General features: G+C 45.8%; 4 protein-coding genes, 1 long non-coding RNA gene and 1 pseudogene across 8 annotated transcripts; 2 read left to right on the top strand and 4 right to left on the bottom strand.

The window, feature by feature from the left end:
* Nucleotides 1–5,209: 5,209 nt before the first annotated feature.
* On the top strand, nucleotides 5,210–27,486 carry TUBA8 (tubulin alpha 8). 3 transcript variants are annotated; one of them, XM_033232993.1, is made up of 5 exons: nucleotides 5,210–5,773; nucleotides 16,903–17,125; nucleotides 19,264–19,412; nucleotides 21,774–22,454; nucleotides 27,175–27,486. In XM_033232993.1, the coding sequence occupies exons 1-5, from the start codon at nucleotides 5,771–5,773 to the stop codon at nucleotides 27,466–27,468; spliced, it is 1,350 nt and encodes a 449-aa protein (XP_033088884.1). In that variant the 5' UTR covers nucleotides 5,210–5,770; the 3' UTR covers nucleotides 27,469–27,486. The 3 variants fall into 3 exon arrangements, with proteins under 3 accessions (XP_033088884.1, XP_033088885.1, XP_033088886.1); XM_033232994.1 differs by having other exon boundaries at nucleotides 5,361–5,481; XM_033232995.1 differs by lacking the exon at nucleotides 16,903–17,125 and having other exon boundaries at nucleotides 5,651–5,773.
* Nucleotides 5,777–6,674, bottom strand: LOC117096063. The gene is made up of 3 exons (XR_004442331.1): nucleotides 6,559–6,674; nucleotides 5,913–6,003; nucleotides 5,777–5,864 (listed from the first exon to the last, which is right to left on the bottom strand). It is a non-coding gene; the product is annotated as an uncharacterized LOC117096063 (long non-coding RNA).
* Nucleotides 27,487–42,814: 15,328 nt separating the features above from the next.
* On the top strand, nucleotides 42,815–75,608 carry USP18 (ubiquitin specific peptidase 18). Of its 2 annotated transcripts, none has more exons than XM_033232991.1 (11): nucleotides 42,815–43,080; nucleotides 53,812–54,076; nucleotides 56,904–57,000; nucleotides 58,864–59,009; nucleotides 65,143–65,222; nucleotides 65,513–65,659; nucleotides 67,394–67,483; nucleotides 68,295–68,462; nucleotides 71,354–71,485; nucleotides 71,997–72,046; nucleotides 74,972–75,608. In XM_033232991.1, the coding sequence occupies exons 2-11, from the start codon at nucleotides 53,914–53,916 to the stop codon at nucleotides 75,015–75,017; spliced, it is 1,119 nt and encodes a 372-aa protein (XP_033088882.1). In that variant the 5' UTR covers nucleotides 42,815–43,080; nucleotides 53,812–53,913; the 3' UTR covers nucleotides 75,018–75,608. The 2 variants fall into 2 exon arrangements, with proteins under 2 accessions (XP_033088882.1, XP_033088881.1); XM_033232990.1 differs by lacking the exon at nucleotides 42,815–43,080 and adding an exon at nucleotides 47,118–47,469.
* Nucleotides 75,609–83,073: 7,465 nt separating this feature from the next.
* LOC117096061 lies at nucleotides 83,074–84,623 on the bottom strand. The gene is given in 3 exon segments (XM_033232992.1): nucleotides 83,074–83,125; nucleotides 83,577–83,895; nucleotides 83,898–84,623. Coding segments are annotated over 3 exon segments (1,044 nt in total). The 5' UTR covers nucleotides 84,616–84,623; the 3' UTR covers nucleotides 83,074–83,118.
* Nucleotides 84,624–84,634: 11 nt separating this feature from the next.
* Nucleotides 84,635–85,232, bottom strand: LOC117096534. The gene has a single exon (XM_033233948.1). The coding sequence runs from the start codon at nucleotides 85,230–85,232 to the stop codon at nucleotides 84,651–84,653; it is 582 nt and encodes a 193-aa protein (XP_033089839.1). The 3' UTR covers nucleotides 84,635–84,650.
* Nucleotides 85,233–85,296: 64 nt separating this feature from the next.
* On the bottom strand, nucleotides 85,297–116,473 carry LOC117096533 (annotated as a pseudogene).
* Nucleotides 116,474–143,255: the final 26,782 nt, after the last annotated feature.

The raw sequence follows: 143,255 nt of genomic DNA, 5'->3' as shown, positions 1-143,255 counted from the left end.
AATATGTGAAGTGATTGGAAAAAATGAGACTATTCAACCAATTGTTTCAGTGTTGGATAGGAGAGAAATGCCCAGAAAGGGGAAGAGTTAACCATCTACGCAATACCAAAAGCAGGAGGTGATGACTGATGGCTTCATCTTTCCTAATCTATCCCACATAGACCCACACAGACTTTTCGGTGCTTTTTTTTTTAAGACAGAGTTTCGCTCTTGTTGTCCAGGCTGGAGTGCAATGGCATGGCATGATCTCAGCTCACCACAACCTTCACCTCCCAGGTTCAAGTGATTCTCCTGCCTCAGCCTCCCGAGTAGCTGGGATTAGAGGCATGTGCCACCACGCCTGGCTAATTTTTGTATTTTTAGTAGAGACGGGATTTCTCCATTTTGGTCAGGCTGATCTCGAACTCCCAACCTCAGGTGGTCAACCTGTCTTGGCCTTCCAAAGTGTTGGGATTACAGGTGTGAGCCATCGTACCCGGCCCTTTGGGTGCTCTTTTAGGAGCTGGTAGCGGAAGAAGGTGGTTACCCATCTGTGACAGAGCCTTGGGTGTCACAGGTTGGCCTTTCCTCCTGTTTGCAGGAGGCGAGTTTTCCTGAGTTCCTAGCCTCAGTGTTCTCTGCACGGTCTATCACTGACTCCCGCTCCCGGTGCTCACTGCCTCTTGTTCTCACTGCTGAGTTCTTTGCATCTGCCTGATGTTGGCTTAAAGGTCCACCCCTCCCAAGGGAATTTGTCCCACGATTCACCTCCACTTTGGTGATCTCTTGATTACAGCTGTAATCAAGCCATGTAAACCTTAAAGGAGAGCCACTTTGTTTGTGATCCTGTGGCCAAAATGGTTCACTCTCAACTTCCCTTAATCCCCTGCAGCATCTGAGACACACGGGTGAATGTACGGAAGGTGCTTGGGGCTAACCCAAAGTTAAATACATATGACAAGTACCTGAATCTAGATAATCTAATGGTAAGATATCGTTTGGTCTCTAGACTTCATGGGCTCACCCCAGCAATGGGGTGCCTGGAAATGAACAGATCTTTCTTGTGTCTCATCCTCTGGGCTCCCAGGCTCCCCCAACATGGTGACCTCCATCTGTAACACCCACTATCCCAGAGCAGCGTCCTGGATATTGGAACTCTCAAGTCTAACCTAAGAGAACAAGGACAAGCCTCTCTATGTAAGGTTTGCCCTTCCAGATCCAGTTGAGCTCTGCTCTGGAGCCAGACTCTCTGAAGGCATAGCCCAGTCTAGGTCTTACCAATTATGTGATCAGCAATGAGAGTTAATGTTTCTATGTCTCTGATGCTTCATTTTAAAATGGGGATAATAAAAATTTAACTTCAGAGGTTTGTTGTGAGGAGTAAAAGCCATTACAGTGTTTGGCATATAGAAAGTGCTCAGTGTTGGGGAATATTGGACAGATAATGAATATCACCAAGAGTCTTTTCCTGGGTGATTATCTTACATCCTGCTCTAATGAATGTGGCTCAACTATTTAGGCCATAACTGTAATTATTATATTTGGTTATATGGCCCCATAGCATTAAAATTCATACAAGAAGAACTTCACTCACACATAGTAACTGGAATGCAGTAGATATGGGTAATTTCTTTAAAAAGCCTAAATCATATGGGTGGTTGCTTTCTCATAAACAGCCTAGGCTTCACTTTAGTTTCTCATCTGCAAAAAGGGGACTGTACTAGGGTTCTCCAGAGAAACGGAACCAATAGGTGATATCTAGAGAGTTATAGGGAATTGGCCCATGCAATTATAGGGGCTGGGAAACCCAGGACCTGTGGTGAGCATGCTGGAGACCCAGGAGAGCTGATGGTGTGGTTCCAGTCTGTCTGAAGCCTGAGACCCACGAGAGCTGGTGGTGTGGTTCCAGTCTGTCTGAAGCCTGAGACCCAGGAGAGCTGAAGACGTGGTTCCAGACTGAGTCTGAAGCCTGAGACCCACGAGAGCTGGTGGTGTGGTTCCAGTCTGTCTGAAGCCTGAGACCCAGGAGAGCTGAAGATGCGGTTCCAGTCTGTCTGAAGCCTGAGACCCAGGAGAGCTGGTGGTGTGGTTCCAGTCTGTCTGAAGCCTGAGACCCAGGAGAGCTGGTGGTGTGGTTCCAGTCTGTCTGAAGCCTGAGACCCAGGAGAGCTGAAGATATGGTTCCAGTCTGTCTGAAGCCTGAGACCCAGGAGAGCTGATGGTGTGGTTCCAGTCTGTCTGAAGCCTGAGACCCAGGAGAGCTGGTGGTGTGGTTCCAGTCTGTCTGAAGCCTGAGACCTAGGAGAGCTGAAGACGAGGTTTCAGTCTGAGTCAAGGCCTGAGAACCAGGAGAGCTGCTGGTGAAAGTTCTAGTGCAAGGGAAGAAGACCAATGTCCTAGCTCAACAGTCAGGCAGGCAGAAGTTCCCAGTTTCTCAGCCTCTTTGTTCTATTTTGTTCTTCAGTTGGTTGGCTAAGGCCCCTCCACGTTAAGGAGGGCCATCTGCTTTTCATAGTCTGCTGATTCATATGTTTATCTCCCAGAAACACCCTCACAAACACACCCAGAATAATGTTCGACCAATGAATGTTGGGTACTTTGTGGCCGAGTCAAGTTGACGCATAAAATTAAACATCACAGGGACTTAAAAACATGTCCTTTCCCCTTTCCAAACTTCTACCCAGGGAGGAAAGCATAGAGCAGGGTGGGATGGGGGATCCAGGATGCCACAAATCAAATAATTTTAAGAAAGAGCAAAAACCAAAAAGAAGCAGATTTTTTTTGAGACAGTTTCACTCTTGTCCAGGCTGGAGTGCAATGGTGCTATCTTGGCTCACTGCAACCTCCACCTCCTGGGTTCAAGCGATTCTCCTGCCTCAGCCTCTCAGGTAGCTGGGATTACAGGTATGCACCACTATGCCAGGCTAATTTTGTATTTTTAGTCGAGATGGGGTTTCACCATGTTAGTCAGGCTGGTCTCGAACTCCCAACCTCAGGTGATCCGCCCGCCTCGGCCTCCCAAAGTGTTGGGATTATAGGTGTGAGCCACTGCGCCCAGCCAATTGTATTTTCTCTAAAGACTCCAAGACCACTGTCTTAGTCTGCTTACGGCTGTCATCACCAAATACCACAGACTGGGTGGCTTAAACAGCAGAAATTAATTTTCTCACAATTCTGGAGGCTGGAAGTCCAATGTCAAGATGTTGGCACAGTTGGTTTCTCCTGATGCCTCTCTCCTTGAGGTGCAGATGGCTGCCTTCTTGCTGTGTCCTCACGTGGCCTTTTCTCCATGTCTGCACCCTCCTCATGTCTCTTCAACACCAGTCTTTCTGGATTAGTGTCATATCCTTAGGACCCCATTTAATCATAATCACCCCCTTACAGGCCCTATCTCTGACTATAGTCACATTGGGGATTAGGCTTTAATACATTAATTTTGGGGGAACACAGTTCAGTCCGTAACAGCCAACCTTTTTTATCTCCCTGGAACCCACAGATGCTATATTTAGCATTTATGGTGTAGTCATGGCTCCCTCCAGCCCAAATTTTCATAAAGGGGAAAGATGAGGTGTTCAAGAGCCCTGTCATAATGAAAGGCAATTCAGGGCCACCGTCATTACTAGTATCATCATCGTCACCATCATCATCTTTATCCCAGCACCTTAAGAACCCATTCATGATTTATGTGGTGGTTCACAAAGAGAACTCAAAAAGTGAATTTATCCAGCTGTGTTTATAGAGCTCGCCTGACGCACTCAGCTCGCTAATTTTGGTGGGAGGGCACTAAGATGAAAACCACACCCATTCCTGTAAGGTAAAAACCACACCCCTTCCTGTAAGGTGCTGCTACTTTGTAGTGTTTAGACACACACACACACACACACACACACACACACCCCTGTAATCCAAATTAGAAAGTGATAAATACTATGGGGCCAGGCACGGTGGCTCATGCCTGTAATCCCAGCACTTTGGGAGGCCGAGACGGGGGTATCACAAGGTCAGGAGATCGACACCATCCTGGGTAACACGGTGAAACCCCATCTCTACTAAAAACACAAAAAATTAGTCGGGCTTGGTGGCCGGCGCCTATAGTCCCAGGTACTCAGGAGGCTGAGGCAGGAGAATGGCATGAACCTGGGAGGGGGAGGTTGCAGTGAGCGGAGATCGGGCCACTGCACTCCAGCCTGGGCAACAGAGTGAGACTCTGTCCATAATAATAATAATAATAAAAAAAAGAATGAAATACTATGGAAGAAGTAATAGAATATGCTATGGGAGAGTTTGGAAGATAAATACATATAGAGTTATAATAATAACCGAAATCCTTTATTGAGCATTTATCACGTGCTTGGCACAATTAGCTTAATCCTGAGTCTTAATTGTCAGGATCTCACATTATAAGATAGACAAAAATTCAATGCATGCTTTACTAAGTACCATTTGTATCAGTAGGTAAATCAATGCGTTTGGTACTCTCTCAAATGCAAAGATGATTAAGACACAGGTACTATCCTTTATGAATAGTGGCCAATAGAACAGAACAGATTGCTGCATACATAAGGAGAAATCTGCTCCCATTCTCTATTGGCCACAAACAGGCATGTCTTAGGAGTGGAAGAGCAGAAAGATCTCTAACTGTGCTTGGAAACTTGGGGAGTTACCACGTCTGGCTAAAGTGGTATTGTCTTAAGGAAAACCTATGAATTTGCCTGCGGCGCCTTGGTGCTTGGTGGTCAGTTGTCTGAGGAAAGTGGAAGAGAGAGGCTGGGGTACACCTTTCAACATGAATGGAACTGACCACTGGAGGGAAAGAACAAGGAACAAAGACCATCCCGCCCATCGCCCACCTGGGGGGAAGTGAGGGGAGATGGGCAGGGTGACAAAGTGGCCAATATCTAAAGTGTGAAGAGGGGCTCTTACCAAGTGCCCACCCCTTCCCAAGCAGAGGGCAATCAACATCAGCATCTGTGGCGGGTCTTCCTACTGGGCAGAGGCAGGGGAATCCTGGTATGAGTTCTGGAGTACATATATGTGACTTGGGCACGTTTGGGGCTTAAAGGTAGGAAGGGATTAAGGGGGGATATTTGAAAATCCCGGTGGGGGTGGGAGGTACCCCGAGAGACGGTAAAAACAGGAACAGTCTTGAGCACCTGCCTGTACCGGGAGCTCTGTGTATGCCATCTCATTTCCGTCTCCACCAGCCAGGCGGGCCTTGGCGGCAGGAGGCACAGGCTTTGGGAGCAGAGGCCCTGCAGTTTGCCAAGCACGCACGGCCCTAGGGCGCCCGGCTGAGACAGCACCTGGGCACCCGCGGCCGCTGCAGCCCGCTCCGGTCAGCTACACCCCAGTCAGGAGCCTTTCCAGCGGGTCGTAGGAGAACGGAAGTTTGGGGTGACTCGCGCGATTCGCCTGGCTGCATTTTACATTTCCTTCTCCAGCAGCTGGGGTCACGAAGGCTGCTCTCGCCGGCTGTGTTGGAACGTGGACACGTGCGCTTTGGTAATAGGGCAGCCTCCCCCGCGGGCGCAGTCCCCGCTGCGAGCGCCCCCGGCTGCGGAGGCGGGACCGAGGACCCGGAGATTTGAGCCGCGGGTGGGCGGGGAGGGGCCTTTGTGACCTGCCCGCCCCTCCCCGGCACTGTGATGCCGGGGGGCAGCTGCGGGCCCGGCGCGCCTGTCCCCGGCGTCCCCCCCTCCCAGTGTGTCACAACGGCGGAGGCGGCCGTATCTGGAGCAGTCGGGGCGGGCAGGCCCAGCTGGGAGGTGCGCGGACGAGGACAGCGGCAGCGATGGTGAGGCTTCCCGGGGCAGGGAGGGCTGCGGGCGCGCGGCAGGCGCAGGACTGAGGGCCGCGTCTGCGGGGAGGTGCACGGACCCGTCCATCTGGAGCTGCACGGACCGGTCCACCTGGAGCTGCACGGACCCGTCCACCTGGAGCTGCAGAGCTCAAGGCCTTCTGGGGGTGGGAGTTCAGGGTCGAGGAGTCCGCATCCTTGGGCGGGAACACCTGGTGCCCTTTATCCTACGGGGGAAAAAGAGACCAGGGGTCGGTTGTTCCTTGAAGGGACCTAATGCGAGCTTTGCGCGCAGACGAGGTGGAGGGAGACCCTGGGGAACCCGACGGTGAAGCAGGCGAGATTCTGGGGTCCCCGGGTGGGCAGCCTGTGGACAGAGTGCAGAGAAGGGCGAGTCCGGGGATTCTGGATGGGTGGTCTGGGCCGGGGCGGTTGTGGGACCAGATGCAGTCACGTCTCCAAAACCAGCCTAATTGACAGGGCCTGGAATGTGACAGGGGACTTAGGGCGCCGCGATCCCCCCACGCGTGGAGGTCGTTCTTGCACCCCCTCGCCAGCGGCTTGGGTTTGCTGCACGCACAGCCCCAGCGCGGCGAGGTCCTCCGGGCGCACTCAGCTCCCGGGTCTTTCCAGCGGTGAGAGTCGAAGGACTCTGGGACTCAGAAGTCTCTGCTTCCAAAGGCCAGAGGACCTTGGACCTGTTTCCTACCCTGGCTTAGGGGGCTCGCGGCTGCTGCCTTCCCTGCCCCCGCCCCTTCTCCATTTGCAGACGCGGATCTTACCGAGGGGCGGCTCCAAACACGCAGTTCCTCTCTCTAGGGTCTCCCTCGCCGCCCCCAGTGCCCCTGGTGGCTAACATTTGCCCCCAATCCACTTTCCCAAAGCCCGGAATCCCAGGAATCCCTCCTGGACCCCTGATCTTTCAGCAGTAGGGAGATGGGCTGGAAAGGTTGGGGGCAGAGGGAGGGCAGAATAAGCCTATGTCATGGCCAAGGTCAGGTTCCCTGGGCAGGCTTGCTCCAGGTGTCAGTGACCCAGAATGCAGGCGAGAACCCCCTCCGCCCCGCCCTGTTACGTTTGGACAGCGCCCAGGGCCTCCTGGCTCCCCGGAGCTCTACTCTTCCAGCTTCAGTTTCGTCAGCACCCTCCCTCCTCCTCGCCGGCTCCCCGACACTCCTGGGAGCTGAAAGAATTTGGGAATATTAGGGAGGGTGGCCACAGGAAACTACTTCTGCCTGAAGCCCCTGGTATGGGGCCACAGAAGGGGCCCAGAGCTGCGAGTTCAGAATTTTGACTCTTGGCTCTGCAGCTAACTGTGTGACTTCAAGAAAGTCACTTAACCTCTCTGGATGGCTTTGTTTTACCTGCAAAATGAAGAGGGTTATAATTCACATTTCCAAGGCTCCACATGAATTTTATTATTTTTAAACTTTTTATGGTAGGGAATTTCAAACATATGCAAACGGAAAGCAAATGGTATAATGAGCCATTATACACATCATTTAACTTCAGTAATTACCAACTTCTGACCTGTCTCACTTCATTTTTTCCCTCCCTCCGTAATTTTGAAGCAAATGCTAGGCTGCATACTTTAGAACTGATATTTAATATTTATAATATCTAGCAGGTAGCTAGTGCTTTAGGATTTTCCAAGTGCTTCCCTTGAATGCTTTAATTTGGATCTGAATGCCACTGTGGTACATAGTGGAGCCCAGAGGATGTTTACAGGAGCATGGAGGATCTTAACCCAGCCCTGTGCACAAGCTTCAATGTGTGATCCACAGACGAGTTTCTGACAATGCCTGGTAAATCAACAATTCAAACAGCAAAACCTTATTTTGAATGTGCTTAAGAATTTAGGTGTTTAGAAAACCTAAGGTTAAATATTTTGAAATGGGAATACCTTGCATTTATTTTGAAACACTCGATTTTGTATAGCAGGTTCTATCTAGAACATTTAACTTGTGTGCGTTGCAGTGTCTTGATGGCAAATATTTTTTGTTGAACATTTTATACTCACAGAAACTTTTAAATTATCATTTGGCTCATTTGTAAAAGGCTAAAATGACACATCTATAAACCCAGACCCCTAGAATCCCACCCTTACAAAAATGACTTTATTAATCCAAGGATTAAGTTTCAAGCTGCTGTCCTGTCCCCTCCACTTCCCTCCCTGGAGGCGGTTTGGGGGAGGTGACCTTGGTGTTAAGGAGAATTGGATTTGGCATTTCTGTAGGTTCTGAGTAAGAAAAGTGTAACTAATCCTTATGTATATTTTTAAATGCATTTCTCTAGCTACTAGGCAGATGAGCATTTTTCCTCTGTGAACTTCCCCCCAACCCCTTCTCACCAGCTACCCACTACATGGTACCACGAATACCCTTTAGCATTTCTGTCCTGGAGCCTAAAGTTACACAGCTGGTAAGAAGCTGAGTAGGGGCTGCAGTTTACATCCGCTGGGCACCAGAGCCTCTGTCTTGAGCCACCGGCCCATGCTAGGACCAGCAGGCTACTCCCACAGCAGACCATTCCCATCCGCTCCCAGTGTCCTTCTAGCACGCACCTCTCTGGGAACTCAGACTATGACACCTTTTTTGGGAAGCGGTAGGAGAATCCTGGCCAGGTGCCCTAAGCCAAGCGCATGCCAATGATACCAGGGCACAAAGTTTCTGTGGTTTATAGAGAGGTGGGAACATCTGCAACACGGCTTCCTTAAGTGCATTCCTTTAGAACTTGGGAGCACGAAGGAGCAGTTAGAGGGTTCTGGGGGCCAAATGGACATCCTTCTGCCCATCACCCCATGTAGGCAGGCATGGCTGAGCTCTGTGGAGTTGATAGGTGTATTCTGACCTCAGAGCACGGTGTGGGCTCCCAGGCGCTGCAGGTCATGGCTGCCTCCTCCTCCCCTCCCATCACGAAGGGCAGGTTTCCCCAGAGGCACTGGGCGCGTGCCTCCGAGTGAGGGGCCTTGGCTCACGGGGCAGCGGCTGGGGCAGAGCTGCTGGGTTGGTAAGTCCAGTGGGAGCCCCCAACCTCGGGCCAGGCCCATGCAGAGCTTGGGGTGGGGGTTAATGCTATTGTTGAGTGCTTTCTGATGAGGCTCCTGAGTGACCTTCAAAGGGAGATTAAAAGTTAAAAATAATTTTGAAGGGGGAAATAGCTGGTGGATACAGGGCCGGTGATGATGGGGGTGGGCGGGAGGATGTGGCACTCTCCGGGGGAGGAAGCAGACCAAATGCTCCTTTTCCCTTGGGCCACAAGGGACGGACAGCACTATCTGTGGCCTTTGTGGTTGGCATTTCCCCTGCAGTGTCTTCCTGTTAGGAGTTCTCTCAGATAATAAGCTGCAGAAGAGAGCAGGAGATGGAGCAGGCACTGTGTGCTTCGGATTCAAACTCCTAAGTGTCTCCTGCATCTGCCCCAGTGCCAGCCAGAGCCCAAGGGCCTTTGACATCCTCCAGCCTCTTATGCTGGGAGTCTCCTTAGCAGATGGCCTCATGGCCAGAGCTGACCTCCTATGAGCCCTGTTGCTGCCCCAACTGCAGTGTCTATCATCTGAGCCCCTCTCGCGAGCCACCTTCACTCACTAAAGTGAATTTAGGCCGACTCTGTATTTGCTGTGTCTGGCTTGCTATCTATTCTTTGATATGAGTGATTTCAATTATGCTCTATGATGGAAGAGTTCTGAGCAGAGAGAATTCAGCAGCCCTTCAGGGGCCACATCTGTCCTTACTTTAATTACCCCTCTGTGACACTGTGGGCCGGTTTTTCACTTGCCATCCCTGACCTAGGTCCTAAAATATATGTGATCTATTTTCCCAGCCTGACAAGTAGAGATAATTTGGTGTAATCACGTGCTTCCTGAGAGCAACTGGGGCATGAGAGCACAGGTGGTCAGGGAGTGGGGGCGGTCCCCGGCTTTCACAGGGCACACACTGTGGCCTAGGTCGGCCCTCTCCCAGATGATATGCCACTTTTACTGTCTTGTGATACTTGGAAATAGTATCACAAGACAGCCTTTTTAAGGCTTCAAAGTCTCCCTCTGCCAAGGATGGTGATTAGCTTATCTTAGTCCTCTGAGAACAAAGCAAAAGGAAATGACTATTATTAAAATAGAATAGAAGATTGATGTAAAAAAGGGCTTCTTGCAGCAAAATTATAAACGGGCTGCAAATTTCTAGAATTTCTTTTATTGATGCTCTGCAAAACATAGGCACTGGGCGCATGCTTCCCAGCGAGGGGCCTTGGCTTACCGGGCAGTGGTTCCCCAGGCGGAGTGGTCACAGGTGGCCCAGATGTCTCACTGGCCCTGCCCTTCCTCAGCCTGCGCTCCGGACAGACTGGGCAGTGTGCGGGAACCACCCTGCATTTTCCTGCCTCTTGCTCACACTGCTTCTGCATCCACCTGGACCGTCCCAGATCATCTTGGTTGTCTGCCTTCTTCAGGGTCCCTGTGAATATTTCTGCTTTAGGAAACCAAGCTAGAAGATGTCTCCTTCTCCTTGGAACTCCCTCCGCACTTGACCCGTATGCTTCTTAGGCACTGGCCACTGTCCTTGTTGCATGGACTGCAGCCCCTCAGGGAATGTTTTCATTCCAGTCCTCCCTGTGTTAACTGGGCACCTGCTACATTCAAGCACTGGACTCGGTACTGGGGAGTCCACGAGTGAAAGATTCCTTGCCCTCACGCAGCTTACGTTCTCTACTAGAAAGGTGGGAAAATGAACAGGCAGCTATAATACAGTGTGATGATTACAATGATAGGAATGAAGGGGATGGGGGAGCACATGACAGGGCCCTATGCTGTCTTGGGGTTTTGCAGACTTCCCTTAGGAAGTGACATTGAACTGGAGACCTGAAGGATGATTGGGAGCCCAGTACCTCACAATGCTGTCTCAAATGCAACCACACAAAAAGATTTGCTGTAGAAATGAGTAGCTGCCTTTTGTTGCTCTTCCAGCATGAGGTCTGTGTGAGAAGTGCCATGCTTTTCATGAGGAAGGGACCTCCTTAGTCTCTCCACCTCCCTGCTCTTCACCCCCTAGAAGAAGCTGGGTGGGAGAGGCTTCTGCAGCAAACAGGGGACCTCCTCCCCTCACAGGGCCCAAGGAGGACAGATCTTGTCTGAGCTCTACAAGCCCAGACTGAAAATAGAACTGAGAGAGAAGCAGTGTGAGTGACAGGCATGTGCTCTGATTGGCTAGACAGGGGAATCTGAAATATGAGTTTGGAGCGAGCGCATGACTTAAATATCCTCTGCTGGGTCAGCTTGCCCCTTGCCCCCAACCCCAGCTGCACACACGGACACCGAGAAGCAGACGCCTGGTTCTGTCAGACAAGGATGACCCATTTTCAAAGAGGCCGCCCCATGAGCCATTCTCCATTTCGCTCTGCATGAGAGACATTTCCTGTTTGGAGTTCTGCTATCCGAACTTGGTCTTGCATTGACGTAGATGTGGGCACACCTCAGGGCCCTGGGAGTTCAGAGCTGCAAGTGAGGCAGGAGGCTGTGTGATCTCAAGGAAAGAAGTCAGGCCCGGGTCAGAAACCCTGCATTCTGATCTGGGCTCTTTTGCTGCTGCAGAGCTGTGACATGTTGAATTTGTCCCCTTTCCTCTCTGAGCTCAATTGTTTCGTCTGTAAAATAATGGAGAGGGAATCATATTAGGTGGTCCATGAGGCTGGCCCAGCTCTGGTACCCTAAATGTTCAGATCCGATACAACATCCCTGGTTATGATAGATGGATGCCCTTTCTTGGATGTGAGGATGCCTCCCACGGGCATCAGCACTGGGTCCGCTCTGTGGAACTTCCAGGCCAAAGGCTGGGTAGGATGATGAGACAGCATGGCTGCAGGAGTCGAGCTCAGTGCCTGAGCTGGGAGCTCGATGCAGGAGCTGTGGGCTGCTCCTCGTCCCTGCTAGGAGCAGGTGCAAGAGGCCTGCAGAGTGCTGGGGCTGGGCATGGACCTCACGGTGCCATGAAGCCTCATGCAACTTTGAATTTCACTTGTGATTTCTTCCTGGAACTTCAAAGCCTTGACACAGTAGGCACGTAGTCAATATTATTTGAGTAAGTGACCACGTGCAATGACCCAGGGTAAGGGGGTTCTGGAGAGGGCAGTCCCTGCTCCTATTTTTTCTCTGTCTCCTTTGTTATGATGAGTTTTGCTTTTTACTATGAAAAATTTCAAACTTTGAGAAAAGTAGAGTAATGTGCCACCCATATACCTATTATCTGGATTTAAGAAGAATGATTTTTCCATCTGTTATCTGCTGTGTTTGGGAAGGATTTTAAAGTACAGACATCAGCACATTTTACCCCTAAATGCTTCGGATGCAACTCTAAACAATAAGGATGTTTTCATACTTAACCACAATTGTATGAATATGCTGAACAAAGCAAATCAATTTATTTGTCCACCAAATATTTTGATTTGTTCAAACGAGAATTCAGTCAGAGTCTCCATGACGCGTGTGGTGGTGCTTTAGTTCCTTTGATACGGAACAGCCCCTCCCCTCCCAGCTCTTCATTTCTCATGAGTTGAAAAGGCTGGGCTGGGCACGGTGGCTCACGCCTGTAATCCCAGCACTCTGGGAGGCCGAGGCGGGCAGATCACGAGGTCAGGGGATCGAGACCATCCTGGCTAACATGGTGAAACCCCGTCTCTACTAAAAATACAAAAAATTAGCTGGGCATGGTGGCAGGTGCCTGTAGTCCCAGCTACTTGGGAGGCTGAGGCAGGAGAATGCCATGAACCTGGCAGGCGGAGCTTGCAATGAGCCAAGATCATGCCACTGCACTCCAGCCTGGGCGACAGAGCAAGACTCCGACTCAAAAAAAAAAAAAAAAAAAAAGCCTGGACCAGCTGCCCTGTAGGACGTTCCACCTTCTGGATTGATTTTGTTTTCTCTGATGTCACTGAACTTAACCCTCTGATCCCTGTGTTGCCTGTGAAGTGGAAGGTGAATCTACCAGGCTCAGTGATGAAGGCTGAGTGTTTTTGAGAAGTCCTCACAGGTAGTGCGTGTCACACTGAGTCCCATCAGGAGGTCCTCAATGTCGGGGTGGCCCACGATGAGCGATGCTGAGGTTGATCGCAGTGTTAGGCTGGAGACCCTGGGACTTACTTTCCCCCTTGTGACTGTAACGGTGATTCTTTGGCTCTAGGCAAAGATTCAGTTCCTGTCAGTCTTTCACCTAATGATGTTGGCATTCTTGTCCAAATCAATCACATAATTAGAAGATGGAATAGGGCAATATTGCATAATCTATTATTCGGTCCACATTGCCTAGCAGACATTCTTCGATTAAAGGAAAAAAGCCTTCTCCGCCGGGCGCGGTGGCTCAAGCCTGTAATCCCAGCACTTTGGGAGGCCGAGACGGGAGGATCACGAGGTCAGGAGATCGAAACCATCCTGGCTAACACGGTGAAACCCCGTCTCTACTAAAAAATATGAAAAACTACCCGGGAGAAGTGGTGGGCGCCTGTAGTCCCAGCTACTCGGGAGGCTGAGACAGGAGAATGGCGTGAACCCGGGGGGCGGAGCTTGCAGTGAGCCGAGATCGCGCCACTGTACTCCAGCCTGGGCGACAGAGCCAGACTCCATCTCAAAAAAAAAAAAAAAAAAAAAAAGAAAAAGAAAAAGAGCCTTCTCTATCCTGGCTAACACAGTGAAACCTCATCTCTACTAAAAATACAAAAAATTAGCCGGGCGTGGTGGCGGGTGCCTGTAGTCCCAGCTACTCGGGAGGCTGAGGCAGGAGAATGGTATGAACCGGTAGTGGGAGCTTGCAGTGAGCCAAGATTGCATCACTGCACTCCAGCCTGGGCGACAGAGCGAGACTCCATCTCCAAAGGAAAAAAAAAGAAAAAGAAAAGAAAAAGAGCCTTCCCTAACTAATGGGGCTGTCTGGATAGGGACAAATGGGTTTTTCTCTGGGGGTTTTCTTTGAGGACTTGCAGATTTTCATCTGTGCATCCTGCTTCACTCAAATGCTGCCATCACTCCTTGTGAGGCTCAGGTTGTCTGTCTCAGGCAACAGGAGCCTCTTCAGGTGCTCTGGCAGCGCCTGGGTTAGCCTCCGTGCCTCCAGGCGCTATGCAACATTCCAGGCTCATCTAGCACACTCCCCACCCCGGACCTGGACACGTCCCCTCTCTCCAAGGAGCCTGGTTCCTGTTAGCAGGGACCTTCCTTCTCTCTTGATTGCTGTAGCTGCTTTTCGCTTTTGGCAGCACCTATGAATCTGTCAGTCATTTCTGAGTCTATTTTATGCCTCCTATTATTCTTATGAGCGAGTTCAATAGGGAAAATAGCTCTTTCTAAGGTGTGTGTGTCTACGTGTGTGTGTGCATGACGGGGGCAGGGGAGAGAGAAAGAGACAGACATTTTGTAAAGACTGGCATATGTATTAGTGTGAGATTAAAGAGGGCGTTAAAAGAGGCTAAAAATGTTGTTGTCATGCTAGTGGTTTTCAGTTCCCCAGATCCTTGACTCTTCCTCCCATGATCTTTGATTTTCCTAAAATATCCCTGCATCCTCCCTGGAAAGCCCCAGAATGTTTCAGAAGTGAGAGCAGGCTGGGGGCCGGGCAGCACCGTAGGCAGGACTAGAGGGTGGTCGGGATGTGGTGGTGGTGAGGGGGCGACAGACCTAGAATGCTGAGGGTTAGGACCACAGAGGATACTGTCACTTAGAAGGATAATATATAGGACCAGGCCCCCCTCGGGCCTCTCCAGTGTCCCCTCAGCTTCCACACCTCCCTGGGAAGCCACAGCCACGTGCTGAATGTGACGCCGTGGTCCAGGTAGATAACTCGCTGGTTGTTGGTGGCTTCTGGATGCAGACACTGCTTTCCTTAGGCCTGAATTGAACCCTCAGATGGAGGCAGAGAATAGACCCCACAATAAAGGAGAGAGGAGCAGGGACCTGAGAGCTCTTTCTATGTGTGCTGCTTCCCGGTGGAGAAAAATGCTACCAGGTAGTACCGTAATGAAAATGATAATGGCAAGACAGCATCGACAACTCTGGCTAACTTATACTTTTCAGATGAGGAGAGGTTCAGTAACTCAGCCCAGGCCATGTAGCACAGAAAGTAAACTGAGAAGGCCAGATGTGAACCTGGGGTGTGGGCAGCTCTGTGGGTAAAGCCTTTCCCTAGCCACCAGGCTTATGGAGGTCCAGCGGGTTGTGTCTACCGTCGGACTTCCCCCCGTGTCCGGCTGCCCCGTGCTCATCCCCGTGCTCATCCTCCCTCAAGGCAAGGACCAGGTGTCGCTCAGCTCCAGCGCAGAGACAGGATTAGGGTGGGGGCACCGTTGTAAAATTGAACTAGGGGGCAATGGTCCTGACACTCTGACCCCTCAAGATGCTACTCAAGGCAGCTGCCCTGCTCTCCATGCCCAGAAATTCTTCCACGTCCCCAGGAGCCCCACACTTTGACGTGGACTCTACTGGCTTCTGTGCTCAGCTGTGCCCTCTGGAGGCTCTGCCCCTGGCTTGGGTTACCTGGAGCTGGAAAATGCCAGGGCAGGTCATAGATAAAAATAGAAACCCATAGACCTGGCACATGCTTCCTGTTGGGCTCAGGCAGCTGCCCCAGGCACAGTGCCACCTTGTGTGGGCCACTGCTTCCCCAGGGCAAGGTGTGGGTGGGACGATGAGTCTGTCATCCCTATGCGTGCATGCATGCACACACACACACTCTCCCCACCCCCGTTTTTCTTTAATAATTTCCACTTTTATTTTAGATTCAGAGAGTACATGTGCAGATTTGTTACATTGGTATATATCGTGATGCCAAGGTTTGGGGTACAGTTAATCCCATCATCCAGGTAGTGAGAATAGTACCCAATAGTTAGTTTTCCAATCCTTGCTCCCTCCTTCCCTCCCCGGTCTAGTAGTCCCCAATGTCTACTGTTGCCGTTTTTCTGTCCATGAGTACCCCATGTTTAGCTCCCACTTATAAGAACATGTGGTATTTGTTTTTCTATTCCTGCATTAATTTGCATAGGATCATAACCTCCAGCTGCATCCATGTTGCTGCAAAGGAGATGATTTCATTCTTTTTTGGGGGCTGCATAGTATTCCATGGTGTATATGTACCACATTTTCTGTATCCAGCCCACCGTTGCTGGGCACCTGGTTGGTTCTGTGTCTTTGCTGTTGTGAAGAGTGCTGTGATGAACGTGTGAGTGCACGTGTCTTTTTGGTAGGACGATTTTCTTTTGGATGTATACCCAGTAACAGGATTGCTGAGTGAAATGGTAGTTCTAAGTTCCTTGAGAAATCTCCAAACTGTTTTCCACGGTGGCTGAACCAATTTACATTCCCGTCAGCGCACTCACCATCTTAAGCTGTTAGTACGAATACCAATCAGGCAATTGTGGCTTCACATCAGAGCAAGGCAGAGCTAAGGACACTCCAGGGTCAGCTTTACTTGACACTTGGCCTGGCATAGGTAAGGGGCAGGCTATGGGGCCACAAAGATTTTCCAATTGTTTGGCATGCAGGAGGGGCCTAATTTATACCCTCCCAATCCTCTCTTGGGATAACAAATAATCCTTTATGTCTACACTGGTAACCATGATACTACTGACAGCCATGGCATATACTTCCAAAGCATGTTCCTTTCATGAGTGCTCATTCGCTCTGTGATACCCTGAGACTGTGTGTGTGCGTGTGTGTGCGCATGTGTGCGCAATGCTCAGAAAGTCAGGGTCAGGAGTGCCTGTGAATGCTGCCTTGCATGGGAGTAGGTTGAAGGAGAGTTTCTGCCGTGATCGCCAGTTCTTCCTTGGGCCTTCTTCACCAGTGCAGGAGTCTTGTGGTTTGGAATTAGCCCCTTGCTTCATCTTTGCAACCACCCTCTTTTTTTCTTTCCTGGTGTAAAAGGTTAACCCTGGGAGGCAACCTTTAGAGCAAAGCACAAAACAGCTGTGTCTTCTTTGGATCTAAGTCCTGGTCCAGCTGCTATAGAGCTGGGGCACCTGCAGCCTCAACGCCAGCTGGCAATGTGGGGCTGGGGCCTGGCTGGCCTGCAAGGTGAATGTTATGGGGGTGTAGGGCAAAGGCATGCTGGGGGCCTGGACTCTCTGACCTCGATGCTTCCCTCTCCCCACAGCGGGAATGCATATCAGTCCACGTGGGCCAAGCAGGAGTTCAGATTGGCAATGCCTGCTGGGAGCTCTTCTGCCTGGAGCATGGCATCCAGGCAGATGGCACTTTTGATGCTCAAGCCAGCAAGATCAATGATGATGACTCCTTCACCACCTTTTTCAGCGAGACTGGCAATGGGAAGCACGTGCCCCGGGCCGTCATGATAGATCTGGAGCCTACCGTAGTAGGTGAGTGGGGGCGGAGATCCTCTCCACAGAGAACATCGTGAAACCACAGAGGCATTGGCCCACAGTAGCTAAGGAAGGAGCATCTCTAGCTGGAAGGTGGGGATGGTGCAACCGGAGCCTCCCACCCCACGTGACATCTGTCAGTTCCTTGGGGTCCCCACAGTCTCGGAGAATCTCATAACAGTGATCAAGACTCTATGCCGAACAAAATGCCTCCCACTCAAACCCCTGAGACCTGCGGCACCATGCCAAAACGGTCACATCGCTACTAAATACTAAGGATAAGAAAACCCAAATAATTGTAGGAATTATAAGACACCCCCAAGTGACCAGTTTCCCTAAGTATAGGTTTCTGAGTCTGCCCTCAGGGGTGGGTACAACTTCAGAGCATCTTACACACAAAGGGGCCTATCACGGCAAGCACATTCCTTCACAGCCAGGGGCTGCTAGAGTTCTGGAATGAGGTTCCTTCAGGTTTAGGAAACATAGAGGAATTCTGCCTCGTGTCTGGGCAGATCTCCCCCTCCCACACTATCCCCCAGTAGTGCCACTTCCCCCGTTTCTGACCCCTGGGTCAACTCTCAGTTGAACATCAGGATTTCCCCAGCTTCAAGCCTCGCTCATCAAGCAAGACATGGACAGTTTCCCAAAGAGGACTGGGCGTGAACTATAGTGCCTGAACACCAATGTCTAGGGGCAACAGAGGGCAGATGCTCCACCCCCTGGATGGTCTGCACCAATGCACAAAGTGCAGGTTACCTCCCAGGCCACTGCACAGATGACTTTTCTGCACGCAGTAGAGGAACCCCAAAGAGAAGAGGCAACATAGTTGGGGCCTGATGTGTCTTGATCTGCTTGTGTGGACACTTGGAAATGAGCAGAGACCCCTTAAAGACCTCTCTAGGGCTCTTGCTCCTCTAGGACCTGGAACATAGCTTTGCTTCACATTATTCTAAAATATGTGTAATGCCTGGCATGTATTATTGCCACCACGAGGTGGAGTTGAGGGGTGGGACAACTCTTGGGAGGGTCTAGGTTCTGGGCAGATCATCCTGAATCTTTCTCCATGTCCCTAGAACATGTTAATGCAAATGGACTTAAGTTAAACTGTTGGTACACCTTGCAGCATGAAAGGAAAAACGAAAGGGAAACCTTGAGGGTCAAGGTGGAAGGGAGGAGAGGCAGCTGGCATTGGGGTTTGATGCGCTTTGGTTTTTGTTTTTTGGTATTTTGGTTTGTTTGTTTTTTTTTTTTTTGAGATGGAGTCTTGCTCTATCGCCCAGGCTGGAGTGCAGTGGCATGATCTCGGATCACTGCAAGCTCCGCCTCCCAGGTTCACGCCATTCTCCTGCCTCAGCCTCCCGAGTAGCTGGGACTACAGGTGCCCGCCACCACGCCCGGCTAATTTTTTGTATTTTTAGTAGAGATGGGGTTTCACCATGTTAGCCAAGATGTTCTTGATCTCCTGACCTTGTGATCTGCCCCCTTTGGCCTCTCAAAATGCTGGGATTACAGGCGAGAGCCATGGCGCCCGGCCGGCCCAAGTTTTGTCGTTGTGGGTTTTTTTTTTTGGAGATGGAGTCTTGCTCTGTCTTGTTGCCCAGGCTGGAGTGCAGTGCAAGATCTCGGATCACCTCAGCCTCTGCCTCCCAGGTTCAAGCGATTCTCCTGCCTCAGCCTCCCGAGTAGCTGGAACTACAGGCACACGCCGCAATAGCCGGTTAATTTTTTGTATTTTAGTAGAGATGGGGTTTCACCATCTTGCCCAGCTGGCCTTGAACTCCTAAGCTCAGGCAATCCACCCGCCTTGGCCTCCCAAAGTGTTAGGATTGCAGGCGTGAGCCACTGCGCCGGTGGTGTTGGATGAGCTTTGTAAAGCTCAGGCTTTTTAGGGTTCCAGCCAGCAGGGCAGCCTGCTTCTCACCACCCACATGAGCCACAGGCCTTGGCTCTGTTAGTCCCTGAGCTCCCCGGGAATTCTCTTAGCCTTTTGTGGATTCATTATGAGGTGGTCTGGCTTAAAACCTCCGTGGAGTTGTATAGGTAGGGGAGACTGGAAGGGGGTCCTGTGGTAGTGTGATAGGGAGGGAGGCTTCTCCCCTGGGCAGTAGGACCTAACGGTCTTCCTCTCTTGGAAGATGAGGTTCGGGCAGGAACCTACCGCCAGCTCTTCCATCCAGAGCAGCTCATCACAGGAAAGGAGGATGCAGCCAACAATTATGCCCGGGGCCACTACACGGTGGGCAAAGAGAGCATTGACCTGGTGCTGGACCGCATACGGAAGCTGGTAAGAGTTAGGAGGGCAGGGGATGGGTGGGCCAGGCTGGAGTGGACACGATTGGCCCCATGCCTCTTTGATCAGGCTGGGGAGAGGCATGTGACCCCCGGCTATACGATGGAGCTCCTAAGGTTTGGGAATTTCTGCTTAAATTCTGTAAGAAGCACGCAAAGGGATGATGCCCCTTCCTCTGTGTTGGCATCATAGACTGTGTTCCAGGCTGAGGCCCTACTCATTGATACTCTCTGGTAGTATCTGGGGAAGGTTCCGGGTGTAAGGCAGGATGAGGTCTCTGCTGGTTGGAAACACAGGTTAACAAAGCATTTAACTTGGAAGAGGAGAGGAAGAGATTGCTGATCCATTTGGGCACTTACAAATGCCATTACAAATGTCAAGTACATTCCTTCATTTAATCCTTAATAATTATACTTAGGGCCGGGCGCGGTGGCTCAAGCCTGTAATCCCAGCACTTTGGGAGGCCGAGACGGGCAGATCACGAGGTCAGGAGATCGAGACCATCCTGGCTAACACGGTGAAACCCCGTCTCTACTTAAAAAATACAAAAAACTAGCCGGGCGAGGTGGCGGGCGCCTGTAGTCCCAGCTACTCCGGAGGCTGAGGGAGGAGAATGGCGTAAACCCAGGAGGCGGAGCTTGCAGTGAGCTGAGATCCGGCCACTGCACTCCAGCCTGGGCGACAGAGCGAGACTCCGTCTCAAAAAAAAAAAAAAAAAAAAATTATACTTAGGAGGTCTCCTTCCTGTACTTTACAGATGAAGAAAGTGAGGGCCGGGGTGGTTCAATATCTTAGCCTGGGTCACACAGCTAGAAAGTGGCAGAGTTGGGGTTTGAACTCAGTTGGTTGGACTGTAAAGCTCTGAGTTGTAGGTTGTGTCACTTTCTTTCTTTAAGCTTCCATTGGCTAATCTGTAAGTGGAAAAGCTTGGACCTGATCACATGTTCTTTACCTGGGAGCTAAGGGTGCCAAATTTTTGCATATGTTCACTTTTTCTGTTGAGAGGAGGGCTTGTCAGGGTCATTGGTCTCAAAGCTGTCTGTGGTTCAAATCACACCCAGTGGGAAAATCCTGTGATTCTGTGAATTCTCTGATAAGAGGTGACATCCGTGCCTACAACGCATCAGGTCCTTGCTCAGCATGTTATGCTGTTTCATTTAATTGTCACTATAACCTTATGAGGATTTTCTATTGTCTCCATTTTCACTAAGAAGGAAGAGAAGTGGCCGGGCACAGTGGCACATGCCTGTAATCCCAGCACTTTGGAAGAGTGAAGGGGGCGGATCACGAGGTCAAGAAATGGAGACCATTCTGGCCAACATGGTGAAACCCCATCTCTACTAAAAATACAAAAAATTAGCTGGGCATGGTGGCAGGCGCCTGTAGTCCCAGCTGCTCAGGAGGCTGAGGCAGGAGAATTGCTTGAACCCAGAAGGCGGAGGTTGCAGTGAACCAAGATTGCACCACTGCACTCCAGCCTGACGACAGAGCGAGACACTGTCTCAAAAAAAAAAAAAAAAAAGAAGGAACAGAAGTTTGGAGAGGTTCAGTAACTTGCTCAAGTTCTTACAACCAAGAAATGGCAGATATTAGAACTCAGGCTTTCCAGCTCCATGTACCTTTCTGAAATTGGTGCCCTGAGTCACCTTCCAAGGTTGGGTTGAAGTGTGTAGGTAGCAGTTCCCACAAAATCAAATGACAAGAGCAGGGAAAGTGGGCAAGGAGTTGGGGCCCCCAAAGGGCAAAGTCACCATCCACTGTGGTTCTGAAACTCTCATTCCCTGTTCAACCAAGCTAGTGGGCTGAAACCTTCATGTACCTAGAGGCATGTGCCCCTGCAGCTTGCCATCCTATTAAAACAAAAATAGAGACAGAGTCTTGCTCTGTCATCCAGGCCAGAGTGCAGTGGTGTGATCATAGATTTCTGCAGCCGTGAGCTCCTGGGCTCAAGTGATCCCCCTACCTCAGCATCCCAAGTAACTGGGACTACAGGTGTGCGCCACCACACCCAGTTCATTTTTACAATTTTTTGTAGATGTGAGAACTTACTATGTTGCCCGGGCTAGTTGGGAACTCCTGGCCTCAATGGATCCTCCTGCCTCAGCTTTCCAAATTGCTGGGATGATAGGCATTGAGTCACTGTGCCTGGCCCCATCCCATACTTTAGCCACTCCTCCAAAGATCAATACAACTCCTTTTGTTTCCTTACTTCTTCATAGCTGTTTTGATTTCATCCACAAAACAATGTAGAGAAGTGCGGTGGGGCAGACAGAGTGGGTGGTCTGGCTTTTTTCACTGTGGGGTGTTCTCGGAAACTTGTCTTCATGATTTCTTCTCATGTCCTGCTCTCCCCAGACAGATGCTTGCTCTGGCCTGCAGGGCTTCCTGATTTTCCACAGTTTTGGTGGAGGCACTGGCTCTGGCTTCACTTCTCTGCTGATGGAACGCCTGTCCCTGGATTATGGCAAGAAATCCAAGCTGGAGTTTGCCATCTACCCAGCCCCCCAGGTCTCTACTGCAGTGGTGGAGCCCTACAACTCCATCCTGACCACCCACACCACTCTGGAACATTCGGACTGTGCTTTCATGGTGGACAACGAAGCCATCTATGACATCTGCCGCAGGAACCTTGACATTGAGCGCCCTACCTATACCAACCTCAACCGCCTCATCAGTCAGATTGTGTCCTCAATCACTGCTTCTCTCCGCTTTGACGGGGCCCTCAATGTGGACCTCACTGAGTTCCAGACCAACCTGGTACCCTATCCCCGCATCCACTTCCCGCTGGTCACCTACGCGCCCATCATCTCCGCCGAGAAAGCCTATCACGAACAGCTCTCTGTGGCAGAGATCACCAGCTCCTGCTTTGAGCCCAACAGCCAGATGGTGAAGTGCGACCCGAGACATGGCAAGTACATGGCCTGCTGCATGCTCTACCGGGGCGATGTGGTGCCCAAGGATGTGAATGTCGCTATTGCTGCCATCAAGACCAAGAGGACCATCCAGTTTGTAGACTGGTGTCCCACAGGCTTCAAGGTGAGAGCTGATGACTTAGGAAGAGGGGAGAGGACCAGAGAAGCAGAGGGAGATTACCAAAGATACGCAATTCCATGGGTGCTTCAGGCTTTATGTGATGATAAGGGGAGGGGGACTTCAACCAAATGTAACATGAATGGAATTCAGCTTTGGTTGAGACACAAATGCTGTTAAAGTTTTGTCTGTTTCGGCCATTTTAGAAAAGTTTGGTGCTATTTTAAATTGGTTAATTGGTTAATCACCTTTGGTTTTGTTTACTGAGCAACAAGTAATGATTTGGTATTGGCCAGAATCTACTGACCTGAAGTGCCATGCTTTTGGTGTTCATGATTTAGTTCAATTTGCCTAACGTTAGTTTTTTGTTTTTTTTTTTTTTTTTGAGACAGAGTCTCACTCTGTCGCCCAGGCTGGAGTGCAGTGGCACAGTCTCGGCTCATTGCAAGCTCCGCCTCCCAGGTTCACGCCATTCTCCTGCCTCAGCCTCCCAAGTAGCTGGGACTACGGGCGCCCACCACCATGCCCGGCTAATTTTTTGTATTTTTAGTAGAGACAGGGTTTCACCGTGTTAGCCAGAATGGTCTCGATCTCCTGACCTCATGATCCACCTGCCTCGGCCTCCCAAAGTGCTGGGATTACAGGCGTGAGCCACTGCTCCTGGCCTTTATTTATTTTTTATTTTTTATTTTTATTTTTGTGAGTTTTGCTCTGTCACCCGGGCTGGAGTGCAGTGGCGGGATCTCGGCTCACTGCAAGCTCTGCCTCCTGGGTTCCGTCATTCTCCTGCCTCAGCCTCCTGAGTAGCTGGGACTACAGGCGCCAGCCACCACGCCTGGCTAATTTTTTGTATTTTTAGTAGAGATGGGGTTTCACCGTATTAGCCAGGATGGTCTCCACCTCCTGACCTCGTGATCTGCCTGCCTTGGCCTCCCAAAGTGCTGGGATTACAGGCATAAGCCTCCGCTCCTGGCCTTTTTTTTTTTTTTTTTTTTTTTTTGTGAGACGGAGTTTCTCTCTGTCACCCAGGCTGGAGTGCAGTGGCACTATCTCGGCTCATTGCAAGCTTTGCCTCCCAGGTTCACGTCATTCTCCTGCCTCAGCCTCCCAAGTAGCTGGGACCACAGGCGCCTGCCACCGCGCCCGGCTAATTTTTGTATTTTTAGTAGAGACGAGGTTTCACCGTGTTAGCCAGGATGGTCTTGATCTCCTGACCCTGTGATCCACCCATCTCAGCCTCCCACAGTGCTGGGATTACAGGCGTGAGCCAACGCGCCCGGCCTCCAACCTAAAGTTAGTTTTCATGGGTATTTTACGCTTCCTTGTACAGCATGATTTTGTGGCCATTTTAATTTTAGAGTTAACCAAATTATTCCAGTTGCCAGAGGAGTATTGATGCCTCCCTCTCACAAAAAGATGTGTTCTCCCAATTTATTTTGAAAACTTAAATATCTATCCTGCACATCTTAATCAATTTGGAGTAAAAAGATGCTTTTATAGTTATTCTATGATTGCTATTTTCCATTGCCATTAACCAGGAATCAGCAAAAACCAGCAAGCCGCGTGACTGGTGGTTGACCAAGTGCCCGCAGTCTGGAAAATGCCAGGCTCAGAGAGTCAGTGGGGAGATACGAAATAGCGAGGGTAGGCCCTGGGGCCCCGGGACTAGGAATGCCGGATGGTAGGAGTCAACCCTCTGGGCTGGACCGGCAGGCATGCAGCCTGGCTCTGCATGTGAGCGGCTCAGCCACTCCACCCATGGTCTTTTGTCAGATTCTGCCATCATAACAGCTACCACATTACCTTTAACTAGTGTCCTCTAGTCGTGCTTTCTCTCTTTTTTTTTTTTTTTTGAGACGGAGTCTCACGCTGTCACCCAGGCTGGAGTGCTGGAGTGCAGTGGCGCGATATCCACTCACTGCAAGCTCCGCCTCCCGGGATTCACGCCATTCTCCTGCCTCAGCCTCCTGAGTAGCTGGGACTACAGGCGCCCGCCACCTCGCCCGGCTAGTTTTTTGTATTTTTTTAGTAGAGACGGGGTTTCACCGTGTTAGCCAGGATGGTCTCGATCTCCTGTCCTCGTGATCCACCCGTCTCGGCCTCCCAAAGTGCTGGGATTACAGGCTTGAGCCACCACGCCCGGCCGCTTTCTCTTTTTATTTTATTTTTTTTTAAATTTTTTTCCCCTGAGATGGAGTCTTGCTCTGTTGCCTGGGCTGGAGTGCAGTGGTGCGATCTCGGTTCACTACAACCTTCGCCTCCTGGGTTCAAGTGATTCTCCTGCCTTTGCCTCCCAAGTAGCTGGGATTACTGGTGTGTACCACCACGCCTGGCTAATTTTTGTATTTTTAGTAGAGATGAGGTTTCACCATGTTGGCCAGGCTGGTCTCAAACTCCTGACCTCAGGTGATCCACCCACCTCGGCCTCCCAAAGCACTGGGATTACAGGCATGAGCCACCAAGCCCGGCCCCTAGTCATGCTTTCAATCATTCAGAGGTTTTACGGGTACCTATTATGTGTCGGGATTTGTTTCTGTTGCTGGAGGTGAAGAGATGAGCATGCCTCAGTTCTTTCTGGCAGGAGTTACAAGTGTGAGGCACCAGCTGCATGCTGGCCTCATGGCTGCCCTGTGTGAGTCTGAGGCTTTGACCTGGCTGTTCTGCTGAGTGAAGAGTGTGGCATTCCTTTTCACTGCTCTCCTCCTAGCTACATATATAATTTTGCTTCAACACTATGCTTATGTTTTTTGTGGCAGTTCTAATCATCCTGGCAAACCTAGTCTTCCAAAACATGAAGTTCTTTTTTCTTTTTCAAATGGAAACAAACAACAAGCTAGTAGGAGAATGAATGGGAAAAAAAGAGAATGAATGAGAGAGACATGGCGGGTGATGGGGAAATTAACAAAAAGGAAATGCCCCCTCATTCTCTCCTTCAAGCAGAAGCTCTGGGGTTATGTCCTGAAGGATCATTATGGTAGCATTAGCATAAGCTAAGAAAAGTACGTTCCCTGGAGTGAATGCTGCTAAACTGCATCTTGCATTCTCTCCAACAGTGCTTGTCCCCACTTGACTCAGGTCAAGAGATGTTAGCACTTAGAGGAGGGCAAGCTGGCCCAGGCTCAAGGTTTATGGCAGTCAGTTCAGATCTAGCAACATATGTGATGTGGCCAAGTTCATATTCATTGCCTTTCCCTTCCCCACGTTGCCCCTCTCCAAGATGCCACCTGTGCCTGAGAGGAATGACGGCTGCTGTGGGCGCAGTGGCTGGCTGGCTACCCATGTTGCTGCACCCCAGCCCCTCAGGAGGATGTGCATTTAAAGCTATGGATTTAAGAGACTAACAATTAAAATGTGGTGGTCCCAGTGGGAGAGGTGGCCAAGGACATCACTGTGGTTCTCAGTCCCCATAAGTAATGTCATGGTTTGCCACGTTAGACTTGTCCCAGTTTCCCATGGTTCCTGGGGTTGGCTTTGGTTTGGGACATGTGTTGGGAAGAAGAGAGATTTCCAGGATAGCTGCACCACCATAAGACGGGCCTGGGCTGAGCCTGGGAGACCTGCTATGCTGCCAGAACTTGGCAAGACCTTCAACAACCTTCTTGGAGTCCCTGCTTTTCTTCTAGTAGGTCCCAATTTCCAAAAACATAGAGCCTGGTTAACACCAACACCAGTCCAGGGCCTTTTGGCTCTCTTTATTTACTGCTCTGGAATATCCCTGTGACCTCTTCCAACAGTTTTCACTCTTGGCAGGGAAACTTCCTTAAATTTACTTGCAACACAACTAAGAGGAACTTCAGATGACCACTTGGGAGAGAGTACACTTTTGAATAGCTTCGAATCTAGAATGCATTTCCCTCTTACACATACATATGTACCAGACACCTCCCCACCTGCTCCTAATGTCGTTCGTGACTCTCATTGGCTACTTGCTGAGCCCCCTATACCAGCCCTGTCCTCCTTCTCTAGCCTTTGATTGCCCAGCCCTTCCCCGCCTACTTTTTGTTTGTTTGTTTGTTTTTTAAGAGACAGGGTTGGCCAGGCCCAGTGGCTCATGCCTGTAATCCCAGCACTTTGGGAGGCCGAGACGGGTGGATCACAAGGTCAGGAGATCGAGACCATCCTGGATAACATGGTGAAACTCCATCTGTACTAAAAATACAAAAAATTAGCCGGGCGAAGTGGCGGGCGCCTGTAGTCCCAGCTACTCAGGAGGCTGAGGCAGGAGAATGGAGTGAACCTGGGAGGTGGAGCTTGCAGTGAGCTGAGATCCGGCTACTGCACTCCAGCCTGGCCAACAGGGCGAGACTCTGTCTCAAAAAAAAAAAAAAAAAGAGAGACAGGGTCTTGCTCTGTCCCTGCTACTGGAGTGCAGTGGTACCACTGTAACCCACTGCAGCCTTGACCTCATGGGCTCAAGTGTTCCTCCCACCTCAGCCTCCCTGAGTAGCTAGGACTAGTAGGCGTGGCCACCGTGCCTGGCTAATTTTTTCTTTTTTGGTAGAGATGGGTTTGTGCTCTGTTGCCCTGCCTGCTTTCACTTTCTCTTCAGCTCCTCCCTCGCCACCTGCTGGCTTCCCCAGTCCCATCCCGCCTGTTGCATCCCACAGACCCACTCCCACGCCCATGACTTGTGGCCATGCCAGGTGACCAAGATGCCCCATCCTGAGTTATCCTCTGGCTGACTTGGATCTTCTTCTGTGGCTCCTCCTCTTTCTCTGTCCCTCAGGTGGGCATCAACTACCAGCCCCCGACCGTGGTGCCCGGGGGAGACCTGGCCAAGGTGCAGCGGGCTGTCTGCATGCTCAGCAACACCACGGCCATTGCGGAGGCCTGGGCCCGCCTCGACCACAAGTTTGACCTCATGTACGCCAAGCGGGCCTTTGTGCATTGGTATGTCGGAGAGGGAATGGAAGAAGGAGAATTTTCTGAGGCCAGGGAAGACTTAGCTGCCCTGGAGAAGGATTATGAAGAAGTGGGGACTGATACGTTTGAAGAAGAAAATGAAGGGGAGGAATTTTAAATATACACCTTTCCCTTGGCTGTGTCTCTTTATTTATGCTGCTCCACTCAAAGCACATGTTCAAGAGTAACAGAACACTCTCCCCACCGCAGCCTGATTCCTGCTTACCCAGGAGGAGAGTGCCTGGCCCCAGTACCCAGGGTGGCACGACTGGACCATAAGTGGACACTGAACTCCATCAGGCTCTCCCTGGGTAGGAGCAGCTTTGTATCACCAAAGAAAGTGAGGGCCCCTCTCTCCGGGAGTGAGGCTGCAGCCCAGTTTCACATGCGAGGAGGCCTAATCAGGAGTTTCAATTCCAGATGGTGCTGGGTCCAGCCCTAAAACATGGCCTGCTGGCTGGGGAGTGGGAACACTCAGGGAAAGGGGAGATCTGGGCCTGGGAAGATTCCGGGGCGGGGGTGAGCAGAAGTTCACATGAGTGGGTCTATAGCCCGCTCCGGGCATCATCTAGACTTAGCATGCATTCACTCCCCCATCACATATTCCAGTACACACCCTGTCCTAGGCAGTAAGAGCTGGAGAGTTGGTGATAAGCGAGACAGACACATTTCCTGCCCTCACACATCAGTAAGTGAATGAGATCATGTCAGCTGGTGTCAAGTGACAGAAAGTAAAAAGCAGTGGTGAGAGAGTGTCTGGGCGTGCTCCTGTGGACTGCGTGGTCAGAGACAGCCTCATGGAGGCCTGGGCCATGTGAGAGGATGCTGGGTGCAGGGAGAAGCAAGTGCAAAAACAGACTGGGAACAAGCTTGGAGCGTCTGCAGAGCTGAAGGAGATTGTTCCCTGGAGGATGGTGAGAGGGGAAGAGTCAGGGAGACAAGACTCAGGAGCCAGGCAGGGCCAGAGTGCATCCAGCATTATAGGCCGTGGACAGAAGGTTAGAATTTTTTCTAAGTGAAACAGAGGCATTTGGAAGGTTTCAAGCAGGATATCTATACCTTATTTCTATATTCATACTGACCTTATCTCCACTCTTCCTAACAGTCTCAAAATGGATATTCTGCTCATTGTGTAGATGAACAGACTGGGATGTTTTAGGTGTTGGAGACAGGAGGAGGTACAGCTCAGATGCAGGGCCTGCCTTTCCTCCTGTCCACCCTACACTACGCCATTACCTTTTTTTTTTTTTTCTTTGAGATGGAGTCTCGCTCTGTCACCCAGGCTAGAACGCAGTGGCGCAATCTCGGCTGTCTGCAAGCTCTGCCTCCTGGGTTCACGCCACTCTCCTGCCTCGGCCTCCTGAGTAGCTGGGGCTACAGGCGCCTGCCACCACACCCGGCTAATTTTTATATTTTTAGTAGAGGCGGGGTTTCAGCATGTTAGCCACGATGGTCTGGATCTCCTGACCTCGTGATCGGCCTGCCTCAGCCTCCCAAAGTGCTGGGATTACAGGTGTGAGCCACCACGCCCGGCCTACCCTACACCATTTCTAACCCTGTGTGTTCGTGACAGGTTCCAGCTGCTGCCTGATGAAATGCTGGATGGAGAGAGGCACAGTCTGTATCATTTGCATAGGAGGGGATGGCTACCTGCTCCTCTTCCCTCAAGTGGGCAGCTCTGGCGGAATTTAAGAAGTAACCAAAAGGCTATGAACCAACTAGGAAGATAACCAGGGCTGGGCCCATGGTAGGTCCCTGGGCATTAAATGCACACGTCTTTATGTGTGGACGTTTCTGTCCTGTATTCCTTGGAAGCTCTAAGAGAAACAGAGTAAAATGTCCCAAGGAAAGGAAGATTAGACATGAGGTGATGCCAGTCACTCTAGAGGCCCAGATCTGTCGTCCACTGTGACCGCTCTTGCCAGAGGTCGTGCCTGCACCAGGTTCCATGGGAATTGGCCTGGACACACTTAGTTGTGGTAGAGAATCAGGGTCAGGAGCTGTCAGTCCCCCTTCGGGAGGATGCATCCTTCTCTCTTGATAAAGATGAGACCGACTCAGATAAACTTGAAAGGACTTCCTGCGTATGTGAGTATGCCCTGTTAGGGGGAGTATAACACACCTGCTAGGCAGGGCTTAGGGCAGGGACAAAGCGTGTGTGATACGTTCCTCTCCTGTAGATTAATGCAAATTAGGTTAAAATAAACATGAATGGCAAAGTCACAAAAGTGCTAAGAGGCATGAATACAGGGAGATGGGTCAGCAGGGAAGTTTGGGATGATACACAAGGGCCTTGGATGTATCCCTGCTCCTCCCGGCTGCTTCTCCTCTCCCACTTCTCCTCCTTTGCTTGAGTCCTTGTCTAACCACGGGGACTGCCAGAACCGTCAGCTTCAATGGTCCTGCTCATGAAGCAGGAGACTGAGTTTTAGAACTGGGGACAAGGGATCCTAGAAAGAGGGTGAGAAGGAAAGCGGGTGGCTCTCTACGATTCCCCAAGATAGGTGGCTTTGTAAGTCTTTCCCCAGCGTGGGATTGCCTAGAGACTTAAAACTGTAAAGCAAATTTGGTGAACACTAGGGAAAGGATGGGCATCAGAAAAAGAGAACTGCACAATGGCCTTTGACAGGGAGCTTGGTTCGTCCACTGGGCTGAACAACTAGATAACCCGGTCCTGGAATCCCAATGCAGCTCTCTTGGGAAGCCCTAAGTCATATTTACTTACCATGAAAAATTAATTTCATTGTTAAATATTTTACCCCAGGCACAGAAGAATCCATAGTTAGCATAATGTCTAGTGAGTCCTCTTTCACCCCCCACCCTGATTTCTCAAATGCATTTCTTGGCTCTCTCTCATTTGAGAGTGGGTATCCACATGCACCCCCTGCTCTAGTCCCAAATTCTCAGCAAGAGCACCACACCTCTAGTCTTCTGACAGAAATCAGCTTGGGTTCCAGAAATGAACCTACTGAGGAAGAAGACAGTATGTTTATTTTCTGTAAACTTGCAGACTCTATCAGCAATTTGATCTGGCTCCATTACTCTGAGTTTTTAAGGATCACTGGGCCGGGGCTGGGCGCGGTGGCTCACGCCTGTAATCCCAGCACTTTGGGAGGCCAAGGCCAATGGATCCCTTTAGCTCAGGAGTTTGAGATCAGCCTGGGCAGCAAGGTGAAACCTTGTCTCTATTTAAAGAAAAATAAAATAAAATAAAAAAGCAGACCCCAGTGGCATTGCCTTTTCTATTAAATGCAAATATGCTAAAGGGATTGAAAACTTCCCTTTTTGTGAGTCCAAACTACCCACAATGTTTTTTATTTTTTATTTTATTTTTTGAGATGGAGTCTTGCTCTGTCACCCAGGCTGGAGTGCGGTGGCGTGATCTCAGCTCACTGCAACCTCTGCCTCCCAGGTTCAAGTGAGTCTCCTGCCTCAGCCTCCCAAGTAGCTGGGATTACAGGCACGCACCACCACAACTGGCTAATTTTTGTATTTTTCATAGAGACGGGGTTTCACCATGTTGGCCAGGCTGGTCTCAAACCTGGCCAGACTTCAGGTGATCTGCCCACCTTGGCCTCTCAAAGAGCTGGGATTACAGGCGTGAGCCACTGTGCCCGGCCCACAATTTTTTTAAAGTACTATAATTAACTTTTTAAAAGGTTTTGTGACAAATTTATGTTGGCCACTTTAGGGATGAGTGAGAGGGTGAGTGGGGCAAAAGGAGAGGATACTGAGACTGAGAGAAATTACATTTCGTAGTGTGTAGGGCAGCCTTCTTCCCTCATGCATTGGAATCCTCAAGAGTAAAAGTGAGTCCTCACATAGCCATTCTTTTTTCATGAATATGCAGTATGGAACCCCTCATGGGAACTTCTATACACTGCATTTGGACCTTAGAAACTAAAGCCTCCAGTGTGAGACTGCTTGTTAAGCTCATGGTCAGTGAGACAGAACACGGTGTTACCAAGCATGCTCCATGGTCTTGCAGTGGGGGGAAATAAAAACACAGAAAATAATTTTCCTTATAAATTGCAACACAAAAATCACTGGTAAAATGTTAATATACAGAATCCATACCCTACTGAACAGATATAGCACAAGCCTGGGTGACATAATGAGATCCTGTCTCTAAAAACACCGAAACCAAACAACTTAGCTGGGCGTGGTGGCACACACCTGTGGTCCCAGCTACTTGGGAAGCTGAGGTGGGTGGATTGCTTGAGCCCAGGAGTTTGAGGCCAGCCAGGGCAACATAGTGAGACCACAACTCTGAAAGAAAAAATCTACGGCACAACTAAGAAGGATTTATTCTAGGAATTCAACCATGGTTCAATATTAGAAACTTCATCTGTTTCTCCAGATATCTTGGCAGCTTGGAGAAACACTAGAGACACTGACTAAGGTCAAGAATAAAGCGAGGATTAAGGATGCATAGTATTGCCACTACTGTTTCAATTGCACTGGAAATATGAGCTAATGCAATTAGGGAAGGAAAAATAACTAAAAGAATAATTAGAAATGAAGATGAAAAACTATCTCTATATGTAGATGATATGATGAAACATGGAAAATCCTGCAGAATTAATGGTAAGGCTAATTTAAACAAAATGTAGCCTTCAGGCTGGGCTCAGGTGGTAGTTCATGCTTGTAATCCCAGCACTTTCAGAGGCTGAGGCAGGCAGATCACTTGAGGTCAGCAGTTTGACACCAGTCTGGCCAACATGGTGAAACCCCATCTCTATCAAAAAGATAAAAAATTAGCCGGGTGTGGTGGCACGCACCTGTAACCCCAGGTACACGGGAGGCTGAGGCAGGAGAATCATTTGAACCCCAGAGGCAGAGGTTGCAGTGAGCTGAGATCACACCACTGCACTCCAGCCTGGGCGACAGAGCAAGACTCCGTTAAAAAAAAAAAAGTAGCCTTCATCTTATAAACACACAAGCAGTCAGGATAGGATATAGTGGAAGAGAAAAAGAAAAAACCTCTATTAACAATAGCAATGAAGTAGTTAGGTACTTAGCAATAACAATCTAGGAAATGTTAGAAGCCTTTATGAGAAAAATTTTAAACTCAAAGACACAAAAGTAGATGAGCAAATTTAATGACATTTCTTATATCTCTCAACAAAATAAACGTTATTTTCCCTCAATTTATAAATGTAATGCAAACTAATACAAATGCCCACAACCTTTTCTTAAAACCCTTCATTGCAAAATAATGATAGATCCACAGGAAGTTGCAAAAATAGTAGAGAGAGGTTGAGAGTACCCTTAACCCAGTTTTCTCTAATGACTACATTTTTACAGAATATCAAAACCAGGAAAGTAACACTGACACAAAGTGTGTGTGTACCTCTATGAAGTTTTATGAAGTACAGAGAGGTTGACAGTACCCTTAACCCAGTTTTAATGTTTGTATGGAATATCTTTTTTCAGTTTTATTATCAACCTTTTTATATCAATATATTCAAAATTTCTTAGGAAATACTTTTTTTTTTTTTTTTTTGTCAAGGCCTCACTCTCTTGCCCAGCCAGGAGTGCAGCGGCACAATCAGATCCCTGAAGCCTTGAACTCCTGGCCTCAAGCAATACTCCTGCCTCAAGCAATCCTCCTGCCCCATTCTCCTAAGTAGCTGGGGCTACAGGTGTGTGCCACCACACCAGGCTAAATTTGAAAAAAAAATTGGCCAGGCGCGGTGGCTCACCCCGTAATCCCAGCACTTTGGGAGGCCAAGGCCGGCGCATCACGAGGTCAGGAGACCATCCTGGCTAATACGGTGAAACTCGGTCTCTACTAAAAAATACAAAAATTGGCTGGGGGTGGTGGCAGGCGCCTGTAGTCCCAGCTACTTGGGAGGCTGAAGCAGGAGAATGGAGTGAGCCCGGGAGGCGGAGCTTGCAGTGAGCCGAGATGGCGCCACTGCACTCCAGCCTGGGCGACAGAGCGAGACTCCGAGTCAAAACATAAAAAAAAAGAGTCAGATGAACACATGTTCTGATCCACCCGAGGCAAAAGGAGCCCCTGCGGAGCGCAGCACGTCTGTGTGGCAGGAGCCACCTGGAGGAGCAGAGAGCAAAGCAAAGGGGCTTGGGACGGAACACGATGGGAGTGGCAGGAGCAGCCAGCGGGAAGCCAGGGAGACGGTTTGGAGATCAGCGCGTCGGGGGCAAGGGCAGGCAAAACCTGTAGATTCCTATGGACGCCCTAGAATTGTGCAGTTACTTCTGAGTGAGGCATGAAACCAGTGAGTGCTGAGGCTACAACTAATGTTGCAATTTAATTTCCAGCTAGGCTGCGGAGCGTCAGAAGCTCTAGCTCACAACCGGGATATTAACAAGGTCGGCCATCCAGCGGGAAATCCCTCAGCACAGAGAACATGAAGTGTGCACCCCACGTGCTGCAAGTCCACTCTCGACCAGAGATGGAGGGAAATACGTAGGAGGAAGTCCTCACTGGTAACATTGTATGGGCAGCAACCTGGCTGCTCAAACAAGGGTTTATAACTAAAGTGTAGTTACACAATGCTGACCTGTTGGAAGTAATGGAAGAGGTTCATATGCACACATGGATAAAATTAAAATGTTTAAGTCTGAGTTTAAATCTTAGAAAAAATAAATAACAAACCAGATGAGGTCTAGAGAGGAAAAATTATTTACCTAAAAAATGCAGGCCGAGCACGGTGGCTCAAGCCTGTAATCCCAGCACTTTGGGAGGCCAAGGCAGGCAGATCACGAGGTCAGGAGATCGACACCATCTTGGCTAACATGGTGAAACCCTGTGTCTACTAAAAATACAAAAAATAATTACCCGGGCGTGGTGGCGGGCTCCTGTAGTCCCACCTACTCGGTACTCGAGAGACTGAGGCAGGAGAATGGCGTGAACCCGGGAGGCGGAGCTTGCAGTGAGCCGAGATCGGGCCACTGCACTCCAGCCTGGGCTACAGAGTGAGACTCCAACTCAAAAAAAAATTTTTTTTGTAGGGAGGAAGTCTTCCTGGGCTCAAGCGATCCTCCTACCTCAGTGTCCAGTTGTGCAGTGTGAGCAACTATGCTTGGCGGTTGGTTCTTTTTTTAAAAAAAAAAGAAAAAAGAAAAAAGAAAAAACACCTACTCTGCTAATCTGTCTTATTATTATTTTATCTCTATTTGGTTGTTTTCAAAATTTTTATGGATGTGGCAAATTTGTTTGCCTCCGTATCATTTAATTGTAAAAACTAGATTTACAAAAAGATATATATATTAAAAACAACCAGTGTGGTGGTTATTTTAGACTATGGAATTATAAGTAATTTCCCCCTTTACATGTTTTATATTTTTCATTTTTTCTACAGTGAATATGTATTGCTTTATATTAAGGAAATGTTTATGTTAAGAATACTCAGTAGGCTACAGTTTCAAGATGAATTTTGTGACCTGAAAGCTGGGTTGTTAACAATATTGTAAGGCCTTTGGCTTCCATTTGCTGTGAGATGTGGTACCAGTGGAAGGTTGTGCACAGAGAAGTGACATTATCTGGCCTATGTTTATAAAAACCTGCTTATTTATTTATTTAGAGATGGAGTCTCATTCTGTCACCAAGGCTGGAGTGCAGTGGAGCAATCTCAGCTCACTGCAACCTTCACCTCCTGGGTTCAAATGTTTCTCCTGCCTCAGCCTCCCGAGTAGCTGGGATTACAGCCACCTGCCACCATGCCCCGCTAATTTTTGTATTTTTAGTAGAGATGGGGTTTCACCATGTTGGCCAACCTGGTCTCGAACTCCGGACCTCAAGTGATCTACACACCTCAGCCTCCCAAAGTGCTGGGATTACAGGCGTGAGCCACTGAGCCCGGCCCTATGCAGTTTTGTTATATGCATAGATTGCATAGTGGTCAAGTCAGGGCTTTTAGGGTATCCATTACCCAAATAATGTGCATTGTACTCAATTAGTAATTACCTATCATGTGACTCCCTCATGCTCCTTCACCCTTCCAAGTCTTCATTGTCTGTCACCCCACTCTGTCTTCATGTGCACACATTTTTTAGCACCCACTTATGAGTGAGAGCAGGTGATATTTGACTTTGTGTGCCTGGCTTGTTTCAGTCACCAATCTATCTTTTTATTAGTGTATTTGGACTGTAATTTAATGTAATTACCTGTATGTTAAGGCTTAGGTCTTCCATAGAATTTTTTTGCTATCTTTGTTTCCTCTGTTCTTTGTTTCTGTTTTCTATTTCCTACTTTCCTTTGGGTTACTAGCACCTTCCTAGAATTCCATTTTCATATGTCTATAGTGATTTAGTGTGTATCTCTTTGTGTAAATTCTTTTTTTTTTTTTTTTTTTTGAGACGGAGTCTCGCTCTGTCGCCCGGGCTGGAGTGCAGTGACCGGATCTCAGCTCACTGCAAGCTCTGCCTCCCGGGTTCACGCCATTCTCCTGCCTCAGCCTCCCGAGTAGCTGGGACTACAGGCGCCCGCCACCTCGCCCGGCTAGTTTTTTGTATTTTTAGTAGAGACGGGGTTTCACCGTATTAGCCAGGATGGTCTCGATCTCCTGACCTCGTGATCCGCCCGTCTCGGCCTCCCAAAGTGCTGGGATTACAGGCTTGAGCCACCGCGCCCGGCCTATCCCTTCCATTTTTGAAGGCTGTTTTCACTGGATAATAGAATTCTCGATTGACAGTGCTTCTCTTTCAGCACTTGGAAAGTACTGTGTCACTTCCTTCTGGTCTCTGTGATTTCGGAGGAGAAATATGCTGTCACTTAAAAATTGCTTTTCTCAGCCCGGCACAGTGGCTCATGCCTTAATCCCAGCACTTTGGGAGGCCAAGGTGGGCAGATCATGAGGTCAAGAGATTGAGACCATCCTCGCCAACATGGTGAAACCCCGTCTCTACTAAAAATACAAAAATTAGCTGGGCATGGTGGCGCGTGCCTGTAGTCCCAGCTACTCGGGAGGCTGAGTGAGGAGAATCGCTTGAACCCAGGAGGCAGAGGTGGCAGTGAGCCGAGATTGCACCACTGCACTCTATCCTGACAACAGAGCGAGATACCATCTTAAAAAAAAAAAAAGAAAAATGCTTTTCCCTTATAAATATGGTATAATTTCTGTCTTGCTGTTTTTAATACTTTTTTCTTTGCCTTCAGTTTTCAGATGTTTGATTATGATATATATTAATATAGATTTCCTCAGACTTATATTGTTAGGAGTTTATTCGGTTTTGGCTATGCCTTTTGCAATTTTTGGAAAATCTTGAGCCATCATATCTTTGAATATTTTTCAGCTTCATGCTTTTTTCTCTTTTTTGGGGGGACTTTGAAGACATGATGTTAAATCTTACATCACAGTCCCAAGGGTTACCGAGGCTCTGCTAATTTTTTCCAGTCTATTTTACCTCTGCAGTTAATATTCAGTAATTTGTATTATTTAATTTCCAGTTTCCTCTTTTCTCTGTTATCTCCAATCTTTGACCCTACCCTGTGATTTTTTTCCTCTTTAACCTTTAGCCTGACCTGACATTTTTTTGTTTTTTAATAAGCTTTTTTTTGTTTTTTTTTTTTTTTTTTTGAGACGGAGTCTCACTCTGTCACCCAGGCTGGAGTGCAGTGGTACAATCTCAGCTTACTGCAACCTCTGCCTCCTGGGTTCAAGCGATTCTCTTGCCTCAGCTTCCCGCGTAGCTGGGATTACAGGCATGCACCACTATGCCCAGCTAATTTTTTTTTTTTTTTTGTATTTTTAGTAGAGACGGGATTTCACGATGTTGGCCAGGTTGGTCTTGAATTCCTGACCTCAAGTGATCCAACTGCCTTGGCCTCCCAAAGTGCTGGGATTACAAGCATGAGCCACTGTGCCCGCCCTGGAATCTGATTCTTAGCAGTTGTTGATTTCACTACACTTGTCAGAAATCTTCTAAGCTGGGAAGGGGGAGGGAAAAAGAATCGTCTAAGCTTCTTCACAGCAAAGGAAATAACAGGGAAGGGACAACCTACAGAATGGGAAAATATTTGCAAACTATGCATCTGACAAAGGATTAATTACCTATATATAAACTATGTAAGTGTGTCCAGAATTGGCGGGTTCTTGGTCTCACTGACTTCAAGAATGAAGCTGTGCACGCTTGCGGTGAGTGTTACAGTTCTTAAAAATGGTGTGTCCGGCGCTTGTTCCTTCAGATGTTCAGATGTGTCTGGAGCTTCTTCCTTCTGGGGTGTTCATGGTCTCACTGTCAGTAGTGAAACTGCAGAACTTTGTGGTGAGTGTTACAGCTCATAAAGGCAGCGTGGACCCAAAGAGTGAGCAGCAGCAAGATGTATTGCAAAGAGCCAAAGAACAAACCTCCCACAGTCGGGCCGCGAAAGCCACCTAGTTGCTGCTGCTAGCTTCTGCAGCCTGCTTTTATTCCCTTATCTGGCCCCACCCACATTCTGCTGATTGGTCCACTTTACAGAGAGCTGATTGGTGCGTTTACAATCCTTGAGCTAGACACAGAGTCACAGAGTGCTAGCTAGCTAGATACAGAGTTAGCTAGATACAGAGTACCAATTGGTGTATTTACAAACCCTGAGCTAGACACAGAGTGCTGATTGGTGTATTTACAAACCCGGAGCTAGACACAGAGTGCTGATTGGTGCATTTACAATCCTTGAGCTAGACACAGAGTCACAGAGTGCTAGTCCTCCAAGTCCCCAGTAGGTTAGCCAGATACAGGGTGCTGATTGGTGCACATATACCTCTGGCTAGATGCAAAAGTTCTCCAAGTTCCCATCCAGTTCAGGAGCCCAGCTGGCTTCACCCAGTGGATCCTGCACCAGGGTTGCAGGCGGACCTGCCTGCCAGTTGCCAGCGGAGCTGCGCCTGCACTCCTCAGCCCTGGGGGCTGTGGATGGGACCCAGCGCCACGGAGCAGGGGGCGGCGCCCTTCGGGGAGGCTCAGGCCTTGGGGGAGCCCACCGCAGGGGGAGGAGCTCAGACATAGCGTGCTGCAGGTCCCCAGCCCTGACCCGTGGGGAGGCAGCTAAGGCCTGGCGAGAATTTGAGTGCGGCGCCAGCGGGCTGGCACTGCTGGCTGACCCTGCGCAACCTCCGCAGCTGCTGGCCCGGGTGCTAAGCCCCTCACTGCCCTGGGCCGGTGGTGCCCACCAGCCTCTCAGCCTCACACGCTGGAGCTCACACCGGCCCGCCAGCACAGCCCCGGTTCCGCGGGCGCCTCTCCCTCCACACCTCCCCGCAAGCAGAGGGAGGAGGTTCCGGCCTCAGTCAGCCCAGAGAGGGGCTCCCACGGTGCCGTGCTGGCTGAAGGACTCCTCAAGCACCGCCGGAGTGGGCGCAGAGGCCGAGGAGGCCCTGAGAGTGAGGGCTGTTAGCACATTGTCACCTCTCATAAGGATCTCAAATAACTCAATAGCAAGGAAACAATCTGATTAAAAATGGGCAAATGGGCCGGGTGCAGTGGCTCGCTCCTGTAATCCCAGCACTTTGGGAGGCCGAGACGGGCGGATCACGAGGTCAGGAGTTTGAGACCATCCTGGCTAACATGGTGAAACTCCGTCTCTACTAAAAATACAAAAAATTAGTCAGGTGTGGCTAATGGCAGGCGCCTGTGGTCCCCGCTACAGGCTGCAGTAAGCTGCAGTAAACTGAGGTTGCAGGTGGCTGAGGCAGGAGAATGGCGTTAACCCAGGAGGCGGAGCTTGCAGTGAGCCGAGATGGCGGCACTGCACTCCAGCCTGGGTGACAGAGTGAGACTCTGTCTCAAAAAAAAAAAAAAAAAAGGGCAAATGATCTAAAGAAGATTTTCATTTTCTCAAAAGACATACTAGTGGCCATCAGGTATATAAGTAAATGCTCAACATCACAAAGCATCAGAAAAATGCAATTGAAACCACAATAGGTATCATCTCACCTCAGTTAAAATGGCTATTATCAAAAAGACAGAAAATAAATTCTGGGGAGGATGTAGAGAAAAGGGAACCCTCATACACTGTTGGTGGAAATGTAAATTCGTATAGCCGTTGTGGAAAACAGTATGGAGGTTCCTCAAAAAACTGAAACTAGAACTACCATATAATCTAGCAATCCCACTGCTGGGTATGCACCCAAAAGAAAGCAAATCAGTATAATGAAGAGATATCTGCACTCCCATGTTTCCTGTAGGACTAGTCACAATAGCCAAGATATGGAATCAATCCAAGTGTCCATCAACAGATGAATGGATAAAAAATGTGCTAGATAAGGCCGGGCGCGGTGGCTCATGCCTGTAATCCCAGCACTTTGGGAGGCTGAGGCGTGTGGATCATGAGGTCAGGAGATTGAGACCATCCTGATTAACAAGGTGAAACCCCATCTCTACTAAAAATAAAAAAATTAGCCAGTGGTGGTGGCGGGCACCTGTAGTCCCAGCTACTTGGGAGGCTGAAGAAGGAGAATGGCGTGAACCTGGGAGATGGAGCTTGCAGTGAAGCAAGATCCTGCCACTGCACTCCAGCCTGAGTGACAGCAAGACTCCGTCTCAAAAAAAAAAAAAAAGTGTTAGATATACACAGTGGAATAGTTCAGTCATAAAAAGAATGAAATCCTGTCAGTTGTAGCAACATGGATGAAACCAGAGGACATTATGTTAAGTGAAATAAGCTAGGCACCTAAAGATGCATATCCTACCTTCTCACTCCTATGTGGGAGCTGAGAGGTAGAGAGTAGAATGATGACTGCCAGAGGCTGGCAAGCAGTAGGAGGGAGGGAAGAATGAAAAGAGGTTGGTTATGGGTACAAAGATAGTTAGATAGAGGAAATGATAGCACTGTACATTGATAATAGTTAATAATTTATTGTATATTTCAAAATAGCTAGAAGAGAAGATTTGGAATGTTCCCAGTGCAAAGAAATAATAAACATTTGAGGTGATGAATACCTTCATCATGCTGATTTGATCATTGCACATTGTATGCATGTATCAAAGTATCACATGTACCACATAAATATGTATAATTACTATGTATCTATAAAAATAAGAAACAAAGGAAAAAGTTGCTGTAAAAATATTAGGATAATTGTTAAAATTTAAATACTGAATATATATATATGGGAAAATTGTATGAATATGAAATTATCTGAATTTGGTAATAATTACACTGGGGTTGTGTGAACGGGCGCGGTGGCTCCCGCCTGTAATCCCGGCACTTTGGGAGGCCGAGGCAGGTAGATCATGAGGTTAGGGGTTCGAGACCAGCCCAGACAAAATGGTGAAACCCTGTCTCTACTAAAAATACAAAAATTAGCCGGGTGTAGTGGTGCATGCCTGTAGTCCCAGCTACTTGGGAGACTGAGGCAGGAGAATCGTTTGAACCTGGGAGGCGGAGGTTTCAGTGAGCCGAGACCGTGCCATTGCACTCCAGCCTGGGCGAAAGAGCAAAACTCCATCTAAAAAGTAAATAAATAAATAAATAAATAAATAAGTAAAAATAATAATTGCACTGGGGTTATGTATGAAAACATCTTTGGTTCTATGAGGTTCATATTGAATTATTTAGAGCTGAATTTTGATCTCTTCAATTTACTCTCAAGTAGTCCAGCAAAAGAAAAAAAGTGATTGTGTAAATATATACACATATATACTGTGTACACACGCATACACATAGATGTGTGTGTATGAGAGAGAAGATTAGTAAAGGAAGGGTACATTGGGTTGTTATAATATTTGTAATAACTTTTCTTTATGTTTAACATTTCTAATATAAAATATTTAATTTTGAAAAGTTCTCCATTAAGGCAACAAATTGCCAGAGGATAGGGCGTGCCTGGGAAAGGTGACAGACGCCAAGTCAGACTCTGTTTGAGTTGCACCCTGAAACCCATGCCAGGAAAAGGAAATGCGGAGTTGTGTTGGACTGCTTCCACTCAACAGCTCCTCTCCTCAGGAGAATGCGTATTCCCAAAACAATACCGACAGGGAGGTTCAATGTTTAATTCATCTTAAAAATTATTGTTTATCTTTGGAAGCATGCAAAATACAGTAAAATTTAAAATAAAAAACATCTTGACAAAATGCAGAGAAAAAAATAGGCAGGAGAAAGTTGTGGAGAGGGACTGAGCAGAGGTCACATGAAACCACACGTTTGTAGAGAATGTGCTTTGTAAAGGAGTACTACTTTCTCAGACATCGGTTCTGTTTTCTTTTTTAAATAAATCACTTTTTTTTTTGTATTTTTGAGATGGACTCTGGCTCTGTCGCCAGGCTGGAGAGCAGTGGCACGATCTTGGCTCACTGCAACCTCCACCTCTGGGATCAAGCAATTTTCCTGCCTCAGCCTCCCGAGTAACTGGGACTACAGGTACACACACCACCACATCCAGCTAATTTTTGTATTTTTAGTAGAGACAAGGTTTCACCATGTTGGCCAGGATGGTCTCGATCTCCTGACCTTACGATCCGCCTGCCTCAGCCTCCCAAAGTGCTGGGATTACAGGCGTGAGCCATCATGCCCGGCCACATCACTTGCCCTTACCCCATGCAGCAAACCCTGTCCTTTCCCCAGGACAAAAATTCTTGTCAGTTTCCATAAATTGTTCCTCACATTGGGCAAATAGCTTTTTTCTAAACAGCTTTCCACTGTGAAGGGAAGTAGATTATCCCATTAAAGTTAGCCAACACCTTCCTCTGTGACCAGGTTTTTAGACAGAATTTTAAAGTGAGGTAGGTAGGTGCGGCCTTTTGCCTCATACTTCTTTATTTTATTTTAGTTTTTAAAGGGAAAAAGAGTAAGAAATTCAGATGATGAGAATTCCAGAGACACTGAAAGTATCCCAAATTGGCAGAAATACTGGGTAAACTACAGAAAATGCTTCTCAGGGCCCACACCTTCTTTTGAAACAAATATTATACAGTTTCATTATAAACTCTTTCCTGCATGATTCTGAGACATCTTTCCACCAGTGCTTTCAAAAAGCACAATCTGTCTTAATAAAAAACTGCTACCCGGTGGCGGGTACGGTGGCTCACGCCTGTAATCCCAGCACTTTGGGAGGCCGAAGCTGGCGGATCACGAGGTCAGCAGATCGAGACCATCCTGGCTAACATGGTGAAAGCCCGTCTCTACTAAAAATACAAAAAATTAGCTGGGCGCGGTGGCGGGCGCCTGTAGTCCCAGCTACTCGGGAGGCTGAGGCAGGAGAATGGCGTGAATCCGGGAGGCGGAGCTTGCAGTGAGCTGAGATCGCGCCACTGCACTCCAGCCTGGGCGACAGAGCGAGACTCCGTCCGCCCACTACGCCCCCAAAAAAACAAAAAACAAACAAAAAAACTATTACCCGGTAATATTATTTTACATTTTAAAATTGTGAAACAGTATTAAGCCTACAGAAAAGTTGCAAGTATAGTCCAAAGAACTTCCTTCTTGAACTATTTGAGAGTCAGTTTTCCATGTGACCTTGCATTTCTCCAACATCCCCTCCTACTACCACCTAATCCTCAGACCCCATTCAAGTTTCACCAGTTGTGCCAATATTGTCCTTTACAGCCAAAGGATCCAGTTTGGGATCTTCTGTTCATCTATGACCACTTTGGTCTCTGCCAGTCTGGGACCGTTCCTCAAAGCTGTCTTTGATTTTCATGAATCATTTGAAGATGACAGGCCAGCTGATCTGCAGAACGCCTCGCAATTTGGGTTGGCCGGGACCCGCCTCCACTCTGTCCTCTGGTGGCACACAATTCCAGTGTTCCCGGCACTGATGACTGCATGGCTACTGTGAAGGTACTCCTTTCTCTTTTTCTACGGAATATTTACATGAATTATATTCTTTATAGTTATGATGTAATATTACATATGAGACCGCGGGGTCCATCTGATGAGGCCCCGCCCAATGTAGCCTGGCCTGCTTGCTTTTGGTCACTTGCTTTTGTCATTTTTTTTCCGTGAAGTTGAAGGCCGCGCCACTGAGCTCTGTAACTTAACCTTGCCGGCTTTCTTACAGATAACATGTATGTCACTACTGTCATGATCGCTCAAATTGTTTTTCAGGAACTTGGGGCAGCTCCTGCCTAGTTCAAACCAGTTGAGACCAGTGAGCTTTCAAGTAGGTTTGTGCAAAAAAAAGAGGTGGCCTTTTGAACCCAAACGACCCAAGGGGCCCCAAATGACACCCTCAGATCATGCTAAGGCTATCATTTTTTGAACATGTGTCCTGTGAAGTGCCATGAACCCTCACTGTGCTTGCACAGGTCACCGACTGCCTCATTTTCCCCCACTGCCTATCACCTTTGCCCATAGCTTACACCACCCTGCTTCTCTCACCGGTAAATATCCCTGAGCCTTATCTTTGGGGAGGCAGATTTGAGAGCTGTTCTCCTGCCTCCTCACTGGACTGCCTTGCGAATAAATCTTTTCTGTTTTGCAAAACCTGTCGCAATGGTTGATTTATTGCATGCCAGCAGAATGAACCTGGCGGTACCACATGTATGTAATAATATTAGTAATTAATAGTATGTATTTTGTGGGAAAGTACTTTGAAACTGTGTAAATATCCTATTCCTCTTCAAACTTTTTTTCTTTTTCTGAGATGGAGTCTCGCTCTGTCGCCCAGGTTGGAGTGCAGTGGCACGATCTCTGCTCACTGCAAGCTCTGCCACCTCCTGGGTTCACGCCATTCTCCTGCCTCAGCCTCCCTAGAAGCTGGGACTACAGGTGTCCGCCACCACGCCCGGCTAATTTTTTTGTATTTTTAGTAGAGACGGGGTTTCATCGTGTTTGCCAGGATGGTCTCGATCTCCTGACCTTGTGATTCGCCCGCCTCAGCCTCCCAAAGTGCTGGGATTACAGGTGTGAGCCACCGTGCCCGGCCCCTCTTCAAACTTTTAATTTATTCAATATCTACTTTTATTGGTATGAAGTGTGGCTTCCCATTTTATTTAATGGGTCGAAATGTTACTATCATCATTTCTTTTAATGCTCAAGTTTTTCCAAATTTGGCCAGTGGGAGCATGGTTTTGGAGCTGGCTTCTGTATGGTTTTGAGACATCCTCATCATTCTTGAAGCATTTCCTTACTTGCTGGCAGAACAAGATGTCCTGGGCTCATCTTGTACTTTCTCTGCCTTAACCCCAGAAACAGCCATTTCTCCAAGCAACATTGGTTCCTTTTACTAGAGAATGGGAATTAGAAACCAAGATCTGGGTGCAAGATGTGCTATTGGGGTGTCACTGTTCCCAGGCCCCCTCCAGACCAAGTCAGGGGATGTATGCATGTATACACACATTTACCATTTACCTCCACATGTACTTCTTTTTTTTTTTTTTTTTTTGAGATGGAGTCTCACTCTGTTGCCAGGCTGGAGTGCAATGATGTGATCTTGGCTCACTGCAACCTCCGCCTCGTGAGTTCAAGTGATTCTCCTGCCTCAGCCTCCCCAGTAGCTGGGAATACAGGCAACTGCCAGAACACCCGGCTAATTTTTTTGTATTTTTAGTAAAGGCGGGGTTTCACCATGTTAGCCAGGATGGTCTCGATCTCCTGACCTTGTGACCCACCTGCCTCATACTTCTTTATCTATCTATGTATACATGCTGAAAATCATGGATTCACACTGCTAAGTCCAGTTCCAGTTCAACACTAGTGGGCTCATTCTCTCCTTCCTTATTTGTAACTCCTATCTCTGACAGTTTCAACTCTGGCTCCAATTATCCTTAATACATTCAGTTACCTGGTCATCCCCCTGTATGTAACTAATCTGTCATCTCCACCAGCACCCTGCCCTCCCTGGACACCACACACTGGGCCACTGCAATACAGGGATGTGCCACATCCTCAAATTGCTTGGACTCTGACACCTGGGCCAGGCTGCATCAGCACCCATTTGTGTCTAAGGCTGTACCGGGCAGCCCCACTGTGCTGCCACCCTCCTCAACCTGCTCTGGTCCAGCACCCTGCTTGGGCCACTGTGGAACATACTACACAGACACCCACTTTGCTTGACATACCTGACGGGCTTAGCACGGACTTGTTCAGGAAACGAGCGCAGGATGTCTGGAGCAGGTGCGCAGACTTGTTCCATGAAAGATGGAAGGAAGAGCCCCATAGAAGTGTAATGGATCCTTACATTATATAGTCCAGCCTCCACCCCAAGGTTCACCCTTGTCCATTCTGCACTGGGGCAGCAATACCGGTTACTTTGCTCGACTGACCTACCAAGATTCAGATAGAATCATTGGATTGACTATTAATATTTTTCTGCTGATAGTTGCTGCAAGCAGCTACAGCTTGCTCCTTAGCCTTCTACCGACTTGCTATATTTAGCATATTTTATCAAATTTTACAACATCCTCTCCTCATTGCCCTCACTTGAGTTTTTGAGGTTCCTGTTTGTGGACAAGACTTACCAGATGTATGAAGCTGGTTATATAACCGATTGGTCAACAAATGTAATGAGGATGGACCCTGCGCAGCACCCTGTACCTGTGTAAATACCATATTGCGCACAGTCCACCAGTGTTCCAGGGAGAACATGCCGCAATGTGCCTCCACTGCCTTCATTCCAGCAGCAATCTAAGGGCAGTCTGGGCTGATGATGGACATGTGGATAGCCTGTATGTATATGTCTGTGCTCATGCTTCTAACACACATCCACCCTGTTATGGACATGTTTATACATCTTCATGCCATGGTATTTTGTACCTTTCCGCAGACCCTACCAGTGCTTCAGTGAGGTCCTGGCAGCTTTGGGTTTTTGGAGCCTCTCTATTTGTCCATTGCTGTGGGGACAGCTTTCAGAAAGAATGATCTCTTTGGGGGCAATTGTACCCTGCTTTCCTGTGCAAATTCCAGTGGCTGCAGTTTGAGTCCCCTAGCAGATAACCCTTCTGCCCCTACCCCCATGAGTCTACATACAAGAAATACATCTCTAAAGAGGTAATAAGCCTTTCCCGTGTGCATGTTATAGATCTTTTAACCTTATATATACACAGATGGTCCATCACTTACCGTCGTTTCACTTACGATGTTTTGACTTCATGATGGGTTCACTGGGGCCCAACCCCGTCTTTTTTTTTTTTCTTTCTTTCTTTTTTTTTTTTGAGACAGAGTCTTGCTCTTGTCGATTTCTGCTCACTGCAACCTCCGCCTCCTAGGTTTCAGTTATTCTTCTGCCTCAGCCTCCTGAGTAGCTGGGATTACAGGCACATGCCACCACGCCCAGCTAATTTTTGTACTTTGAGTAGAGAGGGTGTTTCGCCATGTTGGTCAGGCTGGTCTCAGGACCTCTGGTGATCCGCCTGCCTTCAGCCTCCCAAAGTGCTGAGATTACAGCTGTGAGCCACCGTGCCTGGCCTGACCCCTTCTTAAGTAGAGAAATATCTGTATCTGCATGCCCACAGGGAAGCTCCTAATTACACCACGTGCCACATCCAAGCCACAGACTGGTGATATGAGGACACTGGATCCAAGAAATACAATAGCGTTAAGAAAGAAAAAATGCTGCCAGGGATATTACCAAACGCCAAATGACTCTAAAATGTATGTTAATTGCAGGGACCTTAAAATCGCAAATAAAAAGGCACCTGTAGGTCGGGCGTGGTGGCTCACACCTGTAATCCCAGAACTTTAGGAGGCCGAGGCAGGTGGATCACCAGAGATCAGGAGTTCGAGACCAGACAGGCCAACATGGCGGAACCCCATCGCTACTAAAATATAAAAATTAGCCAGGCGTGATGGCAGGCGCCTGTATTCCCAGCTACTCCGGAGGCTGAGGCTGGAGAATCGCTTGAACCCAGGAGGCGGAGCTTGCAGTGAACCGAGATAGCGCCAGGGCACTCCAGCCTGGACCACAGAATGAGACTCCGTCTCAAAAAAAAAAAAAAAAAAAAAAAAAAAAAAAAAAGCGAGCGCGTGATGTCTGGAGCAGGTGCGCGGTTGCGACGGCCGCCGCGGGAGGCTTGGGCCGGCCGGGTTTCCCCGCACGCTGGCGCCGGGTTCCTGGCGCGGAGGCTGCTCTAAGTTTCGCTTTCCATTCAATGGGAAACGAAAGCTGGGCGGGGCGCAGCCGAGCACGGGGCCAGACCAAGGCGCGGAACTTCGGCTGCAGCTGGGTCCCCGGCTCAGTCACGGCGTGGAACTCAGCAGCGAAGGCTGGACGCTTGCGTGGCGCTTGAGGCAAGTTTGGGGCTCATTTTGGAAGTTTTCTTTCTAGCGCAGACATCCAACTCTGCTCTTATGCCAGTCAGATAATTAAAGAAATAAGTAATAATTGTGCTCTGCAAATTATGATAGCGATCTGTATTTGCTATGTGCATATATTGGGCCAATGGATTTTTTTTCTAAGCTAATATAGTTATTTGGACTTTTGGCATGACTTTGTATTTAATTTAAAAAAAAAAAAGAAATTACAGAAGTGTTGTAAGCTTGTAAAAAAAATTCAAACAATGCAGACAAATGTGTCTCTCAATCTTCCACTCAGTATCATTTTTGTTTGTACCTTATCAGAAATGTTCCTATGTACAAGTCTTTAAAATCGTTTCGAACTTGCTTTGTCCACTGAGTATATTATGGACATCTTTTCATGGCAGGACATATAGATGTGTTAATGGCATTAAAAATAAAACAAAAAACTGACGTGACCTGGCACGGTGGCTCACGCCTGTAATCCCAGCACTTTGGGAGATCGAGGCGGGCAGATCAACTGAGGTCAGGAGTTCCAGACCGACGTGGAGAAACCCCGTCTCTACTAAAAATACAAAATTAGTCGGGAGTGGTGGCGCGTGTCTATAATCCCAGCTACTCGGGAGGCTGAGGCAGGAGAATCGCTTGAACCCGGGAAGAGGAGGTTGTGGTGAGCCGAGATCGCACCATTGCACTCCAGCCTGGGCGACAGAGCGAAACTCTGTCTCAAACAAACAAAAAAACCTGATACATAATATGGGAAGTACATTGTTTAAACAATGCATGGAGATTTAGGTTGTTTCCAGTTTTTACTGGCATAGATACAGCAATGAATATCATTTTATGTATACATTCATACAAATATATTGGTGGAAAATTCCTAGAAGTGGAATGGCTGGGTCAGTGGGCATTCATATTGAGAAATTGGAAGGATGTTGTCAGACTCTGCAAATCAGAATACTTTAGTCTTAATCTCTCTTCTTTCCCCTTTTCCTTGGAAGAAAGCTAAATTTAGACTTTTTTTTTTTTTTTTTTTTTTTTTTACGAGGCAGAGTCTCACTCAGTTGCCCAGGCTGGAGTGCAGTGGCGCGATCTAGGCTCACTGCAAGCTCCGCTTTCCGGGTTCCCGCCATTCTCCTGCCTCAGCCTCCCAAGTAGCTGGGACTACAGGCGCCCGCCACCACGCCCAGTTAATTTTTTTTTTGTATTTTTAGTAGAGGTGGGGTTTCACCATGTTAGCCAGGGTGGTCTGGATTTCCTGACCTCGTGATCCGCCCGCCTCGGCCTCTCAGAGTGCTGGGATTACAGGCTTGAGCCACTGCGCCTGGCCAAATTTAGACTTTAAACACAAAACTCCATTCTGAGACCCCTGAAAATCTGGGTTCAAAGTGTTTGAAAATTAAAGCAGAGGCTTTAATTTGTACTTATTTATGTATAATTTGTGTAAGTTATATTTGTATAAGTTGTTCCAGAAAAAAGGCAAATATTGAAAAGCATTTCATCTGAAGTTTCTTTCTGGTATTGTACAGAGTTGGAGAGTGAATGCAGGTTATCTGATGTGTTCACAGGAACAAAACGGGAGGGAGAGTAACACAGGTGCACGGCTGCATCTTGATTTATCAAATAACTTGGTTTTGGACTGTTAAAAAATGTGTTGCACAGTTTTGACACTCTTACACAGTGATGGGCTTACAAAGGGGAAAATGCTTAACATAAACATAGTTTCAAAGAAGGTAAGTCCTGGTTCTTCCACATGAGCTGTTTTTTATTTTTATTTTTTTGAGAGACAGTAGTCCCAAAATTTCCCTATTATGTGGCTTTTCATCCAAAGTGTTGTAATCCGTGTGTTCTAACCCGCATATTACGATTACTCAAGAAATGCAAAATAGGCCGGGCGCGGTGGCTCACGCCTGTAATCCCAGCACTTTGGGAGGCCGAGGCGGGCAGAACACGAGGTCAGGAGATCAAGACCGCCCTGGCTAACACAGTGCAGACCCTGTCTACTAAAAATAAAAAATATTAGCCGAGCATGGGGCTGGCGCCTGTAGTCCCAGCTACTCAGGAGGCTGAGTCAGGAGAATGACGTGAACCGGGGAGGCGAAGCTTTACAGTGATGCGAGATCGCACCACTGCACTCCAGCCTGGGCGACAGAGCGAGACTCTGTCTCAAAAAAAAAAAAAAAAAATACAAAATCATGTGAACACGTCATTGAGACTGTGGTCCACAGTTGTGGTTGCCATGATGGGTTGGGTCGGAAGACACCGAGGCTGCTTGAATCATGTTCGTGGAAGGTTAATTTTGTTCCTTTTAGGGCATCTAAATGTTGGAGCTGGCTTTCGTGGCAGAGTCCAGTTGTGAGTGGAGTGTTGGGTGGAGGCCCCGCCCTCCCCAGGTTTTCTGCAGCGCGTTCCTGGCTCTTCTGGGGCTTCTCTGAGGACCCCAGTTGGTCCTGGGGCTACTTTAGTGGTGGGCCTGGGCCAGTTCCTTCCGTTGCTCTCCTCTCCCCGAAGCAGAAGGATAACATTTGGGGAAGATCATGAGAGAACCTGAACCAGAAAAAAAAAATTCAGGTAGGGCAGGAGCTAAGTTAGTTTAGTATTTGGGTGTTTTGTTTTGTTTTGTTTTGAGACGGAGTCTTGCTCTTGTTGCCCAGGCTGGAGTGCAATGGCACTATCTCGGCTCACTTCAACCTCTGCCTCCCGGGTTCAAGCGATTCTCCTGCCTCAGCCTCCCAAGTAGTTGGGATTACAGGCGCCCTCCACCATGCCCAGCTAATTTTTTGTATTTTTAGTAGAGATGAGTTTTCACCATGTTAGCCAGGCTGGTCTCGAACTCCTGACCTTGTGATCCGCCCATCTTGGCCTCCCAAGGTGCTGGGATTACAGGAGTGAGCCACCTCGCCCAGACTGGGGGTCTTTTTTTGAGTCAGGGGTTCAGTTTGGAAATTCCCTTCCTTGGAATCCACCCACGCTGTTTTCTCTGGTGGATGCTTATCAGGCCTGCTAACTTCAGCTGCAGTCTCTCTGCTCGAGTTGCCCTCCCCATCCTCCTTAGACCTTTAAGCTTCACTTTCTTTTCCTTGCTGCCCCACCTCCCTGTCTCCCCAGTGTGATCTGCCCTGAAAGGCTGCTGTATTTTCTGTTTCCCTTTGGTACCCAGCCTGCCCAAATGATCTGCTCCATGAGGTTTTACTGCTATATCCTACTGAAGTATCCAGGAGGTCTTGGTGGAGTAGAGGACAACATCTTGGAAAATGCAGCCTGGAACCTCTCTGCTGTCTTTCATCAGCTTTCCCTCAATGATGAGCTCAAAATCCTCTTTCTGGTTGATGGAATTGTCTGCTGTCATCATTTCAGTCGAGTCCTCCTAGACTGGGCCTCGTAAGAGGAACAACTGTAACTATTGAAAGTCAATATTTACTAAGAAAAAGAGGTTTTTGTTATCTGAGCCATTCAAAATGAATTTAAGAATATATTCCAGGCCAGGCGTGGTGGCTCACGCCTGTAATCCCAGCGCTTTGGGAGACCGAGATGGGCAGATCACCTGAGGTCAGGAGTTCGAGACCAGCCTGGCCAACATGGCGAAACCCCGTCTCTACTAAAAATACAAAAATTAGTCGGGCGTGGTGGCACAGGCCTGTAGTCCCAGCTACTTGGGACACTTAAGGCAGGGGAATTGCTTGAACCCAGGAGGCAGACGTTGCAGTAAGCTGAGACTGTACCACTGCACTCCAGCCTGGGCAAAAAGAGTGAAATTCTGTCTCAAAAAAAAAAAAAGAGAGAGAGAGAGACAGGGTCTTTCTCTGTTGCCCAGGCTGGAGTGCCGTGGCACGATCATAACTCACTGTGGCCTCAAACTCCTGGGCTCAACTGATTCTCCTGCCTCAGTCTCCCAAGTAGCTGGGACTACAGGTACATGCCACCATGCCAGGCTAATTTCATTTTTATTTTTAGAAACAGGGTCTTGCTATGTTGCCTAGACTGGTCTTGAACTCCTGGCTTCAAGCTGCCTCAGCCAACCAAAGTGCTTGGATTATAGGTGTGAGCCACCATGCCTGCCTTTCTGTTCTCTATTTCTAGCAATAAGCTTTTTGAGTTTTCACATGTGAGTGTGAACATGTGGTATTTATCTTTCTGCGCCTACGTTATTTCACTTAAGTAATGTACTCCAGGCTCTTCCATGTTGACGTGAATGACAGGATTTCATTGTCTTTTAATGGCTGAATAACATCCCATTGTGTGTATATAGTCCACATATTCTTTAGCCATTCCTCTTTTGATAGACACAGGTTGATTCTATCTCGAGTATTATGAATAGTGCTGCAGTAAACATGAGAGTGCAGATATCTCTTCAACGTACTGATTCCCTTTCCTTTGGATATATATTCAGCAGTGAGATTGCTGGATCATATGATATATCTATTTTTAGGTTTTTAAGGAATCTCCGTACTGTTTGCCATAATGGCTTTACTAATTTACATTCCCACCAATTATTGGTTCTGAGTTTATTCCTCACTCTGAGCAGCATGTTAGCTGGACTTAAACCCTGTCCAGCTTGTCCACATCTGGCCCATCACTTGCCAGTGGGAAAGGCACTTACTTCTCTGTATCTCAGTTTTCTCATCTGTCAAATGGAAATATAACAGTAATTAATTCACACGGCTGTGTAAAGATAAATAAGACAGTACATATAAAAGGCTTTCACCTTTTATAAGAAGTAGCGCTTAGATGTTACCCATTAGTATTATTTTATTTATTTCATCTTATTTATTTAGCTACAAGGTCTCATTTGTTGCCCAGGCTGGAGTGAGTGGCACAATCATAGTTTACTGCAGCCTCAAACTCCTGACCTCAAGTGATCCTCCTGCTTCAGCCTCCTCAGTATTTGGGACCACAGGCGTGCACCACTATGCCCTTTTAAATTTTGCTGGTATTTTTTTGTAGATGGGGTTTTATATGTTGCCTGTGCTGGTCTTGAACTCCTGGGCTGAAGTGATCCTCCCACCTCAGTCCCCCAAAGTGCTGGGATTACAGGCGTGAGCCACCAACACCAGGCCTCATCTCTATATCTTTAGGGTTAGTCACTGACACCTTAATTTGTTCATTTGGTGCTGTCGCTTTTCTCTGATTGATCTTGATCCTTGTGGCTGTGTGCCAGTGTCTGCATCGACACAGGTATCTAAGCCAGTCTTCATTGCCTGGCTTTGTTTGGGCTCTTCTTTCATCAGGAAACCCATATGAGATTAAGGAGAGGCTGATTGGTCGAGACCCTAAGCCCATGACTGCTTCAGCTGTTGCAGTTGTGCTGGGGGTGCCCTAAGCTCAGGATCACTGTGGCTGGAATTCTTTGGCCACTGAGGCTGACACAGCCCTGGGTCACGCCTGAAGTCCAGGCTGCCGAGACTGGCACAGCACTGGGGCATGCCCAAGACCCACGATGGCTTGCCTGCTGCTGCTGAGGTTCATTCAGGGCCCAAGGCCACTGTAGTTGGCATGTTGGTGATGTAGCCCAGATCCCAAGTCCCTGTCACTGGGGCTATGGGTTCTCATCTGGCACTAGGGTGGGGTGAGATCTGCCTGTGGGTACTGGTCTAGCATCAGAGTGATGAGGCTCTGCCCAGTACTGGGTTTTACTGTAGAGAGCCTAGTTCTGGGTTCCAAGGCAAACTCCTCCACTTACCTCTTCTTCCTCCAAGCAAACAGTGTCTCTCTTCGTGCTGCTGTGCTGGGGTTGGGGGAGGGTACAGGGGTAACCCTATGGCCACTAAGGCCAACACAATATTGGGTCACACCCACAGTCCACTGCATGAGACCAGCCCAGCACCGGGATGTGCCTAAGGCCTGCGGGTGCTACAGCCTGCGTGCAGCTGAAGTTTATCTGACTGCTGCAGCCGGCTGGCTGTGATGCGGGCCAGAACACGAGGCTATCCTGCCAGGACCGGAGGTCCCCTTGCGTGTTGGACGGGTTGCGAGGCTTTGTCTGTGTGCCAGCCTGGCATCAGGGACTGAGGGTTCCTGCTTCGTGCTGGCTTTTACTGAAGTGGGTCTGGTCCTGGGTTGCAAAGCAAAGTTCTATGCACGCTTCCCTGTCCTTCCCCAAGAGGGCGTTCCCGGTTAGGATTTGGCAGCGTGATCTGAGGAAGAATGAATGGAAACGCCTAAGACCTAGGGTAGGGGATGTGTAGCCTAGCTGTCATTTCCAGCCTAGAGCTTTATGAGTCAGTCTCCCCAAACATTTATCTCCCTCTAAGACCTGCTCTTTGGCATCAGAACGGATTACATGAATACACGTTCCTCTTTCTCTAATCCTTACCTACCCGCGTTGTATTTTCACAGAGATCCCATCGTGCCTGGCTCACATAAGCTCTTCCTGGAAGTGAAGTGCTGTCCTGAACGCGGCCCAGGCAGCCGCGGCCTGGGGGTTTTGAGTGATCATGAATGGGCAAGGTGTTTGGGCTCAAGAGACAAACCTGTAAGTCCATCCTGGCTGAGTCTCCGCAGTCCCCGGCAGATCTTGTTGAAAAGAAGGAAGAAGACAGCAACATGAAGAGGAAGACAGAGCAGCCCAGAGAGCATCCCAGGGCCTGGGACTACCCTCATGGTCATTAGACCCCTCCCGCTTTCCTTTTCTTGACTGCATGTAAATGCTCAGCTCACCTGCTGTGCTCTGAAGCAGGAGAGCTTTGTGTTTGATGGCTCCTGGTTTCCTGTGCCTGAGTTTCTGCATCTTTTAGATGGAGATACAGCCTGGGTCATAGTGAAACCCTATCTCTGAAAAAACAAAAACAAGATCGGGCGTGGTGGCTCACAGCCGTAATCCCAACAGTTTGGGAGGCCGAGGCAAGTGGATCACGAGGTCAGGAGTTTAAGACCAGCCTGGCCAAGATGGTGAAACCCCATCTCTACTAAAAATACAAAAATTAACCGGGCGCAGTGGCAGGTGCCTGTAATCCCAGCTACTTAGGAGGATGAGGCAGGATAATTGCTTGAACCCAGGTGGCAGAGGTTGCAGTAAGGTGAGATCACGCCACTGCATTCCAGCCTGGGCGACAGAGTGAGCCTCCGTCTCAAAAAAACAAAAACAGCAACAACAGAAAATGGGGGTAATAATAGTAGCAAGCACATAGGGTTGTTGGGAGGATTAAATGGGGTCATCTGTGGAAACTGCTTTAAGCCAGTGCTGGGCATCTAGTGGCCCTTAGCATTAGTTCCCGTCTTTACTGCTGCCTTTGGACAGGTCTGTCTGGAAGCAATGTACTCCTGATAGTCTGGGAGTAGAAATCTGTGCTCACCTGCAACCCCAGATTTTTACGTTCTTATTGTCCTATCTCATAAGCCAAAGCCCTTTCCCCAGGAATCCTGAGATTAGTGGTACTTCCTCCCCCTTAAATTGCTTACCTTGTGGGGTTTGCCGAGCCTAAGGTTGGGTTGGAAAAGAGGAGGTTGGTTGCTAGGGGTCAAATGTTATCTTTTGTTTTTCTTGTATTCTTGTAAGTTCTTCTGCCTTTCAGCCTCTCAGGGTGAGACTGGATTAGGCGAATCTTCCCCAAAGCAGCCTTCTGATTTCCTGCCTCCCTGTGGTGGGGACTGGGCAGAGACCTCTCCACTGGAGTCCCACATAGACAAACTGTGGACTCCCTCTCATTTCTGAGCCACACAGATGCACATTTGAACTTAGCTCCGTGGAGAACGATTTGAATCAGAGGAGGCCATATTCTCAGTTATGCTTTCTCTAATGTTTCTTTTTCTCTCCCAACAATTGCTCATACTACTCATTTGGCAGTGAGTAAATATATACTTTTGGTGACATCTCACTTTTCCTAATGGACTATTAAAACTTTTCTTTTTTTTTTTTTTTTTTTTTTTGAGGCGGAGTCTAGCTCTGTCCCCCGGACTGGAGTGCAGTGGCCGATCTCAGCTCACTGCAAGCTCGCCTCCCGGGTTCACGCCATTCTCCTGCCTCAGCCTCCCGAGTAGCTGGGACTACAGGCGCCCGCCACCTCGCCCGGCTAGTTTTTGTATTTTTAGTAGAGACGGGGTTTCACTGTGTTAGCCAGGATGGTCTCGATCTCCTGACCTCGTGATCCGCCCGTCTCGGCCTCCCAAAGTGCTGGGATTACAGGCTTGAGCCACCGCGCCCGGCCAAAACTTTTCTTGTTATTGAACTTTTTTTTTTTTCTTGTGAGATGGAGTTTTGCTGTGTCGCCTAGGCTGGAGTGCAGTGGTGCGATTTTGGCTCACTGCAACCTCTGCCTGCCAGGTTCAAGCAATTCTCCTCCCTCAGCCTCCTGAGTAGCTGGGATTACAGGCATGCACCACCACACCTGGCTAATTTTTGTATTTTTAGTAAAGATGAGGTTTCACCATGTAGGCCAGGCTGGTATCGAACTTCTGACCTCAGGTGATCTTCCCGCCTTGGCCTCCTAAAGTGCTGGGATTACAGGTGTGAGCCACTGTGCTTGGCCCTTGTTATCGAACTTTTTTTTTTTTTTTTTTTTTGAGACGGAGTCTTGCTCTGTCGCCCGGGCTGGAGTGCAGTGGTATGATCTCGGCTCACTGCAAGTTCCGCCTTCCGGGTTCACACCATTCTCCTGCCTCAGCCTCCCGAGTAGCTGGGACTACAGGTGCCCGCCACCTCACCTGGCTAGGTTTTTTTTTTTTTGTATTTTTAGTGGAGACAGGGTTTCACCATGTTAGCCAGGAAGGTCTCGATCTCCTGACCTCGTGATCCACCTGCCTCGGCCACCCACAGTGCTGGGATTACAGGCATGAACCTCCACGCCCGGCTAATTTTTTTTGTATTTTTAGTAGAGACGAGGTTTCACCGTGTTAGCCAGGATGGTCTCGATCTCCTGACCTCGTGATCCGCCCGTCTCAGCCTCCCGAAGTGCTGGGATTGCAGGCGTGAGCCACTGTGCCCGGCCTGTTATCGAACTTTTTAAAGGTTCATGTTTGATATTTTCTCTCCAATTCATTTGCAAGCTGAGTGAATGCCTTGTACCTAAGAGAACTTTATAGGACTTCATGTGCTTAGTAACTTTAAGAAAAACATTTAATTTTTGTCAACTCTTTTTTTTTTTTTTCGTTTTTGAGACAGAATTCCACTCTTGTTGCCCAGGCTGGAGTGCAGTGGCACGATCTCAGCTCACTGCAACCTCCACCTCCCAGGTTCAAGCGATTCTCCTGCCTCAGCCTCCCAAGTAGCTGGGATTACAGGCACCTGCCATGACGCCCAGCTGATTTTTGTATTTTTTGTAGAGACAGGGTTTCACCACGTTGGCCAGGCTGGTCTCGAATTCCGACCTCAGGTGATCCGCCCACTTCGGCCTCCCGAAGTGCTGGGATTACAGGTGTGAGCCATGGTGCCCAGCCTTGTCAACTTCTTTACCTAGGCCTTGCCTCAGCATCTTTTTCTCTTCGTCTTATAGGCCTGGTTGGTTTACACAACATTGGACAGACCTGCTGCTTTAACTCCTTGATTCAGGTGTTTGTAATGAACAGGGACTTCACCAGGATATTGAAGAGGTAAGACTGTTCTTCAGGCTGATAAGCGTTTGTACTATTTCTTTTTCTTTTCTTTCTTTTTTTTTTTTTTTTTTTTTTTTTTTGAGATGGAGTCTCACTCTGTTGCTCAGGCTGGAGTGCAGTGGCGCGATCTTGGCTCACTGCAAGTTCCGCCTCACAGGTTCAAGCGATTCTCCTGCCTCAGCCTCCCAAGTAGCTGGGATTACAGGCGCCCGCCACCACGCCTGGCTAATTTTTTCTATTTTTTTAGTAGAGATGGGGTTTCACCGTGTTAGCCAGGATGGTCTCGATCTCCTGACCTCGTGATCCGCCTGCCTCAGTCTCCCAAAGTGCTGGGATTACAGGCGTGAGCCACCGCGCCCGGCCTGTATTATTTCATATTTAATATATTCTATTATTCAGAGTGACTTGAACTTTTTGAGATCTGCTTTAAAAAGTTGGCAGAGGGAAGATCGGCTTCTGCATATTCTGGCCTACACTTTATTTCTAAAACTTCTTAGGTTGGTCTGGGATGGGGCCCAGATATTGGTACTTTTTTTTTTTTTTTTTTTGAGACAAAGCCTCACTCTTGTCCCCAAACTAGAGTGCAATGGCACGATCTCGGCTCACTGGAACCTCCGCCTCCTGGGTTCAAGGGATTCTCCTGTCTCAGCCTCTCGAGTAGCTGGGATTACAGGTGCCCACCAGCACGCCTGGCTAATTTTTTTAGTTTTAGTAGAGACGGGGTTTCACCATGTTGGCCAGGCTGGTCTCAATCTCCTGACCTCAGGTGATCTGCCCGCCTCAGCTTCCCAAAGTGCTGGGATTACAGGCGTGAGCCACCGCGCCCAGCCAGGTATTGGTACTTTTTAAAAGCCCTCTTTGGGTGATTTTTAATGCAGCCAGGGTTGACAGCCACAAACTTGGTTAAAAGAGAGAGTTGCGACTAGACCAAAGTAAGAGAAGCAGTAAGTCAGTGGGCAGTACACATGCGTACACACCCCTCCTTCCACCAACACTCACACAATGCACTCTCTCTCTCTGTCTCTTTCCATAATTCTTTTCCTGCCCTGTGCTCTCTCCTTTTTCCCATCCAAGAAATGCCTGTAATTGAATGAATCATTGCGAAACCACACAGACAGCCCTTCGTGTTGCCTTTCTTCCCAGGACCTGTCTGTAGTTTGGAGAGCTTTAGGCTGGACATTTTGCTGCTTGCCCGAGATGTGGAGCCAGGACCTCGTCCATCTGCCCTCTGCTCTAGCATGATTGCTGCGCAGGGTGCAGAGGGGCTGAGGCAGCGGTCGCGCTGATCCCCCTCTCTGGAGGGTCCCCTGTAGAGCAGATTCACTCACATCGTGCTTCTCAACCTTGGCCATACATTGAAATAATCTGAGGTGGCCGGGCGCGTTGGCTGAAGCCTGTAATCCCAGCACTTTGGGAGGCCGAGACGGGTGGATCACGAGGTCAGGAGATCGAGACCATCCTGGCTAACCCGGTGAAACCTCATCTCTACTAAAAAATACAAAAAACTAGCTGGGTGAGGTGGCGGGTACCTGTAGTCCCAGCCACTCGGGAGGCTGAGGCAGGAGGATGGTGTAAACCCGGGAGGCGGAGCTTGCAGTGAGCTGAGATCCGGCCACTGCGCTCCAGCCTGGGCAACAGAGCGAGACTCCGTCTCAAAAAAAAAAAAAAAAAGAAATAATCTGAGGAACTGAAAAATTCTGATAACTGACCGCCCCCCCCCCCCCCCCGCCAGAATTCTGGTTTAATTTGTATGGGAGTGGCCTGGATATGGAGATTTAAAATTTCTCCCAACTGATTCCAGTGTGCATCTAGCTTTGAGAACTACACATAAGAAGGTTTCTGGCTCTTCTTGTGTGACAGGATCACGGTGCCCAGGGGAGCTGATGAGCAGAGGAGAAGCGTGCCTTTCCAGATGCTTCTGCTGTTGGAGAAGATGCAGGACAGCCGGCAGAAAGCAGTGCGGCCCCTGGAGCTTGCCTACTGCCTGCAGAAGTACAACGTGCCCAGTAAGACGTCCTCCCACTGGGCTCCTGGCTGCTGATCCAAAGGGGGTGGGAAGCTTAGAGAGAGAGTGAAGAGAGGAACTAACAGGCAGTGAAGCAACCAGAAGCAAGTTAGGTAGCCTGGACCCCTCGGATTATAGAAACATTTGTGTAAGAGGCACACATCTTTGAAGGTGCAGAATTGATATTATTTATGGACATTTTACTTCCATACCTACCCTTTTTCTGCCTCTCAGTAGGGTAAACAAAGGCATCTCCTCCAAGCTTACTCTGCCACAGTTAGGGAACTGCAGGAAAACAAAATGAAGGAATAAAAAAGAGAAAACATATTCTACAAAATAATTCATGAATAGGTTAGGGTTTTTTTTTTTTTTTTAGATAGCTATATTGAGATGTGCATCACATACTGTAAAATTCATCCATTTAAAACCATGCAATTCAAAGGTTTGTAGTGTATTCACAGAGTTGTGCCTCCATCATCACAATCTAATTTCGTAACATTTTCATCACCCCCAAAAGAAATCCCATACTTGTGGGTTTTCCCTTGTGTATAACACATTGCTTTTCTCTTGCTGCTTTCAGAATTCTTTGCCTTTAACTTTTGAAATTGATTACGATGTGTCTTGGCGTGGGTTGCTTTAGATCAGTCTTATAATGGTGTCCTTTGGGCTTCCTGGATGTGGATTTCTATTTCCTTCCCTGGGTTGGGAAGTTTTCAGTCATTATAGCTATGTGTTGCTTAACAACAGAGAGATGTTCTGAAAATGCATCAGACGGTGAATTTGTCATTGTGTGGACATCATGGAGTGGACTTACACAAACCTAGATGGGACAGCCTACTACACACCTAGGCTGCTTGTCATGGCCACTGTGCTTATGTGGTCTGCCATTGACCAAAATGTCAATCTGCCGCTTGTGACTGTCATTTCTTTGGATAAGCTTTCTGTCTCCTCTCACTCTCCTCCTTCTGGGACTCTGATAATGCCTATTTTGGTCTGCTTGATGTCCCGTAATTCTCTTAAGAGATCTTCACTTTTTTGGGCCAGGCACGGTGACTCACGCCTGTAATCCCAGCACTTTGGGAGGCCAAGGCGGGCGGATCACGAGGTCAGGAGATCGAGACCATCCTGGCTAACACGGTGAAACCCCGTCTCTACTAAAAATATAAAACATTAGCTGGGCGAGGTGGCAGGCGTCTGTAGTCCCAGCTACTCGGGAGGCTGAGGCAGGAGAATGGCGTGAACTCGGGAGGCGGAGCTTGCAGTGAGCTGAGATCGTGCCACTGCACTCCAGCCTGGGCGACAGAGTAAGACTCCTACTCAAAAAAAAGATATCTTCACCCTTTTTCATTCTTTTTCATTTTTGCTCCTGTGAATGATTTCCAGTGACCTACCTTCTAGTTTGCTAATCCTTTCTTCTGCTTGATTTCATCTGTTGAGCTTCTCTATTGAACTCTTATTTGAGTTATTGTATTCTTCAGCTATATTCTTTCTTTTGAACCTTTTTCTGTCTCTTTGTGGAAATTCTTCGTTCATGCATTACTGTCCTAGATGTGGTAAGCATCTTCGTGATGATTATTTTGAATTGTCTGTAAAGTAAGTCACTTATCTTCATTTCACTGAGGGCATTTTCTGGAGATTTATCTTGTTCTTTTGCTTGGAGCATATTTCTCTGTTTCTTCATTGTTCCTGACTCTGTTATTTTCTTTACTTTAGATAAGAAAAATGCCTCTCCCAGTCTTGTCTCACTGGCCTTGTAGAAGAGACGAACTTACCAAATAACCCTGCCAGACACTCGGAGCGCCTCTTGACCCTTTGTGCTTGTCCAAACTGTCATCTATGTTCTTAGCTGCCCTCAGGAGATTAGAATGTGTCAAGTCCTGTCAGTGCCCCAGACAGGGGAGATAGAAGCCAGTCCCTTGAGTTGCAGCTGGAGACGTTGGGGCGTTCAATGTGTGTTCCAGTTTATTCTATCCTTAAGGAAAAGCTGGGAGCATGTGTTTGTCCCCCACTTGCTCTTCAAAAAGCTGGACAGAGGATCTGTGGCAAGTGCCTGCACTCGTGTTTAAACTGCACACTCCTGCATGCATTGTTTTGCTCTTGTCACCCCCAGAGGCCTAGCGAATGCTGGCTCCTCTCTGCTTAGAGATGGACAGGTTGGAAGCTTGGCGCTATCTGTCGAGCAAACGAGTGGGAGCCGCTGTGGAAGTGCTCACCTGCCTGTTCAGGGTCTCAGAGGAGCACTGGTTTCCTGCTCTGTCAGCTCCCAGATGCATGGAAACCCCAGGGCAGCAGCTGCACATGTGCAGACAGACTCCTTCTAGGGAGAAAGTGGGAGCCGGGCCTTTTTGCCTGTTCATGCTGCACTGGGCCTGGGGGGGATGTTTTTTGGTCTCTGTGCCCCTGTGGGACTCACAAATACAGAGCCTTGTCAACTCCCAAAGCTCGGGGATTGAGGAGCTAGTCCTTCATTTGAGAGGGGTAAATGTTGTGTACTCAGTGTGTGAGGTTAGAGACCTGATTTTATCATGGAGCAGGGGGTGGGAGAAGGCATGGGACTTGCCCACACACCTGTCCAGACTCCTGGAAATCTATTGTTTACCTGCCCATTGGCTCCAGGTGCAGGCTAGTTATTACTAGAAGCCCATCCCTTGGGCAACAGCTCGGAGAGCCCGCAGACATACCCTTCCAGGGAGAAACTGGGAGCCTGGCATTTCTGCCTGTTTGTCTGTGCTGAGCGCAGGAGCACAGCTGCTGGAAGTGCTCACGTGCCCATTTAAAACTGCCTCTTTGCCCTCTGTGGTCGCAGGGGATTCATAGCTGCTGACCCATGTCTGCTGCCAGAGCTAGGTGAGCTAACAGCCAAGCCCTTGAGTGGGAACTGCAAAAGCTGGGGCTGCCTATGTGTGATCCAAACCCTCACCTCTCCGGGAGAAAGCTCAGAGCAGGGATTCCTTCCCCACAGTAAGGTACTGTGTCTAGAGTAGGGCTTGTGGTGCGAGTGTGTCTCAGCTTTTCCAACCCATTGTGATGTGTGGATGTTTTCCCCATTGCCCCCTGTGCAGGGCTCTCTCAGCTGGTATCTCGATTTCTTTCTGAGGGAGTTGATCTGTGTGTAGATGAGAGTTTTTCCATGTGTCCACGGGAGAAGGGAGCACCAGGAGCCTCCTTCTCTACCATCTCGCTTGTGTCACCCTCTGTGATTCTTTTTATACATAGTTGATTTTGATTCACTACTATGCTGTTGAGGAATTTTGCATTTATGTTCACGAGAGATACTGGTTTCTAGGTTTTTTCTTGTAACGTCTGTCTGGTTTTGGTATTAGGATAATGCTGGCCTCAGAGAATGAGTTAGGAAGTGTTCTCTCTGTTTTTGTCTTCTGGAAGAGGTTCTAGGGAACTGGTATAATTTTTCCCATAAATGTTTGGAAGAGCCCATCGTTCACTAGTGAACCCATCTGGGTGTAACTGAGTACTCCCATTCTCTAAGAGATAGTTCCATTAGTTTTCTTACCGTTATTTTCTTTTCACTTCCCCTCTACCCTCCTCTGCTTTTGGCCCTTTAGAAAAAAGCAAATACCACCTCTCACCTCCCCCTCACCAGACATTCCCTGCAGGGGTAAAGAAAGAATCTGTAAACTTGGAGATAGGTTGTTGAAGGAGGTTTGACTGAGAACAGGGCAAGTTCTTCCAGCTGATCTTTTCTGAGACTTAGCAGTAGATTTGTAGCCCAAAGTGTACCCACCAGGGAACCCTCCCTGCCAGGGGTGGCCTCGAAACTTCCACCTTCTGGGGGTTTGTCTTTCACCCACTAGGAAGGCATGGAGAAAGCGTGCCCACTCGGCCACTTTTACAATTTACTTCTGCGCAGGAAGGCGCCAACTCAGCTGGGTACATCATAACTGCCCGGTAGAAAACCGCCATTGCTCACGCCCCCCACCCCCACAACACACCTCATGAAAATGCCCCTTTTTCCTCCAAAGGAGAAATGGCACATTAAAAGGCAGGCTGTGTCGTGCTGCTTCCTCCAAGCTGGCTTCAGAATAAATTCACATTTGTGTATAAAGCCTTCTTTTGTATCACATTTTTTTTGTATCAGAGTTAGTTGAACTGCACATGCGGTGAGCAGCTGACCAGCTTTTCGGCTGCAGAAGCACTATGTTCAACTTTCCTTCCGTTCTCAGTCTGGAGAAGCTCAATCAACCTATCTCCAGGTGTATGGATTCTTTCTTTTGCCAGCTCTAATCTGCTATTGACCTCCTCTAGTACATTTTTCATTTCAGGCTAGGCGCGGTGGCTTACGCCTGTAATCTCAGCACTCTGGGAGGTCAAGGTGGGTAGAGCATGAGGTCAGGAAGTCAAGACCAGCCTGGCCAACATGATAAAACCCCATGTCTACTAAAAATACAAAAAATTAGCTGGACCTGGTGGCAGGTGCCGGTAATCCCAGCTACTCGGGAGGCTGAGGCAGAGAAATGCTTGAACCTGGGAGGTGGAGATTGCAGTGAGCCAAGATTGTGCCACTGCAGTGCACTCCAGCCTGGGCGACAGAGCAGACTCCATCAGATAAATAAATAAATAAATAAATTCGTTTCAGTTACTGTACTCCTCAACTCAAGAATTTCTGCTTGGTTCTTTTTTTATAGTTTCTGCTTTATTGGTACTCTTTCTTTAGTGAGACAGCATTTTCATACTTCCTTTTACTTCTTTTGACATGGATGGTTTTCTTAGTTCTTTGAACATATTATAACAGTTAAAGTCTTTGTTTAGTAAGGCCAACATCTAGGGCTTCTCAGTGAAAAGTTCTTCTGATTGCTGTTTTCCTGTGTGTGGCCATACTTTTCTATTTCATTATGTCTTGTACTTTTTGTTGGAGAGAGAACATTTTAGATAATGTAATGTGGAAACGACATCAGAGACCCCCATATCAGCGTTTGTTGTTGTTGCTGTTTTATTATTGTCCTTGTTGTTGATCATTGTTCAGTGACAACTTTCCTGAACTAAGGCCGGATGCAGTGGCTCACACCTATAGCGTGGGAGGCCACTTTAGGAGGCCGAGGCGGGCGGATCACGAGGTCAGGAGATCGAGACCACCCTGGCTAACACGGTGAAACCCCGTCTTTACTAAAAATACAAAAAATTAGCCGGGCGTGGTGGTGGGCACCTGTAGTCCCAGCTACTCAGGAGGCTGAGGCAGGAGAATGGCGTGAACCCAGGAGGCGGAGCTTGCAGTGAGCCAAGATCACGCCACTGCACTCCAGCCTGGGCGACAGAGCAAGACTCCGTCCCCCTACACCTCCCCCCCAAAAAAAAACTTTCCTGAACTAATTCTGTGACATCTATCTTCCCTGTAGTGTGTGGCCACTGACCACTGACCTCTCCATTTGGTTACTTTAGTGGTCAGATAGTAAGTGGTCAGAGATTTCCTTAAATGCCCGAGCCAGTGAGTCTTCCAGTATTTGCTGCGGGGCTGTGTGTGTCTGTTAGGGCACACCTGCAAAGCGCAGGCAGTTTGTGATTCTGTATTTGCCTTCATTGCTTTCTTGCATATGGCCTTGTGGTCAGTCAGAGGGGAGAGATTGGAGCCCTCTCAGGTCTTACATGGGCATGCGCATGGCCTTCTAGATCCTCAGGAATGTATCAGTGCTTTTCAAAGTCCCTGTGGACATCTCATGAGTGCAGTGGTAACATCACAGCTCACTGTAGCCTCAACATCCTGGGCTCAAGTGATCCTCCTGCCTCAGCTTCCCAAGTAGCTTTGACTACAGGTGTGTGCCACCACACTCAACTGAGTTTTAAATGTTTTATAGAGACAGAGACTTGCTGTGTTGCCTAGGCTGGTCTCAAACTCCTGAGTTCAAGCGATCCCCCTGCCTTGGCCTCTTGAAGCTTTGGGATTATAGGCATGAACCACTGCAGCTGGCACTGGAGCTTCAGTTTTAAGAGGCGTTCTCAAAAATCAATACCAAACTTACTGTTCATTGATCACTTCATATGTAGTGTCAGCTTAGCTTTGCGGTAGGCTGGGGAGCTAGGAAGAGACAAAGTGATGAGTGCTCATGTGTGTCTAGGTAGCAGGACATGAGAAGTGACTCTGAAGACCTCACTAATTGGCTGTTCCTTTTCTCTGTGGCCAGTGTTTGTCCAGCATGATGCTGCCCAACTCTACCTCAAACTCCAGAACCTGATTAAGGACCAGGTCACTGATGTACACTTGGTAAGAACCTAGAACCAGAGCACTCAGAAGCTTAAGATGCTGCTCATTTGACTCATTCAGCTGTTGTTCCTGTAGTGTGTAGAGGAATAAGAGAGTTAATCCACATAAAACACTTATCACAGTTTCATAATATTGTTACTGGTATTATTTTGCACCTTTGTGAGTAGGACAAAGAGCATTAGCGGCTACCATTTCTAGAGCTTCTGTCTCTTGGCTCCACCTTCTGGCAATTGACCTGACCTGGCTTATGGTGGTGTTCCCATCTCACCTCTCTGCTGTCCCTCTTGCAGGTGGAGAGGCTGCAGGCCCTGTATATGATCCGGGTGAAGGACTCCTTGATTTGCCTCGACTGTGCCGTGGAGAGTAGCAGAAACAGCAGCATGCTTACCCTTCCACTGTCGCTTTTTGATGTGGACTCAAAGCCCCTGAAGACACTGGTAAGAGGATTCTCTTGGTATTTGCTGCCCCCGTACGTGTTAGCCCATTTCTGTTGTTATAACTCAACATCTGAGACTAGGTAATTTATTCCTTACAGTTCTGGAGGCTGGGAAGTCCTGGTTGAGGGGCTGCACCGAGTAAGGGCCTGCCTGCTGGTAGGGACTCTCAGAGTCCTGAGGCGAGGCAGTGCAGGGCATCACATGGCGAGGGGGCTGAGCGTGCTAATGTGCCAGGTCGAGTCTCTTTTCCTATTCATATGAAGCCACCAGTCCCAATCCCAGGATAACCCATTAATCCATGAGTGGATTAATTCATTCATGAGGTCTGTGCCCTCATGACCCAGTGACCCCCTCTTTTTTTTTTGGAGACTTCCTGTCACTCAGGCTGGAGTGCAGTGGTATAATCTCAGCTCACTGCAATCTCTGCCTCCCATGTTCAAGCGAGTCTCCTGCCTCAGCCTCCCGAGTAGCTGCCTACCACCACGCCCAGATAATTTTTGTATTTTAGGTAGAGTCGGGGTTCACCACATTGGCCAGGCTGGTCTCGAACTCCTGGCCTCAGATGATCCACCCGCCTCAGTCGCCCAAAGTGCTGGGATTACAGGCGTGAGCAACCTCGTCCTCCCTAAATATTTCTCAAAGGCTTCACCTTTCCATCTAGCTACATTGGGGATTCAGTTTCGACCTGGGTTTTGGGGAGGACAAAACTTCAAACCATCGCACCACACAATACAGTGTGGCCAGTTCCCCCTTGCCTCTTTGATCTATCTCTGGCTTCGAAAAAGTCGCTTATTTCATTTTCATGGCTCTGGACAATTTCTCCTTTGTTTTGGCAAAAATGTTTTTCCTTTCTGCCTCCACCTCCTTCATACTGCTCCCTTAACAGGAGCCCCCTCCTGTTTTCTTCCTCCAGTCAGTAGGTGCCCTTTGAGATCCTGCCAAGGGGACCACACCAGGCCAGGCATTAAGGGAGATATGAACAAAACCAGAAGAAAAGCTGAAATCCTCAGCTGTAGAGTGTGGGGATGCTGTACCTGCTACAGGTTGGGGCTGTGTCGCCACCCAAAAATTCATGTTCAATTATAATCCCCCGTGTTGGAGGTAGGACCAGGGGGAAGGAGATTGGATCCTGGGGGAGGGTTTCCCATGAATGGTTTGGCACCGTCCCCCATGGTACTGTCTTTGTGACAGTGAGTTCTCATGAGATCTGGTTGTTTAAAAGTATGCAGCCAGGCTGGGTGTGGTGGCTCATGCCTGTAATCCCAGCACTTTGGGAGACCGAGGCGGGTGAATCACCTGAGGTCAGGAATTCAAGACCAGCCTATTCAACATGGTAAAACCCTGTCTCTACTAAAAATACAAAAAATTAGCCAGGTGTGGTGGCAAGGCCTGTAGTCCCAGCTACTCAGGAGGCTAAGGCAGGAGAATCACTTGAACCTGGGAGGCGTGCCCCTGCACTCCAGCTCATTTGCTTTTGTGCACCTGCTCCTCCCATGTAAGATGCCTGGTCCTGCTTGGCCTTCTGCCATGATTGGGAGTTTCCTGCAGCCTCCCCAGAAGCAGATGCTGCTGTGCTTCCTATCAGCCTACAGAACCATGAGCCAATCAAACTTCTTTTCTTATAAATTACCCAGTCTCAGCTATTATCTCACAGCAGTGTGAGAATAGATGAATACAGTACTCTAGGTGGGAAATACCGACACTTCCTTTTCCCTGTTCTCTTGGGTGGGACAGGAGGATGCCCTGCACTGCTTCTTCCAGCCCAGGGAGTTATCAAGTAAGTGCTTCTGTGAGAACTGTGGGAAGAAGACCCGTGGGAAACAGGTACGCCTTCCCTAGATCAGACTCAGCTGTCCCTCGGTGCACATGGGGGATTGGTTCCAGAACCCCTGTGTGTACCAAAATCCACACACCCTCAAGTCACACCCAGTTGGCCCTGTGGAACCCACGCATGGGAAAAGTCAGTCCCTCATCTATGCGGTTGTGCATCTGGGATACTGTATTTTTGATGAGCGTTTGGTTGCAGATGTGGAACTCGTGCCTATGGGGGAGGGCAGACTGTATTTATTTACAACAATTTGTGTATAAGTGGACCCACACAGTTGAAACCCGTGCTGTTCAGGGGTCATCTGTCCTTCACTAGTCTGGGGTTGCCCCCCGTGGATTTCCTGATTTCATCAGAGGCCCCCAGGACACCCCATGGTGGGTGAGAAAGGGAATCTGGGTCTGGCTAGTATCTGAGACGCTGGGGTTCTGATATCTAGAGCCGTGGATGTGGCTTCTCATGGCTGCATCAGTGAGAGGGACCAGAGGAGGGGTCCTGAGAGCAGCCGTAAGGGCATTTCCCTGGGGACGAAACCAGCTCCCTGGAGCAGGTGCCGTGGCTCCCCTGGTCCTGGCACCTGTGCAGAGCCCTGTGCCCTTGTGCCTCTTGTGGGGGGCCACATGGTGGTAGAATAGCCAGGTTTTGCATTATTCTCAGAGGAGCTCAGCAGATTCAGTGAACAGGAGCCTTAAACTCCGTGATGTCACCCTGCTTCCCTCTTTTTGGGAAGAACGCATCACTAGCCCGGACATTTCTCTGACTCTCCCATTCCAAGTGGACTTTATCTCCAGAGTGATTTTGCTTTTTCAGGTCTTGAAGCTGACTCATTTGCCCCAGACCCTGACAATCCACCTCATGCGATTCTCCATCAGGAATTCACAGACAAGAAAGATCTGCCATGCCCTGCACTTCCCCGAGAGCTTGGATTTCAGTCAGGTCCTTCCGATGGAGCGAGAGCCCTGTGATGCTGAGGAGCAGGTGGGATCCTCCCGACCTCCTTGCCATCCTGACTCTCCCCAGACGCCTCATCCTTTCCGATTTCCCTTCCTTCACCCCCAGTCTGCTGGGAGCCACCTGTTCCTTAGAGACTGTCCCCAACCTCTAAAGACTTTTTTTTTTTCTAAATATTGGATTTGTGGGCATGTGCCTCACAGCACTGAGGGACGGAATCCAGAATTCAGTAGGCTCCTTTGGAAATAATGTGGAAGGCCAGGCGCGGTGGTTCAAGCCTGTAATCCCAGCACTTTGGGAGGCCGAGACAGGTGGATCACGAGGTCAGGAGATCGAGACCATCCTGGCTAACACGGTGAAACCCCGTCTCTACTAAAAATACAAAAAACTAGCCGGGCAAGGTGGCAGGCGCCTGTAGTCCCAGCTACTCCGGAGGCTGAGGCAGGAGAATGGCGTAAACCCGGGAGGCGGAGCTTGCAGTGAGCTGAGATCCGGCCACTGCACTCCAGCCCGGGCGACAGAGCAAGACTCCGTCTCAAAAAAAAAAAAAAAAAAAAAAAAAAGGAAATAATGTGGAATGTGGAATACATAGAAATGCATAGGCAAACAAACATGTCATTATGGGTTCTTAGTACCAACCAAACTTTCTTTCTCAAATGGCCTGTGCCCACTTTGAGGATAATCATAAAGTAGCCAGTTGACTGGACCACATTTAATCAGAGTAAAGTTTAATTCACTTGTCCTGAGATAATAACTTACTGAGAGATTCTGAGAAAAAAAGAGACACAAGGCCAGGCAATGTGGCTCATGCCTGTGATCCCACACCTCAAAAGGCTGAGGCAGGAGGATTGCTTGAGCCCAGGAGTTCGAGACTAGCCTGGGCAACATAATGAGACCCCATCTCTCAAAAAAATAAATAAATAAATAAGCTGGGTGTGGTAGCACAAACCTTTAGTTCCAGCTACTTGGGAGGCTGATGCAGGAGGATCACTTGAGCCCAGGAGTTTGAGGCTGCAGTGAACTGTGATCTATCACTGTACTCCAACCTGGGTGACAGCACGAGACCCTGTCTCTAAAAACAAAACAAAACAAGAAAAACTTAAAAAAAAAAAAAAAAGAGACACAAATATCTTTTTTCCATAGATTTGAAACGCTACATAGCAAATTTTGTATTCCCACATGTACGGGTCTATTTTTGGAGTGTCTTTTCTGTTTTATTGGTCTGTTTGGCTATTTATGCTGTAGAACCATGGCATTTAGAAAATTAAGGCCTGATAATATGTTAAAATAGCTCCTATTATAACATGATTTCTTTACCTACTTAGGCCGTGTACGTTTCATGGGATTCTCTTTTTCTTTCCTTCTAGTTCTTTTTATTTCTACCTGCAGATTCTGCCCAATGCAGTATATTTAAAATTGTTTTTCACTTCAAAAAGACTTTTTTGGCTGGGTGCAGTGGGTCATGCCTGTAATCCCAGCTCTTTGGGAGGCCAAGAGGATTGCTGGAGTCCAGAAGTCAAGCCCAGCTGGACCACAAAGCAAGACTCCATCTTCTTGCAACAACCACAAAAAAGACTTTGTTATGGAACATTACAAATAGATACCAGGGTGTGTAGTGAAGGAAGAATCAGACAGTGAATCCTCGTTGTAACAGTTACCAAACTCATGGCAGGTCTTGCTTGTCCTGTAACCCACCCTCTTGTTTCACCCAACCCTGTACTGGATTTTTCTGAAGCAAACCCCAGACTTCATACTGTTTCATTTGTAAACACTTTGTTCTGTGTCCCTAAACAATAAGCACTCAAGTCCGGGCGCGGTGGCTCAAGCCTGTCATCCCAGCACTTTGGGAGGCCGAGACGGGCGGATCACGAGGTCAGGAGATTGAGACCATCCTGGCTAACACGGTGAAACCCCGTCTCTACTAAAAAATACAAAAAACTAGCCGGGCGAGGTGGCGGGCGCCTGTAGTCCCAGCTACTCGGGAGGCTGAGGCAGGAGAATGGCGTGAACCCGGGAGGCGGAGCTTGCAGTGAGCTGAGATCCGGCCACTGCACTCCAGCCTGGGCGGCAGAGCGAGACTCCGTCTCAAAAAAAAAAAAAAAAAAGAATAAGCTCTCAAAAGAGAACCATCTTCATCTCGTAATTCCTTAACAGCATCAAATATCTGGTCAACGTTCAGACTTCCTGACTGTTGTATAATCTATGTGGTTTGTTGGAATCTAGATGCAAACAATGCCTACACTTACATTTGATTAAGTTTCTTTCTTTTCTTAAGTTCCTTTTAGATTTCTGGTCCTTTTCTTTTCTTTGCAGTTGATTTGGTTGAAGATTTTTTTCATATGCCAGCACTGGCTGGTTGGTATCATTTAACATGTTCCTCTGACCCTTTTATTACTTGTAAACTAATATTTAGATACATATATTCCCTGCATTTTGTAAAGTCCTGCACAAAGTCTGCAGATGAAAATAGGGATAATTCCAGCCTCCACTGAGTGTGACCCAGCTTTGTGTGTGCCACCCTTGCCGTCCGTCTCCCCTCCGCCTACAAAAGACTTTTGTCTGGGTGTGGTGGCTTAGGTTAGGGCCATTCCTGGGCTTGTGGAGAAACAGAACTGTGTTCTGATGACCCCACCCCTCCCAGGGGAAAGTTCTAATCTTGCGTTGGCTTTGGGGGCCTCTCTCGTGACCTCCTGCCTTCCATCTCCTGTGTGCTGTGCTCTGCCAAGCTGCTGAGCCTTCAAAGTTCAGGATCCACACTCAGGAAAGCCCCTCCTGGAGGGTGCCCACCAGCCCTGGGTCAGGGCTGTTTTCTAATATTCTGAAGTCCCAGAGTCAGGCCTAGGGTGGGCAGCTATCAGTGTGTGACGCAGTCATGTTTGTGGTGGTGGGAGAACTGTCTCGTGCCTGTCTCTTTCCAGCCTGGAGGGCAGTATGAGCTTTTTGCTGTAATTGCACACGTGGGAGTGGCAGACTCCGGTCATTACTGTGTCTACATCCGGAATGCTGTGGATGGAAAATGGTTCTGCTTCAATGACTCCAATATTTGCTTGGTGAGAAACACCATCCATAATTGCCTCCTGCCCTGGATTGGCCACCTCTAGCAAATGCTGGGCCCGGGACTACGTGGGTCTCTGAGATCAAGACACACTGTGGTCCCGCTGTCTCGGTGTGGGGCCTTTGATGAGGGTTCAAGCCTTTTTCGGCCTGAAGTCCCCATGTGGTTTGCACCTCTGTAAGGGTTCACTTCCCTCCATTTCTAAGTGTTTGGTGCTCTTGGCTCATGCCCTGCGGCTTCCTGCTTCGTGGGAAATGTCTAGAGAGCAAGGAGAGTTAGAAATATGTAAGTTAGGCCTCTGGGATACGCATGACCAAGTTTAAACACAGGGACGAGGGCGCTAAAAAGACTTCATTGCACATGACGTCCTGCTGCTGATGCTCCAGGCTCTTGGGAGTTGCTAGAGGTGGGCTTGTCTGGAGGATGAGGGGCACGTTATAGCGCCCTGTCCTCTGTGGGTGCTTGTGTCAGCTGGCTGCTTGACCCCGTTTGTTTCTGGCTTCCAGGTGTCCTGGGAAGACATCCAGTGTACCTACGGAAATCCTAACTACCTCTGGTAAGAAACGGATTTGGGTAATGGGAGCCTGATGAGCTCACATAGGGTCCTTGGAGCTGTGTGAAACGCCTGTGGATTCCCCTGTTACTAACATGCTGATGGCTCACTGTCCGCCTCATCTCCAACACTCACCCCACCACCCCATGCTTGCCTCACACGTCACACTCCAGGAATATCGAAGTACAGGTAGCTCAAACAGCCGTGCCCTCCCTCTCCCCTCTGCTGTGCGCGCGCACTTCCTGGCCGTATTGTCCTCTCCTCGTTTACCATCTAGGCCAACTCCCCTCTCATGTTTCATACTCATGGTCTTTTCCTACCCTGAAAAGCCTTTACCGATTCACCCAGATTCGTGGAGGCTTCTTGTATGTTTTTTGTTGTTGTTGTTGTTTTTTGTTTTTTGACGGAGTCTCGGTTTGTTGCCAGGCTGGAGTGCAGTGGTGCAATCTTGGCTCACGGCAACCTCCACCTCCCAGGTTCAAGCGATTCTCCTTCCTCAGCCTCCTGAGTAGCTGGGACTACAGGTGCGTGGCAACAGGCCCAGCTAATTTTTTTTGTATTTTCAGTAGAGATGATGTTTCACCATGTTGGCCAGGATGGTCTCAATCTCTTGACCTCATGATCCGCCCGCCTCAGCCTCCCAAAGTGCTGGGATTACAGGCATGAGCCCCCACACCTGGCCTTCTTATATGCTTTTATTGCATTTAAGCATACCTCTTTTACAGCAAAGATCTTTTTTTTTTTTAAATTTTATTTTCAGAGATGGAGTCTTGCTTTGTTGCCCAGGCTGGAGCACTGTGGTGTGATCACAGCTCACTGCAGCCTTAAACTCCTGGGCACAGGCAATCCTCCCACCTCAGCCTCCTGAATAGCTGGAACTACAGGCATGCACCACCTGGCCTGGCACATTTTAAAAAAATGTTTGTAGAGGTGAGGTCTCACTCTGTTGCCAGGCTTATCTCAAACTACTGGGCTCAAGCCATCCGTCCATTTCAGCCTCCCAAAGTGCTTGGATTACAAGCATGAGCGCCATGCCTGGCCATCACACCGTTGTTTCTTTTTTTGTTGTTTTTTTGAGACAGAGTCTCGCTCTATTGCCCATGCTGGAGTGTAGTAGCGGGATCTCGGCTCACTGCAAGCTCCGTCTCATGGGTTCACACCATTTTCCTGCCTCAAACTCCTAAGTAGCTGGGACTACAGGCACCCGCCACCACGCCTGGCTAATTTTTTGTATTTTTAGTGGAGATGGAGTTTCACCAGGTTAGCCAGGATGGTCTCGATCTCCTGACCTCATGATCCACCCGCCTTGGCTTCCCAAAGTGCTGGAATTACATGCGTGAGCCACCGCACCTGGCCAATAAATATTTTTATAATCGTTAACTACTGAGGAGAAGCTGGAGAGAAAAAAGGTGGATGAAGTTAAAGCAGAGAGACTTTGTAAGTTTCCTGGCTGAGCTTTGAGATTGTGTATCAGAGATGCTATTGGAGGTGAGTTTCAGCTGCAGAGATAGGCCTGGTCATTTGAAAAATAACGGATTAGGTGAAGCTCGCGTTTGAAATCCTCCTTCTACTTTTCATCTTTCTCTCTTGTTTATTCTGAGCATCCGTCTTAGACATCCAATCTTTGTCACTTTGTGGTTGTCATTGATTTCCCTATTATTGAGATCAGAGGCTGGCCGACTTTCTCTGTAAAGGGTTGGAGAGAAAGTATTTCAGACTTTGTGGTCTGTACAGTGTCTGTTGCAACCACTTAACTCTGCCCTGTAGAGCAAAAGCAGCCATACACAGTATGTGGGGAGATGAGCATGGCTGGGGTCTAGTTAAATTTATTTGCAAAAAGAGGCTTGGAGACTGGGTGTGAGCTCACACCTTTAATCCCAGCACTTTGGGAGGCCAAGGCAGGAGGATCACTTTAAGCCAGGAGTTCAAGACTAGCCTGGGCAATAAAGCAAGACTCCATCTCTACAAAAATTAAAAGTTATTATAGCTAGGCATGGTGGTACACACCCCTAGTCCTAGCTACTCAGGGAGCTAAAACAGACAGAAGGATCAGTTGAGCCCAGGAACACGAGGCTGCAGTGAGCTACTATTGTGCCACTGCACTCCAGCCTGGTGACAGAGCAAGAACCGGTCTTGTCAAAAAGTAAACAAAAGGCTGGGCAGGGTGGCTCACACCTGTAATCCCAGCACTTTGGGAGACTGAGGTGGGCAGATCATGAGGTCAGGAGATTGAGACCATCCTGGCTAACATGGTGAAACCCTGTCTCTACTAAAAATACAAAAAGTTAGCCGGCCATGGTAGCAGGCTCCTGTAGTCCCAGCTACTCGGGAGGCTGAGGAGGAAGAATCGTTTGAACCTGGGAGGCGGAGGTTGCAGTGAGCCAAGATTGCGCCACTGCACTCCAGCCTGGGCGACAGGGCAAGACTCCATTTCAAAAAGAAAAAAAAAAAAAACACAAAAGAAAACAAACAAAACGTAATGCGTATTCTCTCTTATAAATGGGAGCTAAACATTGGGTATTCATTGACTTAAAGATGGCAACAACTGGGAACTGCTGGATGGGGAAGGAGGGAGGGGAGGGGTCAGGTCAAAAACTAACTGTTGGGAGCATGCTTGTATTCACGTGACAAACCTGCACATGTGCCCGCTGAATCTAAAATAAAAGTTGAAAGTAGATTTTAAAAACCCCGAGGGGTTGGGTTTGGCCTGTAGCTTGTTAACCTCCTCTTTAGATATTAACTAATAGAAACATAGTGCATATCTTCCCAGGTCGCCTATTTTGTTCCTCTCCGAGGTGATGGATAGACGAAGGCTTGATCCAGCTGCCTGGAAGTTTGCTGACGCTTGTTCTGTCATAGATTAACGAAGCGTTGTTTTCTGACGAAGATTTCATGCCACTGTGCTGATGTGTCTTCTCTTCTCTCTAGGCAGGAAACTGCGTATCTTCTAGTTTACATGAAGATGGAATGCTAACGGATATGCCCAAACCCTTCAGAGACTGACATGCTATCATTTTCCATTCCATTCCTGGATCGATGGAGTCTTCTGAGTCCTCTAAGAGATTTTGTAATGAGGAGAAGCATCGTTTTCAGACTATGTAACTTGAACCTTATTTATAATCAGGGATATTACCAAAATATTTAACAGTGAGTGTCCTCAGGTCCTGATCAGTCAGAATGGACGCTTTCACCAGTGGACTCGGCCATGTGGCTGCTCAGTCCTGGGTGCTCGCTGCTGTGCAAGACGTTAGCCCTTTAGTTAGCAGGCTGTGGGGAGTCCAGGTGCTCCCAGTGGGGAGAGCAGTGGCAGTGGGAGGCATCTGGGGGCCAAAGGTCAGTGGCAGGGGGTATTTCAGTGTTTTATAACTGCTATGACCAGACTCGTGTGTACTGGCTGAATATCAGTGCTGTTTGTAGTTTTTCACTTTGAGAATTGACATTAATTCTATATAAATCAAGTGTTTAGTAACTGTTATTCATTTATTCAGCAAATATTTATTGATCACCTATTCTCCATAAGATAGTGTGATAAACACAATCATGAATAAAGTTATTTTCCACAAAAGGACTTTGCAGTGTTAATAGGGGGCAGTAGGGCTTGTGCTATAGGAATTCAAAGGCAAGGGAAGTCAATTCTGTCGTGGGGCCCTGGGAGAAGGCTCCAGGCTGAAAGGGTTAGGGTGGAGGTCCCCCATAGGGACAGCGTACACAGTGGACTGGCTGCAAAAGGCCGTGCTCAGCATTCAGACAGCATCCCACACTCAGCTTTTCTCTGCCAGGGAGGCGGGTGGGGAAGGATAGGGATGGGAAGGCAGGTGGAGCTCAGAGTATGGAGGGGATCCAGCGAGGCTCGGAAGTTTGCACCTGATCCGGTGGGTGGTGAGGAACCCCTGAAGGGGCGAGGAGGAGAGGAGCAGTCAGCTGTGTTCTGCTTACACTGATCTGCTGCTGGAGTTAGAGACAAACGTGGTGGGAATGGAAAGCCACACACAGTCACTAGTGCCATTCTGGAGGGAGAATGGATGTGGCTGGTGAGAGAACAGGGACCCAAGGAGAGTCCGGCACCAACCTGGGAGGGGAGCCCGGTGGGTGTGGGCACCCCTTCTTTACAGATCAAGTGATAGAGACACTCAGATGTTTAACCCCTTGTTCAAGATTCCATACTTGATAAATGGCAGATCAAACTCCTAACATAAAATGTGGGTCATTTCTTTATTATTTTATCTGTATTGGTTAACGATGATTAGCCATGCAAGAATAAATGATTATTGTAAAATCTTCAAACAATGTAGATATGTAGAGAATCCCTTCCTTGGAGTTTGCCCTTGTCAGACAGGTGTGGATGAGTATCCTGGGGTGGCTATAAAAACTGCCAGAGTCTGGGTTGCTTACAGCAGAAACACATGGTCTCCCAGAAGCCCACATTCAAGGTGACCAAAGGCCTGGCTCCTGGAGGCTCTGGAGGAGAGCCTGTTCCCTGTTTCTCAGCTTCTGCCAGTTGCCAGCAATTGTTGCTCTTCATTCACTCCAGCCACTGCCTCCATCTGCACACAGCCAAAACAGCATATCCTGATGCGCTCAACCTTACAGCCAATATTTAAAAATATCTGGAACACACAGGGCCATGGGAGTGGCTATTGGAGAAATTTTCATGAAGGGAGAAAGATTATAAGTTTAAAAATGCTAGTTGTGTTTGTTTTGTCTTGGAGAGGAGGTAAAAGTGGAGGTAAAAATAGAGAGTTTGGTGTAAGGTGGGAAAAACAAAGGAACCCCGCATGGATGGACTGAAGGGTGTGATGGGAGAACAGTGGGAAGTACATTTGGGGAAGCAATTGGAACTAGCAGCTAAGCTTAATCACAATCTATCAAAAGGGATTTGTTGGAGAATTAATGTGTGACTAGGAACAGGGAGGTGTGGGCTTGTCAGCTCCACAGTGGGCACTCAGCTCCATTAACAAATGAGGCCCATATGGACAGACAGAATGATGGGCAGGCAGATGAATGCGTGGGTTTTTTTGTTTGTTTGTTTTTTGAGATGGAGTCTCGCTCTGTCACCCAGGCTGGAGTGCAGTGGCACCATCTCGGTTCACTGCAAGCTCCGCCTCCTGGCTTCACGCCAGTCTCCTGCCTCAGCCTCCTGAGTAACTGGGACCACAGGCACGTGCCACCTCGCCCAGCTAATTTTTGTTGTATTTTTTAGTAGAGACAGGGTTTCACCGTGTTAGCCAGGATGGTCTGAATCGCCTGACCTCGTGATCCACCCGCCTCAGCCTCCCAAAGTGCTGGGATGACAGGCGTGAGCCACCGTGCCGGGCCAAATGTTTGGGTTTTATGTGAAACAGGTCCACTTAGTTGTTGAGAAGACAGTGTTTTAAAGTTCCGTTTTGCAATACTTCAAATAGCTTTTCATTAGCTAAATTGAGCCACATGTAAAATCACTAAGGCAGACACCCAGAGTTCCCACATGAAAATCAAATGTAAACCAGCTGTGACCTACTTCAACGTGATCATCAGAAGCCAGAAGTTGAGCTCCTTTTTGATGTTTAAAGCCTGCATGATATTCACTGTATTATTATTCAGTGTATTACTATTTCCTTCGTGATAGAAATTTGGTGTGTCCCAACTTTCTATTCTGTCAGAACACTGCTACATTGAAAATCCCCATGCACATATTTCTCCTAATTGTGGAAATATTTTACGTAAAAGACTCTAGACATGGGATGAAATTCCCAGGTTACTGGAATTTTAAAACAGATGGGTGCTCCCAGATTGCCCTCTTTCAAATTCTATGAACTCGTAAGCTTCCAAGTGTTATGGAGTTGCCCATTTTGAGGAATCTGTGCTAAAAGGACCCAACAATGCTGACGACAATGACGAAGATGGTCAGGAGGCCGGGAAGACAGCAGAGAGATTTAGATCTTAGACAGATCACTGTCGGTGTCCCCACTGGTCCAGCTCTCTCATTCATTCTTGTGCTATCTTTTCCCTTTCACCAAATAAAATCGCTCCTTGACATCACATGAATCCATGCTATGCTTAATGAGTGTTGGTTAGTAAAATGCCTATGACTAGTAATCTTCATGTTCATTAAATATTAATTCATAAAACACTTCAAATGTAAGCAATTAATAATTAGCAAATGAAAAGTACATCATACCTCAATCAGAAAAAAATCATTCTATGAAAAAGACATTATTTGTGTGATAAAAGAGATTGCCATTTTTGTATTTTTCTACAAGGCTAAAGAAAACCAAGTCAGCTTATACAAGTGAATTTTAAAAGACTTGTATAAGTCTTTTATATTTTAGGGTGGATATGGTGGCTCACGCCTATAATCCCAGCACTTTGGGAGGCCGAGGTGGGCGGATCACCTGAGGTCAGGAGTTCGAGATCAGCCTGACCAACATGGTGAAACCTCGTTTCTACTAAAAACACAAAAAATTAGCCAGGCATGGTGGCATGCGCCTATAATCTCAGCTACTTGGGACGCTGAGACAGGAGAATCCTTTGAACCTGGGAGGTGGAGGTTGCAGTGAGCCAAGATCACACCATTGCACTCCAGCTTGGGCAACAAAAGCAAAACTCCATCTCAAAAATAAACAAATAAATAAACAAGCCTGGGCACGGTGGCTCACGCCTGTAATCCCAGCACTTTGGGAGGCTGAGGCAGGTGGATCACCTGAGGTTGGGAGTTTGAGACCAGCCTGACCAACATGAAGAAACCCCATCTCTACTAAAAACAGAAAATATTAGCTGGGCATGGTGGCACACGCCTGTAATCCCAGCTACTTGGGAGGCTGAGGCAGGAGAATTGTTTGAACCCGGGAGGCAGAGGTTGCAGTGAGCCGAGATCGTGCCATTGCACTCCAGCCTGGGTGACAAGAGCGAATCTCCATCTCAAAATAAATAAATAAATAAATAAATAAATAAATAAATAAATAAATAAAAGCCTTTAACCCAGAATGCTGAGTAAATTGGCGGAAAATGCTAACCTATGCATTTCAATACTATAGGATTCACAAAGGTAGAAATAACCAGATTACATACTTCTGGTATTTCACCTTCCCAACCATATGAGCCAGTGTTTTTTTTCTGTGAATAACAACAGCAGAATTTACTTGCCTGTCCATAAGAGGTTACCACTTCTGTGTGTTCCCCTGAAACAGGTGGTGGCTGGGTGAGAAGGGGCAGGAGGTGGGGACTCTAGTATCGTGGGTGAGCTTCCTAAACCTCTGCAACTTTCAGTCCTTAAATGGGATGAGCCGTGGGAAGTTTTAGCACAATGCCCAGAACAAAGTAAGGATTTGACACATGGCGCCTCTCTCTGCATTGTTCTGTCATCAGTCACTGCGTCCTGCACCTCCCAGGCCACTGGGGTCTGGCTGTTTCCATTACATGGAGAATGACCCAGAGACTGGCCTTCAGCCACCCTCCAGGACTTATTGCTTCTCACTCTGCCACTGGCCCCTCACAGACCAGCCTGGGTGTCCTCAGAAATACCACACACTTCACTGTGGGAGTCATGCAGCCCTCACTGCTCCTTCCCCAGGCAGCCATGGGGCTTTCCTCCTCAGGAGGGCTCTGCGAGCACCTGGATGAAGGGCCTTTCATCCTTCATCCTCCCTTAATTTTTGTCACAGCTCTCCTTCCTTCCACTCAGTGCAGCACCCACTGATTGATCCTCCATCTTCCCCAAAAGACAAGAACAGCACGAGCAGTAGAGAGTAGATATCCAATGACAGAAAAAATGGTCAACGATTTATCATTTCCATTTATCATCAATTAAGAAAATGTATCCTGAAGGTCATGTACCTCCTATTGGACTGCTGCATCCTCAGCCTCCTGAATTTCAGCCCAGCACCTTCCTCCCCAGTACAGCAACAGGACGTCCTCAGCCTCCTGAATTTCAGCCCAGCACCTTCCTCCCCAGCACAGCAACAGGTCATCCTCAGTCTCCTGGATTACAGACCAGCACCTTCCTCCCCAGCACAGAAACAGGTCAGTCCTTACCAGCATCCCTCTCTTATTGCCTTTGTGCAGAGCCAGAACAAGGGCCAGGCAAGGACTTGGGATTTTCCCTCCCCAACAATCTGTGAAACAATCCTTTACATCATTAACAAAGCACAGCCTTATAAATTGGTGGCCAGTCCCTCCCAACACCTCCATCACTGTAAAGATGGCAGTGCCCCTTCAAGGTTGGCCTTCCCAGGCACTGCACCTCTAGGAGCGTGTCCTTACTTTGAGGCCCGGTGCTCAGTCTATTCTGTCCAATGAGCAAGCTGTGGAGAAGGGGGGATTCCAGATTAAGGGGAGACTAGCGGGGCCCCTGCTTTTATGCTGCCCTGTTGGGAAGGCTATTAAAGAAACAGAAAGTGTGAAACAGTGAAGATAGAACATGCTTTCATTACTTAAACCAATACACTCCACAGACTGGAATAACAAGAAATGCTACATGCAAGCTAACTGGATCCAACAGCATATCAAAAAGACAGTCCGCCATGATCAAGTGGGCTTCATACCAGGGATACAAGGATGGTTTAACATGTGCAAGTCAATAAATGTGATATCTCACATAAATAAAATTATAAACAAAAATTACATGATACTCTGAATAGATGCAGAAAAGGTATTTGACAAAATCCAGCATTCCTTTATGATTAAAACCCTCAGCAAAATCAGCATAGAAGGGACATACCTTAAGGTAATAAAAGCCATCTATGACAAACCCACAGCCAACATTATCCTGAATGGGGCAAGTTGAAAGCATTCTCCGAGGACTGGAACAAGACAAAGATGCCCACGTTCACCACTTCTACTCAACATAGTGCTGTTCACTACAGCATTGATTATAAGAGCAAGACTGGAAAGGGAACAAATGGATACCCAGAGGGGGGTGCTTAAGTAATTTTGGGCATAGTCATAGGGTGCAGTACTTTATAGCTCTGAAACAATACAGTGGATTTACATTTGAAATGTGGAATAATAACTAAGGTGCATTGCCCAGTGATATATGCAGAGGTGCAGAGGACCTTGTATAAACACGATCACGCATCAGCATGCATGCCAGGTGCATGTTTCTATTTGCACATAGATTGTAGGGATGATATGTGAACAAAAATGTTGACTCGGTGTTTGGAAGTTCAGAGTGGAAGGGAAACTTCCTTGCTAACCTTTTATGATATTTAGAGTTATTTCTAACTGTGAATATGTAATACATTTAGAAATCTTAGCTAACAAGGAAAATCTCTGTTCCTGGCCTCCTGCTGGCACATGTCAGGTGGACATGGGTGGTCATGCTAATGTGTGCAAACTCAGAAAACTCCAAGAATGGGAGTCTGCGTTTTTCATCATACAAATAATTATTAATAGAAAGAGTATGAGGGTTATTTCTCATTGATATACCATGCATATTCTATTAGATAATAATAAATTCTGACATTTGAACTATATTTACACATGGACATTGAAATATATGGATGAAATATCGTGGCTTATACAGGCAATGGTTTTATTGGCATTTTACAAACTGATCATCATTCCTCATGGCATGGGTCCGTGTGATATTAAGTAGCTTGTTGTGCTTGGGAAAGGCAGTGATGACCACCAGAATGACTTCAACTACTAAAGTACAGTGGAGATTTCAATAATGTTTTGTTTGATATTCAAATATTTCATTGTGCTCCCAGGTTTTTTCTCACCCTAACAGCTCTTACCCATATCATGTGGGTCCCATTAATACAGACACCTCCAAATGCACCACTTTTCCATTATATGCAGTCAATTGCTGGTTACCTTGGGCCTACAACTAGGGGAGGGCAGGGGCTGCTTGCCATCTCCTGATCTACAATAAGAGTCAATCAGCAGTTAAGTGGATACTGAAAACCATTTATCCTGCTGGAGTGAGAAATAAATGGTTTCTTTCAATAGGGTAGTAAAATGCATCTTTTCCAACCTATTTATATGACTCAAGGCCCATCTCAATTCCAGATGTGGTTAGCCTCAATTCCTGATTCTCACCAAGGTGTGTAATGTCATCCATGGCCCAGCGCAGAGGAACACAGGTGTTGCCATCAGACTGCCAGGGTCCGATCCCGCCTCCTCACTCACCCTAGGAGCTCCCTTTAAGCCAGGAGTCAACAGTGAGGATGGAAACATGACTGCTTTTTAAAGTCCTAAAAGTTCAGAGGACGACCATCAATTTCTCCTGCACCCCTGGGCACACACCAGGAGAACTTTGTCTCCAGGTTCAAGTAAGTGCCTGTGAGGGAGCTGTGTCCTCAGATTCTGTTCGCCACAGGTGACACTTGATGCAACCCCAAACCTCTTCTGCACAATCCCAAGGGATGCTGACTAGTCCAACCTCTAAATATCGTAAAAGATTAGAAAGGAAGTTTCCCTTTGGGTTGATGTTTGGCAGGGTCAGAAGAGAAAAGGCCAGGTGTCTGGGGAAAGATCACCTTTCAATCACACAGCACCCTCACAGCCCAGACAGTTCTTACATTATGGCAAGAAACTTGGAAAAGACCAAATCCAATTTGACACATATTTCCTTTTTCTTTTTGATTTCATGCCCCCTCCCTCAGCCTCCCAAACAGCATGGATACCCTGAAGGCCCCTGGGAACTCTCTCCCATTGAATCTTACATGGAAAGTAGTTACCTACCTGCAAAATCCTCATCATCAGATATGCTCTCCATAATCGAATCTTTAGAAACACAAACATCAGGATAAGTCATTAGAGAGGGGCCCACCCACTCCTCCTACCCCAGCTGAAGCCCCAGTGCTTCGCACAGGATCCCCTGGTGTTTCCTCTGGGCTCACAGGTATCCCTACAGCCTCTCTGAACATTGTTTTATACTTGCAAAATCATTTGCTCTCACCAGACCCCAAATCCTCCTTCCCAAAAGGAGCCCAGAATCAGGTTTCTGTACCCTAGAAACAGCCTTTTTCCCTCAGGAAGTGAGTTATTTCAGGGTACGTACCATTCTTCAATGTCAATGGCTCCTGCAGTTATAGAAAAGGAAACATTAGGAGGGTGAAATGACGCCATACACGTCACACAGATCTGATATTCTCTCAACAACTGGAGAAAATAAGAAGGGGGCTAGTGACTGAGTCAAAGGTCGAAGTCCCCCAAAACTAGTACTGAGGACACCTATGAAAAAGACAAGACCTTTTCCCACAGAATTTATCTTTAAAGTGTATCTAGATTGGCAGTTTCACAACTCTTAATCCACGAAGGAAAACTGCTGTGGAGGGAAACTCCTCTGCATTGCAGTGGATCGTGGATGCTGCCATCTACCACGCCCCAGTGTGCCCGGCATAGGTTGATGAGAGGCTGCCAATCAATAGCATCACACCAAGGGAATTGCGGATGTCATAAATAATCCACTGTTGGCAGATGTTCATGTCTACATTTGATTAAATTGCAGATGACATCGATAATGCACATTGGCAGATGTTCGTGTCTACATCTGATTGGAAAGAAGCCAGGAAAGTAACATTTCAGTTCAAGACGAAGAAAAGTGTCTTACCTTGGCAGCATCTTCTTTTTTACAGATGTCTTGTACAGTGTCCTCATTAGCAATGTCGTATACAGCGTTCTCATTAGCGATGTCACATACAGCATCCTCATTAGCGATGTCTTGTACAGCATCCTCATTAGCGATGTCGTATGCAGCGTCCTCATTAGCGATGTCATATACAGCGTCCTCATTAGCGATGTCGTATACAGTCTCCTCATTAGTGATGTGGTATACAGCATCCTCATTAGCGATGTTGTATACAACGTCCTCATTAGCGACATCGTATACAGCGTCCTCATTAGCGATGTCTTGTACAGAGTCCTCATTAGCAATGTTGTATAGTGTCATTAGTGATGTCGTATATGGCGTCTTCATTAACAATGTCATATACAGCGTCCTCATTAGCGACGTCGTATACAGTGTCCTCATTAGTGATGTCTTGTACAGTGTCCTCGTTAGCAATGTCATATACAGTGTCCTCATTAGCAACGTCGTATACAGTGTCCTCATTAGCGATGTCTTGTACAGTGTCCTCATTAGCGACGTCGTATACAGCATCTTCATTAGCGATGTCTTGTACAGCGTCCTCATTAGCGATGTCGCATACAGTGTCCTCATTAGCGATGTCATATACAGTGTCCTTATTAGCGATGTTGTATACAGTGTCCTCATTAGCAACGTCGTATACAGCATCCTCATTAGCGATGTCATATACAGCGTCCTCATTAGCGACCTCGTATACAGTGTCCTCATTAGTGATGTCGTATACAGTGTCCTCATTAGTGATGTCTTGTACAGCGTCCTCATTAGCGATGTCATATACAGCGTCCATATTAGCGATGTCATATAGTGTCCTCATTAACGATGTCATATACAGCGTTCTCATTAGCGATGTCATATACAGTGTCCTCATTAGCGATGTCTTGTACAGCGTCCTCATTAGCAATGTCGTATACAGTGTCCTCATTAATGATGTCATATACAGCGTCCTCATTAGCAACGTCATATACAGCGTCCTCATTAGCGACCTCGTATACAACATCCTCATTAGCGATGTTGCACAGTGTTCTCATTAGTGATGCCTTATACAGTGTCCTCATTAGCGATGTCATATACAACGTCTTCATTAGCGATGTCATATGCAGTGTCCCCATTAGCGATGTCTTGTACAGTGTCCTCATTAGTGATATCATATGCAGCATCTTCATTAGCGATGTCACATACAGCGTCCTCATTAGCGATGTCTTGTACAGAGTCCTCATTAGCAATGTTGTATACAGTGTCCTCATTAGTGATGTCGTATACAGCGTCCTCATTAACAATGTCATACACAGCATCCTCATTAGCGACGTTGTATACAGCGTCCTCATTAGTGATGACTTGTACAGCATCCTCATTAGCAATGTCGTATACAGTGTCCTCATTAGCGATGTCATATACAGTGTCCTCATTAATGTTGTAATACAGCGTCCTCATTAGCAATGTCATATACAGTGTCCTCATTAGCGACCTCGTATACAGCATCCTCATTAGCAATGTCGTATACAGTGTCCTCATTAGTGATGTCTTGTACAGTGTCCTCATTAGCGATGTCATATACAGTGTCCACATTAGCGATGTTGTATACGGTGTCCTCATTAGTGATGTCTTGTTTAGCGTCCTCATTATCGATGTCATACACAGCGTCCATATTAGCAATGTCATATACAGCGTTCTCATTAGTGATGTCTTATACAGTGTCCTCATTAGCAATGTCATATATAGTGTCCTCATTAGCGATGTGTTGTACAGCATCCTCATTAGCGATGTCTTGCACATTGTCCTCATTAGTGATGTCGTATTCAGTGTCCTCATTAGCAATGTCATATACAGTGTCCTCATTAGAGATGTTGTATACAGTGTCCTCATTAGCGATGTCTTGTACAGTGTCCTCATTAGCAGTGTCGTATTCAGCGTCCTCATTAGCGATGTCACATACAGCGTCATTAGTGATGTCTTGTACAGTGTCCTCATTAGCAATGTTGTATACAGTGTCCTCATTAGCAATGTCATTTACAGTGTCCTCATTAGTGATGTCTTGTGCAGTGTCCTCATTAGCAATGTCATATACAGCATCCTCATTAGCGACCTCGTATACAGCATCCTCATTAGCAATGTCATATACAGTGTCCTCATTAGTGATGTCTTGGACAGTGTCCTCATTAGCGATGTCATATACAGCGTCCACATTAGCAATGTCGTATACAGCATCCTCATTAGCAATGTCATATACGGTGTCCTCATTAGTGATGTCTTGTACAGCGTCCTCATTATCGATGTCATATACAGTGTCCATATTAGCGATGTCATATACAGTGTCCTCATTAGCGATGTTGCATACAGCGTCCTCATTATCGATGTCATATACAGTGTCCATATTAGCGATGTCATATACAGTGTCCTCATTAGCGATGCTGCATACAGCGTTCTCATTAGTGATGTCTTATACAGTGTCCTCATTAGCGATGTCATATACAATGTCCTCATTAGCTATGTCTTGTACAGTGTCCTCATTAGCGATGTTGTATTCAGTGTCCTCATTAGCGATGTCATATATAGTGTCCTCATTAGTGATGTCTTGTACAGCATCCTCATTAGCGATGTCTTGCACATTGTTCTTATTAGCGACGTCGTATTCAGTGTCCTCATTAGTAATGTCATATACAGCATCCTCATTAGCGATGTCTTGTACATTGTCCTCATTAGCGATGTCGTATTCAGTGTCCTTATTAGCAATGTCATATACAGAATCCTCATTAGTGATGTCTTGTACAGCGTCCTCATTAGCGATGTCATATACAGTGTCCTCATTAGCGATGTCATATACAGTGTCCTCATTAGCGATGTCTTGTACAGCATCCTCATTAGCAATGTCGTATTCAGCGTCCTCATTAGCGATGTCATATACAGTGTCATTAGTGATGTCTTGTACAGTGTCCTCATTAGCGATGTCATATACGGTGTCCTCATTAGCGATGTCATATACATTGTTCTCATTAGTGATGTCTTGTACAGCGTCCTCATTAGCAATGTCATATCCAGCGTCCTCATTAGCAATGTCGTATACAGAGTCATTAGTGATGTCTTGTACAGCGTCCTCATTAGCAATGTCATATACAGTGTCCTCATTAGCGATGTTGTGTACAGCGTCCTCATGAGGAGCTAGGAGAACACAGAATAAAGGTCAGTGCCCTAGTGGTGGAGACTGAATCACCCAGGGAGCTTGCTTGGTGTGGTGCATGGAGGTGGCTGATCACAGCATGGGCCAAGCTGACGCTGGGCCATCCTCCCGGGTGGACCTGCACCAGTGAAGCTAAGGGACATGGCTCAGAACACTTTTCTGCAGTGGGAATCAGTTTCCAGGTTCAGATATGCATTATCCAGAGAAGTGGGGAAATATTGAAAAAAAGAAATTGACAAATTCATGAAAAGCCTTCCATGAGTGCAAGTGTGATTTTTTGTTAACCACTTTATATTCAGTATGCATTCACACATACAAAATATTTTTACAAGAAATCAGAAATTTTAATTTTTGTCAGTTATGTTAAATCCAACTTAGCTATCAACATAAAGATTCTATCTCATTTATTTTGTGGTCTCCAGAAAATCTAGCACATAGTAAGTAGAACAAAATATTGATTAAATGAAAACACAGAGCAGGGATACGGGGGCTGTTAGGCAGACCGGGTTGCACCTGATTACCTGGATGATAATAAACTGCACAAAACTTCAGTCAGATTAATATTGAAACTGCCTTTTGCTCGGGGTCTTTTCTCTTGTGGAAGAAGGATGACCAAGAAGATGAACAGGAAAGAAATGAGAAACAGAGGCCTTTGCTTAGTAGCTAAGGGCCACCTTCTGTAACACGAAATAGTCTACAAGTGGCCTTGAACTCTGCTGTGATTCAGTGACAGAGTTCCCTCATGTCTTCTACCCAGGTTGAAGTCTAGCGACATTGCGACTGTCTTCTTTGCAACTTGCAAGACATGCTGCTTCTGCATTTGCCTGTTGTGTGAGATTTACACTTGTTTTAAAGCAATATTTTGTTTCAGTTGGGCTGGCGGCCATACACTGCACTAGCCAGTCAACAGTGAGATGGCTCCTCATGGAGGAGGCTTGGTTTGAGGCTGAGGGTCTTTAACCCACATGCACAAGAGAGTTGCCACGAGGGGACAGAAGCCAGGCTAATAACCAAGTGCTGCACAGAGTTCCTATCTGTCCCTCCTCACCATTTTCAGCTGGCAGGATTTGAGCATTTTAGGGCCTGGGAAGATAGTATCACTAAATCTACTAAAATACATCACCCATCCTTATAGGCTTTGTTAAGTTGCTGAGCAAATTAACTTCACAACTGAAGTGGGCCGCACTGGCCTGTGTGGTCCCCCACTCCTCTCAGAATTTGTGAGTGTGGGGCCTACTGGAGAGTGGTAGGTGGGAGGAGGGGGAGGATCAGGAAAAATAACTGATATTAGGCTTAATATATGGGTGATGTAATAATCTGTACAATAAACTCTCACGACACACATTTACATATGTAGCAAACCTGCACATCCTGCACATGTACCCCTGAACTTAAAAGTTAAAAACAACAACAGCAACAACAACAACAACAACAACAACAAAAACAGGATCTATGAGCTGAGCCAAACCCCAGGGATCTTTGTGCTTTTGACACACTGATGACTATGCCGGCCCGTGGGGAGCTGTGCCTAGAACCGTCCTGGGTTGTGTGACCACGGAGGCCACTTTATGATGATGGGCAGTATCTGGGGCCTTTTGGGCTCAGTGCCTTAGGGCTTATACATGAATGCTGGACTCCCTGAGTGGTGGCGAACACCCCATGACTAAGTGCATGTCAGCGTCAGCACAGGCCCACACTCCTGGGTTCGTGTTTTCACTTTTTCATTCAGGAACTCGGGAGCTGGGGCCACCCCCTTGGCCCTTCAGGTTCTCCACCTGAGCAGTGGGGATAATAAGCCAGACCCGGGGATGGCTCTGGTGAGGGTGGAGGAGCCACGGTACAGAGAGAGTGGGCGGGGGGTGGATTTTATTTTTAGAAGTGGACACCTGCAATTGGGTTGTATAAATGGGAAATCTCTCCTGAGAAAACACACAGCCTCATCTGTACAGAAACACACACACTCACACCACATGATGCAGCCTCACACGAGACACCACGAATCCTCAAGCACCCAAGTCAGCACCACCCAAAAGGGAGCACAGCTGCTTCCTCAAAAATTGGCCATAATATTTCCCTGGGGAATTCAGGTTTTTAAAAACACTTCCACTATGCTTATTCCTATCCCAATCCCAGGATCAGGGTGGCTCTTCACATTGAAACCTGCAAGGATGCCACACCTTTCTTGCCATCCAGATTGTTTGCTCAGTAAATAATTCCAGAATACTTACTAGAGTCACACCCCAGAGGGGCCGCCTGCACCACCTGCAATACAGAAACAAAGCTTTATGAGGGGTACGTCGTGTTGTGGATTGTTTTGCACAAGGCTGTTTCTCTCAATGAATATTGAAAACTTGATCAGAAAGTGTGGTCAACTTCAAGTCCCCCCAAACAAGGGTAGGATACACACTGGAAAAGACATCAGCTTCTGGATGGTGGATCTCTCAGATCCACGTAGGTTGGCAAGTGCAAAATACTGAATCCAAGGAGAAGACTTTTCTTCCAAAGACAAGAACCCCAAGGATACAGTCTACAACCTGCAGCCGTCATAGGTAAATGACATTTTGGATTATGTATCAGTTGCTAAGAGTCACTTCTTCCACCCTCTCAGAAAACTGCATTTAATACCTGTAATGTACATTGTCATTTTTTCACATGTAAAGTCAGTTGAAAAAGAAAGATGCCAAGAAAGGAACATTTCTATTTCAGGGAATGCAAAACAACCTTACCCTCATGTCGACCGGCCTCTCTCCATCTCCTCCCTCCTTGTGAGCTGGGGACTCCTCAGAGGCTAGGAGGACACAGAGCAATGGTTAGTCATAGATGCTTTTGTTCATGAGTTATTCAGGGAGCTCTGCTTAATGTGGACAACAGGACAGTGTGTGTGGATGTGTTTCATTAAAAGCACAGCTTGAGCTCCTGCTACAAATCTTCCCTTGTGGAAAGACAGGCAAGAACGAGGAGCCGAGGAGCAAGAAATGGAGTCCCTGGCATTTTGCTGATGGCAAGTTAAGGCAACAGAAATGAGTCAGTCTACAAATGGTACTGAAGTACACGCTATAGTTTGATGAGAGTCCCACTGCTTACACTGTGAATTTGAAACCCAGTTAAATGGTTTCCTAAACCCCGTAAAACAATATTAGCTTGTAGGATTTATGTCCCAAGACCATTTTTACCTCTGTGGATCCACAGTGGCTGTCACTGCAGTTATGATGTGTTTTAGCATTTTGCATTTGAATAAAAGCAAAGTTTAATAGACAGATTGGATTCAATGCTAGGCAAAACAGTCTATTGTATTTATTCACTAATCCTTTGTTATAACTGCTGATAGGAGAATTAGAAACACTGAAATTATATCCTTGAAAATTAATTAAAGCATGATTATTAATCACACAGTAATTTTTCATCCAAGCCTCCTTTTCTTTGTCATGCATGCATATTAATTGAGTATGGAGACTATCTATGCTTGTTCAGGCCAGCCAACATAGGACAGTTTACTTCAAGAGAGGAGACATGGGTTGAATGCTGGTATGTTTTAACTGCAGCACAAACAGTTGCAACAAGTGTGGTGAACGAATCACCAGATGGCCCTTTGCTGCCTTATTTGTCATTGTGCCTTACGTGTAGCTTGCAGGATTTGATTATGACTATGTTTTGGGGTGATAATACTTTCAACTATTCCTAAAATAGTGCTTCAGTCTTATCTGTTTGGGGTCAATTGGTGAGGATTTTATAAAAATTAATGAAGTTTGTGAATCTAAAGTTCTATACAAAGGGTGAAATATTTGTAAATCATTTACCTTGTAAGAGACTAAAATTTAGAATATATTTTAAATATGTATAAAATATATTCAAAAATGTACAACAACAAACTAAATAAAAATCAGACAACTTTTTAAAAATGGGCAAAAGACTTGAACACATATTTCCCTAAAGAAGATACACCCACTGATAGTAGCACAGGAAAAGCTGCTCAGCATCATTAGTCATTAGGGAAATGCAAATGAAAAACACAAGTAGACACCAATATACACCTACTAGGATGATTTAAAGGAAAATAAGTGTGGACAAGGATGTAAATAAATTGTAACCCTGATACATTAGTGATAGAAATGGATAAAGTTGCAGCCACTGTGAAAAACAGTCTGCAGTGGCTCAGAAAGTTAAATATAGAACTCCTGTTGGGCCCAGGAACTCTACTCTTAGGTATATACCCCAAAGAATAGAAAACAGAAATCAAAGAGATATTTGTATACCAATGTTTATAGCATCACTTTTCACAGGAGCCAAAAGGTGAAAATAATCCAACCATCAATGAACAAATGAATGTAATAAAATCAAGGTTGTCTACATGCAATGGTACATCATCCATCTGTAAAAAAGGAACACAATTTTGATAGATGATACAACATCGGTGGACATTGAAAACATTATGCTTAGGGAAATAAGCTACACACAAAAGGAATATAGTGTATACTTGTACTTATATGTAGTGCCTAGAATAATCAAATTCATACAAGAGAAAGTGGGATAGGAATCACCATGGCCTGGATATAGGGGGAAGGTGCTGTATTGCTTACTGTGGACACGGTTTTGTAAGAAATCATCAAAATTTTGGGTGTAGATAGTGGTATTAGTTATGCAACACTGTGAATATTTTGAATGTCACTATGTGCACACTTTGGTTAAAAGGTTCAAATTATAAGTATTCTGTTATATATATTTCCCCACAATAGAAAACATGCACAGCCAAGCCCAGATGCCAGTCTTGCTAGCTGCCTTCCTTTACTTTCAAGACTGGGCCAAAGCTCATCCAATCTTTCAAGGTTGCTGAAGACTGTATGATGGAAGTCGTCTGCATTGGGAGAGAAATCAATGGAGAGAGGAGAAAATTTGAGAATCCACACTACTCACGCTGCAGGGCCAAGAACTCTGTCTCCTGTGCATTACTGATCCATCTCAGTATTTTCTGGGGCCACCTCCTTTTTCAACTGAAGACTTTGCACCTGGAGGGGTTCCCAGGTTTTTCACCTTGGCTTTGTCAGGACTGATCCTCTCAGCTGCTGCTGCTGTCCATTTCACCTCCATTCATGTGCATGCCACATCAGGCTGTGTTGTCCAGATGGAATGAATCCACCCCAAATGCCCCTTTCTGGAGGAAGCCACCATTATGCTGTACCTCCAACACGTCCACACACACTGAGGCACCTCGCTCACACAAGGTGTGTGTCCTCCAACAAAATTTCATGCCGTAAAGCCAGGTAACTTTTTTTTTTTTTTTTTGAGACGGAGTCTCGCTCTGTCGCCCAGGCTGGAGTGCAGTGGCCGGATCTCAGCTCACTGCAAGCTCCGCCTCCCGAGTTCACGCCATTCTCCTGCCTCAGCCTCCGGAGTAGCTGGGACTACAGGCGCCCGCCACCTCGCCCGGCTAGTTTTTTGTATTTTTTTGGTAGAGACAGGGTTTCGCCGTGTTCGCCAGGATGGTCTCGATCTCCTGACCTCGTGATCCGCCCGTCTCGGCCTCCCAAAGTGCTGGGATTACCAGGTAACGTTTAAAACCCAAGTTTTGTTGATTCCCCCTACCTCGGGTGCTCCATAGAGCATTTGTCTACAAAACACTTCTTCAGGCAATGAAATATTCCAAAGTGACCAGCAGAATTTGTATGTTAATTCTGACCTTGTGTTGTTAGTACAAGTGTTTTTCGCCTTCAAATGTATGTCTTTGTTACTGATAAATGTAACTGATAATGCTTTTTTCAGCTATGTTGCCAAGCATATTTAGATTGCTTGGAGAATTTGACAAAGATGATAGCGACAATGATAATCTTATTTGTTCTATACTAATCTTTGTATGTTACTTTCACCATTTCTTACATATTGGGGCCTACCATACATTGTGCAGTGAAATTAGTGCTATGCATCATTGTAGGAATATAAATTGGCAAAGCTAATTTAGAATATAGTTCTCTTGTTTCTTAAAAAATTTAGACTGGGTGCGGCGGCTCATGCCTATAATCCCAGCACTTTGGGAGGCAGAGGTGGGTGGATCAACTGAGGCTAGGAGTTTGAGACGAGCCTGACCAACACAGCAAAACCCTGTCTCTACTGAAAATACAAAAATTATCCTAGTGTGGTGGCATAGGTTGGGTGTCCCAGCTACTTGGGAGGTTGGGGCATGAGAAGTGCTTAACCCTGGGAGGCGGAGGTTCCAGTGAGCCGAGACTGTGCCTCTGCACTCCAGCCTGGATCTCAAAAAAATATATCTATTTTGACCAAAATGTCATTATGCATTACATGACTGTATATGAATGCTCAAAGCTACATTACTCATCATAGCAAAAAACAAAAACAATTAAATGTCCATTAACTGATAAATGAATAAACACTATCTGTATGAATAAACACAGCAGACTCTGAAGGAAAACACACTACCAGCACATGCTAAAGCATCAATTGACTTCAAACATAGTGTGCTAAAGGAAGTCAGGTTCCAAATATATATAAATATATATATATATATGTCCATTTCTATTAAATAAGCGGGAAATTTATGGAGCTGGAATATCACAGCAGTATTGCTTAGGGCTGGAGATGGGAGTGGGGATTAACTGCCAGTGGGCAAGAGAGAAAGTGGGTGTGGGTGAGGGAAACTTTTTTTTTTTTTTGTGACAGAGTCTCTCTCTGTATCCCAGGCTGGAGTTCAGTGGTGCAATCTCAGGTCACTGCAAGCTCTGCCTCCCGGGTTCATGCCATTCTCCTGCTTCAGCTTCCCGAGTAGCTGGGACTACAGGCACCCGCCACCACACCCGGCTAATTTTTTGTATTTTTTAGTAGAGACGGGGTTTCACCATGTTAGCCAGGATGGTCTCGATCTCCTGACCTTGTGATCCGCCCACCTTGTTCTCCCAAAGTGCTGGGATACAGGCGTGAGCCACTGTGCCTGGCTGGGTATTCTAATTTATGGAAAAGTATTACATCTGCCTTGATTTTTTTTTTAGAAATTACTTTTAGGGATTTATATGGAAGAGTCCATGGATAATTGTTTTAATTCTTCATTTATGTCTTCAGTGGGTATAGGACTGGTCATATTGGTCATATTTTTCTGCTTGGATTTCAATAAGAAACTTGTGGAAGAACCTGAAGGGTGGGATCTTTAGAGGGAGCCTGAAACAGAGCAAGACAAGCTAAGAAAGAGGGCAGTGCCACAGCAGAACTGCTATTGATGTCCCCTCGCCTAGATTCCAGAAGAGACATCCAATTGTAGTCACTGAGGTGTAGGAAAACAGTGGAGTACCCATTAGAGAAAGCAGTGCCCAGGAACAAGGAGGCACTGATGTTGGCAAGGGTAAAAGACAGCTGCCACGAGGCTGTTCACCTGAGGGTCTCAGGCTGCACAGACACCCACACCAGCTGAGGGGTCCTGGTTTTCATACATGGTGTGGCCCAGCCAGGCCACCAACAAGCAGTTAATAAACAGTAGTAATACAACACTTTCCAAAGACCTTACTTGAGTAACATGGTGATCCTCACAAATTTCCAATCAGGATGGTCGCACAGTTCCTCCTGCTTTAGGACACAGAGCCTGCCTGAGGTCACAGGGGGTAGGTGCAGACTCTGAAGATGCACTTTTGTCAGAGACCCCACTGAACTCTGTCTACTGAGGGCCTCTGTCCTGTCTGCTGACCACAGGTCAGAGGTGCAGGCTGCACTGGGGAGTAAGAATGTCACCTTCTCAGTTTTGGGAAAACTCTCTGCCAGAACTGAGAATGGCCCTTTCTAAGCAGAAGGCAAGCTCAGACTAAAGAAGGAGGCCAACCACATCAGGCTGGCAGATTGCCAAAGATACACTCAGGGAGAGCCCACATCCTGGGCCATCTTGGGTGGTGGCAAGATGAGATAGATAACCGCTTTTGCAACACATACCTGACAACAAAAACTCAACAACTGTAAAAGAACCAGAAAATCCCCAAATATTTACAAATTAGCAATTCACCTTTAAATAACTCATGGGTTAAAGAAGAAGTCTCAATAGAGAATTAAAAATACCATTAACTAAATTGCTCACCATCATTGGCCATCAGAGAAATACAAATCAAAACCACAATGAGATACATCTCACACCAGTTAGAATGGCAATCATTAAAAAATCAGGAAACAACAGGTGCTGGAGAGGATGTGGAGAAATAGGAACACTTTTACACTGTTGGTGGGACTGTAAACTAGTTCAACCATTGTGGAAGACAGTGTGGCGATTCCTCAAGGATCTAGAACTAGAAATACCATTTGACCCAGCCATCCCATTACTGGGTATATACCCAAAGGATTATAAGTCATGGTAGTATAAAGACACATGCACACGTATGTTTATTGCGGCACTATTCACAATAGCAAAGACTTGGAATAACCCAAATGTCCATCAGTGACAGACTGGATTAAGAAAATATGGCACATATACACCATGGAATACTATGCAGCCATAAAAAAGGATGAGTTCATGTCCTTTGTAGGGACATGGATGCAGCTGGAAACCATCATTCTCAGCAAACTACTGCGAGAACAGAAAACTAAATACTGCATGTTCTCACTCATAGGTGGGAATTGAATAATGAGATCACTTGGACACAGGAAGGGGAACATCATATACTGGGTCCTATTGTGGGGAGGGGGTAGGGGGGAGGGATAGCATTAGGAGATATACCTAATGTAAATGACGAGTTAATGGGTGCAGCACACCAACATGGCACATGCATACATATGTAACAAACCTGCATGTTGTGCACATGTACCCTAGAATTTAAAGTATAATTAAAAAAAAAAAGAAAAAAAAACCTTTAACTACATTAAATGAAAATGTGACTTGACAAGATTTCTGGATGTAGCAAAAGCAGTCCTTAGAGGAAAATTATAGCATTGGATGCAATACATTAAAAATCACAAGATCTAAAATCAGTAATATCATGTTTCAATTAGGAAACTGTAGAAAATAAAGGAAAGCAATGTTAAGCAAGTAGAAGAAGTAAGAGACAACATCACAGAAGTCAATAAAATTAAAACACTGAAATCATCAGAAAATCAATAAAAACAAAAGCTGGTTCTTTGAGATGCTCATTACAATGAATGAACTTCTATGCAGGCTAACCAAGAAAAAGAAGACAACACAAATGACCAACTTCAGAAATAAAAGAGGAGCCATCTCCACTGAACTGTTGGGCATTCAAAGGATAATCAAGGAATATTATAAACAATTCTATAACCGCAGTTTGGTAAGTTTGGTAACCTCAGTGCAACGTATCAAGTCCTTGAAAGACAATCTTTCCAAGGTCACACTAGAATCTTAGATAATTTGAATAAACTTATGTCTATTAAATAGGTTGAATTCATATTAAGAGCATTCTGAAAAAGAAAGCACCAGACCCAGATGGTTTCTCATGAAATCTACCAAATTCTTCAACAGGTGAATACAAAGACAAAAATCCATTTAATGCAATATTATTTGGTGATTTATTGTGCCATTTTTTGCTATTAAGGCATAAAAAAGACAGGAAGGAAGCTTAAGTATACATCAATTTAGTGAACTAAATTCATATGAAAAAACTACATAATATATGATTCCAACTATATGACATTCTGGAAAAGGCAAAACTGAAGTGACAGTAAAAATATTAATAGTTGCCAAGGTGTAGGCAGAGAAAGGACAGAGATTAATGAGAAGAGGGGATTTTTAAGAGGTGAAGATATTCTTTATGAGACCGTAAGGATGAACATAATGTTATAAATATTTCAAACTTCATATATATGTATAACAGAAAGAAAGAATATTATGCAAATGATAGACTTCAGATAATAATGTGTCAATATTTTCTCATTATTAGCAAATGTATTACAGTAATGTAAGATGTTAATAACAGGTGAAATTAGGAAGTGAGGGTGAGGAGACAGAATAATATGGGAACTTCATGTATTATATGCTCAATTTTTTTTTTTTTTGAGATGGAGTTTCACTCTTGTTGCCCAGTCTGGAGTGTAATGGCGTGATCTTAGCTGGTTGCAACCTCCACCTCCCAGGTTCAAGCTATTCTCCTGCCTCAGCCTCCTGAGTAGCTGGGATTACAGGCACCCGCCACCACACCCAGCTAAATTTTTTTGTATTTTTAGTAGAGACAGGGTTTCACCATGTCAGCCAGGCTGGTCTCCTACTCCCAGCCTCAGATGATCTGCCAGCCTTGGCCTCCTAAAGTGCTGGGATTATAAGTGTGAACCACCATGCCCGGCCATATGCTCAGTTTTTATGCCAATTTAAAACTCTCTAAAGAAATATATCAATTGAAAAATAATAATATAGCACCACTCTTTCAGGGAGACCTATGCTAATGTTTAACAACCAGGTAAGTTCTAGACATTAGCTTGAAACATTGTCTGTCATGAAACATGAACCAAATTTGACTTTTAAGTGGATATTTACTTTTGTGGTTGCAGTAATACTTACTGACTAGGCAAATTAGAATTCTGACACATTAAAAAATATGGCTTAATCTCTTCATAGTTTCCTTTTACATATGGGACACTGAATACTCCCCACAATTGCGATTCTTGAATCAACTTAATGAACTTCCACAGTACCTTCTTGTGGCTACGTCTTCTTCTTTACCCAGAAGCCATGATGCCTCCGACGCTGGATGGTGTACATGGCGTATCTTCTTAAAACCTCTGTGAGAGAAGATGCTGGTTAATGCATTTACAATAGAGAGGGCTGTTGACATCTTGCTGACAGAAGACCAGAGGGAAAATAGTGATAATCAGTTTTAAGTTTAAACTTATGATCCTGTTCTTTACAGGATTCCAAGCAGAGCCTGCTGAATCAAAGTGATTCAGTGAGCACTCAACAGCTCTATCAGACAGTCCGTGGGCAGTGCCTTCATGGAGAGGAGAACACAGCAGGATGACTGCAAGTGCGGGGCTGGTGCAGTGGGGGCCCGGATTCAAATTCCACTAAGCCATGTGGACCTGGCAAGCTCATGTCGTCCCTCTGCCCTCAGTCCTCTGCACTGTCATAATGAAATTTTAGCAATAGTTTTTAGGCCCTACTTCTTAGTATCACAGTATAGGGCTAAAAAATCACTAAATACAGGAAAACCTTAAGAGAGGACTAGTACTTCAGTAGTGTTCTCTAAGTGTTTACTACACGCCAGGAGGAATAAGCTGGATACTTAGTAGTGGCTGAATATGGAGAGGGTGCTTGGATGGCTCTGGGGCAGTGGCACATGGTTTCCTGTTCGGCTTTTCCGTGGGCATGATGCCTTATGGCTTGTGGAGAACATCAGCCCTGCAGGGAGGGCAGAGGAGGGGCTGTGGCTGAGATGTTACACTTGAGGATGCTGACATTCAGAGATGATAAGTGACGAGCAGAATCCCAACCCCAATGAGTGAAGGATCTGAGATGGGAAATGTATTTGGTTCCCTAGAGATGGAGATTCCTGAACAACTGACACCTCTACATCACGCCCTGTGCCAGAGACCCAAGAGACCCCTCACTGTCTTTCTCCAGTCCTCCTAGCCCGAGGTGTGTGGGTGGACAAAGGTGATGCTCTGGAGGAGATGCCTGAGATAAGGACAGGTCCTTAATGATAAAGATTCTCCTTCCTCTTTCAGATCCTTGACCTCCCCAATATGACAGTTTATTTTAAAGGCTGTCATCTTTGTGGCCTTCCTCCCCTCTCCCTTCACCCTGTCAGCTGCCTCTCAGTGACTGTCTCCTCCAGTGACTACACTGAGGGACCAGGGTCTGCTTGCCTCCTAAGGCTGCTCAGACCTTCTGACATTGCAAAATGATTGTCAGAAGATGGGTCTGCAAAGAGTAACTTCCCTTCCACGGATCAAACCTGAATATGCAAGCTACTGTGAATTAACTGGAAAAGTGGCCATGTGGGCTGGTGCTTTCGTGGTTTAATGAATTAAGTCTGCAACCCCCACTGCCTCCTTGACTATTGATCAGAGCCACCTGCAATAAGGTCTGGCTAAGAATGCGCACTGGCTGCGCCAGCTCTAGGTGTGCCTTCTCTGCTCATTCTTTCCACATCCAAATTCAGTTTCTAATCTACACATTCCACATCCATCCCTAGACCTTGCTGTGGCAGGCGACAGAGTCCTGTCTCTTCTTAGGGAGACCTCTCCATAGCCACAGGACCCTCTCTGATGTTAACTCCAAGTTCTGTTTTCCTCTGTCACCAAATGTCCCTTGCATTAACCCAATGGCCCTCTCTTCTCCCAACCCTTTAACAACGATCTCAGAAAGCCACTGATTCTCTCCCCTTGAACCCCAGTGAAATCCCCCCATAAAATCCTGTTTTTCTTCCTTTCTGAGAAAAAGTCTGATGCTAGATTGCTAATGTTTGTTTTCAGAGTTTGACTTCTACCTTCAGAAAAATGTTTCTGTCCTTCCCCTTTTCTGTAATGTCTGTTATTGCAGGAGTGCAATCAAGATTCTCTGGAAATAATCAAGCAGCAAGGCTGCATTTACTCTGTGTATTCTCTGGAAGTGTGTTCGCAAGATTGGTGCTATGTTTATTTTACTGTTTGGTAGAAATAAAAGGAAGCCACGTGGTCCTGATTTGCATTGTGAGTTTTAAAGATTCTTATATTTTAGTTGTCTTTGTCAAAACTCTAGGTATTTTTTAATGTCCAGCTTGATGTTTTCTTCTAGATACTATAAACATATGTATTACCCACATTATTTATTTCTCTGTGTTCTTCTGTGACCCCCTGCTTGCTCTCAGAGACTACCATGTCCCTGGCTTTAAGACTAACTCCATATCACAGAGAGATAACTTAGATCTTTCTTTCCAGAAGTCCAGTAGTCTTCACAGGAACCTCCTATTCTTACACAACTAGGTCACCCAGGTCTCAGGCAAAAGCCTCCAATATTTTGTAAAATTTGAGCTATCACAACTTTATAAGCTTTTATGTTATTACAAAGCTTTGTCCTCTTTTAATAAGGATTTTAGCAACAGTGACCGAGTTAATAAAAAAGAGAAGGAACTACTGGAAGACAGCATGGAAAGAACGCATGAGGTAAAATTTGACCTAGAATGACCAGTCTCATTCACTAACCTCACCATTGTCTTATGGGTTCAATGGACCTGTGCAATCCTTTGCTCTGTTCCCTCCATCACATTCCTGTGTAACTGTCCTCCACCATGCATGTAATAGGAACATGGCACAGGGGAGCTAATCACCTCTTTTATCCCCTACTTCAGGCTCAGATGTAAGTTTATAGTAAAAGCCTTTTCAAATGACTGCTTTAACTGCTGCTATGGCCTGTCCCATGTATCATCAGTTGAATGGAATCTCTCATGTGACTTTAAGCAACCCTTTATTGAGAGACAAGATTCAATACTAGGGACAGTATTCTAATGTAGTACATCATTGATTTTATGTTATGAAGATCATCAGTTTTTAAAATGTGTAAATAATGAAGCCCAGCCTTATTCTTCAATGCTGTGTGTGTAAATCCACTGAGCGTGCTGACCCCATGCCTGCACCCACCTGCTAACACAGGGAGGGTCCATCCAGAAGGGAGGCTCAACTCCAGCACTGAGGCTCTCCCCGCCAGCTTCACAAGAGAGTTGCCACAAGGATGACGGATACCCGGATAACAACCAAGTGGTAATTTGAGTACTTAATAGTCATGATCCCTAAATTATGTAGCTCAGAGGGCTTGTGGTGATAACTCTGTCCAAAACTCTAAAGCATTTCCCCAATTCTTATTGGACTTGAGCCATGTCTTGAGGAGAGACCCAGCTGTGACACACAGGTACCATATTGTCCTACTTAGTGCCTCCCTTAGTGTTTCAGAACCTGTGACTTGATCAGAAACATGGGCTTTCTATGTCGTTTCCCACTAAGGACCATGTGAAACTTGCAGGGAGATGCCTACATAGCTACCTGGATTCTGAGATCACTGAGGCTCTCTTATGTGAGGGATGGCGTTTGGAATCTCTGCAGGCTTCGGTAATTCCAGGCATAGAGGGTGCTGGAACTCCCTTGCATGGTGAATGGTGATCCCTTCACTGGCTGATAAATAGAGGTTGTAGTTCAGGCCTTCAACGTTAGCACCGTATGAGTAAACATCTTGGCTCCTCACTTCGTAGCAAGTGAGCCAGGGCACATTTATTTATGTGGCTTAGTTTCTCCATCTGGTATGTGGATTCAATAAACAAGCTCACAGCATATGGGCATGATGAGGTTTGAACTAATGTAAGTAAGGTGTACGGTCTGATTTGTTAACTTAAGAAAAATGGCACTGAGAGTTGTGCTGGGTAAGCACATTTTTTTCCTAGGGAAACACACATAGACACACATTCACAAGCAAATCATGCAGACTTGCACATAGATCACCCCACCCCACACTAATACACACACTCCCACACAACCTAATGTGAACGCCACCTAATGTGAACACGTTCCCAGGAACTATACATAGATAAAAAGAGTTCATCACCTGGAAAACCAGTTTCTTTTACTATACCCCACATCCTCATTCCCACCAAGTGTCTTGGATCATGGAGGCTCTCCAGACAAAAGCCAGCAGTTAGGCTCCACATTTCCTATAGAATCTTTTTCTCACAGCCAGTGAGTGATTCCAGAATATGTACCATTGAATGTGCTCCCTGAAGTCACCTGTAATTAGAGAAAGAAAACACTCTGAGAATCAGGCCATGCTATGGACGGCTCACACAGGTCTTTTGTTCACTTGGAAACTCTGGGTAACCAAGATGAGAAAGAATGTTCAAGTCAAAAGCCCCAACTCTAGAGTAGAGTTCCCTTAGGAAAGCACAGGAGTTTTCTTGAAGAATGTCTCTGTCTAGATAATTTCGGGGTAGCAATTGCAGAATTCTTATCTAAAGTGGAAAGCTTGGTCCTGAAGAAAACATCCCTTAACATGCAGTGTACTATCTGCCACTGCCAATGTTGTACATCCTCTGGAATCAGGTGTCAGTTGGTAAGATACACCTCCTCCATTCCCAAGGAAACATTAGCTAACATCTCTAATGTACTGGATAATTTTCCCATAGCTGATATCAACTGAAAAATAAGGGAACCAAGAAAATAACATTTACATCTTAGGCAAAAACAGGCTACTTTACTGTGATAGTAGAGTAGGGCTCCCTTTTCGCACACTTTTTGGAAGGCTTCTTCGAATCACCTAGGGGATGTGGAAGGACACAGCATGGCTGTCAGTTTATGGTGGTGCTACTCATGAATGACTCAGGGACTAGAACTTAGGGATGTGCCTGGTTAACAAGCATGGAATGAGCTTCTTCTGGACCATCCTCTTTATGGACCAAGGAAGGCAAAGAAAGAGCAGAAATGAAATGAGAGTAGAGCCCTTGGCTTTCCAGGTAGTGGCAAATGAAAACAACAAGAAATAATCAAACTCCAAATGAACAAATACTAAAATACATGCTCGGATTCAACCACAGCATCCTGTCACTTCTTCAGACCCTTTAAAAGCCCAGCAGGATAGCCACTACCTTCCTGACTTCTACCAAGTCCCTTTCAACCTCCACAGACCCACATACACTGCTACTGCATTTATCATGGAGGGTACAGGGTTCTGCCCTTGTTTATGCGTGATTTTTTTTTTTTTTTTTTTTTTGAGATGGAGTCTCGCTCTGTCACCCAGGCTGGAGTGCAGTGGCCGGATCTCAGCTCACTACAAGCTCCGCCTCCCGGGTTTATGCCATTCTCCTGCCTCAGCCTCCCGAGTAGTTGGGACTACAGGTGCCTGCCACCTTGCCTGGCTAGTTTTTTGTATTTTTTAGTAGAGATGGGGTTTCACCGTGTTAGTCAGGATGGTCTCGATCTCCTGACCTTGTGATCCGCCTGTCTCGGCCTCCCAAGGTGCTGGGATTACATATGCGTGAATTTTTTTTTTTTTTTCTTTTTTTGAGACGGAGTCTCGCTCTGCTGCCCAGGCTGGAGTGCAGTGGCCGGATCTCAGCTCACTGCAAGCTCCGCCTCCCGGGTTGACGCCATTCTCCTGCCTCAGCCTCCCGAGTAGCTGGGACTACAGGCGCCCGCCACGTCGCCCGGCTAGTTTTTTTTTTGTATTTTTTTTAGTAGAGACGGGGTTTCACCATGTTAGCCAGGATGGTCTCGATCTCCTGACCTCGTGATCCACCCGTCTCGGCCTCCCAAAGTGCTGGGATGACAGGCTTGAGCCACCGCGCCGGCCTACGTGAATTTTTTAAAGACTAAATTTAACACCATGCACCAGCATTAATTATATTTATTTCTTGTCTTGGTTATGAAAATAATCAGCCAGGCATAGTGGCTCACACCTGTAATCCCAGCAGTTTGGGAGGTCGAGGAGGGTGGGTCATTTGAGGTCAGGAATGCGAGATCAGCCTGACCAACATGGTGAAACCCCATGTCTACTAAAAAAAAAAAAGAGAAAACACAAAAAATTAGCCAGGCAAGGTGGCATGTGCTTATAGTCCCAGTTACTCGGGAGGCTGAGGCAGAAGAATCCCTTGAACCTGGAGGCAGAGGTTGCAGTGAGCTGAGATCGCACCACTGCACTCCAGCCTGGATGACAGAGACTTCATCTCAAAAAACAAAACAAAACAAAACAAAAAACAAAAAACGGGTTGGGCCGGGCCAGGCGCGGTGGCTCATGCCTGTAATCCCAGCTCTTTGGGAGGCCAAGGTGGACGAATCATGAGGTCAGAAGATTGAGACCATCCTGGCTAACAGAGTGAAACCCCATCTCTACTAAAAACACAAAAACTTAGCTGGGCGTGGTAGCACATGCATGTAATCCCAGCCACTCTGGAGGCTGAAGCAGGAGAATTGCTCGAACATAGGAGGCGGAGGTTGCAGTGAGTTGAGATCATGCCACTGCACTCCAGCCTGGGCAACAGCGCAAGACTCTGTCTCAAAAAAAAAAAAACCTCCCCTAAAAAAATCGATTATTAAAGATTAGAAAATACTGAAATACTTATATTTTAAAATAATCACTATAACCTTGCATTTTCCATTTAGTCTTCCTTTGCCTTGTGTTAGCAGTCATCATGTGAGGGGCTGCCTATGTTCAGCCCAGGCAACCCACAGCGAGAGAGGGCATTAGTGGGCAGATGGCCCTGGTGAGCGCTGAGGCTCTTCAAACCAGCTGCCAAGGGAGTTGCAACCAGGGTGATACAGGAGGCTAATTATTTAGCGGTATTTTGTGTTCTTACTTGTCCCCAGGTTGTGTAGTTCACAGACTTTTTTTTCTTTTTTCTTTTTTTTTTAACATTTCTGTAGGGGTCATTTGAAGTTCATAATGCCATCAAATATCAATCAAGGGTCTTCCCATTATTTACCGGCTTTGGGATATGTGCTGAGGAGTGGCCGAGCACTGAAAGAATGTGACCGGTTGTCCCAAGTGTTGTCCTCCAACTCAAAATCCGCAACCAGTTCAAAAGCATTTGGGCTTTTATGTGCCTTTCACATAAAGACTGTGACACAGCTAAACTATTCGTGTATTAATACCTGCCCTGAGCTATGTGACCACGGACACCACCCTATAATGTGGCTAGCGTGTAGGAACTCTGCAGGCTCAGATCATTCCACACATACATGCAGATGTCGGAACTCCCTTGCACAGTGACTCACGATCCCATGGCTGAGTGCTGAGGGCAGGTCGGTAGTTCAGAGCCTCAGCATTGGGGCCGTATGCTTGGGTTCCCATCTTGGCTCTTTTGCTGAGGGGCTCATAAGCTTGGGCACATTCATCTCTGTCTTTTTCTGCCCAGCGAAAGGTGATAGTAAATCAACCATGCCTTATGTCTGTGGTGATGGCCGAATGATTCGATGTAGGTAAAGTGTACAGTATAAGTGCTTATGAGGCTTAATTATCAGTGAAAGGACCTGCTTTAGATTTCACAGCTTAATAAGGCTCAGAGGCTTACATACCTGCTTGGCCTAAAACCAACCACTTTATCAAAATTCAGACCCAGTTTTGAAAGAAGCAGATAAAGTTGTCAAAAGTGCTGTGTCTGCCTCAGCGCACACTCAGTGCCCTCCACACAAAGGGCACCACTGTCTGCCACAATGTCCTAGTGGCCTGGCTGGCAGAGACAGTGGCAGAGCAAAGGGCAAGAGATCCCTAATCCCATCACCATGGTGATAGATCATCATAGACATTTCAGGGTGAAGGCAGAATCCACATTATGGGGTCCAACTGCTGCCATGCAGACAACTGTGCTTTTTTTTGTTGTTTGTTTGTTTTTGTTTTTTTTTTTTTTTTTTGAGACGGAGTCTCGCTCTGTCTCCCGGGCTGGAGTGCAGTGGCCGGATCTCAGCTCACTGCAAGCTCTGCCTCCCGGGTTTACACCATTCTCCTGCCTCAGCCTCCTGAGTAGCTGGGACTACAGGCGCCCGCCACCTCGCCTCGCTAGGTTTTTTTTTTTGTATTTTTTAGTAGAGACGGGGTTTCACCGTGTTAGCCAGGATGGTCTCGATCTCCTGACCTCGTGATCCGCCCGTCTCGGCCTCCCAAGACAACTGTGCTTTTACATGTACAGGAAGGTCATTGAAGATAAGTGCTTTATATCCACGGTCAGCAGATGAGATGACCATGAAATGAACACCAGTGAGCTGGGTGGAGCAGCTTATCTATCCAGTCTTCTGCACTAAAACCCGTGAAACAATAGCATCTTGCCTTATTTACTAACAAATACAATTGCATCTAAACTTAGACAGTTTCCAAGTCACAGAACTGATGAGCACTGAACTCCTTTACAGAGCTCTGGATAATGGCTTGGGAGAACTAAGTCACACATTACATCAAAACAGCATTAACAAGTAAACAGGTTTTCAAAGCTCTCTACATGCAAATTATACAATTATCCTTTTAATTTTTATCTTCATATATATGTACATGATCTACTTGTTTCTGAGTATAAATAAAACTGTATGTTCTTAGTTAACAGTCTCTACCAATTCATTCTATTTATCTTTCTGAGTTGAAATACTGCATTTCATTGGGTAACAAAAAAAAATATTTGACTAAGAATACTCTGGAAAGGTGAGGAGGTTGGGTGATTGACTGTAATTGACAATTCAATGATTTTGGGTAACTCCCAAAGCATAAAAATAAATGTGTGTTTTATTTCACACATAGACAACACACACTCTTATTACTTTAAAAAATTAATATGTGAATGGAAATGACTTACTGCAAATTTATCAAAGTAAATACACATTTCACAAAAAAAGAAGAGAGGAAGGAAAATCATGTTAAAAACAAAGATAGGTACATTTTATTGTGTGAAAAGCCTCCAACCCATCCACACTACTGTGGCTTTGTTCCAAACTTTTGGAAAGTAATGATTTCATAGGTTCTTAATTAGGTTAAAAACTGCATTAAAATAGGCTTTGCCACATTCTCTCCTACGGAATAACTTAATTTGTGGGGTGGGGGATGGAACATTGAAGGATGCAGGATGTAAAAGGAAATTGTGTATATATATGTGTGTGTGTATATATGTGTGTGTATATATGTGTGTATATATGTGTATATATGTATGTATATATGTGTGTATATATATGTGTGTGTGTATATATATAGATTTTTTTTAGATGGAGTCTTGCTCTGTCGCACAGGCTGGAGTGCAATGGTGCCATCCCGGCTCACTGCAACCCCCGCCTCCCAGGTTCAAGCGATTCTCCTGCCTCAGCCTCCCGGGTACCTGGGACTACACCATACTGGGACTTCACCAGCTGCCACCACACCTGGCTAATTTTTTGTATTTTTAGTAGACAGGGTTTCACCGTATTGGCCAGGATGGTCTTGATCTCACTTCGTGATCCTCCCGCCTTGGCCTCCCAAAGTGCTGGGATTACAGGCCTGAGCCAAGATACATACTTTTTAAATGAAGAAAAGTTTCAAAGGTACCCTGCTTGACACAAGAATCAAATATATAAATTGAGAAATAAAACATAAACATGAAACATATTTGTAACTGCCTATGGAAAATACAGAGGATAATTTTTTAAATAACATGTTTTGAGAGTATTAACTAGTAATTTGAAAAGACCGCATTTGACAGGCCAGGATGAACATACTTCGAATGCAGGAACACAGGATCCCCATAAGACAAATCAAAATCAGGAAAAACGAAACCACGAAGGTTCAATCTGCTCTGACCTTTGAAAAACTCAGCACAGACAGTGGCACTTAGGACCGAGGGCAAGAGATCCCTAATCCCATCACCATGGTGATAGGGCATCACAGAGATTCCAGGGTGAAGGCACAATCCACACTGTGGGGTCCAGCTGCTGCCATGCAGACAGCTGTGCTTTTACATGTACAGGAAGGTCATTGAAGGCTCAGTGTTTTATTTCAAAACCTGAATCCCAAGCCCACACATTATTATTCTGTGCTTCTTAAAATAAGTTATGAGATGGGAAATAGGGTACCCCCAAATATAGCCAATAGTGAGAGTTTCAAATTGAAGAGGGGCACGACTGATAGGTTGAGAACAGAGACTCCATTCTGTTTTTCTCTTTTTCAACTTTTATGTTAGATTCGGGGTGTGCATGTGCAGGTTTTTTCCCTGGGTATATTGTGTGCTGCTGAGGATTGGGGCATGAATGATTCCAACACCCAGGTACTGAACCCAGTACTCAGCGGTTTTTCAGCCTTTTCCTCCCTCCCACTCCTAGCAGTCCCTAGTGTCTATTGTTACCACCTTCATGTCCATGGGTACTCAGAGTTTAGCTCCTACTTATAAGAATATGAGGCATTTGGTTTCCGTTACTACGTTAGCTCACTTAGTGGTTTCCAGCTCTAGCCATTTTCCCTCAAAGAACATAATTTCATTCTATTGTGGCTGCATAGTACTCCATGGTATGTACCACATTTTTATCCAGTCCACTGTTGAGGGGCACCTAGGTTGATCCCATGCCATGTCTTTGCTATTGTGAATAGTGTTGCAATAAACATACGAGTGCACGTGTCTTTATGGTGGAACGATTTGTTTTCTTTTGGATACAGATTCAGTAATGAGATTGCTGGGCTGAATGTTAGTTCTGTTTTATGTTCTTTGAGAAATCTCCAAGCTGCTTTCCACAGTGGCTGAACTAACTTACATTCCCACCAATGGTGTATAAGCATTCCCTTTTCTCCTTATCCTTGCCAGTATCTGCTATTTTTTTGACTTCTTAAAAATAGCCATTCTGACCGGCGTGAGATAATATCTCACTGTGGTTTTGATTTGCATTTCTCTCATGATTAGTGATGATGAGCATTTTATTCATGTTTGTTGGCTGCATGTGTGTCTTCTTTTGAGAAGTGTCTATGACTATGGCCCCTTTTCAAAGGGGGTTATTCATTTTTTGCTTGTGGAATTAAGTTCCTTATAGATTCTGGATATTAGCCCTTTGTTGTATGATGCTTTGTGAGTAAGTCCCCCCATTCTGTAGGTTGTCTGTTTACTCTGTTGGTTTCTTTTGCTGTGTGACAGCTCTTTAGTTTAATTAGGTCCCGCTTGTCAACTTTTGCTTTTGTTGCAATTTCTTTTGAAGACTTTGTCATGAATTATTTCCCATAGCCCATATCCAGAATGGTACTTTTGAAATTTTTCTTCTAGGATTATTGTAGTTTGAGGTCTTAAATTTGAATCTTTAATCCAACCTGAGTTAATTTTTGTATATGGTGAAAACGTGACCAGTTTTTTTTCTTTCTTTTTTTGAGAGGGGGTCTTCCTCTGTTGCCAGGCTAGAGCGCAGTGGTGCCATCTCAGCTCACGGCAACCTCCACCTCCCGGGTTCAAGCGATTCTCCTGCTTCAGCCTCCCAAGTCACTGGAATTTCAGGCACATGCCACCACGCCCAGCTAATTATTGTATTTTTAGAAGAGACAGGGTTTCACCATGTTGACCAGGCTGGTCTCGATCTCCTGACTTTGTGATCCTCCCACCTTGGCCACCCAAAGTGCTGGGATTACAGTCGTGAGCCACTGTGCCTGGCCAATAAGGTGCATTATTAACATCAATAAAGCTCAGGAAACAGATTTCACCATATTCTTGTTTAATTTACAGTTTTTCCCAGAGTCTTTGGAATAGATTCCTCCCTCCATGAGCCAGAGAATTTGCAATGTTCACTGCAGTGTCATTAAATGTAGCAGTAGCAGCTGTGGGTTGAGAACACAAGTTTTCCACTCTTCCTTTTAGAGCCAGAAATTCTTATTCGGCATTGGGTAGGGGCATCTGGGTGCTGGGCATGGCACCAGTGCCCCATGGAGGAGGGAACCAGGAAGTCCCTTTCTTCCTTCTCCAAAACCTTTTTTTCTTTATCTAGATCCAAGTTTGTAGCCTATATCATTTTCTTCTCTCTGGATAACTTCTTTTAACATTTTGACAGATCTACTGATAGCAAATTTATGTTTGTCTGAGAAAGTATTTTTCTTCACTTTGGAAAGATAATTTTGCTGGATACAGAATTTTAGGTTGGTGGAGTTTTCTTGCTTGCTTGCATGGGTTCTGAAGAAAAGTTTGATATGATTTTTATTTTTATGCTAACATGTGTTAGGCCCTGCTAAAGCCCAGGGTGGTTAGACTCTGGTGAAATGGTTTCCCTGGGGCAGGCTTTTGCTAAGGAGAACGGAACGCCCTGGGCATATTTCAATGTAGTTACTTTTCCCCTTCCCTGTGGGAAGCGGGAGGGAATTTTCCCTAATGTTCACAAGAGCGTCTGGCAGAGCTCCTGGAGATTCATGAAAGTGTAGGGCCCCCTAAGACTGGGCTCCTTTAATTCTTAATTCTCAAGTTTCTGTACACAGAGCCTCCAGGGATTTGTCATTTACATTTCAGTCTTCCCACTGTGGTTCTGGCCCGGCGGCCAGCCTCCGATCTTGTTAGGCTGGGACTCACTGCCTCTCCAATGGGCGGATAATGGTTTGCCCTGTTAGCCTCAAGTCTCTGGTGGATCTAAGACAAGTTGTTAATGTTCAGCTTGTTCAAGGTGTTTTTTGTTGTTGTGAGGACAGGAATGACAGCTTCTAAGCTGGAAAACAGCAGTCACATTTGGGGTTTGTGTCAAGATATTTTTCCAATTAGAAAGAATGATGCCACACACATTTCCATACATGTCTTTCCATGCAGCTGTGCATGTTTTTCTGTTATCCTAAGAGTGAAATACTTGAGTCCTAAATGTGCTACTTTCTAGAACTAGTATTCAATGCCAAACACAGTATCCCCTCCAGCAGATGAGAGTTCTTGTTGCTCTAGATTCTCTCCAACACTTGGTGTTCTGTCTTTTAAATTTCAGCCATTTTGGAGGATGTGTTATCTTGTTGTGATGTTAATTTGCATTTACACGAATATTAAGAAAGTTGAACACATTCAAGTATTTGCTTTTATAAATTACATGTTTATGTCTTTTACCCATTTTTCTCTTAGTGATTTTTAAGAGCTCTTTACATATTGTTGATGTGAGCCCTCTGTCAGTTCTGTATGTTCATAGATCTGTTCCCATTCTGCAACTTGCTTTGTCATTTTCTTAGTGATGTCTCTTAATAAACAGAAATTCTTAATTTGAATATAGTCTAATTTATCAATTTCTTCCCTGAAAACTATGGCTCTTTGTGATCTGTTTAATAAATCTGTCCCCACTCATGGTCATAAAAATTCGCTGGGCACCGTGGCTCACGCCTGTAATCCCAGCACTTTGGGAGGCCGACACAGGCAGATCACCTGAGGTCAGGAGTTCGAGACCAGTCTGGTCAACATGGTGGAACCCTGTCTCTACTAAAAATACAAGTACTAGCCCAGTGTGGTGGCGGGTGCCTGTAATCCCAGCTACTCGGGAGGCTGAGGCAGGAAAATCACTTGAACCCAGGAGGTCGAGGCTGCAGTGAGCTGTGATCGTACTACTGCACTCCAGCAACAGAGTGAGATACTGTCTCAAAAAAAATTAAATTAAAAAATGTTTAAGATAAATAAATAAAAGACAAGTCCCCCGATCTCCTCCTCCTGTTTAATTATCACAACAGAAAAGACTGAAGATTCACCCAGGAGATCGAGACCATTCTGGCTAACATGGTGAAACCCCGTCTATACTAAAAATAAAAAAAAAAAACTAGCCAGGCATGGTGGCGGGCGCCTGTAGTCCCAGGTACTCGGGAGGCTGAGGCTGGAGAATGGCGTGAATCCAGGAGGCGAAGCTTGCAGTGAGCCGAGATCATGCCACTGCAGTCCAGCCTGGGTGACAGAGTGAGACTCTGTCTCAAAAACAAACAAACAAACAAACAAAAAACACCACATAGGCAGTTTCACTGAACAACATAAAATTTGCTGACTACCCACTCTGCCCCAGAGCACACACTAAGCTGGTGGTATCTGTACACAATCTTTTATCAAAACCTTTGGGGACAGATGTGCTTCTGAATGCAATTTTTTTTTCAAATTTTAGGAAAGTAAAACAGTGCATGCATCTTCTATTACAAAATACCTCCCAGGGAGACCCTGAGTGTCCTATAATCCTATATCTTGAGTATCTTATAATCAAACACATTAATGTGTCATGGTGAAAATCATGACTATTCACTTAGGAATAATAAAGTTTATAAATGGTCTCAAGTCAAAATAAACCAGTTTTTGCAGACAGAGAAGTTATAGAGACAATTTTTGTTTTCTTCAAGTTTTTAGATTTCAGAATTGCACATAAAGGCTTGTGGAACTGTGATGTTTAATGAAAACTAAAACTATCTGCTCTTAAGGAACTCACAAAGTCTTAATACTTAACTGATTCATACTGGTAGAACCATACTCGTGTTAAAATATTAAAATATTGTTTTCCAGCGAGAAAGCAGTCATTACTCCAAGCTGCCCGAGAACTCCCTCTCCACTCTTCTCTTCCCCCAGCCTATTTATTCTCTGGAGCCCTGGCACCTTCCCTGTGCCCTCCCCATGATCCAACAACGGAAAGACACTTGGCTCCACAGCCAGCCTCTGTGGTGACTGGTGGGTGCTTGTGCGTGTTCAAAATTTAAATGTCCCTTCTGAAAGCACAGGATAGTGAATTTCCAACAAAAGTCAGAGGATTCCCAGCACTTTGGGAGGCCGAGGTGGGCGGATCACGAGGTCAGGAGATCGAGACCATCCTGGCTAACACAGTGAAACCCCATCTCTACTAAAAATACAAAAAATTAGCCGGGCGTGGTGGCGGGCGCCTGTGGTCCCAGCTACTCAGGAGGCTGAGGCAGGAGAATGGCGCGAACCCGGGAGGCGGAGCTTGCAGTGAGCCGAGATCGCGCCAGTGCACTCCAGCGACAGAGCGAGACTCCGTTTCAAAACAAAAAAGCCAGAGGATTGTGACAGGTTGAGGGGAGGTTGGGGGAACTAAGGAGTCTCACTTATTTTTAAATTCCGAGTTAAAATCAGATCAGAGGTTTCAGTAAGCAGAAACCCAATGAAATTATCTGTCACCCATAAATAACCCTAAGTCTCTACTGCTGGTAGAGGAACAATCAATCCCCGGGAGCGCCAGCAGGGCAGAGCGGACCTGGGGAGGGGCCTCTGTTGTCATTTCTCATTAATGGTTTTTATGATTGTATTCACTATGTTTACCCCGGATGGAAACAAATTCCTCATGTCTTCGTTGATACATTTTTTCCAATAGATGCTATTTTTCTCTTTCTTTCTTTTCTTTCTTTTTTTTTTTTTTTGACTCGGAGTCTCGCGCTGTCGCCCAGGCTGGAGTGCAGTGGTATGATCCCAGCTCACTGCAAGCTCTGTCTCCCGGGTTCACGCCATTCTCCTGCCTCAGCCTCCCGAGTAGCTGGGACTACAGGCGCCTGCCTCCACTCATTTTTTTGTATTTTTAGTAGAGACGGGGTTTCACCATATTAGCCAGGATGGTCTCGATCTTCCAACCCCGTGGTCCGCCCGCCTCGGCCTCCCAAAGTGCTAGGATTACAAGCGTGAGCCACCGCGCCCGGCATAGATGTTGTTTTTCGACATGTCATTATGAAGAGAGCCCATGACTTCAGAAAACATCTATTGTGGAGAACTTCTCTACATTTTGAAACAATCGCGCTGAACGAATTCCAACCTCACTGAAACTTAGATTTTATTTTTCAACTGAAAAATGAGCACAGTCGTTCCTGTTTGGGCGCCGCAGCCGGCCGGAGGTGGGCGCGGGCGAGGCCGTGCTGCTGCCTGTGCATGCTCAGGGTCGGCGTTCAGGCGAGGCTGGGCCCTCGCAGCAAGTTAGGTCAGATGAGGGAATCCTAGGGGTAGCCACTAGGAATGGTGGCGTCCTGCCTGCGGGTCCTCTTTACGGAAGCTATGGCCTCTTTACAATCTTCCGGTACCAATAGAAGATGGAGACCAGGCCAGAAAACCTGGGAGATTTCATTATTCAGAGACAACTTTTGGAGCCCTTCTGAGACCATAGGAACAATTCCAGTCTAGCCCGGGGATGTTGAGAGACCCATGGAGCCTGGAGCAGCCACCCCAGGTAAGGCCCCCTGGAGCAACCAACCCTGAGCTGCTCTGGAAGCCGACTAGTTAGAGGCACATGAACGAGCATATCCGAGGCCACCCAAAGAACCACCCAGCGGAGTTACAGAATTGTGAGCTATTAATACGTCAATTTTAGGTGTTTTAAAACACTAAGTTTTGAGGTGAGTTATTAGGAAGGAAAAGCTGATACACAGGCAAAAGGCGAAAAGGTTGTTATGTTATGAAAGCCCTCAAAGGAGAGCAGCCTATCACCTGGTGGTTCTTTTAATGCATAAGGAAAACCTACGGGCTGTGATACTGAAATACTGCCTAAGCTTAAAACAAACACACTTTGGTACCATCAATACTTAATCAAGAAGCCTGGCACACTTAACTGAATTCTGAGCACAGCCACCCTGGCAGGGACCCCACTGAGGAATCCACACCTGATACCGCCACTGCACAGTCGTACTGGGCGCCTCTCACTGCGGGTATCATGGCCAGCACAAATTTTTGTCTCCAGGATTAGGGGATCAGGTACATGTCCGACAGTGCAGAATTCTTACTCCTGTCCCACAGCCATGACAATAAGAATAAAAATGCAGTAGCTTATCTCACACCTACTATATTCATAATGTTCATGGCAACTGTGTTTTTATTCTATAAGCCTGAGAAGGTACAATTTTATTCTCTTTTATCAGTGGTGGTTTTCTAGATGTAATTTACTATTTTCTCCTTGTGTGAGATTGCTCATATCAGATATTAAAGGTACTGCTACTAAAAAAAATTATATTTCATGATTTAAAAAACGAAAACTTTAAATACCTGGTTCAAAAGGACTCAAGATTCCTGATTTGTTTTCTTTTTTCACTGAATTTGATCAGGTCTGATGACTGTATCTATAAATGGGATACCAACAGTATACAAAGTTGCCTTTTCTCCACATCCTCTCTAATGCTTGATATCTTTCGTCTTTTTGGAAATAGTCATCCTAACATGTGTGAGGTGCTGTCTCAATTTTTGTTTTGTTTGCATTTCCCTGATGACTAGAGATTTTGAGTACCTTTTCATGTGCTTTTTGATCATCTGAATATATTCTTTTGAGAAGTGTTTATTTTAGTCTTTTTGACTATTTTTAATTGAGTTTTTTGATACTGAATTGCATAAGTCCTTTATATATTTTGGATATTAACTCCTTATCAGATATATGGTTTGGAAATATTTTTCCCATTCTTAATATTGCCTTGTGGTTTTCTTGATTGTTCCCTTTGCTATGCAGAAGATTTGTAGTTTGACATAATCTCGTTTGCCTATTTTTGCTTTTGTTGTCTGTGCATTTCATGTAATATCCAGAAAAGTACTGCCAAGACCAATGCCAAGATGGTTTTTCTTCATGTTTTCTTCTAGAAGTTTTACAGTTTCAAGTATAAGACATAAGTATTTTAAGCATTTTGAGTTGATTTTTGTGAAATATAAGGTGAAATAAGGGTCTAATTTCATTCTTCTGCATGTGTATATCCAGTCGTCCCAACACGATTTGTTAAAGAGGTTGTCCTCTCCCCATTGTGTGTTCTTGACACCTGTGTCAAAGATCAGTTCACTGTAAAGGTGTCGTTTTATTTCTTGGTCCTCTATTCTGTCCATTAGTCTATATGTCTTTATTGTGCCGGTAACGTGCCACTTGATTACTATAGCTATGTGGTACATTTTGAGAACAGATAGTGCAATAGCTCCAGATTTGTTCAGGGATATGGTTGGTAGTTTTCTTTTCTTGCATTTCCTTTTCCTGGCTTTGGAATCAAGCTACCCAAAACGAATTTGACAGTGTTTGTTCCTCTATCTTTTGAAGGTTATAGAAGGGGTTGATATTCGTTCTTTGGGTGTTTTGTAGACTTTCCCCGTGAAGCCACCTGGTACTGTGCTATTCTTGGTTGAAGAGTTTTTGAGAACAGATTTCATCTTTTTCTTAATGGTTTGTGCAGGCTTTCTATTTCTTCTTGAATTAGTCTTGGCAAATTGTATGTTTCTAGGAATTTATCCGTGTCTTCCAGGTTATCCAAGTTGTTGGCATTTAATTGTTCAAAAGATCCCCTGTGATCTTTTTTATTTCTGTGTTATGCATTGCAACATTTACTCTTTAATTGCTGATTTTGTCTATTTGAGTATTCTGACGTTTTATCTTAGATAAGAGTTGGTCAATGTCATTTATCTTTTAAAAACCAATTTTTGTTTCTTTTTTTTTTATTTGTTTTTCTACTCCCTACCTTGTTTACTTTTGCTGTAGTCAGTATTATTTTCTTTTCTTTTCTTTTTTTTTTTTTTTGGCTGACTTTGTGTTTATTTTAGTTCCTTGAGTTGTAAAATTGCATTGATTTATACAGATCTTTCTTTTTAAAAAATGTTGGTGTTCAGTGCTATAAACTCTTAATAATGTTTACGCAGCATTCCATAAATTCTGCTGATTTTATTTTGCATTTTTGTATGTATCAAGCTGTTTTTAAAATATCCTGTTGATGTTCTCTTTTACTCCATGATTGTTCAAGAGTGTCATTTGGTTTCCATATATTTGCGAATTTTCCTGTTTGCTATTTTTGATTTATTGTTTTATAACATTGTGCTCTCAGAAGACACTTGGTATTATTTTAATATTCTCATATTTGTTAAGACTTGTTTTGTCACCTGACATGAGACCGAATATCCAACTGAGGCGTGAGTGTTTCCTGGTGCCTGAGGACTCTCTGGGACCCGGATTTCCACATGAGGCCTGATGTCTGGACTTCTGAGGCCTAGGTGCTCCTGGTGAGCATTAGGCCCCAAGTGGACACCCTGGCTCCAGGTGGATATATGGCCTCAGGTGGCCATCAGGTCCCAGCTGGGTGTACACTGGACTTGAGGTTTACATCAGGCACCGGGTTTACACCCAGGCCCCAGTGGGACAGAATGTCACAGATGGACTTCAGGCCCAAGGAGGATACCAAGGCTTCAGGCAGATACCTAGGCCTCAGGTGAACATCAGGCCCTAGCTGGATACTTAGTCTTCAAGGGACGTAATAATGCCCCAGGCAGACCACAGGCTTTAGATGGATACCAGGCTCCAGGTGGACATTAGGCCCCAGGGTGTCAACTTGGGACCGGATATCTAACTGAGGCCTGAGTGTTTCCTGGTGCCTAAGGACTTCCTGGGACCCAGATTTCCACATGGGGCCTGATATCTGGACTTCTGAGGCCTAGGTGTTTACTTGGGACCTAGAGATGCACCTGGGGCTTGATGTTCACCAGGGGTTTAGGTATCCATATGGGGCCGGGTGTCCATCCAGGGCCTGATGTCCAGTTAGAGTCATTGTCCACCTGAAGCTTCATGTTTACCTAGGGTCAGGGTGTTCAACAGCAGCCTGGTTTTGACCTGGGACCTGGGCATTTGCTGACGTCCACCTAGAGTTTAGTATCTACCTGGGGCCTGATGAAAACCTGGAGCCTGATGGAATCCTGGGGCCTGGTAGTTAGCTAGGGCCTGGGTATCCAACTGGGGCATTGATCTTCAGCTGGGGCCTGGAGTTCTCCTAGGGCCTGGTGTGCCCCTGAGGCCTGTGTGTCAACCTGGGGCCTCATGTTCACCTGAGGCCTGATATTCACCAGGGGCCTGATGTTCACTGGGGGCCTGGAGTTCATCTGGGGCCCAGTGTCCACCTGGAGCCTGGATATTCACCTGGGGTCTCAGTGTCCACCAGGGCCTGATGACTTCCTGCGGCCTAGTTGTTTACATGGGACCTAATGACCTGACATATGGGGCCTGGGTATTTACCTGGGGCCTGGGTATCCAGCCTGAGGCTTGAGGTTCACCAGCAGCCTAGGTATCTACCTGGGTGCCTGGGGTGCACTGACTTCCTACTGTCTACCTAGGGCCTGGGTGTTCCCCTGGGAACCTGGTACCACCTGCAGCCTGGTGTCCACCTGGAGTCTTATCAGGCTGTCTGGTCTCTGGTGTCCACCTGGGGACTGGGTGTCTACTTGAGACCTGGTGTCTGCCTGGGGCACAGTGTTCACCCAGTGCCTGCTGTCTACCTAGGACCTGATGTCTACGTTGAGACTGGGTGTTCACCTGGGGCCTGATACTCACCTAGGGGCTGATGTCCACCTGGAGCCTGGTGTCCACCTGACGTCTGATGTCCACTTGTATCTTGGTGTCCTCCTGGGGCCTGGTGTCTGCCTGGGGCTATGCCTTCCTGGAGACTGGATTTTCACCTCGGGCCTGTTGTTCACCTGGGTCATAGATATCTGTGTGGGATCTGGTGTGCACCTGGGGCCTATGTCTACCTTGTGCCTGTTGTTCTTCTGGGGCCTGGTGTTTACCTGGGCCCTGGATGTCAATCTGGTACCTGCTATCCAGCTGGGGCCCACATAGCACCCTGGGGCCTGGTTGTCACTTGAGGTCTGGTGTCCTCCTTGGACCTGATTTCAGCCTGGGGCCTAGTGTTTATTTGAATTTTCATATCCTCATGGGGCCTGGTGTCCTTCTAGGGCCTGGGTGTCCATATGGGGCCTGGTGTTCACCAAGGTCTTATGTATCCACCTAGGTGCCTTGTGTCCATCTAGGGCCTGCTATTCACCTGGGGCCTGGAATTCTTGGCCTGCTGTTCGCCTGAGGCCTGGGTATCAACCTGGGACTGAATGTCCACCTGGGGCCTGACGACTTCCTGGGGCCTGGATGTCCACATGGGGTCTAATGCCTGGACGTCTGGAGTTTTGGTTTCCATTTGGGGACTGGGTGTTCACCTGGGGCCTCATGTTCACCTGAGGCCTGATATTCACCGGGGGCCTGATGTTCACTGGGGGCCTGGAGTTCATCTGGGGCCCAGTGTCCACCTGGAGCCTGGGTGTCAACCTGGGGCCTGGTGTCTACCTGGAGCCTGGTGAACATTGAACGTCAAACACCAGCTCGACACTATGTCTTAGGCAATGCTGGTTCCCAGGTGGACTCCAGTTTCCAAATGGACATCAGGCACCAGGTGGACATCAGGTTTCCAGTTGAAAAATTGGTTCCAGGTGGCTGTCTGCTTTGGTTTTACCAGACTCTAAGCTTCATCACTGTAGCCAAGAGAGTCTGGTAGACCCCACCTCAATTTTTTCTTCCTGTGTCATGTCTTGGAATCTCTGTCAAGGTAGGAAGCTGAAACATTCAAAAGATTTGCTTTCCATTTTTGTGTGTGTTTTTCAAAGATCATTATCTTCTTTGCCTAATGTCCATTGTCTGTAACATCGTTTAATGTATTTTGCGTGTTTTGTTTTTAGTTATTTTAACTAACAAGAAAAATCAGTGTCTGTTGTACTCTCTTGGCTAGGGGCAGACTACACTAGCATTTCAGCACGTGCCACAGACTGGCTAAAATGCTTTCCTTCCCCCTTTGCTCAACTGCTTCCTTTTCAATCTTCATTCCTCAGTGTAGCCATACATTCCTCAGGAGAATTTTCCGTGGGCCTAGTATAGATCTAATTCTTAGCAGTCTGTTTTCTTATAGTATCTATCTGAATTTATAATTGTCACTTGTCCGGGGCTTTGTTTTTCAGTATATTTTAAGCTAAACAAGAGCAGAGGTTTTTTTCTGTTTAATCTGCAGAGCTTAGTATAATGCCTTCCACATGGTAGGCAATCAATATATATTCAGTGTATGAATTAGTGATTGTTAAAATATGCAGTCCTTTATATACCAAAGTACTAATATACTTTATTTCTATCTCCTCCTTGAGACGGATTCAATTTGCCTATCCAAATTCTTGGACGCAGTTCATTCTTGTGAAACAGCAAGGGAACTGAAAAAATATTACTGTGAACAACATACAGCAAAAATAAAACAAATGAAAAATAAGTTTTGTGTACTACGAAAAGGAACTATCAGAAGCCAAAGAAATAAAATAGCAGTTAGAGAACCAAAAAGTTAAATGGGAACAAGAGCTCTGCAGTGTGAGGTATGATATGCTAGTTTTAAATAAATCTTTCAACTATTTATACTAAAAGTATGTAGGATACGTTATGTAATAGCTGACTTACCTTCTGAGGTTTAGCTGGAGAAAAAATATCTCTGTTTTGCAGAGCGTCAAATTCTTTTAAATAATACAAGTTCTTAACTGTGAATACTTCTACTGATAAGTAAATGCGTATTTAAATCACAATTTTTATGTCTAATTTTTTAAAAATTATACATTTTTTAATCTTTTTTTCCTTTTTTTTTTTTTGAGAGGGGAAAAAAAAAAAGCTCTGTTGCCCAGGCTGGAGTGTAGTGGCACCATCTCAGCTCGCTGCAAGCTCTGCCTCCTGGGTTCACGCCATTCTCCTGCCTCAGCCTCCCAAGTAGCTGGGACTACAGGCACCCACCACCACGCCTGGCTATTTTGTATTTTTAGTAGAGACAGGGTTTCACCATGTTAGCCAGGACTGTCTTGATCTCCTGACCTCATGATCCACCCACTTCGGCCTCCCAAAGTGCTGGGATTACAGGCGTGAGTCACCACACCCAGCCTGCACTTTTAATCTTAATATGCATGGAATATAAAGAAAACATAGAGTAATGTATGATTAGTTTATTCAACATATCTTGCTCTTCTATGTAAATAAAATTAATTCAGAGTTCTATATTAAAAATACATATTATTTTTATTGTTTAATTATTATATTCTGTCTTGTTCTAAAAGATATTTAAGATTTGTTGATAAAATAGATAATAAACAACATAGCATTTAAAGTATTAATGGAAAAAGAAACAAAAGGTATATGGGATAACAGATATTAGACTCTTTATCCTAGTCTCAGATTTTAATATTAAAATTATTTTTAGGGTTACTTGCCACATTTATGTCTAATGAATCTGTAAACTTGTTTATAGAAAGTAATGTCATTTTAATCAGTTAACTCTAAATGATCTGTCCTCATTAAGGAGTAATTTTGACTGTGTGTGTGTGTGTTTTTTTTTTCTTTTCTTTTTTTTTTTGAGGCGAAGTTTTGCTCTTGTTGCCTAGTCTGGAGTGCAAAGGCATGATCTCAGCTCACTGCAACCTCTGCCCCATGGATTCAAGCAATTCTCCTGCCTCAGCCTCCCAAGTAGCTGAGATTGCAGGTATGTACCACTATGCCTGACTATTTTTTGTATTTTTAGTAGAGATGGGGTTTTTCCATGTTGGCCAGGTTGGTTTCTAACTCCTGACCTCAGGTGATCAGCTTTCCTTGGCCTCCCAACATGCTGGGAATACAGGCATGAGCCACTGCGCCTGGCTGATTGTGTGATATTTAAAGAAAATAATTTTCAACTTATAAATTTACTAAATAGCTTCCAATATTCTTTTCCATAACTGTTGTTGAAGTTACTAGTCACAGAACCTTTCTAAGTAGAAGATGTTCTTTTCTTGGTATTTTTCAAGTATGTATGTCACTTGGAAGAGATTGGAGTAATAAATACCTGAGAACTAGAAAGGAAAAAAATGTAAAGAATATAGGAATTTTATTGGAATAATAAGCCAATATAGGAAGAAGTAGATCTCAAAGTGAATCCTATTTTCCAGCAAAATGAATTTTAAGATAGGTATATTTAATAGCAGATTGACTTTAAACCAAGAAGAAAAGAGAAAAAATGCTGATATATTAAATGAAGAAATTAGGGAAGAATTAGAAAGAATCGAAGAGCAACATAGGAAAGTTAGAAGTGAAACAACTTGAATGGACTCTCAGAATACAAGATATGGAACTGAAGACTGTAAGAAGCAATTCAAATCAGGTAAATTGATCTCTTGTAAAAATTTTACATTTCTAACTTTATTTCATCAAGATTACTTTTTTTTCACCTCTTTTTAAAATTACACTTTAAGTTCTGGGGTAGCTGTGCAGAATGTACAGGTTTGTTACATAGGTATACATGTGCCATGGTGATTTGCTGCACCCATCAACCAGTCATCTACATTAGGTATTACTCCTAATGCTATCCCTCCCCTAGCCCCCTCAACCCCCCAACAGGCCCCCGTGTGTGATGTTCCCCGCCCTGTGTCCATGTGTTCTCACTGTCAACTCCCACTTATGAGTGAAAACATGTGATGTTTGGTTTTCTGTTCCTGTGTCAGTTTACTGAGAATGGTGGTTTCCAGCTTCATCCATGTCCCTGCAAAGGACATGAACTCATCCTTTTTTTATGACTGCATAGTATTCCATGGTATATATGTGCCACATTTTCTTTATCCAGTGTATCATTGATGAGCATTTGGGTTCCAAGTCTTTGCTACTATGAATAGTGCCACAATAAACATATGTGTGCATGTGTCTTTGTTTTATTTATTTATTTTTGAGATGGAGCCTCACTGTGTCACCCAGGCTGGAGTGCAATGGCATGATCTCGGCTCACTGCAAGCTCTGCCTCCTGGGTTCACACCATTCTCCTGCCTCAGCCTCCCGAGTAGCTGGGATTACAGGTGCCCGCCACCACACCCAGCTAATTTTTTTGTATTTTTAGTAGAGACAGGGTTTCACCGTGTTAGCCAGGATGGTCTCGATTTCCCAACCTTGTGGTTCACCCACCTTGACCGTCCAAAGTGCTGGGATTACAGGTGTGAGCCACTGCACCCGGCCGTGCATGTGTCTTTATAGTAGCATTATTTATAATCCTCTGGGTATATACCCAGTAATGGGATTGCTGGGTCAAATGGTATTTCTGGTTCTAGATCCTTGAAGAACCACCTCACTGTCTTCCACAATGGTTGAACTAATTTACACTCCCACCAACAGTATAAAAGCGTTCCTATTTCTCCAGCTTAAGGAGATTTTGGGCTGAGATGATGGGGTTTTCTAAATATACAATCATGTCATCTGCAAACAGGGACAATTTGACTTCTTTTCCCAACTGAATACCCTTTATTTCTTTCTCTTGCCTGATTGCCCTGGCCAGAACTTCCAACACTATGTTGAATACGAGTGGTGAGAGAGGACATCCCTGTCTTGTGCCAGTTTTCAAAGGGAATGCTTCCAGTTTTTGCCCATTCAGTATGATATTGGCTGTGGGTTTGTCATAAATAGCTCTTATTATTTTGAGATACGTTCCATCAATACCTAGTTTATTGAGAGTTTTTAGCATGAAGGGCTGTTGAATTTTGTCAAAGGCCTTTTCTGCATCAATTGAGATAATCATGTGGTTTTTGTCTTTGGTTCTGTTTATATGCTGGATTACATTTATTGATTTACGTATGTTGAACCAGCCTTGCATCCCAGGGATGAAGCCCACTTGATTGTGGTGGATAAGCTTTTTGATGTGCTGCTGGATTCGGTTTGCCAGTATTTTATTGAGGTTTTTTGCATTGATGTTCATCAGGGATATTGGTCTAAAATTCTCATGAATGAACTTCCATTCACAATTGCTTCAAAGAGGAATAAAATACCTAGGAATCCAACTTACAAGGGATGTAAAGGACCTCTTCAAGGAGAACTACAAACCACTGCTCAGTGAAATAAAAGAGGACACAAACAAATGGAAGAACATACCATGCTCATGGATAGGAAGAATCAATATCGTGAAAATGGCCATACCGCCCAAGATAATTTATAGATTCAATGCCATCCCCATCAAGCTACCAATGAGTTTCTTCACAGAATTGGAAAAAACTGCTTTAAAGTTCACATGGAACCAAAAAAGAGCCCTCATTGCCAAGACAATCCTAAGTCAAAAGACCAAAGCTGGAGGCATCACGCTACCTGACTTCAAACTATATTACAAGGCTACAGTAACCAAACAGTGTGGTACTGGTACCAAAACAGAGATATAGACCAATGGAACAGAACAGAGTCCTCAGAAATAATACCACACATCTACAGCCATCTGATCTTTGACAAACCTGACAAAAACAAGAAATAAGGAAAGGATTCCCTATTTAATAAATGGTGCTGGGAAAATTGGCTAGCCATAAGTAGAAAGTTGAAACTGGAACCTTTCCTTACTCCTTATATGAAAATTAATTCAAGATGGATTAGAGACTTAAATGTTAGACCTAATACCATAAAATCCCTAGAAGAAAACCTAGGTAATACCATTCAGGACATAGGCATGGGCAAGGACTTCATGTCTAAAACACCAAAAGCAATGGCAACAAAAGTCAAAATTGACAAATGGGATCTAATTAAACTAAAGAGCTTCTGCACAGCAAAAGAAGCTACCATCAGAGTGAACAGGCAACCTACAGAATGGGAGAAAATTTTTGCAATCTACTCATCTGACAAAGGGCTAATATCCAGAACCTACAAAGAACTCAAACAAATTTACAAGAAAAAAACAACCCCATCAAAAAGTGGGCAAAGGATATGAACAGACATTTCTCAAAAGAAGACATTCACACAGCCAACAGACACATGAAAAAATGCTCATCATCACTGGCCATCAGAGAAATGCAAATCAAAACCACAATGAGATACATCTCACACCAGTTAGAATGGCAATCATTAAAAAGTCAGGAAACAACAGGTGCTGGAGAGGATGTGGAGAAATAGGAACACTTTTACACTGTTGGTAGGATTGTAAACTAGTTCAACCATTATGGAAAACAGTATGGCGATTCCTCAAGGATCTAGAACTAGAAGTACCATATGACCCAGCCATCCCATTACTGGGTATATACCCAAAGGATTTTATTTTATTTTATTTTTTTTTTAGAGTCTTAGTTTTTTTTTTTTTTTTTTTTATACTTTAAGTTCTAGGGTACATGTGCATGAGGTTTATATCATGTATAACTCCCCAAAGCAATCCCTCCCTCCTCCCCCCTCCCCATGATAGGCCCCAGTGTGTGATGTTCCCCTTCCCGAGTCCAAGTGATCTCATTGTTCAGTTCCCACCTATGAGTGAGAACATGCGGTGTTTGGTTTTCTCTTCTTGTGATAGTTTGCTAAGAATGATGGTTTCCAGCTGCATCCATGTCCCTACAAAGGACGCAAAGTCATCCTTTTTTATGGCTGCATAGTATTCCATGGTGTATATGTGCCACATTTTCTTAATCCAGTCTGTCACAGATGGACATTTGGGTTGATTCCAAGTCTTTGCTATTGTGAATAGTGCCGCAATAAACATACGTGTGCATGTGTCTTTGTAGTAGAGTAATTTATAATCCTTTGGGTATATACCCAGTAGTGGGATGGCTGGGTCATATGGTACATCTAGTTCTAGATCCTTGAGGAATCGCCATACTGTTTTCCATAATGGTTGAACTAGTTTACAATCCCACCAACAGTGTAAAAGTGTTCCTATTTCTCCACATCCTCTCCAACACCTGTTGTTTCCTGACTTCTTAATGATTGCCATTCTAACTGGTGTGAGATGGTATCGCATTGTGGTTTTGATTTGCATTTCTCTGATGGCCAGTGATGATGAGCATTTTTTCATGTGTCTGTTGGCTGTGTGAATGTCTTCTTTTGAGAAATGTCTGTTCATATCCTTTCCCCACTTTTTGATGGGGTTGTTTGTTTTTTTCTTGTATATTTGTTTGAGTTCTTTGTAGATTCTGGATATTAGCCCTTTGTCAGATGAGTAGGTTGCAAAAATTTTCTCCCATTCTGTAGGTTGTCTGTTCACTCTGATGGTAGTTTCTTTAGCTGTGCAAAATCTCTTTAGTTTAATTAGATCCCATGTGTCAATTTTTGCTTTTGCTGCCGTTGCTTTTGGTGTTTTAGACATGAAGTCCTTGCCCATGCCTATGTCCTGAATGGTACTACCTAGATTTTCTTCTAGGGTTTTTATGGTATTAGGTCTAACATTTAAGTCTCTAATCCATCTTGAATTAATCTTCGTATAAGGGGTAAGGAAAGGATCCAGTTTCAGCTTTCTACTTATGGCTAGCCAATTTTCCCAGCACCATTTATTAAATAGGGAATCCTTTCCCCATTTCTTGTTTCTCTCAGGTTTGTCAAAGATCAGATGGCTGTAGATGTGTGGTATTATTTCTGAGGACTCTGTTCTGTTCCATTGGTCTATATCTCTGTTGTGGTACCAGTACCATGCTGTTTTGGTTACTGTAGCCTTGTAGTATAGTTTGAAGTCAGGTAGCGTGACGCCTCCAGCTTTGTCCTTTTGACTTAGGATTGTCTTGGCAATGAGGGCTCTTTTTTGGTTCCATATGAACTTTAAAGCCGTTTTTTCCAATTCTGTGAAGAAAGTCATTGGTAGCTTGATGGGGATGGCATTGAATCTATAAATAACCTTGGGCAGTATGGCCATTTTCACGATATTGATTCTTCCCAAAGGATTTTAAATCATGCTGCTATAAAGACACATGCACACATATGTTTATTGCGGCACTATTCACAATAGTAAAGACTTGGAATCAACCCAAATGTCCATCAGTAACAGACTGGATTAAGAAAATGCGGCACATATACACCATGGAATACTATGCAGCCATAAAAAAGGATGAGTTTGTGTCCTTTGTAGGGACATGGATGCAGCTGGAAACCATCATTCTCAGCAAACTATCACAAGAACAGAAAACCAAACACCGCATGTTCTCACTCATAGGTGGGAACTGAACAATGGGATCACTTGGACTCTGGAAGGGGAACATCACACACCAGGGCCTATTATGGGGAGGCGAGAGGGGGAGGGATTGCATTGGGAGTTATACCTGATGTAAATGACGAATTGATGGGTGCTGACGAGTTAATGGGTGCAGCACACCAACATGGCACAAGTATACATATGTAACAAACCTGCATGTTATGCACATGTACCCTAGAACTTAAAGTATATAATAATAATAATAAAAGAAAGGAAGTAATGTTAATTTGGTAAGATGATTTACAAAATCAGTAACAAACATGTCAGGTCATTGTGAGACAATGTAAAAAAATTGGCTGATCTCAATAAACTGTGTCTGAGGCTTGACTAGAGGTTACATCACATTATCACATTAATCTCAAAGATGAGATATGGATTTAATGAAGAAATTATTTCAAATCAGAAGTCAAGTATGTATTAAATGTAACATGCCAACAGTGAATCTATAGCTGGTTAAATAATATAAATTGTGATACTAATTTCCTTGGAAGATTTCTTTTATATGTTCCGTATAATTAGTTTTACTACAATTTTATTATCTTTATAATGTGTTTATTTTTAAAACTGGCTGTCATTCTGCAATGTTTTTCTTATGAGTACATTTTTTTCTCATAATAGTGTTAAAAATTATGCATCATTTATCCCACAAGATGAGAGACTATTTTTCGAATAAACTGTGTTTTTCAGTGGTTTATGTTGCCATGGCGAGACAAACCATATTTAATCAAAGAAGAGTATTTCATGGAATATTCCAGAAAGTTACCTTATTTCTTAGCTCTACTTTTGTGAACGGATTCCAAGGACATTATACTATTCTCCAAAATGCAGGTGTTTAGGTTAATATACACAGTATTTGAATAGCTAGGCAATCTTTTCATTTAAAAAAATGTATTTTATAAACAGAAATATTTAGATCACGTCTAGTATGCATATTCAAAATAGAAAATAAAGGAAATTGATACTGCCATTGGATGTTTAAAAAAGAACTTTATTGGGATAAAATTCACATATCATACCGTTCAGCCATTTAAATTGTACAGCTCAGTGTCTCTTCATATATTCATAGGGTTGTATAACCATCACCACAATTTCAGAACATTTTCAACACCCTATAGAGAAAGTACACATATATTAGTCATCACCACCACTGACCTCCATGTTTTTTCACCTTCCCCAGTCCTACACAACCATCATCTAATTTTTGTCTTTATAGATTTGCCTGTTCTGAACATTTCATAGAAATGGAGTCATACAATTTGTAGTATTTTATGAGTGGCTTCTCTCACTTAGCATAATGTTTTTAAGGTTCATCTATTTTGTAGTACAAATCAGTACTTCATTTTTATTTATTGTCAAATAATCTATTGCATGGCTACAGCAGCTATTCATTCATCAGTTGATAATCTTTAGGTTGCTTCTAATTTTGACTGCTATGAATAATGCTCCTATGAACATTCATTTACTAGTTATTGTGTGGACCTATGTTTTTCTTTTTCTGCCACTGGATTTTATATTTAGTTAATTGGGCTGACTTCCTTTTCTCTCTGCCTTCTTCATGCGGTTCTTGTATTTTCAGTTTCTGTCCTCCTTCGTTCAGACTTGGTGCGCACATTTTCCATTTTCATGAAGCTTTCTTTGACTGTTGTGACTCTCATTCATCTTTTTTTTTTTTTTTTTGAGAGGGAGTCTTGCTCTGTTAGCCAGGCTGGAGTGCAGTGGCGCCATCTCGGCTCACTGCAAACTCCGCCTCCCAAGTTCATGCCATTCTCCTGCCTCAGCCTCCCTAGTAGCTGGGACTACAGGCGCCTGCCATCATGACCGGCTAATTTTTTTGCATTTTTAGTAGAAATGGGGTTTCACCGTGTTAGCCAGGATGGTCTCGATCTCCTGACCTCCTGATCCGCCCGTCTCGGCCTCCCAAAGTGCTGGGATTACAGGCATGAGCCACCGTGCCCAGCCAACTCTCATTGATCTTATGCTTCAGAATGAGTTTTCTAGTCTCTGCAGAAGAATTCAATCTTCAATTTTACATTGCTTTATTTTTTTCATGAGACATAATCTGGTCTTATTACAAATTTGCCTAAGCAGGGAATAATACCTGACATGCATGCTACCTGTTATTGTATAAACTGAAAATATTCTATCTTACCAGTTGTTACAATTAAATATACTGATAATTTTTTCAGACATGACATAATAAAATTTTATTCAAAATATATTTTAATCAATAAATATAAAACAGAAACCACTCTAATAGAGAAAAATTGTTCTAATCAATACTGATATTCTGTCTGGCTATTGAGAAAAATTACGCCTGCATTTAAAAAGTTTCAGATTTTGAAGCCTCAGATTTTAGAATAGGGATTTTCAGACCACAGTACAGGTTCTCCTCAGTTTACAGTGGCATTATATCTTTTTTTTTTTTTTTTTTTTGAGAGGGAGTCTCGCTCTGTTGCCCAGGCTGGAGTGCAGTGGCGCGATCTCTGCTTGCTGCAAGCTCCGCCTCCCTAGTTCACACCATACTCCTGCCTCAGCCTCTGGAGTAGCTGGGAGTACAGGCGCCCGCTACCATGCCTGGCTAATTTTTTGTATTTTTAGTAGGGAGGGGGTTTCACCATGTTAGCCAGGATGGTCTCGATCTCCTGACCATGATCCCCCTGCCTCGGCCTCCCGAAGTGCTGGGATTACAGGTGTGAGCCACCGCGCCCGGCCTGAAATCCTCCAAAAAAATATGTACTTTTAAAGAACAATTTAAAAACTGTAATTGCATACACTAGGCATGCTCTCACACATCTTCTTTGTTAAAGCACTGTTTAATGGGAAATTTTATTTATTCTTATAGAAACGTTTTCTTTTTAAATGCAAGTCCTTTTCTAATTACCTAGGAAAAAATAAAATACTAACCATTTTGCTTTTGCAGTCTTCCTAAGCTAGCATGGAAATGCTGGGTGGGCAAACACAGAAATGCCTGGAGTGGCTTGACTCCCCACCTCAGCATGGTTTATATACTGAGGTTATGCAAATGAGGTTCCTAGAGTACATGTTCTAATTGGATGAGAGAAAAACCTCTAGGCCTACTCCGATTGGACTTTATCATGTTCTGATTGGATGAGAGTAAGTATTAGACCAACCAATCAGAGCATGAAAATAAAGTCCAGTCAGTGTAAGCCTAGAGGTTCATCTTATCCAATCAGAACATGTAGTCCAGGAAACCCCACTGCCTAACCTCAGTATGTAAAGCGTGCTGAGGTCAGAACACTCCGGGCGTTTTGTTTTGTTTTGTTTTGTTTTTTGGGGGGACGAATCTGGCTCTATTGCCTAGGCTGGAGTGCAGTGGTGTGGTCTCGGCTCACTGCAAGCTCCATCACTCTGTCCCCCAGGCTGGAGTGCAGTGACATCATCTCAGCTCACTGCAACCTCTGCCTCCCAGTTCAAGGGGTTCTCCTGCCTCAGCCTCCCAAGTAGTTGGGATTACAGGCACCCGCTACCAGGCCCGGCTAATTTTTTGTATTCTTGGTAGAGATGGGGGGTTCACCATTTTGGCCAGGCTGGTCTCGAACTCCTGACCTCAGGTGATGCACCCGCCTCTGCAATCACGCCATTCTCCTGCCTCAGCCTCCCGAGTAGCTGGGACTACAGGCGCCTGCCACCACACCCAGCTAATTTTTTGTGTTTTTAGTGGAAATGGAGTTTCACTGTGTTAAGCAGGATGGTCTAGATCTCCTGACCTCGTGATCCGCCTGCCTCTGCCTCCCAAAGTGCTGAGATTACAGGCGTGAGCCACCGCGCCCCAGCCCTCCAGGCTTTTTTGTGTCTGCCAGCCAAGCTGTTCCATGCTAGCTTAGGAAGCTACCTATTGCACGCTGGAGGCTGGAGGCTGCAGCCAGCGACACTGCAGTTCGCGTCTCACCTCGCCTCCTCTCGCCTCGCTGCAGTTGGTGGTGGCGACAAGGTCTGCAGTGAGGCTGGAGCTGTAGGAGCGGAGATGGCGACGGAGACTGCACTAAGACGGGAGCGGTAGGAGGGGAGAAAATAGTTTTGGGGTAGATAGCCGGGTAAAGGGGGTGGTGAGTGCCAAAGGGGAGAAAGAATGGCGAGCAAGAGAAGGTGTTGCTGAAAGAGGGTGGGCAAAAGATGGTGGGAAAATCAGTTTTCAGGTGCATGAAGGGGGAAAAGAGGGTGGTGAGTAGCAGGAGTAGGGAGAAGGCTTTGGGAAAAGACAGGAGAAATGTTTTTGGGTAGATGGAGGAGTAAAAGAGGGTGATAAGAGCGTGAGGGGGGGAAGAGGGTGGCCAGGGAGAGGAGGAAAAGATGGTGGGGAAAGGGTGGTGAGCAGGATAGTAGAGAGGGCTTTGGGAAAAGACGGTGGGGAAAAAATTTGGGGGTAGATGGAGAAAGAAAAATAGTGGCGAGAGGGAGGGGGCCATGGCAGTCAGGAAAACAAGGTGGGAAAATAATGGTGGGGGACCAAGGTTTTGGGCAGATCTTTTTTTGATTTTTAAATTAGATTATTTGTATTTTTGCTTTTGAGTAGTTTTGCTTTCTATATTTTGTGTATTAACCGCTTGCCCGATGCATAGTTTGCAAATACTTTCTTCCATTCTCTGGATCGTTTCTTCATTCTACTGATTGCTGCTTCTCTTTTGCAGAAGCTTTTTAGTTTAATTCCGTTTGTCTATTTCTGCTTTTGTTGCTTGTACTTTTGAAGTCTCTCTGATAATTCCTTGTCCTAACCAATTTCATGAAGCATTTATCCAATGTTTTCTTCTCTAGTAGTTTCATAGTTTCAGGTCCTACATTTAAATCTTTGAGTTGATTTTTGTATATAATAAGATAACGGTCTAGATTTATTCTTCTACATGTGGGTGTTGGGTTTTCCTAGCACAGTTTATTGAAGAGATTGTCCTTCCGGAAGGTGTGTTCTTGGTGCCTTTGTTAAAAATGAGTTGACTGTAAATGCGTGGACTTATTTCTGAGTTCTCTATTCTGTTTCATTTGTTTATGTCTGTCTGTCATTTGTCTGTCTCTGTCTCTCCCGTGCCCCTTTTTTTGATAGTACCGTGCTGTTTTGATATGATACTATAGATTTGCAGTTACTGTGGATTTGTAGTATATTTTGTAGTATATTTTGCAGTCAGGTAGTGTGATGCCTTGAAGGGGTGGCCTGCTCCTCCACACCTGTGGGCGTTTCTCGTTAGGTGGAACGAGAGACTTGAGGAAAAGAAATGAGACACAGAGACAAATTATAGAGAAAGAAAAAGTGGGCCCAGGGGACTGGCGCTCAGCATACAGAGGACCCACGCTGGCACCGGTCTCTGAGTTCCCTCAGTATTTATTGATCATTATCTTTACCATCTTAGAAAAAGGGAAGTGGCAGGATAATAGGATCATGGTAGGGAAAAGGTCAGCAGGAAGACATGAATAAAGATCTCTGTGACATGAATAAGTTTAAGGAAAAGTGCTGTGCCTTGATTTGCATATACAAACGTCTCCATAAACCTTTTTAGTGCATAAAGAGCAGCATTGCGCTAGCAAGTCCCACCTTTTGCCCTAAGGCGGTTTTCTCCTTTCTCAGTAAACAGAACACGCAATTGGGTTTTACACCAAGATGTTCCATTGCCCAAGGACGGGCAGGGGACAGATGCTTTTCTCTATCTCAACGGCCAAGAGGCCTTCTTTCCTCTTGTACTGATCCTCCTCTGCACAGACCCTTCACGGGTGTCAGGCTGGGGGACGATCGGGTCTTTCCCATCCCACGAGGCCATATTTCAGACTATCACATGGGGAGAAACCTTGGACAATACCTCGCTTTCCTAGGCAGAGGTCCCTGCGACCTTTGGCAGTGTGCGTATCTCTGGGTACTTGAGATTAAGAGAATGGTGATAACTTTTAACCAGCAAGCTGCCTTCAGGCACTTGTTTAACAAAGCACACCCTGCACAGCCCAAAATCCTTTAAACCTGGAGTCACCATAGCACATGTCTCTTGCAAGGACAGGATTGGGGGTAGGGTCACAGATTAACAGCATCTCAAATACAGACAAAATGGAGCCTCTTATATCTACTTCTTTCTATATAGACGCAGTAACAGTCTGATCTTTCTTTCTTTTCCCCACAATGCCTCTAGCTTTTCTTTTTATTAAAGTTTTTTTGTCTAAGGTGTTTAGCATTTCCATGTGAATTTTAGAATCTCTTTTTTTGTTTCTATGAAGAATGTCTGTAGTTTAACACGGATTGCATTGATTCTGTAGGTCACATTGAGTGATACAGATATTTTAACAATATTCTTCTAGTACATGGACATGGGATGTCTTTCCATTCACTTGTGTCTGCTTTAATATCTTTGATTTATGTTTTATAGTTTTCATTGTAGGATCTTTCACCTTTTTGGTTAAGTTTATCCCTAGGCATCATTATTTTGGCCGGGGGTTGTGGGTAGGTACTGCAATGAAATAACTTTCTTGATTTCTTTCTTATGTGTTTCACTATTGGTGCATGTGTGTGCTACTCATTTTTGTATATTGATATTGTATCTTGCAACTTTACTAAATTTATTATTTCTAGTAGATATTTTGTGGAATCTTTAGGGTTCTCTATGTATATATGATCATGTCACCTGCAAACAGACAGTTTGACTTTTTTTTTTCCAATTTGGATGGCTTTTATTGCATTTTCCTGTCTAATTGCTCTAGCTAGGACTTCCAGTACCATGATGAATAAAAGTGGTAAAAGTAGCCACACTTGTTCAAGATCTTAGACGAAGAGCTTTTACCTTTGCCCCATTTATTACAATGTTAGCTGTGGGGTTGTTATATATGGCCTTTATGGTGCTGTGTTCCTTCTGTACTCATTTTGAGTTTTTATCATGAAGGAACATTGAATTTTATTTTTTTCAGCATCTACTGAAATGATTATGTTTTTTGTTCTTGATTCACTGAATGTGATATATGACATTTATTCATTTGTGTTTATTGAACCATCCTCATATTCTTCCGATGAATCCCCCTTGATCATGGCAGATGATCTTCTTATTGTGTTGTCAAATGCAATTTTCATTAAGTATTTTGTTGAGGATTTTTTGCATCTATGTTTATCAGGTATATTTGCCTGCGATTTTCTTTTTTGTGTTGTGTCCTGGTCTGGTTTTTGTAGCAGGGTAATGCTGACCTCATAGAACAAGCTTGGAAGTATTCCTTCCTCTTCATTTTTGAAGGAATATTTTGAGTGAAATTAGTATTATCTCTTTTAAAATTGTTTGGTAGAATTCAGCAGTAAAACCATAATTCTTCTGGTTTTTCTTCGATGGGAGATTTTTATTAGTGCTTTAATTGCATTACTCATTATTAGTCTGTTCAGCTTGTCAAATTGCTGTTTCTTTATTCTAGCTTGTCAAATTGGTATTTCTAGAAATGTATTCATTTCTCCTAGATTTTTCAATTTGTATATAGGTGTTTTTAGTAATCTCTTATGATCCTTTGTATTTGTTATCAATTGTAATGTTTCCTTTTTCATCTGTGATTTTATTGCAGTTTTCTTTCTCTTTTCCTAGTCTCGTTATAGCTTGTCAATTTTGAGTTTTTTTTTTTTTTAAACCCGAGCTCTTTGTTCTGTTGACTTTTTGTAATGTTTTTGTTTCTATTTTTAAAATTTCTTATCTAATCTTTATTCTTTCTGCAAACTTTAGCATTTATCTCATTACTTGAAGTGTACTGTCAGGTTGGCTATTTGAGATCTTTCTACTTTTCTGATGTAGGCATTTATAGCTATGCACTTTTCCTTTTACACTTTTTGCAGCATCCCACAGGTTTCATGTTATGTTTCTATTCTTATTTGTTTCAATGAATGTTTAATTTTCCTTATTCGTTTCAATGAATTTTTATTTTTATTTTTATTTTTTTTGAGACGGAGTCTTGCTCTGTCACCCAGGCTGGAGTGCAGTGGCCGGATCTCGGCTCACTGCAAGCTCCGCCTCCCGGGTTCACGCCATTCTCCTGCCTCAGCCTCCCGAGTAGCTGGGACTACAGGCGCCCACCACCTCGCCCGGCTAGTTTTTTTGTATTTTTTAGTAGAGACGGGGTTTCACCGTGTTAGTCAGGATGGTCTCGATCTCCTGACCTCGTGATCCGCCCGTCTCGGCCTCCCAAAGTGCTGGGATTACAGGCTTGAGCCACCGCGCCCGGCCTGATTTCAGTTTTTAAAAACGTGTTGTTACTTGTTTTTCAGCCTAACACATAGTCTATCCTGGAGAATAATCCATGTGCTACTGAGTAGAGTGTGCATTGTACAGTTGTGGAGTGGAAAGCTGTGTACATTTCTGTTAGGTCCATTCGGTATAGAGTAGTACAGCTTAATTGATGATTTTTTGTTGTCTGGATGATCTGCCCCTTGAGGACAGTGGAGTGTTGATCATAGTGGAGTGTTGAGGTACTCTATTATTATTATTATCAATAATAATTGCACTGAGCTGAGAGTGCACCATTGCAGTCCAGCCTGGGCAACAAGAGCGAAATTTGGCCTCAAAAAAAAAAAAAATAAAAAAAAAATAAGTGCTGTACCTTTAAAGGCACCCAAGGAAAGAGGGCCCAAAGTCAGTCTTTTTTGTGGCTTGATTTGTAGAACAGGTGGAGGGAAAGTATCTCACTTCAGCAGTGAAGTGGCTGCACGCCGGCTGTGGCTGGTGATAGGAGTCAGGAAGTAGCCGCTCAGAAGTGCACAAGACTTCCCCTACCTCTGTATATCCTTGAGAGATACAGAAGGCACCTGTGGTGTTAATGACCTCCTTGAAAGGGCTGCTATGATCCGAAGTATCCAATTGTGCTGCCACACTAGACTGAACTGGAGAAACGTGTGTTACCCAAACATTACATCTCTGACGAAAAACTGTATTTGTTCCACCCCCACGTTCTCCACTCAAGTTCCCAGAAGTTCGCAATTATCCTCAAAAGAAGTTTCCAGACAAGGCTTACTCAGCTTTGGTTTTCAGTGGGATGAGATTGTTTTGCTTTGTTTTGTTTTTTCATTTCTTTAAATTTGGCTGACTGTTGCCATTCCACCCCCGGATGGTGCATGCAGGCCAGTTATGAACCACAAACCTGTTTCCATTCCTCTTCACCTGCTTGTTCTTTTTGCTCCTCTCCCTGGATTTGTGGCTGTACAGTCCAGCTGGACTATGCATCTCCATTTTTTAATTTTTGGATGGATTCTTGCTCTGTTTGCCAGGCTGGAGTGCAGTGGCACTATCTCATCTCACTGCAAGCTCTGCCTCCTGGGTTCACGTCATTCTCCTGTCTCGGCCTCCTGAGTAGCTGGGACTACAGATGTCCACCACCACGCCCGGCTAGTTGTTTTGTATTTTTTAGTAGAGATGGGGTTTCACCATGTTAGCCAAGATAGTCTCGATCTCCTGACCTTGTGATCCGCCCACTTCGGCCTCCCAAAGTGCTGGGATTACAGGCGTGAGCCACCGCGCCCGGCCTCCATCTTTTGTTTCTGTCAGCCTCACTACATAACCTGCTGGACCTCCCTTCAGGCCTCTTAGACTTTGATCCTTGCCCAGTTTTCAGCTATTCTAACTCTTCTGGCTTGGTATGCCATATTGACTAGCTGACGTTCTCCATACTAAGTTCCGGTATTACAGAACTGCACCAGCCACCTGGACCTGGGTGGCAGGTAGTGTCCAAGTCCTTTGCGTTGGGAAAGAAACTCTGGAAAAAAACAATGGCAGGGACAAAGGAAGAGTTGCCTTTTTTTTTTTTTTTTTGTTGAGATGGAGTTTCACTCTTGTTGCCTGGGCTGCAGTGCAATAGCGAGATTTGGTTCTTTGCAACTTCTGCTTCCCGAGTTTAAGCAATTATCCTGCCTCAGCCTCCCGGGTAGCTGGGATTACAGGCATAAGCCACCACGCCCAGCTAATTTTGTATTTTTAGTAGAGACAGGGTTTCACCGTGTTGGTCTGGTGAGTCTCGAACTCCTGACCTCAGGTGATCCACCCTCCTCAGCCTCCCAAAGTGCTGGGATTACAGGCGTGAGCCACCGTGCCTGGCCAAGAGTTGCTTTTAAACTGTACTTGATGGCACTACCAGCAAAATTTCTACCTGCCTGCTTCTGTACCCCTTTCCTCTGACTCCAGGAGATTCGAAAGTATAAAAAAATCTCCTTGGTTACAACTTTGGAACACTGGCCGTATCTACTAAAACTGAACATATGCATACACTTTTATGCAACAATTCTACTCCTAGATACGTACCTAACAGAAATGCACACATATGTTCATCAAAAGACACACACAAGAATGTTCATAGAAGGACTATTCGTAATAGCTAAAAACTGGAATCTCCAAATGTCCAACAGCAGTAGAATGGATTAAAAAATAGTGTATTCGGCCGGGCGCGGTGGCTCAAGCCTGTAATCCCAGCACTTTGGGAGGCCGAGACGGGCGGATCACGAGGTCAGGAGATCGAGACCATCCTGGCTAACACGGTGAAACCCCGTCTCTACTAAAAATACAAAAAACTAGCGGGCGAGGTGGCGGGCGCCTGTAGTCCAGCTACTCCGGAGGCTGAGGCAGGAGAATGGCGTAAAAAACCGGGAGGCGGAGCTTGCAGTGAGCTGAGATCCGGCCACTGCACTCCAGCCCGGGCGAAAGAGCAAGACTCCGTCTCAAAAAAAAAAAAAAAAAAAATAGTGTATTCATACAATAGAGTATATAGTAATGAAAAAGAATGAACTATGTTATGCACAACATGGATGAATCATACAAACACAATATTCAACAAAAACCACACAAAAAAGAACGCATAATATGCATTCCATTTGTATGAAATCTAAAACAGACAAAATGAATCAATGTTGTTATAAGTCAGAATAGTGGTTATCAAATGGGGGGTAGTAATCAGGTGGGAGCATAAGAGGATTGGGTGCTGGTAATGTTGTATTTCTTGATCTGGGTACTAATCAGTGCATTCACTTTGCAAAAATTCATCCAGCTGTATACTTGGAATTCATGTACTTTTCTCTATATAGATACACATGAATAAAGTGAATGACAAAAAGAAGAATGTCCTTGCTTTCTCCTGAAGATGTAGCTATAAAGGATACCCAAGGTTAGTGACTGAGTAAATGAATTTTCTTGTTTCTCGTTTGTCATTTGGGAAAACCTAGCAATGTGTGATTCTTCTGCTATAATAGATACCTGTCCCTTGTACAAGTGGACATCATGATATTTGGTGGGACATGACCAGTGGTATGGTTCACAGCCAACATTGTACAGCTCTCTAACTCTTGGTTCTCAGGTGGACTGGAAGCAACGTCACTGTGGGCCTAGCTCTGAGAAGGATTTGGAGGGTGTCCTAAGATGAGTTAACCAGATTGGCTGGATGAGACAGCTTGCAGGCTGCAAAGCATAGAGTCACGGCAAATTTGAAGGACGCTGTCAAGGTCTGAAGATGGAATAGAAGAACAAGAAGAGTATCTTAGAGAACTACTTCACCAAAGAGGTTAGGCAGAACAGCAGAAGCTAGTTACATGACAACAGAATGGAAATGGAGACCATCGGAACAGAGCGAGTGGTTTTGGAAGAAAATGAAGCCTGGGAATGAACAGTCACAGGTTCTCTATAGGACTTTTTTTTAGCCTCTATGGAATGGGCAAGAGGTATAGAAGTGCTGAGCTGCTAAGACAAAAGTTCTCTACTGTTTCCACTAAAACCCCTTTCTGGGCTGTTTGTTTTGGTGACATCCCACATTCACATTCTACCTCCAGACTCTCCTTCCAGCTTCTAGATTTTTGATTCCTTGAAAATTTTTCAGCTCTTCTGGCTTCTACGATTTGGGCATCTCCCATTGGGGTGAAACATTTTATACTTTAGCCAACGACATCCCAGCCCCAACCCATGATTCCCAATGCCTTATAGATCAACTGTATTCCTCTCCTTCAGTCACCATCACCCCCCCAGGATGGGGATCCTGGATTTAAAACAACAACAACAAAAGCAGCAGCTGGAACCAAGCAAGCCTATTGATTCAGAATTCAAGTTGCTTAATCTTTTTAAGCCTTAGTTTCCTCATCTGTAAAATAGGGATCAAGTCTTGAAGGGCTGTTGGGAGGCTTATGTAATATTATGTGAAGATAACATCTGGCCCATATGAGCGACTTAATAAATGCTGACTTTTTATTGTTGGATTCTTTGTTATAAGAACAGTCATTATCTACTTTTCCAGTTACTGAATGGTGTTAAGGAGTCCAGCTGATCCAAAAAAAAAAAAAAACAAAAAAGGATGCATTTGCTGAGAGGTTTACAAATGAATCCCTCTTTATGAGTGTCAGCCAAGAGAAGCATAAATAGCAAGCTCTGCAAAGAAGCACATTCTGACGTACAGAAGAATGTAATTCAAGAATACAAATTAGGGCCGGGCGCGGTGGCTCAAGCCTGTAATCCCAGCACTTTGGGAGGCCGAGACCGGTGGATCATGAGGTCAGGAGATCAAGACCATCCTGGCTAACATGGTGAAACCCTGTCTCTGCTAAAAATACAAAAAAATTAACTGGGCATGGTGGTGGGCACCTGTAGTCCCAGCTACTTGGGAGGCTGGGCAGGAGAATGGCGTGAACCCGGGAGGCGGAGCTTGCAGCGATCGCACCACTGCACTCCAGCCTGGGCGACAGAGCAAGACTCCGTCTCAAAAAAAAAAAAAAGGATCAGGAAACTAAGAAGCTGGGTCATTGAGTGGGTTCTCCATGAAGTCAGCAAAATCTCCCTTCCGCCCAGGAAGAAGAAGTGAGACAGGTGTGTAAGAAATATGGTTGATGGATGACAGAGATGAAAGGAGAGACAGTGACGAGTTGGCTGTCGTGGATTCAGTGGGACAGAGGTTTTTCATACGGGAGAAATTGTTAGAAGGGTCTTGGGGAACTGGAAGAATGTTGTTGGTACTGCCTCCCTGTATTGGGGGCATGAAAGAATAAATAGCTTCTACTCAAAAGAGGTACAGGGGAAGTGGTATACCTCAGGGGAAAGCCAGGTTTCAGTTCAGGCTAGAAGGTGAGAGAGTTTGCAAGTTTGCAAGCAGAGTTTGTGAGTCTCTGCTTGCATGTAACGGAAACCAGCTCCAGCTGTCTGGCCAATAGAGAGTGACGAGTTGAGAGAGTTGGCTATCTTGGACACTTGCACAAGATGGTAGCCACAGGCCTATCATTATGGGTGAGAAGACACTATGACGGTCTTGGTGAGCTGGGAAGACACTCCAAAAAGTGTCCACTTTTGATAGTTCTGTGAAGAAGTTAAGGAAGTAGGAGAATTCATCAACAGACGGTTTCATTGGACACAAATATTAATAGAATGACTGGGTAAGTAGAGAGAAACAGAAGTACAAAGAACTATGGGGATTAGAGTGGTCCATGGGTTCCAAGTGGTGGTATCAGGAAGGTGGTATCTAGAATGGTAGATACAGGAGGACCTACAAGGACATGGTGACATTTGTCCTGTCTGTCCAACCCCTATTCTATTCCATGTATCTGTCTGCTCCCTGATTCATCTTCACCCATTGAATTCGAGTTTTTTTTTTTTTTGGGGGGGGGTACAGAAAAAAAAAATTCTTGCCCTGTTGCCCTTGCTGGAGTGCAGTGATGCAATCATAGCTCAGTGCAGCCTTGAACTCTTGAGCTCAAGCAATCCTCCTGCCTCACACTCCCAAGTAGCTGGATATACAGGGGGACCACCACACATGACTAATTTTTTAAAAAAATTTGATAGAGATGGGAGTCCCACTGTGTTGCCCAGGCTGGTCTCGATCTCCTGGCTTCAAGCAGTCTTCCCACCTTGGCTTCCCAAAGTATTGGGATTACAGACGTGAGCTTGGCTGAATTTGAATTTCTGACTTTCTTCACTTCATCCCCTTTCTTTGCCCCAGAACATCTCTTTGAGCTTCACTGTGCCACCAAGCCTTCTGCTACCTCCCTAAGAAGCTGCATCCTGGATTATTTCTTAAACACCCACTGTGCAGATTGGATGCTGACCCAACCAGCTCCACTGAGCCCTGTGAAGCCCCCACCATCTTCTAACTTACCATATCATATTGTAATATGTTTGTGTGTCTCTCTTGCATTTTAGTCTATGAGTTTCTTTAAGAGCAGGGATCGGCCGGGCGTGGTGGCTCAAGCCTGTAATCCCAGCACTTTGGGAGGCCGAGACGGGCGGATCACGAGGTCAGGAGATCGAGACCATCCTGGCTAACACGGTGAAACCCCGTCTCTACTAAAAAATACAAAAAACTAGCCGGCGAGGTGGCGGGGGCCTGTAGTCCCAGCTACTCGGGAGGCTGAGGCAGGAGAATGGCGTAAACCCGGGAGGTGGAGCTTGCAGTGAGCTGAGATCTGGCCACTGCACTCCAGTCCAGGCGACAGAGCGAGACTCCGCCTCAAAAAAAAAAAAAAAAAGAGCAGGGATCATTTCTGGATCTTACTTACAGTCCTCCCCTGTGATGTCTAGCACATTGCTTGTGACCCAGACAGGGATGGACTTGTTGAATGACTGACTGACTGAATGAATGACTGAGTGAATGAATGGACTTTGATCTCTTACTGTCCTGTTCCTGTAGTCTAGAATGTTGGACTCAGAGGTACCCTCTCTGGCAAGACTTTCCCATTCTTGCCCACCCTTTTATCTGATTACTGATTTCCTGGTCTTCATTTCATGCTTGCCAGCCATAGACCATTTGCTGGGCTAAAGAATCCCAGCTTAGCCGGGTGCGATGGCTCAAGCCTGTAATCCCAGCACTTTGGGAGGCCGAGACGGGCGGATCACGAGGTCAGGAGATCGAGACCATCCTGGCTAATACGGTGAAACCCCATCTCTACTAAAAAATACAAAAAACTAGCCGGGCGAGGAGGTGGTCGCCTGTAGTCCCAGCTACTCGGGGGGCTGAGGAAGGAGAATGGCGTGAACCCGGGAGGTGGAGCTTGCAGTGAGCTGAGATCCGGCCACTGCACTCCAGCCTGGGCGACAGAGCGAGACTCCGTCTCAAAAAAAAAAAAAAAAAAGAATCCCAGCTTGAGAGATACCCTGTCCCAATTCGTCCTGGCCTGCCTTCCCAGGATCCTCCTAGACTATGGGTCTGAGACATACTGAATGTTTTCTCCACTTCCTAAAATGACATCTTTATAATATAGGCTGACTCCCCATCTCTGAACACTTGGGTTAGGGCCAGGATCACCAGGTCCATATTCCCCAGACTGATTCTTTTCCCACCTTCAGTACTTCTGCCATTCTAGCAGAAGGGAAGCCTAAGTGAACAAAGTGGCTGAGAAGTTACATGGCCATGATAATGCCTGATTTCAGGAAAGGGGTTACTTCTGGAGTAGCAGGGAATAGGCACAAGAGCAGGCACCGGCTATGGGAGCTTCAACCCTATGGGTGACATTTTATTTCTTTTTTTTTTGAGACGGAGTCTTGCTCTGCCACCCAGGCTGGAGTGCAGTGGCCGGATCTCAGCTCACTGCAAGCTCTGCCTCCCGGGTTGACGCCATTCTCCTGCCTCAGCCTCCTGAGTAGCTGGGACTACAGGCGCCCGCCTCGTCGCCCGGCTAGTTTTTTGTATTTTTAGTAGAGACGGGGTTTCACCGTATTAGCCAGGATGGTCTCGATCTCCTGACCTCGTGATCTGCCCGTCTCGGCCTCCCACAGTGCTGGGATTACAGGCTCGAGCCACTGCGCCCGGCCGACATTTTATTTCTAAGATGGATACATACACATTCAAGATTCCTTAATATCTCTTTTTTTTTTTTTTTTTTTTTTTTGAGATGGATTCTCACTCTGTTGCCCAGGCTGGAGTGCAATGGCATGATCTCAGCTCACTGCAACCTCCACCTCCTGTGTTCCGGTCATTCTCCTGCCTCAGCCTCCTGAGTAGCTGGGATTACAGGTGTGCACCACCAAGCCCAGCTAATTTTTGTATTTTTTTTTTAGTAGAGATGGGGTTTCGTTATGTTGCCCAGGCTGGTGTCAAACTCCTAACCTCAAGTAATCCACTTGCCTGGGCTTCCCAAATTGCTGGGATTACAGGCCTGAGCCACTGCACCTGGCATAAATGTTTTGTAATCCTGAAACATTTCAATGGCAAAGCTTAGAATGAGAGGTACTCAGCTTTTACCTAAGCAGGATGCCTGCAGTGGACCTGGGGATAGAGATAGTAGTGGTTGATGGACTCTAGGGGTTTAGGGGAATTAAAGCGTTCAGCAGAGAGGACAAAGGGCAGCAGAGGGCTTCTGGGCTCAGGGCCAACATCTTGGACCACAAGGCTATAAGCTCAGTTTGACTGAATGTAAAAGCCTGTGAATCTATTGTGTTCACAGGTGAAAATCTTCAAAATAGGCAATCCCTATCTTATTAGTTTATTTGTTGGTCTGTTGTCTGGAACTGGGAATGAATTTTCTTATAGAAACAATATTACAAATGGTGGCTGTGCCCCAAGGCCAGCCCACAAAAGCTCACAGAACTGTAATGTACCGGAAATATTGTACTCGTAATACTAAAGATCCTGACCACTATTTACAAAAGTGTTTCTGTGGGAAAGTGCATTTCGAGTTTTAATGCTGGTAACACGTACTCCTCAGCCCTGTGAGTCCTGGACTCTTGACCTTACTCCCGCTGTGCTAATTCTTATCAGAATGGCACCATAAGCAGCAGGAAGGCAAGTTAGTTGCCTTCTGTGGCTACAAAATTCAAGCTGAAGTTTCAAGCAGTTCATCTTCTCTGAGCTGACCCCAACCGCTACCATATACCCTGGCCTGTGATCTATGTTTAGCCTTTTAAACACAACAAAAAGCCTCTTATGCAAGACATGCCTTGTGTACCCTATCCCAAGCCGATACATAAACTCTGTCACATTAGGGACTCAATTTGGATGTTTCTGGAATGCCAGAGATGAGCGGGAGTCTTCATTTCTTAAGGAAAATGGTCTGGAAAGTTTTGGGACTAGTAAAATCCCTGACACATTGGAAAGGGACAGCTTTTGAACAGGGACTTGCATAATCAAGTGGAGAAGTCACCTGATGTTGACTGAAAAGACATGAAAAATGTCCCTAAGGAGGCTGGGCATAGTGGCTCACGCTTGTAATAGCAGTACTTTGGTAGGATGAGGTGGGCGGATCACTTGAGGTCAGGAGTCACAACGCCAGGAGTTTGAGACCAGCCTGGCCAACATGGCGAAACCCCATCTCTACTAAAAATACAAAAATTAGCCAAGCTTGGTGGCATACACCTGTAATCCCAGCTACTAGGGAGGCTGAGGCAGGAGAATCGCTTGAACCGGGAGGTGGAGGTTGGAGTGAGCCAAGATGGCACCACTCCATTCCAGCCTGGGTGACAGAGACTCTGTCTCAATATATAAAAATAAATTAATGAATGAATGAAAATAACAGAGTTTC

This window comes from Trachypithecus francoisi, unplaced genomic scaffold, assembly GCF_009764315.1.
Source record: "Trachypithecus francoisi isolate TF-2019V2 unplaced genomic scaffold, Tfra_2.0 Lachesis_group14, whole genome shotgun sequence".
Classification (NCBI taxonomy): Eukaryota; Metazoa; Chordata; class Mammalia; order Primates; family Cercopithecidae; genus Trachypithecus; species Trachypithecus francoisi.
The sequence above is the reverse complement of the archived record's forward strand: the minus strand, read 5'-3'. Positions and strand labels throughout refer to the sequence as shown.

Bases quoted from the DNA above. Each gene is read 5' to 3' on its own strand.
- USP18 (XM_033232991.1), top strand. From the start codon at position 53,914: ATGGGCAAGGTGTTTGGGCTCAAGAGACAAACCTGTAAGTCCATCCTG. The intron at 54,077-56,903 runs GTCATTAGACCC...TTCGTCTTATAG, and splicing joins GGCCTGGGACTACCCTCATG to GCCTGGTTGGTTTACACAAC. The intron at 65,660-67,393 runs GTAAGAGGATTC...TGGGTGGGACAG, and splicing joins CAAAGCCCCTGAAGACACTG to GAGGATGCCCTGCACTGCTT.
- LOC117096534 (XM_033233948.1), bottom strand. From the start codon at position 85,232: ATGAGGACGCTAAACAAGACATCACTAATGAGGACACCGTATACAACA.
- TUBA8 (XM_033232993.1), top strand. The intron at 17,126-19,263 runs GTGAGTGGGGGC...CTCTCTTGGAAG, and splicing joins TCTGGAGCCTACCGTAGTAG to ATGAGGTTCGGGCAGGAACC. The intron at 19,413-21,773 runs GTAAGAGTTAGG...TGCTCTCCCCAG, and splicing joins TGGACCGCATACGGAAGCTG to ACAGATGCTTGCTCTGGCCT.